Consider the following 106,725-nt stretch of genomic DNA (forward strand, 5'->3'; position numbering starts at 1 on the left):
GTACCCTATTCCCTTACAGTTCCCTATACAGTACCTCCCTATACATCCGTACCCATTCCCTATACAGTACCTATTCCCTATACGTACCCTATTCCCTATACAGTACCCTATTCCCTATACCGTACCCTATTCCCTATACAGTACCCTATTCCCCATACAGTACCCTATTCCCTATACCGTACCCTATTCCCTATACCGTACCCTATTCCCCATACAGTACCCTATTCCCTATACAGTACCCTATTCCCTATACAGTACCCTATACCGTACCCTATTCCCTATACCGTACCCTATTCCCTATACGTACCCTATTCCCTATACAGTACCCTATACCGTACCCTATTCCCTATACCGTACCCTATTCCCTATACGTACCCTATTCCCTATACAGTACCCTATTCCCTATACCGTACCCTATTCCCTATACGTACCCTATTCCCTATACAGTACCCTATTCCCTATACCGTACCCTATTCCCTAAACCGTACCCTATTCCCTATACGATACCCTATTCCCTATACCGTACCCTATTCCCTATACAGTACCCTATTCCCTATACGATACCCTATTCCCTATACCGTACCCTATTCCCTATACAGTACCCTATTCCCTATACCGTACCCTATTCCCTATACAGTACCCTATTCCCTATACGATACCCTATTCCCTATACCGTACCCTATTCCCTATACCGTACCCTATTCCCTATTCCCTATACGATACCCTATTCCCTATACAGTATCCTATTCCCTATACAGTACCCTATTCCCCATACCGTACCTTATTCCCTATACCATTCCCTATACCGTACCCTATTCCCTATACGTACCCTATTCCCTATACAGTACCCTATTCCCTATACCGTACCCTATTCCCTATACAGTACCCTATTCCCTATACAGTACCCTATTCCCTGTACGGTACATTTGGAAAGTATTCAGACCCTTTGACTTTTTCCACATTTTGTAACGTTACAGCCTTATTCTAAAATGGGTTAAATTGTTTATTTTCCCCTCATCAATCTACACACAATACACCATAATGACAAAGCAAAAACAGATCTTTTTAATTTTACATAAGTATTCAGACCCTTTAGTCAGTACTTTGTTGAAGCACCTTTGGCAGTGATTACAGTCTTGAGTGTCTTCTTGGGTATGACGCTACAAGCTTGGCACACCTGTATTTGGGGAGTTTCTCCCATTGTTCTCTGCAGATCCTCTCAAGCTCTGTCAGGTTGGATGAGGAGCGTTGCTGCACAGCTATTTTCAGGTCTCTCCAGAGATGTTCGATCAGGTTCAAGTCCGGGCTCTGCCTGGGCCACTCAAGGACATTCAGAGACTTGTCCCGAAGCCACTCCTGAGTTGTCTTGGCTGTGTGCTTAGGGTTGTTGTCCTGTTGGAAGGTGAACCTTCACCCCAGTCTGAGGTCCTGAGCGCTCTGGAGCAGGTTTTCATCAAGGATCTCTCTGTACTTTGCTCTGTTCATCTTTCCCTCGATCCTGGCCACTCTACCATAAAGGCCTGATTAGTCGAGTGCTGCAGAGATGGTTGTCCTTCTGGAAGTTTCTCCCATCTCCTCAGAGGAACTCTGGAGCTCTGTCAGAGTTACCATCGATTCTTGGTCACCTCCCTGACCAAGGCCCTTCTCCCCCGATTGCTCAGTTTGGCCGGGCGGCCAGCTCTAGGACGAGTCTTGGTGGTTCCAAACTTCTTCCATTTAAGAATGATGGAGGCCACTGTGGTCTTGGGGACCTTCAATGCTGCAGAAATGTTTTAATACCCTTCCCCAGATCTGTGGCTCCACACAATCCTGTCTCAGAGCTCTGAAGACAATTCCTTCAACCTCATGGCTTGGTTTTTGCTCTGACATGCACTGTCAACTGTGGGACCTTATATAGACAGGTGTGTGCCTTTCCAAATCATGTCCAATCTATTGAATTTACCACAGGTGGACTCTAATCAAGTTGTAGAAACATCTCAAGGATGATCAATGGAAACAGGATGCACCTGAGATCAATTTTGAGTCTCATAGTAAAGGGTCTGAATACTTATGTAAAATAAGGTATTTCTGTAGTGCACTACTTTTGACCAGAGCCCTATGGGTCTTCTTATGAGCTCTGGTCAAACGTAGTGCACTAGGTAGGGAATAAAGTGTCATTTAGTATGCTGCCTGACTGAACTGAAATGATACAGTACAGTTTGTCTTAAGGGGCTTTCCATAGGCTTCTGTAATGTGAAACATAAGCATTGTGGATATTATTGGGGGCGAGGTTTTTTTAATCTTGTATATTTATTGTTTTGTCGCAACGATGCTGTCTTGGGGAATGCCTGTGAATAAACTGATGCTGTCTTGGGGAATGCCTGTGAATAAACAATCTCAATCTTTTCCCAAGTTAAACAGTACCTTTAAAACCGCCGGTATAGTTTATCAGGTCTGGGCAATTCCAGTCCTCGGGCGGCCTGATTGGAGTCACGCTCTTCCCCACATCCCTAGCGAACACAGCTGATTTAAACTGAAGCGCATGATTAGGTGATTATTGGAGTCAGGTGTGTTAGCTGGGGCAAAAGTGTGACACCAATCATGCCCCGAGGACTGGAGTTGCCCAGGCTTGGTCTAGATGGTTGATCATTGACTGCTAAACACAAAGGAATATAATTATATTAGGCCTCAATTCTGTCCCAAAGTACAGTATTTATTAGGATATTGTGTAATTTATGTCCAGATGCTTTTATCGTGGATTATCCACTCTGCTGCTACCATCCCGTTATCAAGGGTTATCTACTCTGCTGCTACCATCCCGTTATCGAGGGTTATCCACTCTGCTGCTACCATCCCGTTATCGTGGTTTATCCAGCACCCTAAAACACACACACACACAGCACCCTAAAATACACACACACACACACACACACACACACACACACACACACCACACACACACACACACACACACTGCAGCACCCTAAAACACACACACACACACACTGCAGCACCCTAAAACACACACACACACACACACAGCAGCACCCTAAAACACACACACACACACACACACACACACACACACACACACACACACACACACACTGCAGCACCCTAAAACACACACACACACACTCACACACTGCAGCACCCTAAAACACACACTCACACACACACACACACACACACACACACACACACACACTCTGCAGCACCCTAAAACACACACACACACACACACACACACACACACACACACACACACACACACACACACACACACTGAAGCACCCTAAAACACACACACACACACTGCAGCACCCTAAAACACACACACACACACACACATTGCAGCACCCTAAAACACACACACACACACACTGCGGCACCCTAAAACACACACACACACACACACACACACACACACACTGCAGCACCCTAAAACACACACACACACTGAAGCACCCTAAAACACACACACACACACTGCAGCACCCTAAAACACACACACACACACAGACTGCAGCACCCTAAAACACACACACACACACACTGCAGCACCCTAAAACACACACACACACACTGAAGCACCCTAAAACACACACACACACACACACACACTGCAGCACCCTAAAACACACACACACACTGCAGCACCCTAAAACACACCCACACACACACACACACACACTGCAGCACCCTAAAACATACACACACACACACACACACACACACACACACACACACACACACACACACACTGCAGCACCCTAAAACACACACACACACACACACTGCAGCACCCTAAAACACACACACACACACACACTGCAGCACCCTAAAACACACACACACACACACACACACACACACACACACACACACTGCAGCACCCTAAAACACACACACACACTCACACACTGCAGCACCCTAAAACACACACACACACACACACACACACACACACACACACACACACACTGCAGCACCCTAAAACACACACACACACACACACACTGAAGCACCCTAAAACACACACACACACACACACACACTGCAGCACCCTAAAACACACACACACACGCACACACACATTGCAGCACCCTAAAACACACACACACACACACACACACACACACACACACACACACACACACACACACACACACACACACACACACACACACTGCAGCACCCTAAAACACACACACACACTGAAGCACCCTAAAACACACACACACACACTGCAGCACCCTAAAACACACACACACACACTGCAGCACCCTAAAACACACACACACACACTGCAGCACCCTAAAACACACACACACACACTGCAGCACCCTAAAACACACACACACACACACACACTGAAGCACCCTAAAACACACACACACACACACACACACACACACTGAAGCACCCTAAAACACACACACACACACACACACACACACACACACACTGAAGCACCCTAAAACACACACACACACACACACTGAAGCACCCTAAAACACACACACACACACACACTGCAGCACCCTAAAACACACACACACACACACATCGCAGCACCCTAAACACAGTGTGGTGGCTACTCGGGGGTGATTGCTGGCCTGGGGATGAGATTAGTTAGAAGGGTCTCTCTTTACTATTCGTCTTCCTGCCACAGCATCAAACTCAGAAATGGGAGAATGAACCCAAATAATCTTGCAACCAAGAATCAAATATGACTTGTGTTTAAAGTCAGAAACTCGGAAACTGGGGCAAACTAATATCCAGTAATCTGAATTTCATATAAAACCTGTCAAATACCACGATCATCAGAACTTCGACTTGCCTCAAGAAACAGCCGGGGGGGAAAAAACCAACCAAAACAAACAAAAAACGTCACAAAATGATGGAATAATATATGGGTAATCTGTTTGACTGGGAAGCGACAGGCTTAATTCCATGGATAGAGAACAGAAGGTTATAGATTCCTCACTAATGTCACTATAAAATAGAAATGTGTTTCGCATGATTAAATTAAATAAAATAAAATTTGATTTGTCACATGTGCCCCGAATACAACAGGTATTACAACCTCACAGTGAAATGCTGAATACAACAGGTGTAGACCTCACAGTGAAATGCTGAATACAACAGGTGTAGTAGACCTCACAGTGAAATGCTGAATACAACAGGTGTAGACCTTACAGTGAAATGCTGAATACAACAGGTGTAGTAGACCTCACAGTGAAATGCTGAATAGAACAGGTGTAGTAGACCTTACAGTGAAATGCTGAATACAACAGGTGTAGTAGACCTCACAGTGAAATGCTGAATACAACAGGTGTAGTAGACCTCACAGTGAAATGCTGAATACAACAGGTGTAGTAGACCTCACAGTGAAATGCTGAATACAACAGGTGTAGTAGACCTTACAGTGAAATGCTGAATACAACAGGTGTAGTAGACCTCACAGTGAAATGCTGAATACAACAGGTGTAGTAGACCTTACAGTGAAATGCTGAATACAACAGGTGTAGTAGACCTCACAGTGAAATGCTGAATACAACAGGTGTAGTAGACCTCACAGTGAAATGCTGAATACAACAGGTGTAGTAGACCTCACAGTGAAATGCTGAATACAACAGGTGTAGTAGACCTCACAGTGAAATGCTGAATACAACAGGTGTAGACCTTACAGTGAAATGCTGAATACAACAGGTGTAGTAGACCTCACAGTGAAATGCTGAATACAACAGGTGTAGTAGACCTTACAGTGAAATGCTGAATACAACAGGTGTAGTAGACCTCACAGTGAAATGCTGAATACAACAGGTGTAGTAGACCTCACAGTGAAATGCTGAATACAACAGGTGTAGTAGACCTCACAGTGAAATGCTGAATACAACAGGTGTAGACCTTACAGTGAAATGCTGAATACAACAGGTGTAGTAGACCTCACAGTGAAATGCTGAATACAACAGGTGTAGACCTCACAGTGAAATGCTGAATACAACAGGTGTAGTAGACCTCACAGGTATTACAACCTTACAGTGAAATGCTGACTTACAAGCCCAATGCAGTTAAGAAAATACCTAAAAACAAAATAAGAAATTAATTAACAAATAATTAAAGAGCAGCAGTAAAATAACAATAGCGAGGCTATATACAGGGTCTTACGGTACAGAGTCAATGTGGAGGCTATATACAGGGGGTACCGGTACAGAGTCAATGTGGAGGCTATATACAGGGGGTACCGGTACAGAGTCAATGTGGAGGCTATATACAGGGTATTACGGTACAGAGTCAATGTGGAGGCTATATACAGGGTGTTACGGTACAGAGTCAATGTGGAGGCTATATACAGGGGGTACCGGTACAGAGTCAATGTGGAGGCTATATACAGGGTCTTACGGTACAGAGTCAATGTGGAGGCTATATACAGGGGGTACCGGTACAGAGTCAATGTGGAGGCTATATACAGGGGGTACCGGTACAGAGTCAATGTGGAGGCTATATACAGGGGGTACCGGTACAGAGTCAATGTGGAGGCTATATGCAGGGGGTACCGGTACAGAGTCAATGTGGAGGCTATATACAGGGGGTACCGGTATAGAGTCAATGTGGAGGCTATATACAGGGGGTACCAGTACAGAGTCAATGTGGAGGCTATATACAGGGTGTTACGGTACAGAGTCAATGTGGAGGCTATATACAGGGGGTACCGGTACAGAGTCAATGTGGAGGCTATATACAGGGTGTTACGGTACAGAGTCAATGTGGAGGCTATATACAGGGGGTACCGGTACAGAGTCAATGTGGAGGCTATATACAGGGTATTACGGTACAGAGTCAATGTGGAGGCTATATACAAGGTGTTACTGTACAGAGTCAGTGTGGAGGCTATATACAGGGGGTACCAGTACAGAGTCAATGTGGAGGCTATATACAGGGGGTACTGGTACAGAGTCAATGTGGAGGCTATATACAGGGGGTACCGGTACAGAGTCAATGTGGAGGCTATATACAGGGTATTACGGTACAGAGTCAGTGTGGAGGCTATATACAGGGGGTACCGGTACAGAGTCAATGTGGAGGCTATATACAGGGGGTACCACTACAGAGTCAATGTGCGAGGGCACCGGTTAGTCAAGGTAGAGGTAATATGTACATGTAGGTAGAGTTATTAAAGTGACTATGCATAGATAATAACAGACAGTAGCAGCAGCGTAGAAGGGGGGGGGGGCAATGCAAGTAGTCTGGGTAGCCATTTGATTAGATGTTGAGTAGTCATATGGCTTGGGGGGTAGAAGCTGTTTAGAAGCCTCTTGAACCTAGACTTGCCGCTCCGGTACCACGAGAACAGTCTATGACTAGGGTGGCTAAAGTCTTTGACAACTTTTAGAGCCTTCCTCTGACACCGCCTGGTATAGAGGTCCTGGATGGCAGGAAGCTTGTCCCCAGTGATGTACTGGGCCGTTCACACTACCCTCTGTAGTGCCTCGGAGGCCGAGCAGTTGCCATGCCAGGCGGTGATGCAACCAGTCAGGATGCTCTCGATGGTGCAGCTGTAGAACCTTTTGAGGATCTGAGGACCCATCCCAAATCTTTTCAGTCTCCTGAGGGGGAATAGGTTTTGTCGTGCCCTCTTCACGACTGTCTTGGTGTGCTTGGACCATGATAGTTTGTTGGTGATGTGGACGTCAAGGAACTTGAAGCTCACCAAACAGTGACACAACTTCCTCAAGCTAAACAATGACAAAACCTCTCTTCATAGGCACCAAAACCACACTCACCAAAGCTGGCAACCACAGCATTGATGACACCATTGTCTCTCCCTCCCCCCATGCACTCAAACTTGCCGTCATCCTGGACTCCACCCTCCCCTTCGACCACCACATCCGACAGACGGTCAATCCTCATCCACGCAATCATCGCCGCCCGTCTCGACTACTTTAACTCACTACTCTCAGGCATCAACTCAAGCTCGATCCATAATCTCATAATGGTTCACAGCTCTGCAGCCTGACTCCTCACCCACACCAAGTCCTGGTAGCATATCAGCCCTGTCCTCTGTGAACGTCACTGGCTCCCCGTCTCCCACCACATTGAATACAAGATCCTCCTTCTGACCTACGAAGTCCTTCACCACCTTGAGCCCCCCCCCCTTACCTCTCCAACCATCTTCTCCCTTACCATCCCACATGGTCACTCCATTCCACCACAGCAGGTCACCTTGCCTTTCCCAAGTCCATAGCTTTGCCAACAGGGCCTTCTCTCCGGGGTTGCTCCCAAAGCCATGGAACTCCCTCCCCAAGGCCCTGGAACTCCCTCCCCAAGGCCCTGGAACCCCCCCCCCAGGCTCTGGAATCCCCCCCCCCCCCAACGCCCTGGAACTCCGTCCCCAAGGCCCCGGAACGCCCTCCCCAAGGCCCCGGACCTCCCTCCCCAAGGCCCTGGAACTCCCTCCCAAAGGCCCTGGAACTCCCTCCCCAAGGCCCTGGAACTCCCTCCCCAAGGCCCTGGAACTCCCTCCCCAAGGCCCTGGAACTCCCTCCCAAAGGCCCTGGAACTCCCTCCCCAAGGCCCTGGAACTCCCTCCCCAAGGCCCTGGAAGTCCCTCCCCAAGGCCCTGGAAGTCCCTCCCCAAGGCCCTGGAACTCCCTCCCCAAGGCCCTGGAACTCCCTCCCCAAGGCCCTGGAACTCCCTCCCCAAGGCCCTGGAACTCCTTACCCAAGGCCATGGAACTCCCTCCCCAAGGCCCTGGGGAGGGACCCAAGTGACAAGTCATTTTTCCAACAATTGTTTACAGACAGATTATTTCACTTATAATTCAATGTATCACAATTCCAGTAGGTCAGAAGTTTACATACACTAAGTTGACTGTGAAAGCTTGGAAAATTCCAGGAAATGATGTCAGGGCTTTAGAAGCTTCTGATAGGCTAATTTACATAATTTGAGTCAATTGGAGGTGTATCTGTGGATGTATTTCAAAGCCTACCTTCAAACTCAGTGCCTCTTTGCTTGACATCATAAGGAAATCAAAAGAAATCAGCCAAGACCTCAGAAAATAATTGTAGACTTCCACAAGTCTGGTTCATCCTTGGGAGTAATTTCCAAACACCTGAAGGTACCACGTTCATCTGTACAAACAATAGTACGCAAGTATAAGCACCATGGGATCACGCAGCCGTCATACCGCTCAGGAAGGAGATACATTCTGTCTCCTAGAGATGAATGTAGTTTGGTGCGAAAAGTGCAAATCAATCCCAGAACAACAGAAAAGGACCTTGTGAAGATGCTGGAGGAAACAGGTACAAAAGTATCTATATCCACAGTAAAACGAGTCCTATATCGACATAACCTGAAAGGCCGCTCAGCAAGGAAGAAGCCACTGCTTCAAAACCGCCATAAAAAAAGCCAGACTACGGTTTGCAACTGCACATGGGGACAAAAATAGTACTTTTTGGAGAAATGTCCTCTGGTCGGGGGTGGCAGCATCATGTTGTGGGGGTGATTTGCTGCAGGAGGGACTGGTGTACTTCACAAAATAGATGGCATCATGAGGAAGTAAAATTATGTGAATTTATTGAAGCAACATCTCAAGACATCAGTCAGGAAGTTAAAGCTTGGTCGCAAATGGGTCTTCCAAATGGACAATGACCCCAAGCATACTTCCAATGTTGTGGCAAAATGGATTAAGGATAACAAAGTCAAGGTGGAGTGGCCATCACACTTCCCTGACCTCGATCCTATAGAAAATCTCTGGGCAGAACTGAAAAAGCATGTGCGAGCAAGGAGGCCTACAAACCTGACTCAGTTACACCAGCTCTGTCAGGAGTAATGGGCCAAAATTCACCCAACTTATTGTGGGAAGCTTGTGGAAGGCTACCCGAAATGTTTGACCCAAGTTATACAATTTAAAGGCAATGCTACCAAATACTAATTGAGTGTAAGTAAACTTCTGACCCACTGAGAATGTGATGAAAGAAATAAAAGCTGAAATAAATCATTCTCTCTACTATTGACATTTCACATTCTTAAAATAAAGTGGTGATCCTAACTGACCTAAAAGAGAGAATTTTTACTAGGATTAAATGTCAGGAATTGTGAAAAACTGAGTTTAAATGTATTTGGCTAAGGTGTATGTAAACTTCCCACTTCACCTGTAGTCAGGTTATTATATAGTCAGATATCTACAGTTTATATAGTCAGGTAATTATATAGTCAGGTTATTATATAGTCAGGTTATTATATAGTCAGGTTATTATATAGTCAGGTTATTATATAGTCAGATCTACAGTTTATATAGTCAGGTTATTATATAGTCAGGTTATTATATAGTCAGGTTATTATATAATCAGATATCTACAGTTTATATAGTCAGGTTATTATATAGTCAGATATCTACAGTTTATATAGTCAGGTTATTATATAGTCAGGTTATTATATAGTCAGGTTATTATATAGTCAGATATCTACAGTTTATATAGTCAGGTTATTATATAGTCAGGTTATTATTTAGTCAGATATCTACAGTTTATATAGTCAGGTTATTATATAGTCAGGTTATTATATAGTCAGGTTATTATATAGTCAGGTTATTATATAGTCAGGTTATTATATAGTCAGATATCTTCAGTTTATATAGTCAGGCTATTATATAGTCAGATATCTTCAGTTTATATAGTCAGGTTATTATATAGTCAGGTTATTATATAGTCAGATATCTACAGTGTATAGACATAAATATATGATTCTGGATATAATAACATACCAACAATCTAGAATGGTTAGACAATACCTAGCAAACAAGCCATACCTAGCACATAATCTCCCACAAAACATTCAAACAAACACATACCTATATATAGGACCCTCAATCAGAGGCAACTAGAAAACACCTGCCTCCAATTGAGAGTCCAATCCCCAAGTAACTAAACATAGAAATACAAAGAACTAGACTAAACATAGAAATACATTAACATAGACCAGTGCCCAAAACCCAGAATACTAAATCAAACACCCTACTAAACACACAACCACCCCGAACCACATAAAACAAATACCCTCTGCCACATTCTGACCAAACTATAATAACAAATAACCCCTATTACTGGTCAGGACGTGGCAACAACATTATCTTATTCTACAATAAACATGTATCATCTCGTTTGTATCGTATAACTCAGGAACATCAGAATATTATGTTAGTAACCTGACAACATTAACCTTCACAAGAAATTCTTCATTTAGAGGGAAGTCATAGGACTTATTTTGCAGTTGTGTTACCCAGTCTGTAAGTACCGAGAAGACATAGGAGACGTAGTTAACACAGTGGGTTAAGACAACTAGCTGAGATCTGGGGACGTAGTTAACACAGTGGGTTAAGACTACAAGCTGAGATCTGGGGACATAGTTAACACAGTGGGTTAAGACAACAGGTATCCCCAACAGGTTAACACAGTTCAGTAAAGGTTACTCGGTGAGATCTGGGGACATAGTTAACACAGTTCAGTAAAGGTTACTCGGTGAGATCTGGGGACATAGTTAACACAGTTCAGTAAAGGTTACTCGGTGAGATCTGGGGACGTAGTTAACACAGTTCAGTAAAGGTTACTCGGTGAGATCTGGGGACCTAGTTAACACAGTTCAGTAAAGGTTACTCGGTGAGATCTGGGGACGTAGTTAACACAGTTCAGTAAAGGTTACTCGGTGAGATCTGGGGACGTAGTTAACACAGTTCAGTAAAGGTTACTCGGTGAGATCTGGGGACGTAGTTAACACAGTTCAGTAAAGGTTACTCGGTGAGATCTGGGGACGTAGTTAACACAGTTCAGTAAAGGTTACTCGGTGAGATCTGGGGACATAGTTAACACAGTTCAGTAAAGGTTACTCGGTGAGATCTGGGGACATAGTTAACACAGTTCAGTAAAGGTTACTCGGTGAGATCTGGGGACATAGTTAACACAGTTCAGTAAAGGTTACTCGGTGAGATCTGGGGACATAGTTAACACAGTTCAGTAAAGGTTACTCGGTGAGATCTGGGGACGTAGTTAACACAGTTCAGTAAAGGTTACTCGGTGAGATCTGGGGACGTAGTTAACACAGTTCAGTAAAGGTTACTTGGTGAGATCTGGGGACGTAGTTAACACAGTTCAGTAAAGGTTACTCGGTGAGATCTGGGGACGTAGTTAACACAGTTCAGTAAAGGTTACTCGGTGAGATCTGGGGACGTAGTTAACACAGTTCAGTAAAGGTTACTCGGTGAGATCTGGGGACGTAGTTAACACAGTTCAGTAAAGGTTACTCGGTGAGATCTGGGGACGTAGTTAACACAGTTCAGTAAAGGTTACTCGGTGAGATCTGGGGACATAGTTAACACAGTTCAGTAAAGGTTACTCGGTGAGATCTGGGGACATAGTTAACACAGTTCAGTAAAGGTTACTCGGTGAGATCTGGGGACATAGTTAACACAGTTCAGTAAAGGTTACTCGGTGAGATCTGGGGACATAGTTAACACAGTTCAGTAAAGGTTACTCGGTGAGATCTGGGGACATAGTTAACACAGTTCAGTAAAGGTTACTTGGTGAGATCTGGGGACATAGTTAACACAGTTCAGTAAAGGTTACTCGGTGAGATCTGGGGACGTAGTTAACACAGTTCAGTAAAGGTTACTCGGTGAGATCTGGGGACATAGTTAACACAGTTCAGTAAAGGTTACTCGGTGAGATCTGGGGACATAGTTAACACAGTTCAGTAAAGGTTACTCGGTGAGATCTGGGGACATAGTTAACACAGTTCAGTAAAGGTTACTCGGTGAGATCTGGGGACATAGTTAACACAGTTCAGTAAAGGTTACTCGGTGAGATCTGGGGACATAGTTAACACAGTTCAGTAAAGGTTACTCGGTGAGATCTGGGGACATAGTTAACACAGTTCAGTAAAGGTTACTCGGTGAGATCTGGGGACATAGTTAACACAGTTCAGTAAAGGTTACTCGGTGAGATCTGGGGACATAGTTAACACAGTTCAGTAAAGGTTACTCGGTGAGATCTGGGGACATAGTTAACACAGTTCAGTAAAGGTTACTCGGTGAGATCTGGGGACGTAGTTAACACAGTTCAGTAAAGGTTACTCGGTGAGATCTGGGGACGTAGTTAACACAGTTCAGTAAAGGTTACTCGGTGAGATCTGGGGACGTAGTTAACACAGTTCAGTAAAGGTTACTCGGTGAGATCTGGGGACATAGTTAACACAGTTCAGTAAAGGTTACTCGGTGAGATCTGGGGACATAGTTAACACAGTTCAGTAAAGGTTACTCGGTGAGATCTGGGGACATAGTTAACACAGTTCAGTAAAGGTTACTCGGTGAGATCTGGGGACATAGTTAACACAGTTCAGTAAAGGTTACTCGGTGAGATCTGGGGACGTAGTTAACACAGTTCAGTAAAGGTTACTCGGTGAGATCTGGGGACATAGTTAACACAGTTCAGTAAAGGTTACTCGGTGAGATCTGGGGACATAGTTAACACAGTTCAGTAAAGGTTACTCGGTGAGATCTGAGTGCGTGTTACTTTCTCACTTCTTTGTAAGACAATATCGTGTGTGTATGTATGTATGTATGTATGTATGTATGTATGTATGTATGTATGTACAGTATGTGTGTACAGTATGTATGTATGTATGTATGTATGTATGTATGTATGTATGTATGTATGTATGTATGTATGTATGTACAGTATGTGTGTACAGTATGTATGTATGTATACATACATGGGGGATTGGAAGTGCAGACAATTACATTGATGGAAGCTACTCCAAAATATTCACTAATTTGTTTAACATCACAAGTAAGCACAAAAGCAATGACATTAAGTAAATAAATTATATCTGATTGCTGGAAGTTAATTGTTTTCTTACCTCAAGACTAAAAATAGTTGGAAAGCTATTTTTTTAGGTCAAACTTGGCCTCCATTGGCAAATGGAAAGAACGGGAGAATCTAACGTTGCAATAGGCTTTAACCTAATCTGCTTCATCTACCAACCAATCATCTCCCACACATAGTTTCTCACCAACCAATCATCTCCCACACATACAGTTTCTCACCAACCAATCATCTCCCACACATACAGTTTCTCACCAACCAATCATCTCCCACACATACAGTTTCTCACCAACCAATCATCTCCCACACATACAGTTTCTCACCAACCAATCATCTCCCACATACAGTTTCTCACCAACCAATCATCTCCCACATACCGTTTCTCACCATGAAGCCTCTGGTGCACCAGCTTTAGACAGCTTGAGTGTTTTCTCCCCCTGTGAATTAACTGACGTTATTTTTAAATTAGGAAACTCAAAACTAAAATGCCATTTCCGCACTAATTAATCTCCGATGATGTACTAGGACTAGGTCGTTTGGTTGCCATCTTGGAGAAACAGAGACAAGCAAACAGTCAGTGTTTTGTATTTGATTAACGTTTTTTTATTTATTTATTTTTAAGTATGAATTACAGCAAACAAAGGCATGCAGCTACACAGAACAAACGTTACTGCTCTTCTGGACCCCAGTATCTCTACTTACACATCATCATCAGCTCATCATCATCAGCTCATCTATCACTCCAGTGTTCATCTGCTAAATTGTAATTACTTCGCTACTATGGCCTATTTATTGCCTTACCTCCTCATGCCATTTGCACACACTGTATATAGACTTTCTTTTTTTTCTATTGGGTTATTGACTGTATGTTTTGTTTTACTCCTTGTGTAACTCTGTGTTGTTGTTTGTGTCGCACTGCTTTGCTTTATCTTGGCCAGGTCGCAGTTGTAAATGAGAACTTGTTCTCAACTAGCCTACCTGGTTAAATAAAGGACTTGTTCTCAACTAGCCTACCTGGTTAAATAAAGGACTTGTTCTCAACTGGCCTACCTGGTTAAATAAAGGTGAAATAAAAAATAGGTACAAGGTAATCGTTTTAGGTACTAGTTTTGGAAAATATTGCGTTGAGAAACCTTTGTCCATAGATGTCCACAAAGTTTTGTGCCGATCGGTCATTCTGTGCCAGAGGAGAAGCAGTTTGTGTTTTTCACAAAATGTTAAAATGGCGGACCATCTGGATCCATAAATGTGTTACTTGTGAGGAAGGACCAACGTTCCGAATTTCATGACTTTAGGTCAAGCGTGGTCAGGGCTGTGACCTTTCAAAGTTTAGCATTTTCAAATTGCTTGTTATAGCTCCACCATCTGGCGAATCAGTGTAAATTCTGGATCTCTACGGCAAAGATGCATCACCCCAGTTATAACCTAAAGTCATGAAATTCGGTACATTGGTCCTTCCTCACAAGTAACACATTTGCCTCATGGATCCAGATGGTCCGCCATTTTAACATTTTGTGAAAAACACAAACTGCTACTCCTCTGACACGGCCCGCTACCAAAACCTGCGGGCTCTCCTTCACTGTAGCCAATGTGACTAAAACATTTAAACGTGTTCACCCTCGCAAGGCTGCAGGCCCAGACGGCATCGCTAGCCGTGTCCTCAGAGCATGCGCAGACCAGCTGGCTGGTGTGTTTACAGACATATTCAATCAATCCTTGTCCCCACATGCTTCATGCCCTGTGCAACTGGGTCCTGGACTTCCTGACGGGCCACCCCAGGTGGTGAGGGTAGGAAACAACATCTCCACCCCGCTGATCCTCAACACTAGGCCCCACAAGGGTGCGTTCTCAGCCCTCTCCTGTACTCTCCTGTTCACCCACGACTGCGTGGCCATGCACACCTCCAACTCAATCATCAAGTTTGCAGACAACACTACAGTGGTAGGCTTGATTACCAACAACAATGAGACGGCCTACAGGGAGGAGGTTAGGGCCCTCGGAGTGTGGTGTCAGGAAAATAACCTCACACTCAACATCAACAAAACAAAGGAGATGATCGTGGACTTCAGGAAACAGCAGAGGGAGCAGCCCCCTATCCACATCGATGGGACAGTAGTGGAGAAGGTGGAGAGTTTTAAGTTCCTCGGCGTACACATCACGGACAAACTGAAATGGTCCACCTACACAGACAGTGTGGTGAAGAAGGCGCAGCAGCGCCTCTTCAACCTCAGGAGGCTGAAGAAATTTGGCTTGTCACCAAAAACACTCAAACTTTTACAGATGCACAATCGAGAGCATCCTGTCGGGCTGTATCACCGCCTGGTATGGCAACTACTCCGCCCATAACCGGAAGGCTCTCCAGAGGGTAGTGAGGTCCACACAACGCATCACCGGGGGCAAACTACCTGCCCTCCAGGACACCTACACCCCCCGATGTCACAGGAAGGCCAAAAAGATCATCAAGGACAACAACCACCCGAGCCACTGCCTGTTCACCCCGCTAACATCCAGAAGACGAGGTCAGTACAGGTGCATCAAAGCGGGGACCGAGAGACTGAAAAACAGCTTCTAATCTCAAGGCCATCAGACTGTTAAACAGCCATCACTAACATTGAGAGGATGCTGCCAACATACTGACTCAACTCCACCCACTTTAATAATGGTAAAATTGATGAAATCAATGTATCACTAGTCACTTTATATAATGTTTTCATAACCTACATTACTCGTCTCATATGTATATACTGTACTCTATACCATCTACTGCATCTTGCCATCTTGATGTAATGTATCACTAGCCACCTTAAACAATGTCACTTCATATAATGTTTTCATACCCTGCATTGCTCATCTCATATGTATATACTGTACTCTATACCATCTACTGCATCTTGCCTATGCCGTTCGGCCATCACTCATTTATATATTTATATGTACATGTTCGTATTCATTCCTTTACACTTGTGTGTATAAGGTAGTTGTTGTGGAATTGTTAGGTTATATTACTTGTTAGATATTACTGCACTGTCGGAACTAGAAGCACAAGCATTTCGCTACACTCTCATTAACATCTGCTAACCATGTGTATGTGACAACTAAATTTGATTCTTACTGACAGTTGTGGCTGCTTTACGTGATGTATTGTTGTCTCTACCTTCGTGCAGTTGTCTGTGCTCAATAATGTTTGTACCCTGTTTTGTGCTGCTACCATGTTGTGCAGCTGCCATGTTGTGCAGCTGCCATGCTGTGTTGTTGTCTTAGGTCTCTTTATGTAGTGTTTTGTTGTCTCTCGTCGTGATGTGTGTTTTGTAGTATATTTTAATTAAATTAATTTTTATTTTTAATCCCAGCCACGGCCCCGCAGGAGGCCTTTTGGTAGGCCGTCATTGTAAATAATAATTTGTTCTTAACTGACTTGCCTAGTTAAATAAAGGTTAAATCATTTTTTTTTTTTTTTTTTAACAAAGACCAGGTAGGTTTTCCAATGCCTCGCAAAGAAGGGCACCTATTGGTAGACGGGTCAAAAATAGGAAAAAAGCGGACTTTGAATATCCCTTTGAGCATGGTGAAGTTATTAATTACACTTTGGATGGTGTATCAATACACCCAGTCACTACAAAGTTACAGGCGTCTTACCTAACTCAGTTGCTGGAGAGGAAGGAAACCGCATAGGGATTTCACCATGAGGCTAATGGTGACTTTAAAAGAGTTACAAAGTTTAATGGCTGTGACAGGAGAAAACTGAGGATGGATCAACAACATTGTAGTTACACCACAATACTAACCTAAATGACAGAGTGAAAAGAAGGAAGCCTGTACAGAATAAAAATATTCCAAAACATGCATCCTGTTTGCAGCAAGACACTAAAGTAATACTGCAAAAAATGTGGCAAAGAAATTAGCTTTTTGTCCTGAATGCAACACATTACTGAGTACCACTCTCCATATTTTTAAGCATAGTGGTGGCTGCATCATGTTATGGGTATGCTTGTCATCGTTAAGGACTGGGTGTTTTTCAGGATAAAAAAGAAACGGAATGGAGCTAAACACAGGAAAACCTGGTTCATTCTGCTTTCCTCCAGACACTGGCAGACAAATTCACCTTACAGCAGGACAATAACCTGAAACACAAGGCCACATCTACACTGGAGTTGCTTACTAATAAGACAGTGAGTGGCCAAGTTACAATCTGCTTGAAAATCTATGGCACACCCTGAAAATGGTTGTTTACCAATGACCAACAACCAATTTGACAGAGCTTGAAGAATTTTTGAAAATAATAACTGGCAAATATTGTACAATCCAGGTGTGGAAAGCTCTTAGAGACTTACCCAGAAGGACTCACAGCTATAATCGCTGCCAAAGGTGATTCTAACATGAATTGACTCAAGGGGGTTGAATACTTATTTAATCAAGATACGAGTGTAATTTGTTTTACAAATGTTAGAATTTTTTCTTCCACTTTGACATTAGTATTTTGTGTAGATCGTTGAGAAAAAAATTTGACAATTAAAATCCATTTTAATCCCACTTTAGGATATGGAAAAAGGCAAGGGGTGTGGAAGCTTTCTGAACTGTATGAATCGGATTACATTAATCAAACACAGACTACTTTATGAGGATAATGTAGTTGCTAATGGCAGCCTGCAGGACCCCGGTCGGCCTTCAACTTGAGCTACTCAATGAGAGGGCAGCACTGAGCTAGCCTGCAATGTCACGACACGCTAAAACGGCACTTCCTGATCTTCAAATGCGCCACTGGGACTTCACATAGGAAACAACGGGGGTTGATGGCTTCATCCATATTTTTCTTTTTTTTTTTACAGTCTATGATTTTAGCCCATCTTATCATTGCTCGATTTCAACAACAAGTTTGAATTGGCTGAAGGTAGACTCAGCGAATTGACGTTGCCACGAGCAGCACCGCAGATATTGCGATGAGCGTGATGCGATAATTCACTTTCACACAGTCACACAATTACTGTGCTCATGGTCACAGGTTTGCTTCACGCTGTTACAATGTGGTAGCGGCCACGGGACCAAAACAGTGGAGATGTCGAGCCTGGCGCTTCAACGCTCTTAGTTGTTGTGGAAATTGACCCACTATGCTGTTTATTTTCTGCATCTACATCATACCGCTGAGTCTGCCTTTAATAAACCAATGCCAAGTTATCCTTACTTGCTTCTTTTGGCTTAAGGGTGAACGTGAATGGTTAGATTGTTGACTTAATATTGACACCCCACCTTACATGTAGACTCCTAGGACTTACTATTGACACCCCACCTTACATATAGACTCCTAGGACTTAATATTGACACCCCACCTTACATATAGACTCCTAGGACTTAATATCGACACCCCACCTTACATAGACTCTTAAGGTAAAGTTACAAAAAAGACAGGACAAAAATATACATAAAATAAATAAAAAACACTGGCATATCTCCCATCTGTTGCAAAAACACAGTAGTTATAATGCTGTTCTCTGGTACTTGTGATATAATCTAAGTGAGTTTTAATTAGTTTAACATCATTCAGGGCTGTGGCAAAGGGGTTAAAGCAAAAGAAAATCCCATGACTGAACCTTAAATCGATTGTCAGATCGATTGTCTGTGGGGGGGCCAAGTTAACCTCCCCCTTTCATGTAAAACAAAAGAAAAGCCATGATGGAAAGATGATCGTTTTGTATGTGTATTAAACTATAGGCTGACTCGTCGTTAGATGGTTATCAGGCCTACAATCGGGTTGTCGTCAGAAAACTTGATAGTCGGTGTCGTGCAAAGCCACGCAGTCATGGGTGAACAGGGAGTACAGCAAGGGGCTGAGGACACACCCCTGGGGGGCCCCTGTGTTGAGTCAGGGATCTAGTCAGGAAGTCCAGGATCTAATAGATTTGTGGAGCTCGTAACTGCTTGCCTTGTTCGCGTCGCGTTCCACTGAGCCATCAGGGTTCATTCTGCTGCCATTGAATGCTGCAGTACGGACTCTCAGCATTGTAAGGATATCTCCGTTCATCCAGGGTTTTTGGTTGGGGTATGCCCGGATAGTTATTGCGGGTACAACATCAATACATTTCCTAATGAAACCTGTGACTGACGATGTATATTCCTCAATGTTGGTGGATGAGTTATGGGTGGATGAATCTTTAAACATAAACATATTCCAATCAGAATTCTCAAAACAGTCCTGCAGCATTGAGTCTGCCTCACGGTGGTGGAAAATGACATAATTAGTCATGCTATCCCATGTTTAACTGCTTAAAGAATAGTCTCTTGTTATATGCTAGTGTTTTTTTTCTAATCTGATACAAACTAGTCTTTGCGTGACTTAGTCATAAGACTGGGCGTATAGCTAAGATCCGTTTAGGTACAACCGCAGCATGCGAGGACATCCCGTGGGTTTACTATCTGCAGGAAGTCAGCTGTATGAACCTTGCAGGAAGGAGCACATTATAGTGTGAACTGTGACAAAACGCAGTTATACGGTTGAGCCCTCGTGCTATCAACCTGCACAGACAAACCAAATCGCCTTTTACACTACGTTCCTTCCCTGTTTCCACACTATCTGATAAACTGCCACGTAGACAAAGGAGGTTGTACTTTTTCCCAATAAAAACGATGTTCGTTGGGCCTTAAGTATGCTTCTCGGTCAGTCAGTCGGGCTGTCTGTCTGTCTGTCTGCTTAAGCCTTGTAGTTGAAGGCACCAGCCCATGACTTGGTCGATGATCATCTGATAAAGTATTTTGTTAAGATCTATAATAGACTGGATTCACATAAAAAAAGTTTTTATTTCTTACACATCCAAGCAGGACTCAAGATATTTTTCAACCTCATGTAGTGATTGTCATGAATTTTGGGTTGACAATTAAGACTATAGTTGGTGCATTTTACTGTCAAAATAGGACTCTAGAATTTCCAGATTTTTTTTGTTTTGTTTTGTTCAATAGATATTAATTCCATCTTTATATGCACTAACTAATATCATAGGTCAATTAATTTGGGGTTCAACACCTGAGGAAGTGGAAACTCAAAACACATTAACTAGCTATACTACCCACTGCTAGTAGCCATGTATTAATCCAACAGTTATGCAATGTCCTAAAAAAACACTGCAGCTGAAGACTACTACCCATGAAATCTATGGCCGGTGCGCTGCGCAACATCACAAAGCCATATCAAATATCTTCGTAGTAAAATAGTTGCTATTGAGTTGAATATTGGAGAAATAAAAAGCATACCAACTGAAAGCTGAGACCCTCCTCTCCCATCGACAGGGACAAAGCTTTCAAAGTTGCATTTCTCCCGCAATTGCATTGCGGAAATGTTACACAATCAGAACTACTTTCTCTCAGGGGCATGTGGGGAGAAGAGGGTGGCTTGCTCATTACAACGGCATGGCAGACACTTTCATTACAGGATAACGAACGTTTTAGCCGCCCCCCCCCCCAAAAATGTTGAGGTAACAATGTAAACTGAACAAAAATATAAATGAAACATGCAACAATTTCTAAGATTTTACTGAGTTACAGTTCATATAAGAAAATCTGTCAATTGAAATAAATTCATATGGCCCTAATCTATGGACTTGTGTATGGAACATTTCTGGGATCTTTTATTCCAACTCATGAAACATGGGACCAACATTTTACATGTTGCGTTTATATTTTGGTTCAGTATAGAATGTGCCCTTTCTGGGGGGGTATTGAGCTAGGAACTAGCAACACGCATTCTACTGCAGCTAGGAACACGCATTCTACTGCAGTTAGGAACTAGGAACACGCATTCTACTGCAGTTAGGAACTAGGAACACGCATTCTACTGCAGTTAGGAACTAGGAACACGCATTCTACTGCAGTTAGGAACTAGGAACACGCATTCTACTGCAGCTAGGAACACGCATTCTACTGCAGCTAGGAACACGCATTCTACTGCAGCTAGGAACACGCATTCTACTGCAGCTAGGAACACGCATTCTACTGCAGCTAGGAACACGCATTCTACTGCAGTTAGGAACTAGGAACACACAAATCTACTGCAGTTAGGAACTAGGAACACGCATTCTACTGCAGTTAAGAACTAGGAACACGCATTCTACTGCAGCTAGGAACTAGGAACACGCATTCTACTGCAGTTAGGAACTAGGAACACGCATTCTACTGCAGCTAGGAACTAGGAACACGCATTCTACTGCAGCTAGGAACTAGGAACACGCATTCTACTGCAGCTAGGAACTAGGAACACGCATTCTACTGCAGCTAGGAACTAGGAACACGCATTCTACTGCAGCTAGGAACTAGGAACACGCATTCTACTGCAGCTAGGAACACGCATTCTACTGCAGCTAGGAACACGCATTCTACTGCAGTTAGGAACACGCATTCTACTGCAGTTAGGAACTAGGAACACGCATTCTACTGCAGTTAGGAACTAGGAACACGCATTCTACTGCAGTTAGGAACTAGGAACACGCATTCTACTGCAGTTAGGAACTAGGAACACGCATTCTACTGCAGTTAGGAACTAGGAACACGCATTCTACTGCAGTTAGGAACTAGGAACACGCATTCTACTGCAGTTAGGAACTAGGAACACGCATTCTACTGCAGTTAGGAACTAGGAACACGCATTCTACTGCAGTTAGGAACTAGGAACACGCATTCTACTGCAGTTAGGAACTAGGAACACGCATTCTACTGCAGTTAGGAACTAGGAACACGCATTCTACTGCAGTTAGGAACTAGGAACACGCATTCTACTGCAGTTAGGAACTAGGAACACGCATTCTACTGCAGTTAGGAACTAGGAACACGCATTCTACTGCAGTTAGGAACTAGGAACACGCATTCTACTGCATCTAGGAACTAGGAACACTCATTCTACTGCAGCTAGGAACACGCATTCTACTGCAGCTAGGAACTAGGAACACGCATTCTACTGCAGCTAGGAACACGCATTCTACTGCAGCTAGGAACTAGGAACACGCATTCTACTGCAGCTAGGAACACGCATTCTACTGCAGCTAGGAACATGCATTCTACTGCAGTTAGGAACTAGGAACACACATTCTACTGCAGCTAGGAACTAGGAACACGCATTCTACTGCAGCTAGGAACTAGGAACACGCATTCTACTGCAGTTAGGAACTGGGAACACGCATTCTACTGCAGCTAGGAACTAGGAACACGCATTCTACTGCAGTTAGGAACACGCATTCTACTGCAGTTAGGAACTAGGAACACGCATTCTACTGCAGCTAGGAACTAGGAACACGCATTCTACTGCAGCTAGGAACTAGGAACACGCATTCTACTGCAGCTAGGAACTAGGAACACGCATTCTACTGCAGCTAGGAACTAGGAACACGCATTCTACTGCAGTTAGGAACTAGGAACACGCATTCTATTGCAGCTAGGAACTAGGAACACGCATTCTACTGCAGTTAGGAACTAGGAACACGCATTCTACTGCAGCTAGGAACACGCATTCTACTGCAGTTAGGAACTAGGAACACGCATTCTACTGCAGCTAGGAACTAGGAACACGCATTCTACTGCAGCTAGGAACTAGGAACACGCATTCTACTGCAGTTAGGAACTAGGAACACGCATTCTATTGCAGCTAGGAACTAGGAACACGCATTCTACTGCAGTTAGGAACTAGGAACACGCATTCTACTGCACAGGCTATAACTAACATCTACTAAAATGTGTATGCGACCAATCAAATTTGATTAAATGGTAAAAAAAATATATATATGGGTTGTGTTTCTGGGTCCTGGTCAAAAGTTAAGTGCGCAAAGGATTCACTGCCACTACCTCACTCTCCAACCAAGGTGCATGAATTGGGGAGCAAACTGAAGCAGAGAACTGAAGCAGAGAACTGAAGCCGAGAGCAGAGAACTGAAGCAGAGAACTGAAGCAGAGAACTGAAGCAGAGAACTGAAGCAGAGAGCTGAAGCAGAGAGCTGAAGCAGAGAACTGAAGCAGAGAACTGAAGCAGAGAACTGAAGCAGAGAGCTGAAGCAGAGAGCTGTAGCAGAGCTGAAGCAGAGAACTGAAGCAGAGAACTGAAGCAGAGAACAGAGAACTGAAGCAACTCAGGGTTATTTACATGTTGGTTGTATTTTTAACAAGCTTCTTTTATTTAATATTATTGAGCTCCAAAGAGTTGCTCGAATCTCGTCAACTTGACAAGTCAAAGGAAATGACTGCAAAACTGCTTTTAAATGTGCAGGGAGGAAGGCAATTGGGCCAAAGTATTTTATTCCAGTAATAAACAAGACTCAATAAGAAAGGGGTTACATTCGAGTAGAAACAGGAAATTCACAAAATTAAAAACTTGAGGTTAGCTGTTCTGGCTGTCAATCAAGCTGCTGGGTAAAGAGAAGTACCTCAGCAGCCAATGACGAACCAACAGACCAACAGTCAGCAGGAATAAAACACCAGGATGACATCTGAAGTGGCACCCTATTCCCTGTATAGTGCACTACTTTAGGGTGCTATTTCAGACGCACCCAGATCCTGTTCAGTAGAGGGGGGGAGGGAGAAAGAAAAAAAAGAAAATGATTTATAACTGAGTGAAAAAGGGGTAGGTACTACCTGAACTTGTACAATAAGTGTGTTTTCCTGTTTGCAAACGTTTTGTTAAGGAATACCTGAACATGACCCAGGGAGTTACTTCAAGACTGTAGAGCTCGTAATGACAGTTGGATGATCCTCGATACTCCCAGGCTTATAACGGTTAAATACGTACATAAAACCATTCATATCTAAACCGTGATTGGCCTACATGGGACTGTAGAAGATAAAGAAAAAGACGAACATGTTCCAAACAGTTTTCACATTGCAGTGGTTGAATACTTATCCAGGTGTTGTGAGATCTGGTAAGGGGATGGCAACAAATGAGATTCTTATCATTCAACCCCCAGGGTCTGCACAAAAATCAAGTAACCCTTTTTCCCCCGCAATGTGTCTGACAATGCAAACAGCGATAAAACAACAAGAACAGAGAATTTCAAAATGTTGATACTGAAAAAAAAGACATTGGACATAAGTGGGGAAGATACCGGGCTAACAATATAACAACAAGCAACAGATTAATTGAGAGAGAAAAAGGAAAGCAAGAAATTTGAGAACAGTTTACACTTTTCAATTGATATTTAACAGAATTTGTGGCTTACTAGCGCCACCTGGTGGATGGATGTTGTAAATGCAGCGTAAGGAAATTAACCCTTTCAGTAATCTGTACCACGTTTAAGGCACAGAGACATTCAGACCACTCCCCTACAGCCTTACCTGTGTGACAGCATCCTAAATAGCACACTATAACCTATATAGTGCACTGCTTTAGATCAGATCAACAGTACCGCACAACATAGCAAATAAGGTGCCATTTCAGGACCACTTGTGTCTTCTTCTACCCCATAAAAAAAGCCTTTAAAAAAGGTTTAAACACAGACTTATGAACTAAAAATCACTAGGAAGACAGCTGTCAGTGTGGCCGTCTTTTTCAACACAGCTGTAGGTAGTTCAGTTAATGATGTTTCGGCTCAATCAGGTTGGAGGGAGGGGGGGGGGTCAAGCGACAGGATGAAGAGGGGTGATGATGATGACGAACGATGACTAGGTTCTCAGTCGCTGTCGAACCTGATGGAGTTGACGGACTGGGAGATGGCTCCTCCACGGTAGCTGCCCCTCTTCTTCTTGGTCTTTTCGTGACGGAAGGACTTTCCCTTGGTGAAGCGGAGCACGTCATTGGCCCTCTGGCCCCAGTCTCCATTTGCCCCGCGCTGAGGTGAGCGGAGAGAGAGAGAGAGAGAGAGACAGTCAAAACACGTCCAGCATCATAATGACATGAACACATCCCTGGATCAACACAATACAGACACATTTATATTGTAACTCTTTTACTAAAGATGACAGTCCCTCTAAGTATCCTATGTAAAATTATATCATATAAAATGCTAATTCTCTAACAGTAAGGCTGAGTGGGAAGGCTGAGTGGGAGGGGGGGGGGGGGGAATGCTAATTCTCTAACTATCAGTAAGGCTGAGTGGGAAGGCTGAGTGGGCGGGGGAAATGCTAATTCTCTAACAGTAAGGCTGAGTGGGAAGGCTGAGTGGGCGGGGAGCCAAATATTCATAAGCATCCTTTGACTGACAGGTTTTGACTGACTGACTCCCAGAACTGAGTCTCTGATGGGTCATCCTCACATAAGATCAAGCAACACACATATACTTTCTAGAAGAGAACCCTGAAACCAGGAGATATACGTTTCAACCATTCAGTGATTCTCTGCATTAATAAACAACTTCAGAGCAGCTCCATCTAGCCCAAGGACCATTGTTCAAACAACCACGATGGCTAAATAAAACTAACCGCTAGGGTGTCCCGACTGGTGCAGTGGTCTAAGACACTGTCACTAGAGGTCCTGGGTTCTAGTCCAGGCTCTCTCACCCGGCCACAACCGGGAGACCCATGGGGCAGCGCTCTAGCGACTCCTGTGGCAGGCCGGGCGCAGTGCACGCTGACACTGTCGCCAGGTGTAACGGTGTTTCCTCTGACACATTGGTGCGGCTGGCTTCCCGGGTTAAGCAGGGCATTGTGTCAAGAATCAGTGAGGCTCGGTTGGGTCGTGTTTCGGGGGACGCACGGCTCTCGACCTTCGCCTCTCCAGAGTCTGTACGGGAGTTGCAGCGATGGGACAAGACTAACTACCAATTGGATATCACGAAATTGGGGAGAAAAAGCAAACACTTTTTGTTTATTTTTTTATTTTTATTTTTACTAACCGCTTCTCATCTTGTATTATATTGAGATTCCTCCGGTACAGGTGTGGTTCTGATCCACATACCTGACCGTACAGAACGTAAACAGAAACAGAAGGTTAACTTTCTAGGTTCCACCACTTGGGAGAGCTGTAATGGGTGTTCAGATGAGGGGCTTTAGCACACAGAGTAGCAATGTTCTATTACAACGTTTTGTAAAAAGAAAATAACCTTAAATTGCAACTGAATCAAGCGAGTGCTGGCCCTTCATTTCATGTAGACACGGCAGAGGGACAGAGCAGTGTAGATAAACTCACCTTGGCATCGAAGGAGTTGTCTGCCAGACGGTTGTCCACCTCAATTTCCTCCTCTACTATTCTACGGAAAGGTACATTGATCTTTAGAGGAGGGACACAGACGGTGAGACATAGACGGTCACAGAGAGAATGAGGGGTTTAGTTCAGTCCGCATCTGACAACGCTCCACAGCCGTTAGTACCACAATGCACCTCTGTTCTGTATACAGCCCAAAGCCTTTACACACACGTGTGTGAGATATATATACACACACACACACACATTCAGAAATGGGCCCCAACATTGATTATGGATCTGTAGCGCTGCAATGGTAGTCTGGCATGAATAGATGTTGTTGGAGAGTATATATATATATATATATATATATATATATATATATATATATATATAGATAGAGATATATATAGATAGAGATATATAGAGATAGAGATATATAGAGATAGAGATATATATAGATAGAGATATATAGAGATAGAGATATATAGAGATAGAGATATATATATAGATAGAGACATATAGAGATAGAGATATATAGAGATATAGAAATATAGAGATATAGAGATATTTATAGCGCTATATAGCACTACAGATCCAGAATCAATGTTAGGGCACATTTCTGAATACTGAGACTACGCCATCATAACAAATACATTGAACCAAAAACCCAGCAGCCAAACAACCCAAGCTCTGAACCCAGTCAGTCTGACGGGGTCTCACCTTCTTAGAGACTTTGGGGAAAGTCTGTGGTGCTGCTACTACTTTCTTGTTTTTAGGCGTCGTCACTTCCTCCTCCTCCTCACTCTCAGAAGACGAGTCTTCTCCAGCCTTCTTCCTCTTGTCGTTTACGGTGCCTGCGGAGGAAGAGAAGAAGACGACAGCAGGGGACATTGACCTTGGTTTCTAAAATAATTCATACCTCAGTGAGGACGACATGAGAAGGAATTCTGAAATATTTACTGATAACTAGAAAGCCCAAGCAGGCATCAACAACCCAGACAAGACACTAGTGAGCGTTACTGCGACACCAATTGGTAAATTTTTACCCCTCTTGGTAAATGACTACAAAATATATTTCCCTTGACCTTGTAACTGACACTCAACACAGACAACTATGCTAAAAACTCACAAGACATTGATAGTATGGCTGGGAATTGCCAGGGACTTCACAATACGATATCACCATACTTAGGTGCTGATACAATATGTATTGGGATTCTCACGATTCTACAGTTGAAGTCGGACGTTTACATACACCTCAGCCAAATACATTTAAGCTCAGTTTTTCACAATTCCTGACATTTAATCCTAGTAACAATTCCCTGTCTTAGGTCAGTTAGGATCACCACTTTATTTTAAGAATGTGAAATGTCAGAATAATAGTAGAGAGAATGATTTATTTCAGCTTTTATTTCTTTCATCACATTCCCAGTGGGTCAGAAGTTTACATACACTCAATTAGTATTTGGTAGCATTGCCTTTAAATTGTTTAACTTGGGTCAAACGTTTTGGGTAGCCTTCCACAAGTTTCCCACAATAAGTTGGGTGAATTTTGGCCCATTCCTCCTGACAGAGCTGGTGTAACTGAGTCAGGTTTGTAGGCCTCCTTTCTTGCACACATTTTTTCAGTTCTGCCCACAAAATTCAGGGTCATTGTCCATTTGGAAGACCCATTTGCGACCAAGCTTTAACTTCCTGACTGATGTCTTGAGATGTTGCTTAAATATATCCACAATTTTAATTCCTCATGATGCCATCTATTTTGTGAAGTGCACCAGTCCCTCCTGCAGCAAAGCACCCCCACAACATGATGCTGCCACCCCTGTGCTTCACGGTTGGGATGATGTTCTTCGGCTTGCAAGCCTCCCCCTTTATCCTCCAAACATAATTGTCATTATGGCCAAACAGTTCCATTTTTGTTTCATCAGACCAGAGGACATTTCTCCAAAAAGTACGATCTTTGTCCCCATGTGCAGTTGCAAACCATAGTCTGGCTTTTTTATGGCGGTTTTGGAGCAGTGGCTTCTTCCTTGCTGAGCAGCCTTTCAGGTTATGTCGATATAGGACTCGTTTTACTGTGGATATAGATACTTTTGTACCTGTTTCCTCCAGGATCTTCACAAGGTCCTTTGCTGTTTTTCTGGGATTGATTTGCACTTTTCGCACCAAAGTACATTCATCTGTGGTACCTTCAGGAGCTTGGAAATTTATTTCTGAGGTCTTGGTTGATTTCTTTTGATTTTCCCATGATGTCAAGCAATGAGGCACTGAGTTTGAAGGTAGGCCTTGAAATACATCCACAGGTACACCTCCAATTGACTCAAATGATGTCAATTAGCCTATCAGAAGCTTCTAAGGCCATGACATAATTCTGGAATTTTCCAAGCTGTTTAAAGGCACAGTCAACTTAGTGTATGAAAACTGATGACCCACTGGAATTGTGATACAGTGAGTTATAAGTGAAATAATGTGTCTGTAAACAATTGTTGGAAAAATTACTTGTGTCATGCACAAAAGTAGATGTCCTAACCGACTTGCCAAAACTTTAGTTTGTTAACAAGAAATGTGTGGAGTGGTTGAAAAACTAGTTTTAATGATTCCAACCTAAGTGTATGTAAACTTCCGACTTCAACTGTATATGTATTGGGATTCTCACAATTCTATATGTACTGGGATTTGATACTGTGATTTTATTGTGTTTCGATGTTTCAAACATATTGCTCACTATACACCTTCTGCAGAGGGACAAGAGAATTAGAAAACAAAGTTTAGTCATAGAAATAAGTGATGAATCAAATTGTCTCACCATTTAAAAAGATGAACAAGCTATGAAGGGGAAATAAACACGAGTTTTGCTGCAGGTACAGCTAACTAGGGCAACAACAATGTTGCGATGTCAAAACGATACATAAAAAATAATATCCCAATATGTAACTATCGATTCCCCCCCCCATTCACTAATTGATAAGTTATCAATGGGTAAATATCATGAATTGAAATGACCATTGACCAGATTCCCAGGTTCCAGACTGTACCTTCTAGAGGAGTTCAAAGCTCACCGTTAGTGCTGGGAGTGGTGACTGCTGCCGGTGCTTTCCCCGACTCTTCCTCAGAGCTACTGTCCTGGGACGATGAAGACTCGGCAGCCTTAGCCGGTGTTGTTGCCTTGGCAGCAGGGGTGGAGGCTTTAGGTGTAGCTGGCTTCCCATTGGTCAGAGCAGGCTTGGCAGGCGTCGTCTTGGTTTCAGTATCCGAGTCAGAACTGTCTGAGGAGTCCGAGGAGGATTCTGCTGCCTTCTTAGTCGAGGCTGGGGTTGCTGCCTTCTTAGTCGAGGCTGGGGTTGCTGCCTTCTTAGTCGAGGCTGGGGTTGCTGCCTTCTTAGTCGAGGCTGGGGTTGCTGCCTTCTTAGTCGAGGCTGGGGTTGCTGCTGCAAGGTTCAAGGTTCAATTGATGATATGTATACAAATGCAATGAAAATGCTTACTAACAATCAACATCAAAATATAAACTAGATATGATACACAATAAATAGGCCTACACAGTACATATATCAAAATACATGTAGGACTAGGTCACAGTGAAGAGGCACCGTGAGAAAGTCTGCCTTCTGAAAGCATCAGCGCGCTTCGGTTTGGCCAGCGTCTAGCTGACAATCGCTTAAAAGACCTTCGCTTGTCCATATTGATACGCCGTAGCCAGAATACACTTCCTCAAAGTAGTCAGAATTAATAAGAACTCAAGAAATCTATCATTAATTTTGACGTTTTTGAAAAAAGGAGTAGTCTTTCGATGAATGACAAACAGTTAAATGAAGAATTCTGTTGACCAATCAACGACGAAGGGGCGTAGACTAGAGATCTTCACGGAGCCAAAACCCAATCCGGGACCCGAGCAGGTCCGGATCCAGAAATCAAAATAATATCACAAGTCTAAGTCGGATCTGATATGATTATCACGGGTAATGTCAATATGTAATTTCAACTAACTTGTCCAGAAAGACTCGAATGTGACTGCTGCAGTAGAATGAGAGAAATTATATACTTTATACTGCTGCTGTTTTCACGAGTAGCACGTGTAGCTTGTTGTAGTTGGCCAATCATAAGGTAATCAAAATCAGCAATAGGCTAGTCATAGAGCCTTAAAAGCCTCTGTGTGGCAGAAGTTATGCTACACAGCACGACCCCCTGCTAGATCGTCACCTCTCTCTACCTCCTCTCCCTCATGGTTTATCAGCTCCGGTTAATAAAGTAGCATCAAAATGTAATTTTCTGCTTCCCTCACTCGGATTGGGTCCGACCACGTCTATACAGAACGGATCTATAGCTGTCCTCGGGTCTGTTCGGGAACAGGTCTCTATATAATAAAAAAAAATGTATTCATGCATATCAGGTACGGGTGGGGAAAGCCCCAGGTCCACGTTGGAACGGGTCCAACTTTTTGGACCCGTGAAGGACTCTAGCGTAGACTTTGGCTACCCACTTCAGCTTGGGAAGAAGAAAATAAAAAACTTGCCGAAGACCAAAACGTCACAAAATGTCATAATATAAGAACAAGTATGCTGACTCCTTTACCCTCTTCCTCATCACTAGAGCTGTCGTCACTGCTGCTGGACTCTGCTGCTTTGGCTGAAGCAGGAGTCTTGGCTGAAGCAGGAGTCTTGGCTGAAGCAGGAGTCTTGGCTGAAGCAGGAGTCTTGGCTGAAGCAGGAGTCTTGGCTGAAGCAGGAGTTTTGGCTGAAGCAGGAGTCTTGGCTGAAGCAGGAGTCTTGGCTGCGGCTGTAGTTTTGGTGGTCTTTTTGGCTGCAGCGACCTCGTCCTCTGAGTCCGAGCTGTCGGAATCGGAGCTGCTCTCGGCTACGGCCTTGGTTGGGGCTAGTTTGTTCACCACGGGGGTGGCTGGTTTGGAGGCTGGGGTGGCTGGTTTGGAGGCTGGGGTGGCTGGTTTAGTAACAGGGGCCGCGGTAGCCTTCTTAGCTGGAGCCTCATCTTCAGATGAAGAGTCGGAGTCCGAGCTGCTTTCTGCAGCAGCTGGTTTAACAACTGGGGTGGCTGGTTTGGAGGCTGGTTTAGTAACAGGGGCTGGGGTAGCCTTCTTAGCTGGAGCCTCATCTTCAGAAGAGTCGGAGTCCGAGCTGCTTTCTGCAGCAGCCTTGGCTGGGGCCTTGGGGGCAGTTGCAGGCTTCTTGGTAGCTGCAGCAGCCTTGAGTGGGGCCTTGGGGGCCGCTGCAGGCTTCTTGGTAGCTGCAGCAGCCTTGGGTGGGGCCTCGTCCTCAGAGCTGCTGTCAGAGTCTACAGGACCGACAGAGGGGAACATGTCAGATTCAATTAGTCGGTGGGTATGTCTGATGTTACAATCCCAGACAAGTTAGTAATATAAAGCTTCCATTCACTATGTTTCTCTAAATGTGGATGACAAAAGAACAACGAAGAACAGCCAACAAAACCGTGGTTAAAGAAATTAATATTTTACATACAAGCTAAGTGACAACTTCCAGCTTAGTTTGGATTGCATCCACTATTTGAATGAAAAATGTCACAGTACCATCTAAAAACAACAGGTGCAGGGTGAGAATAGAAGCAACATGGATGTCAGATCTGACAGTTCTCGTTTTTGTGACGTCTATCTAGCCAACTACTAGCCCTGCGCAGGACCACAGAGAAGCGCCCTGCGCAGGACCACAGAGAAGCGCCCTGCGCAGGACCACAGAGAAGCGCCCTGCGCAGGACCACAGAGAAGCGCCCTGCGCAGGACCACAGAGAAGCGCCCTGCGCAGGACCACAGAGAAAAGCCCTGCGCAGGACCACAGAGAAAAGCCCTGCGCAGGACCACAGAGAAAAGCCCTGCGCAGGACCACAGAGAAAAGCCCTGCGCAGGACCACAGAGGTCCAAAAGGTGAGAATGATTAGCAACATACTGCATAGTTTTAATGTTTTTTTGTAACATAAACCCTGTTGATATTGAAACAAGGCAAGCATGTTCTTCCGCAGGCTGAGTTCCAGATCTTTCTGTGTTGTCTTGCCAACTCATTGGCGTGACAATGACACAGGAGTTAGCAAGATGGTACAAACAAATCTGGGACTCGGTCTTTTCTAGTAATCAGTTCTAATAATGACTCTGTCCTACTTAGTCTATTTTACCTGAGCTTGACGAGTCGGCTTTCTTAGCAGGGGCAGTCTTGGCAGGAGTGGCCTTGGCAGGAGTGGCCTTGGCAACAGGCTTCTTAGCTTCTTTCTCATCTTCTGAGCTTGAGTCCGAGGAAGAATCTTCTGCCGGGGTAGCCTTAGCCGGGGTAGCCTTAGCCGGGGTAGCCTTAGCCGGGGTAGCCTTAGCCGGGGTAGCCTTAGCCGGGGTAGCCTTAGCCGGGGTAGCCTTAGCCGGGGTAGCCTTAGCCGGGGTAGCCTTAGCCGGGGTAGCCTTAGCCGGGGTAGCCTTAGCCGGGGTAGCCTTAGCCGGGGTAGCCTTAGCCGCTGCCTTTTTTGCTTCTTCTTCATCTTCAGAGCTAGAGTCTAAGAGAGGAACAAGAGATGAAATGAGACTGATGTTCACTTCAACTTTAAAATAAAACCCCAATGTTATGCAAACTCAGGGATGTAATAGTCCAAACAGAATAGTTTTGCAACTAGAACGAAAATTTATATTGGACAAATTCAACTAGGTTCCTCCCGTTTCTTTCCTTTTGCTTCCATTTAAGAAACGTTTTGCAAAAAAATTTTAAATATATATTTTTTTACGGTGTAATGAATACGCCCACAGGTATAACAAACTTGACGATTGTGTCTAGTTATTCAGAACCAGATGTGGGAAAACTGGCAGAAGATTTAGAAGTGGCTGTGTTTACCGTTGCTCTAAAACAGTTTCCCAACCCCTGTAACCCCAACAGTAAACCTGGACATGCACACCTGACTCAACTAATAATCATCAAGCCCTCAATGAGTTGCATCAGGTGCGTTTGTCCGGGACGACAACAAATGTGTGCTCTCGGGGGTTACTGGGGGGGCGGCTCTCGGGGGGGGGTACTGGGGGGGCGGCTCTCGGGGGGGGTACTGGAGGGCGGCTCTCGGGGGGGGTACTGGAGGGCGGCTCTCGGGGGGGGGTACTGGAGGGCGGCTCTCGGGGGGGGTACTGGAGGGCGGCTCTCGGGGGGGGTACTGGAGGGCGGCTCTCGGGGGGGGGACTGGAGGGCGGCTCTCGGGGGGGGGGTACTGGAGGGCGGCTCTCGGGGGGGGTACTGGAGGGCGGCTCTCGGGGGGGGGGTACTGGAGGGCGGCTCTCGGGGGGGGTACTGGAGGGCGGCTCTCGGGGGGGGTACTGGAGGGCGGCTCTCGGGGGGGGTACTGGAGGGCGGCTCTCGGGGGGGGTACTGGAGGGCGGCTCTCGGGGGGGGTACTGGAGGGCGGCTCTCGGGGGGGGTACTGGAGGGCGGCTCTCGGGGGGGTACTGGAGGGCGGCTCTCGGGGGGGTACTGGAGGGCGGCTCTCGGGGGGGTACTGGAGGGCAGCTCTCGGGGGGTACTGGAGGGCAGCTCTCGGGGGGTACTGGAGGGCAGCTCTCGGGGGGTACTGGAGGGCAGCTCTCGGGGGGTACTGGAGGGCAGCTCTCGGGGGGTACTGGAGGGCAGCTCTCGAGGGGTACTGGAGGGCAGCTCTCGGGGGGTACTGGAGGGCAGCTCTCGGGGGGTACTGGGCCAGTTGCATGAAACATCTTAAGTCTATTTTCCCCTCATCTTTTACCTCAACTTTAAGTCAGTTGAACAAAACATTTTAAGGCAAATTTCGCCCTTACAATTAAGTGAAAAAGTTAAGGGTGCCCATGAGGTACCTTAAGTGCTTCATTCAGAATGGATATCAATGTAATCAGCATTTGTGGAGGTGAATGTTGCTTTCCTCTGGCCTGGTTTCAAAAGGAAAACATCCACCAACTAGCTAGCTATGTAGCTAAACAATGGCTACAGGCCTAGCTACTCTGTCAGCTAGCTTGACGTGCTAGAAAGTAATACAGACAAGTTGGTAACTATAGTAAATATGTTTTATTATCTTCTGAATCAATTTGTTTCTCTTGGTCTTCAAATGTAGAATTAAGTTGTCTCTGATGAGAGATGTTCAGTCAGTGAATCAGGTCGTCACGAATGAATACGACTTGTTTTTAAGTCTTTGCTGTAATAAAGACTAAAAAAAAAAAAAAGCTTACAGACTTTCTGCTTATAATTTATTTCGGTGTTGTTTACATTGTTTCATGCGGTCAGAAAAATGGTATTGTAATCTATACAGCACCTGTTTGGCACATAATATGCATGCTCCTTACTTTATTATTCCACACAAACATTCCCTTTACCTCCTGAGCAACCTGTAAATATTCCCTCGTTTAAAGTTTATGGAGTCGTGGACAAATATGGAAAAATATACATTTGAAAAATTTTTGACAAAGATATATATATATTTTTTTTTCCCCCCCGGGACAGCACTACTCCATTGTAACTTGAGACTCTTTCTGCCGTACATGCCTTCAAACTACCATAAAACCCTTAAATGATCCTTAGGAAATTTCTGAGCAGCTCTATGCAACATCCTTAAACAATTCCTTGAGGTAAAGGGACATTTTTCCTTAAGGTAAACCCTTTAACCTGTTGGGGCTAGGGGGCAGTATTTTCACGGCCGGATAAAAAACGTACCCGATTTAAACTGGTTACTACTCCTGCCCAGAAATGAGAATATGCATATAATTAGTAGTTTGGATAGAAAACACTCTAAAGTTTCTAAAACTGTTTGAATGGTGTCTGAGTATAACAGAACTCATATGGCAGGCCAAAACCTGAGAAAATTCCATGCAGGAAGTGCCCTGTCTGACAATTTGTTGTCCTTCTAAAGCATCTCTATCAAAAATACAGCATCTCTGCTGTAACGTGACATTTTCTAAGGCTTTCATTGGCTCTCAGAAGGCGCCAGAAGGTGGAATGAGAGCTCTGCAGTCTCTGGGCGAAAAACAGCAGGAGTGTTTGTGAGTGGTCAGGCAGGGAACACTGCCACTGGAGCGCGCGTGCACGAGAGGACTCCATGTTTTTCTTTCTCTCTGAACGAATACAACGTCGCCCGGTTGGAATATTATCGCTATTTTACGAGAAAAATCGCATAAAAATTGATTTTAAACGGCGTTTGACATGCTTCGAAGTATGGTAATGGAATATTTTGAATTTTTTGTCCCTTCGGATAGTGACCTGAACGCACGAACAAAACGGAGCTATTTCAATATAACTATGGATTATTTCGAACCAAAACAACATTTGTTGTTGAAGTAGAAGTCCTGGGAGTACATTCTGACGAAGAACAGCAAAGGTAATCCAATTTTTCTTATAGTAAATCTGAGTTTGGTGAGGGCCAAACTTGGTGGGTGTCAAATTAGCTAGCCGTGATGGCCGGGCTATCTACTCAGAATATTGCAAAATGTGCTTTCACCGAAAAGCTATTTTAAAATCCGACACCGCGATTGCATAAAGGAGTTCTGTATCTATAATTCTTAAAATAACTTATGTATTTTGTGAACGTTAATCGTGAGTAATTAAGTAAATTCACCGGAAGTTTGCGGTGGGTATGCTAGTTCTGAACATCACATGCTAATGTAAAAAGCTGTTTTTTTATATAAATATGAACTTGATTGAACAAAACAAAACATGCATGTATTGTATAACAATGTCCTAGGAGTGTCATCTGATGAAGATCATCAAAGGTTAGTGCTGCATTTAGCTGTGGTTTTGGTTTTTGTGACATATAGGCTTGCTTTGAAAATGGCTGTGTGATTATTTTTGGCAGGGTACTCTGCTGACATAATCTAATGTTTTGCTTTCGCTGTAAAGCCTTTTTGAAATCGGACAGTGTGGTTAGATTAACGAGAGTCTTGTCTTTAAAATTGTGTAAAATAGTCATATGTTTGAGAAATTGAAGTTATAGCATTTATGAGGTATTTGTATTTCGCGCCACACAATTCCACTGGCTGTTGACTAGGTGCCCAGGGAGGTTAAGGAATACACAAGATGTTTTATGCAACCAGGCCCTGGAGGACTGAAGGTGGGAAACCCTGCTCTAGAACCTAGGTCTAGAACAATTACAACCTATAGCCTTTAGAACCTAGGTCTAGAACAATTACAATCTACAGCTTTTAGAACCTAGGTCTAGAACCTTTAGAATCTAGAGCCTTTTTAAAACGAGGTCCAGAATCTTTAGAATCTACAGCCAGAACCTACCTGAGCTCTCAGAGCTCGACTCGGCCTTCTTAGCAGCAGCAGGTTTAGGGGTCACAGTCTTTGCTGGGGTAGACTTCACAGGGACTGCTTTAGCGGAGGAGAATAACGTAGTGTCAGAGATCCCTCATTGTAAACACGGGATGCTTTAGCCATTGATGATAAAAGCGGACATTAGTCATTTAGAAGACACTAATCCAGAGAGACTAGAAATCAGTGCATTCAACTAAAAGTAAAGTAGGTAGACAGTCATATATCACATGTAAAACCGTGAAATATTAAGTTTTGCTATGCATTAGTAAAGACAAAGAGCACTCAATGTTCAGACAGGATCAACACTTGGAAAAGGAGACTAGGGAACTGTCCGAAATCTGTCTTGCCTACCGCTACTAAAACCGTCGCAACTCATTACAACTACTACCTACTGTGTACTAATAGTACGTACTGTTGAGTAAAAACGTAAGCAGTAAGCAACAAATATCAGCATACTATCCATCTACACTAAGAAGGTGTCATCTACAGAAGAGAGCTTCCCTTATTCTGATTATCAGCTGTGACTATTCTCTTCCCTCAACAGTATGCCAGGAATTCTACTCAATGAAAAGTCCCCAAAATATTTTTCAAACTATAAAAACGTTCTATTTTCGTATACCCAAAAAGCAAGTATGGGTATTCTGACATGTCCTAGGGTTTAGTAGTTGTTACCTGATACTTTCTCCTCCTCCCTGCTGTCTGAGGAGCGGTCCTTTTTGGCCTTGCTGGCCACTGTAGGAACCAAGGCCTTCTTTACTGCAGCTCCAGGGGGTGGGACTGCACTGTATGCACCTACACACACACACACACACACACACACACACACACACACACACACACGAGGCATTAGCATGAACAGAGAGCTAAAAACAAATAGCTACAAGCTTGGCACACCTGTATTTGGGGAGTTTCTCCCATTCTTCTCTGCAGATCCTCTCAAGTTCTGTCAGGTTGGATGGGGAGCGTCAGTGCACAGCTATTTTCAGGTCTCTCCAGAGATGTTCGATCGGGTTCAAGTCCAGGCTCTGCCTGGGCCACTCAAGGACATTCAGAGACTTGTCCCGAAGCCACTCCTGCGTTGTCTTGGCTGTGTGCTTAGGGTCGTTGTCCTGTTGGAAGGTGAACCTTTGCCTCAGTCTGAGGTCCTGAGCGCTCTGGAGCAGGTTTTCATCAAGGTTCTCTCTGTACTTTGCTTCGTTCATCTTTCCCCTCGATCCTGACTAGTCTCCCAGTCCTTGACACTGAAAAACATACCCACAGCATGATGCTGCCACCACCACCATGCTTCACCGTAGGGATGGTGCCAGGTTTCCTCCAGAAGTGACGCTTGGCATTCAGGCCAAAGAGTTCAATCTTGGTTTAATCAGACCAGAGAATCTTGTTTCTCATGGTCTGAGAGTCCTTTAGGTGCCTTTTGGCAAACTCCAAGCGGACTGTCATGTGTCGTGTACCTTTTACTGAGGAGTGGCTTCCGTCTGGCCACTCTACCACAAAGGCCTGATAGGTGGAGTGCTGCAGAGATGGTTGTCCATCTGGAAGTTTCTCCCATCTCCACAGAGGAATTATAGAGCTCTGTCAGAGTGACCATGGGGTTCTTGGTCACCTCCCTGAACAAGGCTCTTCTCCCCCGATTGCTCAGTTTGGCCGGGCGGCCAGCTCTATGAAGAGTCTTGGTGGTTCCAAACTTCTTCCATTTTAGAATGATGGAGGCCACTGTGTTCTTGGGGACCTTCAATGCTGCAGAAATGTTTTGGTACCTTTCCCCAGATCTGTGCCTCGACACAATCCTGTCTCGGAGCTCTATGGACAATTCCTTCGACCTCATGGTTTGGTTTTTGCTCTGACATGCACTGTTAACTGTGGGACCTTATATAGACAGGTGTGTGCCTTTCCAAATCATGTTCAATCAATTGAATTTACCACAGGTGGACTCCAATCAAGTTGTAGAAACATCTCAAGGATGATCAATGGAAACAGGATGCACCGGAGCTCAATTTCAAGTCTCAAAGCAAAGTGTCTGAATACTTATGTAAAAAAGGTATTTCTATTTATTAATACATTTGCAAAAATTTCAAAAAAACTGTTTTTGCTTTGCCGTTATGGGGTATTTGTGTTTAAATAAATAACATTTCTCATCAATCTAATCTATTTTACAATAAGGCTGTAACGTAAAATGTGAGAAAAGTCAATGGGTCTGAATACTTTCCGAATGCTCTGTATGTGGTTCAACTGTAATGCAAAAAAACACTTATGTAGTGTTATAGGTGGGTAAACGCCTTCCCAGTAGAACAAGGTGGGTAAATTGAGTTGGAATTGACCTTCCACTACATCACTGGTCATTAGGGCGGTATACAGATCTCCATACCTTGCCGGAGTATACCGGAATTGCACACATGGGGGCGCTATTTCATTTCTTTCTAAACTATGCTAACAAACGCTTTAAAAAAGCACTAGTAAAAGGTCCATAGCGGACCCAGGCTAAATGCTAACAGGTGCAAGTAAGCAAACAAACTAAATGCAAGAAAAAACAACCCCAGCTCATAACTATATATGGAGCCCTATAAAATCTGTGATGAAGATAACGCAGAAGGAAAACAGACATTAAGAAATGTAACTTTGTAGAAAATCAACTAAATGTATTAAACTTATTAAAAATTAAAAATAAACATTTGCTTTTTTCAAATCATAAAGACATGTTTGTCTGCGGTGGGCGGCGCGTACATCGATCTTCACTTACCCGTTAGCGATGTTAACTGTCCTCTGGTAGAGATCGAAAGGCTTTCCCAAAAACCTTCTCAACTAAAATGTTAACTACGAAGTAGCATATGCCGATCTGGCAGAATTATTTTTATGATTGTAGTTTGCGTTTGTTTCGCAAACTCTGCAAAATCTCATGAGTGCTATAGAATCGTCGCTAACCAAACGGTCTCTTGTTTGTGCACACTTGCACTACACCCAAAAAAACAAAAAAAACGTTTTCAATTTTTCCCAGACCTCAAAAGTGGTCTCCTGATGCGGTTTAAGTATTGTTGTGGACTTAGAATATCCAATTTGGATGTTTTTCTATATTTAAAAAAGTGAGACAACCTGAAAAAACAGAAAGTAAACCTGGAAAAACAAAAGGAGAAAACTGAATTTGTGGAAAAAAACAAGGAATCTCGCAAGAAAATACGATTTTATTGCCCTATATCTCAAGAGGCTACTCACACTCGATCCCGGACAGGATTGATCGTCTCCGCTGTAACCAAAATAAACATGATCTTGCAAGCCACCTATAGCTATAAAGTAAGCAAACCAAAAGCATAACTGGATCCCTGAGCTCGAGAAAACTTATTTGGCACCAAGTTAAGATTTGTTTGCGAATTTCAAGTGTAACTTAAATCACCTTGCTTGTGCTGTTCAACAGTGGACGTCTGTTCTGCTTGCACCATGTTCTCTTTGTAAACAAATATAACATGTGAATGTCTCAATTTCATTTTTGTGAAAAAGAAAATTAAAAAAACGTGGGAAAAAACCATACTGTCGGTATGTCAAAATACCCCGGTATACCACCCAAGCCTACTTATTGGTCATAAGCCTCAGTCTAATCGCTCTCCTAATAACCTGTGATCAGGCATGTAGACATACTGATAGATAAATATAATAAACAGTTTGATACTACTATACATGAATACACACCTGGTTTGGCCTTCTTGCTGGGAGGAGTCTCCTCTTCATCTGAAGAAGAGTCATCGCTGCTCGACTCGACTGTCTTAGCTGGAGGGGTCTTAGCTGGACCAGGGGTCTTGACAGGACCAGGGGTCTTAGCTGGAGGGGTCTGTTAGGAGAGACTGGGTCAGTACTGGAAGCAAAGTTTACCCTTATCTGGCGACTTTGTAGACACTGAAGAAAGCATTGCAGCCTAAAGGCATAAATGTGTGGTTTTAAATTGCCCTTGTGGACATGCCAAAATAATAAAGGCATTTTAACTCAAACCAAATATGAAGAGTGCTGTGGTAGTTTTTGTAATTACACATCTTCCCTGTGGCTCAGTTGGTAGAGCATGGTGTTTGCAACGCCAGGGTTGTGGGTTCGATTCCCACGGGGGGCCAGTACGGGGGGAAAAAAATAAATGTATGAAATTAATTGAAATGTATGCATTCACTACTGTAAGTCGCTCTGGATAAGAGCGTCTGCTAAATGACTAAAATGTAAAATGTAAAATCTTCATGAAAAATATACAACGTACATATTTTAATGAACGAGTTTCACTGTTGAAGCCGGCTAACAAAATGTTTTTCCTTCTTTCATTTCCCCCCAAAATATAGACATTTACTCCACAATATAGTGTGTGTCCCTTCTTCCATTCCTGCATCGTATGACCGTCGCACACAAGGCTGGTTTGACAGATCAAGGAGGTATCGTGCCACACCTAGGGATGGAAACTGGCAACACAGCTCCCATGGTAACTTGAACACCTGTCCTGGGGTGTATTCAACCAAACAGATAGCTGTCCTGGGGTGTATTCACTAGGATGCATACCCAACCAAACAGACAGCTGTCCTGGGGTGTATTCACTAGGATGCATACACAACCAAACAGACAGCTGTCCTGGGGTGTATTCACTAGGATGCATACACAACCAAACAGACAGCTGTCCTGGGGTGTATTCACTAGGATGTATTCACTACACAACCAAACAGACAGCTGTCCTGGGGTGTATTCACTAGGATGCATACAGAAGAAAAATGAAACAGGGAGCTACCTCAATTTCTCCAATAGAGACTCCTGTTTCCGGTGCAAAATGTTTAGCAACGGTGTGCAACTAATGAATACACCTCAAGGTGAGAGGTGGTAGTGTGTTGTGGATCAGTTTCTGTACCTTTGTGGTCGTTTCGTCTTCACTGGAGCTGTCCTCACTGCTGCTGGTCTCAGCCTTCTTCTGAGCTGCTGCTGCTTTGGCAGTCGTCCCTGCCTTAGGGGTCGCGGCTGCCTTAGGGGTCGCGGCTGCCTTAGGGGTCGCGGCTGCCTTAGGGGTCGCGGCTGCAGCCTTTCCTTCTACAGAGCAAGAAGAACAGTCAGTACACAAAACAAGTAAACATCATAGAAGCACACTGATTGAAAAGATGCTTCGAAAAATATGTGATCATGTGTGCACTGTCGTCAGGCAGCATTTCTTAAAGTATGGATCACGGACCCAAGTAAGGTTGTGACAATACAAGTATAGAATTGTTTTGCCATTGCAAAAATGAAAACAAAGCAGACCAAATTCTTCAGTCCTTTATTAAAAACCTGCTGTTAGTAAAATATTGTGTGCTACAGCTTAGACAATAAATGTTACTCTGGATGACAACAGAATGATGTTTGTTTCCAACATTAGAGCCAAAGGAAGTCAAATCCACTTCCTGTTTTATTTCCTTGCCATGATACTAACGATACTGGTATCGTGCCGGCCCGAGACCTAAAGTGGGCCACGACATGGCCGAGTAAACAAAGAATGTAAAATATACACATACATACAGTTGAAGTCAGAAGTTAACATATACCTTAGCCAAATACATTTAAGCTCAGTTTTTCACAATTCCTGACATTTAATCCTAGTGTCGTGTCATTAACTGAAGACATGTTTATCAATTAACTCCCTGTAATTATTATCACGCGATTAAACTGATTAATCGTTTAACTGTAATTAATTAGGAGATCGGGGCACCAAGGAAAATATTCAGATTACAAAGTTATAATTATCCTAATATAACGCTATATATTATATTATAGGCCGATTATCTTCTGGTTTAAATGGTGTATTTTACCTCGCGTCCAGTCTCATTCTAAACGTCGTAAATTGTTGGTCCTTTGCTGTTGTTCTGGGATTGATTTGCATTTTTCACACCAAAGTACGTTCATCTCTAGGAGACAGAACGCGTCTCCTTCCTGAGCGGTACGACGGCTGCGTGGTCCCATGGTGTTTATACTTGCGTACTATTGTTTGTACAGATGAACATGGTACCTTCAGGCGTTTGGAAATTGCTCCCAAGGATGAACCAGACTTGTGGAGGTCTACAATTTTTTTTCTGAAGTCTTGGATGATTTCTTTAGATTTTCCCATGGTGTCAAGCAAAGAGGCACTGAGTTTGAAGGTAGGCCTTGAAATACATCCACAGGTACTCCTCCAATTGACTCAAATGATGTCAATTAGCCTATCAGAAGCTTCTAAAGCCATGACATTTTCCGGAATTTTCCAAGCTGTTTAAAGGCACAGTCAACTTAGTCTATGTAAACTGATGACCCACTGGAATTGTGATACAGTGAATTATAAGTGAAATAAATCTGTCAGTAAACAATTGTTGGAAAAATTACTTGTGTCATGCACAAAAGTAGATGTCCTAACCGACTTGCCAAAATTATAGTTTGTTAACTTGTTAGGGTATAGGGGGCAGTATTTTCACGGCTGGATAAAAAAATGTACCCGATTTAATCTGGTTACTAATCCTACCCAGTAACTACAATATGCATATACTTATTATATATGGATAGAAAACACCCTAAAGTTTCAAAAACTGTTTGAATGGTGTCTGTGAGTATAACAGAACTCATTTGGCAGGCAAAACCCTGAGACAGATTCTGACAGGAAGTGGATACCTGATGTGTTGAATTGACTTTAAGCCTATACCATTGAAAAACAAAGGGGCTGAGGAATATTTTGGCACTTCCTATTGCTTCCACAAGATGTCCCCAGCCTTTACAAAGTGTTTTGAGTCTTCTACAGTGAGATCTGACTGAAGAAGAGCCATGGAACGTGATGGCCCATTAGACACCTGGCGCGCGAGTTGATGGTGGGTACTCTCATTCCGAAACGTTTTAAAAGAAAACCCAATGGTCCGCCTTGAATTTTATTCATGTTCTGGTTAAAAAAGGCCCTAATGATTTATGCGATACAACGTTTGACATGTTTGAACGAACGGAAATATATTTTTTCTGTTCTTGAAGTGAAGTGAAGTCCGGCTGGCTTAGATCATGTGCTACAACACGGAGGTTTTTGGACATAAATGATGAGCTTTTTTGAACAAAACTACATTCGTTATGGACCTGGGATTCTTTGGAAGTGACATCTGATGAAGAGAATCAAAGGTAATGGATTATTTACATAGTATTTTCGATTTTAGATCTCTCCAACATGGCGGTTAGTCTGTATCGCAATGCGTATTTTTCTGGCGCAGTGCTCAGATTATTGCAAAGTGTGATTTCCCAGTAAGGTTAATTTTAAATCTGGCAAGTCCATTGCGTTCAAGAGATGTAAATCTATAATTCTTTGAATGACAATATAATATAATATTTTACCAATGTTTTCTAATATTAATTAATTATTTTGTTGTCATGACTTGACTGCCGGTATTGGAGGGAAACGATTTCCTGAACATCAACGCCATAGTAAAACGCTGTTTTTAGATATAAATATGAACTTGACAGAACTAAAAATGCATGCATTGTCTAACATAATGTCCTAGGAGTGTCATCTGATGGAGATTGTAAAAGGTTAGTGCATAATTTTAGCTGATTTTATGGTTTTGGTGACGCCTGTCTTTGAATCGACAATACACTACACACAGCTATTGTCAATGTACTCTCCTAACATAACCTAACTTTATGCTTTCCCCGTAAAACCTTTTTGAAATCGGAAAACGTGGTTAGATTAAGGAGATGTTTATCTTTCAAAGGCTGTAAGTTAGTTGTATGTTTGAGAAATTTGAATTTTGACATTTATTTGGTTTCAAATTTGCCGCTCTTGAAATGCACCTGCTGTTGATAGGGTGCGCCACGGGTGGCACGCTAACGTTCCACATAGCCCCAAGAAGTTAACAAGAAATTTGTGGAGTGGTTGAAGAATGCGTTTCAATGACTCCAACCTAAGTGTATGTAAACTTCCGACTTCAACTGTACATCGCGACACAAGGCCATGTCATTAGTAAAGATTGTAAATAGTAAGGGACCTAGACAGCTGCCCTGGGGAATTCCTGATTCTACCTGGATTATGCTGGAGAGGCTTCCATTAAAGAACACCCTCTGTGTTCTGTTAGACAGGTAACTCTTTATCCACAATATCGCAGCAGGTGTAAAACCATCGCACATACGTTTTTCCAGCATCAGACTATGATTGATAATGTCAAAAGTCTAACAAAACAGCTCCCGCACAATTTCTCTCAGCCAATAAGCAGCCGTTTGTTTAAGTGCTGTGCTTGTTGAGCGTCCTTCCCTATAAGCATGCTGAAAGTCTGTTGTCATTTTGTTAACAGTAAAATAGCATTGTATCTGGTCAACAAAAAAGATTCCCCAAAAGTTTACTCAGGGTTGGTAACAGGCTGATTGGTCGGCTATTGGAGCCAGTAAAGGGGGCTTTACTATTCTTGGGTAGTGGAATGACCTTTGCTTCCCTCCAAGCCTGATGCCAAACACTTTCTAGTAGGCTTAAATTGGAAACATGGCAAATAGGAGTAGCAATATTATCCACTATTATCCTCAGTAATTTTCCATCCAAGTTGTAATGTCAATTGAAAAGTAGAAATCCACGCCGCTCCTCAGACTCCATCTCTCGTAGGGCCTCAATTTACTGTTGCGTTACAATAGTAGAATACACAAGCTGCAATTTTGAAATTTGGTTTTGCTTCCGCAGATTCTCTTGTTACATCAGTCACTGATAGTTACTCCAATTAGCCATGTTAATTAACAATTTTTAGGTTGGTAAATTAGTCTAGCCAGCCATCTAAACTTGTAGTTAACAGGGCTGAATACTGACAGGGCACGCAGGGCATGTGCCCAGGGGCCCTGATCTCCTTGGGGCCCCCCATTGACTTTGTTAGTCACTCTCACTTATATCATATTAACATGGCACAAGTCATGGCAAAATATCTAAAATTAGCTGTAAAAAATTGCAGCATTTTCTCTCCGCTCTGGGTAAAAAAATGGGTAGAATTGTAGGAAATGTAACTGTTGGGATCTCTTGATTGGGAAAATACTGACTGGGAATCATGAAGCCCACCTGTGTGGTATTGTTGTTGACTGCCATAGCCTAGCTGAAGAAGGGCTCATACCCAAAACATTCGTGACACAATAAAAAAAAAAAATGTCAATTTCAGTTTATTTACCAGAGTACCGTCCTATTTCTGTTCTTTGGATTATAGACACGAGGATCCAATTTCAGTTTGTTAAGTGGAGTCGAGCACGTTGTTTATCTTTTCAGGAAATTAACTTTAAAAACTAAAAAATGTCTCTCCTCCGTCAAGAGGGGGGGGCACCAAAAAAATCTCACTAATGTCCCACTAAAGGAGGTTATGTTTTCATGAGTTTGGGTCCCAGGAAAACACTGAATTTCTCATCTGGGTCCGAGGCCGAAGTTGTTTAAGAAACCCTGTCGTAAAGCTATGGTCTTGGTCAGGCTCCCGTGTGGCGCAGTGGTGTAAGGCACTGCATCTCAGTGCTAGAGGAGTCACTACAGACCCTGGTTCGAATCCAGGCTGTATCACAACCGGCCGTGATTCAAAGTCCCATAGGTTGGCACACAATTGGCCCAGGGTCATCCGGGTTAGGGTTTGGCCCGGGGTCGTTAGGGTTAGGCCCGGGGTCATCCGGGTTAGTGTTTGGCCCGGGGTAGGCCGTCATTGTAAATAAGAATTTGTTCTTAACCGACATGCCTAGTTAAATAAAGGTAAAAAATAAGGGACTTCATGGTGAAATGTACTCGCCGGCTAGGTTGAAATGTACCCGCCGGCTAGGTTTAATGTACTCGCCAGCTAGGTGAAATGTACCCGCCAGCTAGGTGAAATGTACTCACCAGCTAGGTGAAATGTACTCACTAGTTACAGGGGCTTTAGCTGGAGCCTCATCTTCAGATGACTCACTGCTAGAGCTGGAGTCCTTTTTCCTGGCTGCTGCCACTACAGGGCTCTTCACTGGGGCTTTGGCTGCTGCCACTACAGGGCTCTTCACTAGGGCTTTGGCTGCTGCCACTACAGGGGTCTTCACTGGGGCTTTGGCTGCCGCCGGCTTCTGTTAGCAGAGAAGAGGAGCAGATTTCAAACTAAATGTTTTCAACAACAAGCTGACTTCATCATCAGGGCACACAAATATATTCTTAATTCGCCCTCCTATAGCTCTGTAAACAGCATAGGGCTACAGTTAGCAATTTTAACGTGACAATAAAAACGTAAAAAGTGACATTGTTGTAAGACGACATAGCGTTCCTGTACCTTTGCTGCAGCCTCCTCGTCACTGGAATCATCACTGCTGCTGGACTCCGCCGCTTTAGCTGGTAACGATACAAAAACCTCATTATGGAACAGAACAAAAAAAAAAAAAGGGCAACTCAGCCCATCACTGCCACGCTGCATTCATGACAACATAGAAAATCAAGAAATGTAGGATATTGGTTTAAAGGTCAATGTAAAACGGTTACTTCAGGAATTGGGAATTGGGACCCTTTACCTACTTCCAGATAGCCATAGCAGATACCTATCGACTTCCAGTCATCGCGCTAACGCTAATACCGCTAACTTCCTATTATACCGGCCACCGAGACATAAAAATGGTATCCACGAGTTCATCTGACTCTGGGGAAGTTAGATAAAGGGCCTCATTGCCAAAATACTGAAGTATCCCTTTAATGAAAGACAGAATTTAGGCTATTGGTTTAGGAATCAATATTACTGATGCATGAATAGAGGGTGATGTAAGAAAAGCAGGAATTGCAAACCTATTGATAGGAAGCCTGATTGACGATATAAGGCCAACTCAAACCAAAATATGCTGACTAAAGTATTTTCTCTCTGCAGCATTTTTCCAGCAATCGAGACGTCTGGTTTCAGAGCACGTCAGAACGCGAGTCTTTAAAAACAGAGGCTGTTTTCGCCGCTCCTGCCAATTGGCTGAACTCTTAGTACATCACCATCTAGCGCAGGGAAGGGTAAACATTTGGCTCGAGGGCCACGGCGGGATTTCAAAATACCGATTCGGGGGGGGCACACATAAAAATCGGTCCCAAATAGATCTGTGTGGCCCTCTGTTGATTTTTGAAATCCCGATGTGGCCCTCCAGCCAAAAGGTTTACCCTTCCCTGTGCTAGATGGTGATGTACTAAGTGACAATCAATTTGTGGGCGAATAAATTATTTTTTAAAAAAGGGGCCGTTATTTGAAAAGATGCCTTCAGAAAATATTCACTTATTCCACATTGTGTTACAGCCTGAACTCAAAATGTAGTAAATTGATTTCCTCCTCACCCATTTATACACAATAACCCTGAATGACAAAGTGAAAACATGTTTTTTTAAATGTTTGCATATGCATATATATATATATAAATATAAAATAACTTGAATACACTTGAGCTCAATGTGGAATGTTATAGCAAAGTGGTTTGGATATGGAAATGTATTATATATATATATATAAATACATTTCCATATCCAAACCACTTTGCTATAACATTCCACATTGAGCTCAAGTGTATTCAAGTTATTTTTAACATCCTTGAGATGTAACTACAACTTGGGAGTCCACCTGTGGCTAATTCAATTGTTTGGACATGATTTAGAGAGAAACACCTGTGTATTCACACCCCTTGACTTTCCCGAAAACATTTTCTTGTTACAGTCGGAGTTTAAAATCAATTTAGATTGTGTGTCACTGGCCTACCCACAACACCCCATAACGTCAAAATAGAATTATGTTTCTAGAAATGTTTACAAATTAATAAAGAAAATTAAACTCTGAAATGTCTTGAGTCAATAAGTATTCAACCCATTTGTTATGACAAGCCTAAATAAGTTGAGTACAAATGTGCTTATTTAACAAGTCCCATAAGTTGCATGGACTGTGTGTGTGTGTGCAATAGTGTTACGATTATCACGTCAAACTGTGCGATGTTAACTAATTTGAAACTTGATGACCTGGCCAGATTGTACGATTTGCTTAAGTTCTGTCGTCACATTCTGTAATTGATGTAGCCTCTCGAGCCAGTCGATGTAGGCAACACCAGCTGCCTCCATGCTTATGCGCGAGTTTGGGAAAAACTGAAAGTATACATAGTTTACACACATACAAACGTTATATAATCAAATAGGCCCCAAAATAACATGGTCGCTGTGGTACAACATTTTGATTGGCGATTGTGTGCATTTATCAAAATCCCATCAGGAAAGCCTGATTTCAGACGTGTCCATGGAAACAAGATGAGAGAAAAATCGGTCTTCTTGAACATCATGTAAACGTTTAAATCAAAACTATTTTATTAACCTGACTATTCACAATAAATCGTATTATTGTATCCATTCTCAGTGCCAGCCGTGTCCCCACTGGTCAGTCACCGGGATCGGCTCGTGAGACCAGCCACACTATATGATAAATGCAAAACAAATGTCAAAAAACTGACAGAACTTTGTCGGAGCTTAAAAAATATACAAAAACGAAATAAAATTTAAAAAAACTGGCAGACCTAGACCTTGTCACACTGAACGAGCCAAGATGTCCAACAATAGTTTACGACTAACGAATCTGCCCACGACATTGACATTTTGTCTGGGACGGCAAAATGGTGGCATTACATGGCTAAAATAGTGGGGAGAATCACTACCTCATCTCTGTACTCCACACACAGAGAATCGTAAGGTTCCTCAGTCGATGAACAGATTGAACCACAAAGACTGAACAAAGCTGTCATCAAGGCAAAGGGTGGCTACTTTGAAGAATCTCAAATATAAAATATATTTTGATTTGTTTAACACTTTTTTTTGGTAACATCATGATTCCATATGTGTTATTTCATATTTTGTGTTTTTCACTTTTAATCTACAATTTAGAAAATAGTGTCCAAACTTTTGACTGGTACTGTATATATAATGTATTTTTACACAAACCACCCGAGGGACGGATTGAACGGGTGGGCCGTAGTTTGCTTGCAATTGAGAATCGATTCACGTTAAGATGGGAGTATTTGGCTGTCTACCTTTACATTGTTGGGTTTTGAGTTTGCGAAAAGCATTTCAATGTGCATGAAAACGTACACTTTTAACATACGGTCCTTGGGACCTTAACAGAAACAAACAAAACCCCTTATTCCTTTAAATCTAGTGTTAAATAACACTAATATCAAGAGAACAATATTTATTTTGTGAACAAATGTTTCGTTTTGCTGTTATAATAAGGTTGGTTAGTAACATGGAAAATCGTTGTGGAAATCTGTTGCAGCTCAAGACTACAAAACCCACAATGCAATGTTCTCTCTATGGGCTGGCTTGCTAACTAGCAAACGTAGCTACACACAATAATACCAAAGACAGTATGTACTTTATACTCGCACTCCCCCAAGTTGCTTTGGATAAAAGTATCTGTTAAATGGGATACACTGAAAGGGTGAGAGAGTACCTGTGGGTGTGGCCTTGGCAGGTGCTGCAGCTTCCTCCTCATCACTGCTCGACTCCTCACTGGAGCTCTCTGCAGTCTTTGCCTTCTTCGCAGACGGTCTGTCACTTGTTCCAGGACCGTTGGGCAGCGCCTTCCGTTTCTTAGCTTCAGGAGACCTGAAAACGGGAACGGCACAAACAGAGCAGTGAGTGGAATTCAAAACTAGCCACAAAGAATCGCAAAGTAACATTCTGATCCATTGACACTAAATTACACAAAGACAACGGTATGTGAGGTTCATGGTTTAGCCCCCAGGAACTCTGGGAAAATGGAGGATTGTAATATACAGGTTGTTATTCCCACCAGCCAAGTGGGGGGACAATACATTGAAGGGATGAAATCAGATTGAGTGTACTAACTACTTACTTCACCCAGAAGTTGAATATGTCAAGCAGACCGGCATCTTGTTTTTCATTCTGGGGTGGCTGTTGTAAAAAAGGAAAAAATCATTAACAAAAATCAGCCAGTTTATTATCTTTGCAGGTTTAGCCATCATGTGTTCATGATACGGGAAGAAATGCTGAACAATGTTTTTTAGCTACAAAACAAGTTTCTCATGCATGGAAGACATATTGAACGGCATAATGCAACTAGTCAAGTTCTCGATTATTTAACGTTATCAATGTTCCAACTGCAATCCAAATCTATCCATAAAACAAGCGATGCCAGGGCTGACACGTTAATCTGGTTAGCTACAAACAAGCTGTGCTGTTTATTCACCCACAGTTACTAATAACCTCACTACATGTAATGGTGAAAACCTCAAGCCCACATTCGATCCCAACAACGCCACTTTAATCATGTTTACATATCTTACATTACTCGTATGTATATACTGTATTTTATACCATCTATTGTACCTTGCCTATTACGCTCGGCCATCGCTCATCCATATACTTATATGTCCATATTCTCATCCACCCCTTTAGATTTGTGTGTATGAGGTAGTTGTTGTGGAATTGTTAGATTACTTGTTAGATATTACTGCACTGTTGGAACTAGAAGCACAAGCATTTCGCTACACTCGCATTAACATCTGCTAACCATGTGACCAATAACATCTGCTAACCATGTGTATGTGACCATTAACATCTGCTAACCATGTGTTATGTGACCAATAAAATTTGATTCGATATAGAAAATCCACTGTAGGCTACAGTCAGAGGGTGGAACGATATTTTGACGTGGTGCAGGATTTTTGAGGGAGCTAATTTAGATATTTTTCTACATATAATTTCAGACATTTTGGTCAGTCAACTTGTCTATAACTAGATACATATGTTACCCTAGAAGACTAAATCAACCTCTTTTTTTTCTCTCACAATAATGTAAAAAAAAAAATCTATAGAACGAAATGAATGCTTCAATCTAGTTGACATCGGTAAAGTTTTCTGTCATCTCTGCTTCTTTCAAGGAACAAAGACATTCAGGGACTGGGGAGAAAATGCTTTTCTGTGCAAAATGTTCCAAACGACATCAGTTTGAACGGTTGTAAGGAAATAGAAAGCTGTGAAAACGACCCGACATGTTTCTGATAAGATTTCAGTTTGGCTTGAATGCAATATTTTATGACGTTTAAATACTATCAGCTTTTATGACGCTGATAAAGATAGCACCTTTACAGACGGTCCCTAACTGTTGTAGAAATACGATCAGCTTTTATGACTCCACTCCTGTTCCTGAGTCAAAATGTTGCATTTAACATTTACATTACATTTACATTTAAGTCATTTAGCAGACGCTCTTATCCAGAGCGACTTACAAATTGGTGCATTCACCTTAAGATATCCAGTGGAACAACCACTTTACAATAGTGCATCTAAATCTTTTAGGGGGGGTTAGAAGGATTACTTTATCCTATCCCAGGTATTCCTTAAAGAGGTGGGGTTTCAGGTGTCTACGGAAGGTGGTGATTGACTCCGCTGTCCTGGCGTCGTGAGGGAGCTTGTTCCACCATTGGGGTGCCAGAGCAGCGAACAGTTTTGACTGGGCTGAGCGGGAACTGTTGCCAACATTCGGTGAATCATTTTACTGCAAGAAATGTTTAATTCTGCAGGAGTTCATATTAAAAAGCGAGAGGTTAACTGCAGTCAGTGTCCAGATTTCCATTCAACACATCTGAACAGTAGGCAACAGTTCCCTTAACTTGCCATAGGCCTTTTTAAAGTCCCTGTCTTTGTGACTGTCGAACCACATAACATTCAAGGCTATCATCTTAATTTAGCACTTACCTAAATTTTTCCTAAACATTAATTTTCTGTCCCTCTTCAACTCTCCATGTCTCAGCGTTTCTGTTATAGAATTAAGCTCCGACATTGTCCTTACTTGTTCTACAAATTCCTAAAAGGATTTAGTGATTGGCGTGTAGGAAATTTAAGTTTACAGCACTAATGCCATACAGCCTAAAAAAATAAGGCAAGACAAATTCAAAATGTAGTATATAGATATAAATTCCAAAGAAAGATACATTTGTGGATTTGTGTGTGTATCGTTAATCTTTAATCAGGGCGCCCACTTTTAATCCACACAATATTTGAAGACCCTAAACCCAGCCACTGCGCAGGTTAACCTGTACATCCCTACACACCCCATTTCTCTGCTTCGTCCTGCAACGAGCCACTGTTAACAGACGGCTAGTTTACATTTGGTTGATCCAAGGATGAAAGGCTGTAGAGGCTTCCGCAACGACCCGTCTGTAAACAAAGGCTCGTTGGGGGGCAGGAATCAACGCATTTCTTAGCCTTGCGGGCTCGCCAGAGACATTTTATTTCAATATGTTAACGTACGTTAGCTAACTATGTAGTTGGTCCAATAAATTCGGTGATGGAAATTGATAAAAAGCAAACAAAAATAAAATGCACCCGTCACTTGTCTAACATACAAAAAAAAGTGTATTGTCATTCAAAGTTGGTGGGTTGGAATCACACGTGTTAACCCCGCGACGTGCACCTCCTGCGTAGCTCGTTAGCTCACCGAGCTAGCTTTAATAAGAGGTAAACAAAACAACTGTTAAATAGAGACGTAATACAGAATATGGCGCCTACCACTTTCGCTTGTTTGATGAACTGTTGAGCAGCCTTGGTAAACTTGTTCTCTAGTAGAAATGAATATACATGCTTGTAAAGATCACTCGGCACGGAATTTTGCTCCGCCATTTTTTTTACCACGCTTGTGTGTGGAAGAGAAACGCGGAAGTTGTCGTCTTCTTCTATGGTATGTTGGCGAGAGCACAATTTAATGTGCGTTCTGCTACCTACTGTTCGGGATGGAAACAGGATTCCCCCCCAAAAATGGAACAAAAAACCAAAACATCTACAAAACTACCAAAAATAAACTAAACTAAATCAAACAATTTTTCTGTTTAAAAAAAAATAATCAATAAAACAAATCTGATCTGTAAACAAGCTCAAGGGGAACCTGGGAGGGCGGGTCTTCCGGCACCAGTACCCCTTGCAAGTCATCAGATGTAAAATGCTTAAGTCCCAAAAACTTTTCTGCCGCAGCCACAATAATGTCCAGTTTCTTCGATTTCCTTGAGACTTGTGTCGTACAGTTTATAACTGTGGAAATAAACGCGACAAAATCCACATTTTTAACACCACAGGGTATTTTTTGCCCGGCAGCAAACATTAACTACAGCCTGTGGTGCGTCCACTACCATGTCTTCACTAGCATCACTTGTTTTCTCAATTCTTTTAATCGCCTCCATATAGGAGATTTGATCGATCGCTCTAACTTTTGCCACCTCAATCTCCTTCACCCTTACAGGGCACTCCAGGAACTCGGATCATGATCCACACCAAAATTGCAACACAGTCGTCCTTCTACACACCGTTCTTCAATATACTCCATCTGTCTGCACACACTTGAAACACGGCCAAATCCTTTACAATTCTTACACTGCAATAGTTTGGGAACGAAAGCTCTTACAGCGTATCTTACAGAACCAAGCTTCACATGCGTAGCTATTTGCTATTTATCTTTTTCTCCATTCACCCACGGGGTCAGACGCCGGGCACTAATCACACCAGGAATTCAACCTGAACATCCGTCGTCACCCCTGAGATGACTCCTTTGAACTGGTGTTCTACTCCAAAGTTCAAAACAGAACATTTCTGTTGTCCGGGATTCTTTTGAGGCTCACTGCAATCTTCCTCTGTTCTAAAGAAATACAATGAATCAAAAACAAGACCATTCCTGGTCACTCGGACAGACTCCACTTTTCCAAGTGCATACTTCACCAGTTTGACACCTCAAACAGGTCTCCTACATATGTATCCTTACTCACACAAACACATCCCAACAAGAAGTAATTCATTACCATTCATACACGTATCCTCCACTCCAATTTTACACTACTTTCCTTTTTTTGTTCCAGTCTTCGATACTACTGTAGTCCATTCAGAACATTCGTCTTCACCAACTTTGCTCGACACGCTGCTCGATTCAAAATGTTCATCCACTTCCTGCCGTCTTTCCTGAAGCTTTCTAACGCGTCTAGTACACGTCTTCACAGCTCCAAAAGGCCCAAAAGGCCCAAGTCACATCACATGCTCTTCATTGTAATCAGAGGGCTGATATAAATACTATGCATGCCAGTCTCTCTTGGCTAAGAGTTGAGGAGAGACTGACTGCATCACTTCTTCTTTTTATAAGAAACATTTAATGTGTTGAAAATCCCAAATTGTTTGCATAGTCAATTTACACACAGCTCTGACACACACACTTATCCCTCCAGCCATGCCACCAGGGGTCTTTTCATAGTCACAGTCCCCAAATCTAGAATGAATTCAAGAAAACGTACAGTATTATATAGAGCCATTACAGCATGGAACTTCCTTCCATCTCATATTGCTCCAATAAACAGCAAACCTGGTTTCATAAAACAGATAAAGCAACACCTCACAGAACAACGCCTCTCCCCTATTTGACCTAGATAGTTTGTGTGTCTGCATTAATATATTTGTTTCTATGTATTGATATGCAGGCTACGTGTGCCTTTTTTATTCATGTTTTAATTGATGTAGTTCTGTCCTTGAGCTGTTCTTGTCTATTAATGTTCTGTATTATGTTTCGTGTTTTATTTGGACCCCAGGAAGAGTAGCTGCTGCTTTTGCAACAGCTAATGGGGATCCTAATAAAATACCTAAAAATACCAAAATACATGCGCACTGAAAAAGCTGTCACGTGATAAATACGGCACCAAAATGAAAACATGGGAAATCTCATCTGAGAAAGTCATCATCAATCTTTAGTTTGAAGACGCTTATCATTTAGTACTCAAAACAAGTCATATTATTTGACATAGCTCTAAAAATGGTCCTACGTGAGTTTATTTAAAAGAAAGGTTAAATTCATTTACTTTTATTTGTGTCACGATTAGGGCTGACCCCATTTGGTCTAATGGTGGAATGTTTGGTCGATAGGCTGTTGGTTGACCAAACATTTTTTTGTCAAGCAGTTGCAAAAAAATATATAATGTTATGGCACATCTTGATTGATGCCCCTGTCTCAGCTGACTAATCCATTGGATGGCACACCAGTATCACCAGAAACATTCCCTCTAAGCTGCGCTGGCGTGCAGTTCCCAAGAAGAAGAAGAAGAAAAAGAAACATCAGCCGGTGCAGAGAAGCACAAGATTGACCTTCGCTCAACTGTCTAGTTTTCCCCTTGAGTTAACACTATCAATGTTTCCCCTCTACTGTGCGAATTGTGATCAAATAAACACAATCCCTACATGTATTTTTTTTCTCCAAAAGTCTCATGGAATATAGGCCTACATTGAACATCACCCATTGGCTGCTACTGTAGGCTGAATGATAGAAACAGCTATTTCCATGTTAAAAATATTATGGGATGCATTTTCTCCTTTGTTTTTGATGGTAGGCCACTCTGATAGGCCTACGTTATGATCAAAATAGCCTACAGTAGCCTACTTGGCCACTGTTATAACTGTGACTTAAAGCAGGTACAGCCTCAGTGTTCACAGTAAACACGCTCAAGAAGTTGCATAGAATTTTCACAACATTCAAGTTTGCGTTCAGTAGACCTGAAATTTGCTGAGTGCCCCCCCAAAAATTAGAGGGAACATTGATCGCCAGTAGTACTGTCACACCCTGACCTTAGAGAGCCGTCTTTATTTGGTTAGGTGGAGTGGGCAATCTAGATGTGGAGTGGGCAATCTAGTTTTCGTATTTCTTTGTTTTGGCCGGGTATGGTTCCCAATCAGAGGCAGCTCTCTATCGTTGTCGCTGATTGGGAATCATACTTAGGCAGCCTTTTCCCCCACCTGTGTTTGTGGGTAATTATAATTTTCTGTGAGTGTTTCGTGTGCGCCACAGTTGCGTCACGGTCATTTCTGTTTACCTGTTTATTGTTTTGTTCACTTTCACTTCAATAAAGGATGTGGAATTACAGGCACGCTGCGCCTTAGTTGATTTACGACAGGGAGTTTGAGGACAGTGAGCGTGACAAGTACATTTACCATCATTTCTAATCTACAATGTTTGTTTGCTTACGGTAATTTTTGTTAATACAATCAATATATAATTATTACAGTCATTTACCGTTTTCATTGTCGGAGTGGACACGTTGTTTGCAGAGAACACACACAACCTATGCTACGCTTGTGAGAAACAAGTTTTTGGTTTATTTCATTTCCATTTACTAGTTTTGTTTGGAACGCTCCTGTCAATGTTGAGTAAGGATGTGCACCTGATTACGCATAGAAGTAGGCTTACACTACCTGGCCTGTATGCAAATGTAGGCTTATAAATGTGCCCATTTGGGGATCTGATTGTGTTTCTGATTGTCTTAACTCATCACCAGTAATGAGCTGTGGAGCTTCTCAAAGTAACATTTTTCTTCACTTCAAACAGCAAGTAAACAAAGTCTGTTTTTACATCCGTTGAGAATGACAATAGTTCCTCCAACGTAGCCTATTAGAAAAATCTTTCCAGCTCTCTCCCTTTCCATAACCATTCAGGTGTGAAAGGGGGGGGGGGGGTGTCATGCTCTGAACCGGTCGAAACGTCAACAAATAGGCCTACCTGGTTACTTCTTATCACTTATCCATAAATAGCCTACAGCCCGAAGCTCACTGGCCCCGGAAACTCTGAGGGTCCAGGATATTAGTTATCCAGAGCAACCACATATCACAGTCATAGTATTAAAAGTACAACTTTTCCTAAATAAAGCAGCTATGAGCAAAGTCAGTGCTAGTAAGAAAACAAAAAGTGCACGAAAGGGCAAAGGTCAGAGTGTTCGTTAGTGTTTTTGTCCCCCATACTGGCAATGAACAAAGACATCATGCTTGAATTGGTTATGATGGTGAGGGCATTTTGTGAGTTATCAAGCTATACAAAAATGGAACAGGTAGTGTAGTCTTATTTTTACTATACACAGTAACATACTGTTATGATATAGGGGGGGGGGGTTAGTGTTAGGACATAGACAAACACTATCCAGGAAACACTTCCACACTTTACCCCCAGGAGGAAGCAGTAAGCGGGTCTAGTTGCTGAGCTAAACCTTGATAATTACTCATCTAATTAAGGTGCTAGTCAGCCAGCTTGGAGAGCTGTAAGGCTGTGAGGTTTAGTTTGGTGGCCAGGAGGACTTTCCTTTGAGTTTTTAATAGTTAGGCCTTTTGTCGTTTTCTTTGTTGTTGTTGTATAAATGTATTTTGGGACACCACTTTGAACAAAGAATAATCTGCTGGGACTGCAAATCAGGTTACTGTCACGGGCGTCGTATGAATTGGACCAAAATGCAGCGGGTACGTGAATGCTCATTATCTTCTTTATTAAAATAAAGGAACACTGAACAAAAAGAACGATGGAAAAACAGTCCTGTCAGGCACACAGCTAAACAAGGAACAACTACCCACAAAAACCCATAGAAAAACACCCCTACTAAATAGGACCTTCAATTAGAGGCAACGAGGAACAGCTAGACATAGAAATAGAAACAATAAACTAGACATAGAAATAGAAAAACTAGAAAATAGAACATTGAAATACAAAACATAGAACACTACCCAAAAACCCCGACAGCACAAAACAAACGCACCCCTGCCACGTCCTGACCAAACTACAATAACAAATAACCCCTTTACTGGTCAGGACGTGACAGTTACAGACCAGTTAACTAAGACCCCGAGACTTAGCAAGTGCAACAATATTAGCAGGCTAGTAGTTAGTTTCATAACAATACCTAGCTAGGTATATCATTTTTTACTCATCTCCTCCTACTGTAAAGTAGGATCATCTCCTGCTACTGTAAAGTAGACTCATCTCCTGCTACTGTAAAGTAGACTCATCTCCTGCTACTGTAAAGTAGACTCATCTCCTGCTACTGTAAAGTAGACTCATCCTCTACTGTAAAGTAGTCTCATCTCCTGCTACTGTAAAGTAGGATCATCTCCTTCTACTGTAAAGTAGACTCATCTCCTGCTACTGTAAAGTAGACTCATCTCCTGCTACTGTAAAGTAGGATCATCTCCTGCTACTGTAAAGTAGGATCATCTCCTGCTAGTGTAAAGTAGGATCATCTCCTGCTACTGTAAAGTAGACTCATCCTCTACTGTAAAGTAGACTAATCTCCTGCTACTGTAAAGTAGACTCATCTCCTGCTACTGTAAAGTAGGCTTATCTCCTGCTACTGTAAAGTAGACTCATCCTCTACTGTAAAGTAGGGTCATCTCCTGCTACTGTAAAGTAGACTCATCCTCTACTGTAAAGTAGACTCATCTCCTGCTACTGTAAAGTAGACTCATCTCCTGCTACTGTAAAGTTGACTCATCTCCTGCTACTGTAAAGTAGACTTTTTGAAATCTGCTTAGTGCTTATCATACCGTCATAATTAAAAAATGAAACTACAGTATCAATGTTCTTGAGTGGCCTAGTTACAGGTTTGACTTAAATCAGCTTAAATCTATGGCTGTCTAGCAATGATCAACAACCAACTTGACAGAGCTTGAAGAATTAAAAAAAAGAAAAATGTCCAAATATTGTACAATCCAGGTGTGCAAAGCTCTTAGAGACTTACCCAGAAAGACTCACAGCTGTAATCGCTGTTAGAGACTTACCCAGAAAGACTCACAGCTGTAATCACTGCCAAAGGTCATTCTAACATGTATTGACTCAGGGGTATGAATACAGTCACACTCCCCATCCAACCTCACAAAGCTTGAGAGGATCTTCAAAGAAGAATGGGAGAAACTCCCCAAATACCGATGTGCCAAGCTTGTAGCATCATACCTAAAAAGGATCAAGACTGTAATGGCTGCCAAAGGTGCTTCAACAAAATACTGAGTGAAGTGTCTGAATACTTACGTAAATGTGATATTTCAGTTGTTTTAAAAAAATAAAAAAAAAACTGTTTTTGCTTTGTCATTATGTAGTATTGTGTGTAGATTGATGAGGGGGGGGAATCTATTTAATCAATTATAGAATATGGTTGTAACATAACAAAATGTGGAAAAAGTCAAGAGGTCTGAATACTTTCCGAATGCGCTGCATCTAATTTTAATTGTGATGGTGTGTAGCCTATGATGCTTGGTAATACATAAAGTCCTAGTTAATAAAAAAGTAAAAAAGGTTAAATAAAATAGTCAATGTAATACAGGGGGGATGCACACACATGCAAAGTTATAGCACTTCTCATGCTCCTGTAAATATGCCTTCTAAACGTGTCATAGAAATACAGCAGTAAATTAAGTTGACATTTATATGGTCTATGGTATTCATACACTGATACAATATATTGGTCACGAAGCCAGGGCTGGCTGATAACCCAGGACACACTGGAAGGGAGTCAACCCGGTGGAGAAGTGGCGTAATGAATTCTGGGGCGTACTCCGCCCAGGGAAGGAATCGGGCCAACTCCCCCTGCCGGTCCTGGCAGTGACTTCTGAGGAACTTCCCAAGCTCCTGGTTCATCCTCTCCACTTGCTCGTCGGACTAAGGCCAGGAATCAGAGAAGTGAGGCTGACCGTGACCCCCTAGTTTCTCCATGAATGCCTTCCATACCCGTGATGTAAATTGGGAGCCACGGTCAGAGACGATGTCCTCTGGAAGGCCGTAGTATCGCAAGACCTGCTGAAACAGTGCCTCAGCGACCTGGAGAGCAGTAGGGAGACCAGAGAGAGGAATAAACCGGTATGATTTAGAGAATATGTCCACAACCAGGGGGGGAGTAAGGACAGATGTGACCACGGACGCTGAGGCACGGGAAGGGGAAGTAGTTTCCCTGCTGGAGCGTGCTGGGGTAGATTTTGTTTGGGCACATACTGAGCATGAGTTGATATAGTGAGCCACGTCCTGTGCCAAGGTGGTCCCACCAGTATTTCTCAGAGTTGGAGTGAATAGTGCGAGTGATACCTGGGTATCCAGCGGTGAGGGATGTGTGTGCTTAGGTCAACAGGGAACGTACAGTAGATGCGTTCAGGAGGGCAGGTAGCGGGCGCGGGTTCCTTCTCCAGGCAGGGATTCTCATCTTCGCCCAGGAGAGGGTTATGATGTTGAAGCCACGGGAGGCCGTGGCTTTGTACGTGGGTGGCTTTGTACGTGGGTGGCTTTGTACGTGGGTGGCTTTGTACGTGGGTGGCTTTGTACGTGGGTGGCTTTGTACGTGGGTGGCTTTGTATGTGGGTGGCTTTGTACGTGGGTGGCTTTGTACGTGGGTACAGTGATGATGAGGAAAGGAAGGCTATCCTGGTGCACAGTGAGGGTGAGTGGTGCTGTGATGTGTTTGACATTCCTGGATCCCAGGGGTCGACCATACAACGCTTGAACTGGAAATGGAGAGGAGAGCGTGTATGAGGGGATGTTCAATGATATTCCCCGTGGCACCAGAGTCCACTAGAGCTGTTGATACAACTGTCGTGTCTTTGGGTACCATTAAACTGAAGATAGGTTTATCAATTAACTCCCTGTAATTATTATCACGCGATTAAACTGATTAATCGTTTAATTGTAATTAACTAGGAGATCGGGGCACCAAGAAAAATATTCAGATTACAAAGTTATAATTTTCCTAATATAACTTTCCTATATTATAATATAGGCCGATTATCTTCTGGTTTGAATGGTGTGTTTTACCTCGCGTCCAGTCTCATTCCAAACGTCGTAAATTGTTGTATCTGCACGAACCCAGTCTTTACTAAAATCATCCATACATCAATTGTCTTAAAATCATTTATTTACTACACTAAGTAATTAACAGAAAACATACAAACAGTAATTATCGTCACAAAGGATTGGTATAGTAATGTGCCCTAATTGGCTAACAAGCATGGCTGGTCTGTTAGACAATGGGTCATAAACGGTCAGCTGAGAAGTTACACAGAGTTCATTAATATTAACAACTGACAATTGAAGGCTCACTCATTCGGGAACAATTGCAATCAATATATATTTACGCTCATGTGTCATCGGGATTCTTGTTGGAGAGTTCTGTTGAGGAGTTTTGTCCGCGTTCTCTCTCTCTCTCGGTTAGATGGATCTTTCAGAGCGACATTCATTAATGTCGTCATAGAATGGATGTTTCGTTGGTCTTCGCGTTCGATGATATAATTTACTTAGCTGCAGACTAATAATTAATATCAAAGACTTGTTCTTATTCTGTCGATATCGATAGTCTAAAAGTTAACCAAGTGGTATGGTTCACTTTCAGTAGAGTACTTGGATGATAAAACCTAATGGCCATGGAGTGCAGGCCTGGTCTGTAGAAATGTAAATCAGGGGGTGTTTTATAGTGCCCATAGAACAGGCTTGTCAAATGACGCCTGGTCCTGTATGTGTCCCTGGGGGCATGCCTGTGACTGAGTTAGACTTGGTTACAGAAATACAATTCTATCACATTAACATCAGTACATAGCATCTCAATGTATTACAAATAGCTTTATCCTTATTAATACATTTTATACAACCATTATGATGCCAGTCTCATCGCTGAGGCTATTATATAAACAGTTTTATGGTAATATGGCTATATTGTCTCTCTATGAAACATGTGGTAGTAGATTCTCCTCTTGGAATTTTTACAACCCTGGGTTGGGGGGAAGGTAGGTTGGGTGATGGTACAAAGGGGAGGGGGTCAACTGTCCTTCCTGTACCCAAAGAGGCCAACGTCATGACACAACATATGGGGGACAGCCACTGCTGAAGCTGGTGCCCCTCATGTCCGCGGTCTGGCCTTCCTGCCCTCCATCTCTGCCCTCTGGTGGATGGTCGAAGACCCCACTGAACCCCTCATACGAATCCAGCTCCTCCTCTCTCCTAGATGGCCATAGCCCACGCCAATGCCCCTCCAGATAGCAGGGAAATAACCATGGCAACCTTGGACCTCTCGGTGGTGGGGGCTCCCATCGGATGAGCAAAATAGATGGAGCACTGGAGTAGGAAGCCACGGCATTTTGATGGAGTCCTGTCGTATTTGTCCGGGAGGGACAAAAGAACCTCGCTGACCTGGACAGATTGCTGGATAGACACGTAGGAGAGAATCCATCGCCCGAGGGAGGTGACACCCCTCGGGCAACGTCGAAGAATGCGGAGGACCTCATCCATAGCCGTTCCCAGTTGAGCCAGCTGGTCGTGGTGTTGACGAAGTAGGTCTCCCTATTCGCTGACCAGCTAGGAGATGCCTTGATCAACTGCTGCTTCCATGTGGTGAGGCATTATTCTGTAACGGAGACGCAGGGAGACAGGAAACAGGTGCAGTTGCTAGAGTTTGTTATAAACAAACACGTAACGATACAAACACAAGGAATACGTCTGAACATGGAAAACTGTCACGTCCTGACCAGTAAAGAGGTTATTTTGTTATTATAGTATGGTCAGGGCGTGGCAGGGGGGTGTTTGTTTTGTGTGTTTTGGGATTTTGGGTTTGATCTATGTTATCTATTTCTATGTTTTCCTTTCTAGTTCTTCTATTTCTATGTTGTGTATGTTTGGGTTGATCTCTAATTGGAGGCAGCTGATCCTCGTTGCCTCTGATTAGAGATCATATTTAAGTAGGGGTTTTTCTTCATGGGTTTTGTGGGTAGTTGTTTCCTTGTATAGTCTGAGCACCTTATGGGACTGTTTTTCGTTGTTTGTTTTGTGTAAGTGTTTTTTCCTTCTAATAAAAAGAAGATGAGCTATATACCCGCTGCATATTGGTCCGATGATTTCTCCTCTTCAGACGACGAACTTTATGACCGAAACAAAGTCAATTATGCCTGATGGGAAGTAACAACGGAGTGCCGTGTAATGAGGGAAGTGATAATGGTCCAGGTGTGCCTGATGATGAGGCGCAGGTGTGATGGGTTGCCAGGTGTGGTTAATGATGGGTTGCCAGGTGTGAGTAATGATGGGTTGCCAGGTGTGAGTAATGATGGGTTGCCAGGTGTGAGTATTGATGGGTTGCCAGGTATGAGTAATGATGGGTTGCCAGGTGTAGTTAATGATGGGTTGCCAGGTGTGAGTAATGATGGGTTGCCAGGTGTGAGTAATGATGGGTTGCCAGGTGTGAGTAATGAGGGTTGCCAGGTGTGAGTAATGAGGGTTGCCAGGTGTGAGTAATGAGGGTTGCCAGGTGTGAGTAATGAAGGGTTGCCAGGTGTGAGTAATGATGGGTTGCCAGGACCAGTGGTTAGTATCCCTGCGATGTCAAACGCCAGAGGGGAGGAGTGGGAGTACAAGTGACACTAACTTATCTTTTTCCAGGGAGAATTTAACTTTTACAAGGAGAACTTTACATAAGAGCATTCACACCATTTGACGTTTTCTCCTCATTTTGTTGTTACAGCTTGAATATAACAATGATTCAATTTAGATTTATGTGTAGATGGGTGAGACAAAAATGTCAATTTAATCAATTTTAAATTCAGGCTGTAACTCAACAACATTTGGAATAAGTCAAGGGGTATGAATACTTTCTGAAGGCACTGTAACAGCAACATTTACATTCACAAAAGTCAGATACAAATTGTATGCTATACAAGATAAACTTAAGTTATAATCATTTAATTTCATTTCCAATAAAATACGTACTGATGTTGGTACATAATAACATTGTGAATCCCTGACTGAAACATGTCACAACAGTAAAATACACAAGGGAAAAATATTACTTCCGTTTCGAGGATCATCAGCTTGTGGTTTGTACTGTTGCAACTCATCAAATCAAATGTTATTTGTCACATACACGTATTTAGCAGATGTTATTACGGGTGTAGCGAAACGCTTGTGTTTCTAGCTCCGACAGAGCAGTAGTATCTAACAAGTAATATTTAACAATACACACAATCTAAAGTAAAGGAATTAGAATATATAAATATTTGGACAAGCAATGTCAGAGCAGCATACACTAAAATACAGTAGAAAAGTATAGATTACAGTATATATATAGGATATGAGTAATGCAAGATATGTAAACATTATTAAAGTGACTAGTGTTCCATTCCTTAAAGTGGCCAGTGATTTCAAGTCTATGTATATAGGGCAGCAGCCTCTAATATGCTAGTGATGGCTATTTAACAGTCTGTCATAAGGCAATGTAGGACTAGCCTATATTTGAGGAAATGTGTCTGTTCTCTCTCACAATCCATCCTGTAAAACATAATCACATAAAAAATAAATGTGATCTAGAACCTGGAGTAATGCGTTACATTACAGTAGTAGGCCTACATATTCCCTGGGGAGAGGACAGGGAAGGCTATGCAAAGATAACACTATACTAAACTCCTCGGGAAGGTTTAAATTAGATAAAAAATGTTTGCATGTAAATTCACTAAATTGAGTACCAACACTCAGTAGAAATCAAATCAAGTTTCATTAGATCAGTTAAATATTTGAATACAGTGATCAGCCAGCCACAGGACTCAGTGATCTTACCATGTGCTTTAATTGCACTCTTAATTTTCATAGGCTACTAATGTGTATCAATCCAGATAATGTGATGAGAAATAAAGACCTTATAGCCTTTTTATTTATTTATTTCAACTTAATTTAACCCGGTAGGCCAGTTGAGAGAACAAGTTCTCATTTTACAACTGCGACCTTTTTAGTCATATGTGTGTGTGTGTGTGTGTGTGTGTGTGGGTGGGGGGGGGGGGGGGGGGTGAATAATGAATAGGCTATTATTTATCTACATATAACTACAATAATGAATACCTTACATAATGATCTACTAACTATTTTATTAAAGGCAAAAAAAAAAAAAAGACAGTACATTTTTATTTGTTGTGCCCAGACAAGACCATGACATGTCCGGACTCAGAAGTCACCTGACTATGAGGCACCATATAAACCCAGTGCAGGCATCCTCTCTGCATTGCAGTGCTCAGAAACAAACAGCCGCCATTCAACTGAATACAGTGGCGACAAGAAGAAGAAGAGCTTCAACAGGACAATAAACAGCACAGTCATGCTGTACCTCGCTTTGTTTTTCGTCTCCGCAGGTAATATGATACACGTTACATTGGAACGATTTGATTCGTGTAATGTTGTCTTTTGTATCAAAGATAAATATGTAGTATTGAGAATTATACGTATCGAGGTTAGCTTAGTTAGCTACATTCGTTCACAGCGACGCTGTTTTTCTAAAACAAAAGTCAACACGGCAGCCATTGCTAGCTAGCTAACATTAGCGGCTAGCAGTAACGTTACTGTAGCAACCAACGGTTAAATACATTATCGACATTATTCAAGATGTGTAGCTAGGATGACTGACTTTGTGCTAGCTAACGTTGTCTAATTTATTTTCTACCTTTATGAACGGAATTAACTTCATTGTATTTACTGTACTGTTAGGTAACGTCCTGCTAGCTACTATAGCTAGCTAGCTAGCTAACGATAGGTATTTGGCCAGGTAACGTTAGTTAGCCAACAAGGTACTCTGGCAATGTTAGCTGTGGTCCGGTTGATGAACTTTTAGCCAACGAACACATTGTTACAGTAAATGAATGTAAAAAAAAAAAAAAAAAAAATCACGATATATAATATCAAAGCAACTCATGATAGCTAATTTTAGCTTAGACATTGGTGTGACGCATTAGCTATCTTAACAGAGTAGCTAGCTCTGCCAATGTTTTTCTTACGCCTGACCTGTTAAAAATAATTAACACCCTTTTGCGCTCATAACAGTTGTGCCATGTATATCACCATTTTATGTAAACAAACTAAAAACATAAGTGTACAGTAAGTCTGTACTTTTCTTATGCAGATGTTCTTTATGCAAAAACATAAGTGTGGTTCTGTTGTCTTACACATTCACACTCACCTCTAACTTTCTCTCCTATTCACTGTCTTTTATTTATTTATTATATCTTATTCTAACAGTAAAATGCTTACTTAAGCGTCGTTCCCAACAATGCAGAGAAAATAGAATAATTTACAGGACTGGGTCTACTCTTGATGTAGTCCATCCACAACGGAGACAGTTTTGGACAGGTGCCTGATAAACCCACCTTTTTCCATCTAAACAAATGCAGTCCTATCAAATTTGATTTGTCACATGCGCTGAATACATCCTGCTTACTTACAAGCCCTTAACCAACAATGCAGTTCAAGAAATGGGAGTTAAGAAAATATTTACTTAATCAATTAAAGTAACTAACAAGGCTATATAAAGGGGATACTAGTACTGAGTCAAAGTACGGGGGTACAGGTTAGTTGAGGTAATTTGTAAAGTGACAATGCATAGACAATAGACAGCGAGTAGCAGCAGTGTAGAAACGGGGTTACGGTCAAATGCTGAGCAGTTGCCATACCAGGCGTTGATGCAACCGGCCAGGATGCTCTCTTTTTAATTTACTGTTCTATGGATGTCTACCCAATGTGGACTGGATAGACAATGGAATATTTTTCTATGTTTCGGCAATTGAATGTTCACTGTCTTTGGTTTTGGAATTTCAATGAGAAATCTCCCCAAAAAATGTTAATCAAACCAATCTGGCCTAGAAACCCAGCGCCTTGATTGTCTTTTTGCTGATTACTACTACCTAACACATTCAAAAAAATCAATCATGTAGTATGTCATGTCCCCTATAGAACCCCTATACAAACTGGATTCTAAAGAAGCGAAACTCACTTCCTTATTGGCAAGTATTGTTAAGGGCTTTGTTGTAATAAACATGCACTAGTTACACTAGTGTCCTTGTTTGGTCAGGAGACCGAGTTGCTTATTGCTGCGTGTGACAATGGCTAGTTTTTTTTTTATAGCTAGCTTCTTCCTCCTTGACTTGTGTTGTGTTTTGGAATTGGAACACACTGACATGAAGACTGTCTAGTAGACTATCCACTTATCTTATGACACTGCCAGTTTTATGATTACTCAGAGGATATCTGTGTTGACCCTTTTTTTGCAGGAACTCTTATGACTTATCACATGCACTGCTGCTACTGTTTATTATCTATCCTGTTGCCTAGTAACTTTATCCCTACCTATATGTACGTATCTACCTCAATTACCATGTACCCCTGCACGTTGACTTGGTCCTGGTACACCGTGTGTGTATATATTTTTTTAACCTTAATTTACTGGGTAAGAACATTCTTTAGTACAATGACTGCCTACACCGTCCTAACCCGGCTGACCCTGGGCCGGTTGTGATATAGCCTGGATTCGAACCAGGGGCTGTAGTGATGCCTCAAGCACTGAGATGCAGTGCCTTAGACCACTGCGCTACTCGGGAGCCCATATAGCCAAGTTATTATTACTCGTTGTGTATTTATTTGTAGTTTTATGTTTTCTCTCTGCATTGCTGGGATGGGCCCATAAGTAAACATTTCAGTGTTGGTCTACACCCGTTTACTAAGCATGTGACAAAACGTCACTTTTTTTGTCACATGCTTACTCATGTTTGCCATTTCTGCAATACGTTTGCTCTTGGGGAAATTTTTTAGAGCACCCGGTTTGCAAAGCTAACAGCACAACATTTCCATTCACTATGAGAATAGTGGTTTGACACTCCTATGTCAATAGGAGTCATGCTTGCTCTGTAAACAATGTTCATCATAGGCTATTCATTAGGCCTGCTGTGGGGGGGAAGAAGAGTAGGGGTTTATATATACACACCACACCCCTTGGGCCTTATTGTTTAATTATACTTTAAAATCTATGCTGACTCACTGAAACTGTAGCTTAAAGACTTTGCTCGTTGGAGAGTCCGACAATGCTGAAGCATGTCCTTGTGATGCCTAGGCCCATTACGTCATATTGAGCAATGGCTTGTTTTTTTTTATCTCCCTAGTCATGTGACCTGGCCGCTGAGGAGAAAATGGAGGGGGGGGAATTATCAGCATGTGAACATGACTGAGCGTTTCAGTTGGGTTTCATAATGCCTTTGATTCCTAGGGCGTGTTCAGTTGGAGGTACTGTAGATAAGATTTTGCAATGGAAAATTAGCATTTCTCATTGGACAAGTACAGATAGTGCCTCCCCCCCTTTTCTAACTGTATTGTGCTTACTAAACACATGCTGTGTCCCATCTACCATCTATCTTCAGGCTGTTATCACAATGACCCACTCAATACGGGTCCAACCTCAGTATGTAGACTATTGCTCCAGCAGCACTAAGTGATCTATGCCATGTCTACTGAAACTTTTGTCACATGATTAACAATCTACCACACTGCTGGTTTATTTGACAAGGAAATGCCGACCAAACCCTCCCCTAACCTGTATGACGCTGGGCCAATTGTGCGCTGCCTCATGGGTCTCCCGGTCACGGCCGGCTGTGACACAGCCTGGAATTGAACCTGGGGCTGTTGTGACTATGATGCAGTGCATTAGACCGCTGCACCGCTCGGGAGGCCCTTATGCAAACTAATATGACCACTTTATGCAAAGATGAGACTTTTTGTTGTTCTACAACCCCCCCCCCCAGGACTTGTGGCACAGGACTTGTCTGAAGGTCACCTGGTACTGGTTTAAACCATTTATGGATGTTTTCTTAAGGTGACCCCCCCCCCCCCCCAAAAGGTGTAAATATATTTGAGCTTTGTCTCCTAGCTATAGGACACTTCAAAACCTTATTTCTTAGTCTAAATAAATCCTGTCTTGATGTTTGTTTCTATAGCAGTGAAGGCCAAATTCATTGAGGTTAATTGCCGTTTTACTGTAGGCTTACTTCTAAACAAATGACTGACTCAGTTTGTAGAGCATGGTGCTTGCAACACCAGGGTTGTGAATTTGATTTCCACAAGGGACCAGTAAGGAAATCTATGCACTCATTGCCTAATGTAAGTCGCTCTGGATAAGTGCGTCTGCTAAATGACAATGTGTAAAATGTAACACTGCTTATTCAAGAATGGGGTCGTTGACTTTTGTAATACTACTATTGTGTAACACTTTCTGTTAAACTGACCAACAGTTTGGATAAATGGGTATGCGTTGAAATAAACGTTTGAGATGTTTTTTTCTCTCTCATAGCCGTCGCCACCCCTCTGTTGGGTACTGAACAGTGTGCCCGTGGTCCTCCTTACTGGTGCCACAATGTGAAGACTGCCTCTATCTGTGGTGCTGTGGTCCACTGCCAACAGAATGTATGGAACCAACCCCAGATGGTGAGATTCTAGCCTGCTGTATCTAGCAAGTCAATGTCTATTTGAAGGAGCAGAGAAGGTCTTAACCAACGTTACCCCCCCCCCCGGTGTACATCTTGGTTTTTACCCTAGTACAACACAGCTGACTCAAATAATCAAAGCTTGATGATGATTTGGTTATTTGAATCGGCTGTGTAGTGCTGGGGCATAAACCAAAACGTGCACCCCGTGGGGGGTCCAGGACAGAGTTTGGGGGGGAAATGCTGCTCTCAGCCCTTGTCTTTACGCTGTGTAAATGGATCAACAGTGGGGATTGTTTATCCTGGCAATGGGTTTGTTATTCTAATCATCTCCCTCCTTCTGTTTCAGAAATCTGTGCCATGTGACCTGTGTAAAGAGGTGTTGGTTGTGGTGGACCAGCTGCTGAAAGACAATGCTACTGAGGTGAGTCATGGAGGATGAATGTGTGGGGATTGTTACACAATTTTTGTTGCTGAAAACAAAGCAAACTTTCGGTTACTGCCAGTAACCGAAAGGTTGCTTGATCGAAATCCCTGAGCTGGCAAGTTTAAAATCTGTCTTTCTGCCCCTGAACAAGTTAGTTAACCCACTGTTCCTAGGCTGTCATTGTAAATAAGAATTTGTTCTAAACTGATTTGCCTGTTTTATTTTACCCGTCTTCCAACCAGCGTACACAATTGGTAGACATATGGCGACAGTTTTCCAGTCCCTAATTGAATTCGTAAGATACCCCGACCATAACTAGCATTGTTCACAACCATCCTCTGAGTAGGCTATCGTAGTCGTTCTCCCAGAGGAGACGTCGGACAGACGACCACAGGTGTATACAACAAGGTGTCGTGAGGCTGTGAGATCTGTTTCCAGGGTGAGATCCTGGGTTACCTGGAGAAGGCCTGTACCTTAATCCCTGACAAGAATCTGTCTGCAGAGTGTAAGGAGCTGGTAGACAGCTACTACCCTATCCTTATGGGTATCATCACTGGAGAACTGGTATGTACCAAACACTGTATAATAACATTAGAACTACTATGAGAAATTAAGTGGTTTTTTTTTATGCTTAGTGTTAGATGGTAGACAGCTGAGCTGATGTGTAAAAGTGGACTGAATGTCTGTCTTATCAAATGACTTTAATACAGTCGGCCGTGGACAGAAATCTGTTACTGAATGATATTAATCAAATGTATTTATATAGCACTTCTTACATCGGCTGATATCTCAAAGTGCTGTATAGAAACCCAGCCTAAAGCCCCAAACGGCAAGCAATGCAGGTGTAGAAGCACGGTGGCTAGGGGAAAACTCCCTAGAAAGGCCAAAACCTAGGAAGAAACCTAGAGAGGAACCAGGCTATGAGGGGTGGCCAGTCCTTTTCTGGCTGTGGGATGAAGTTTCACATTTGACAGTGACGTAGAGCAAACCGTGTGGACCACTTGAGCATTGACCCAACTATGCAATCCTATGCACTTAATGGCTTTGAGACTTTCATAGTGTCATCTTAGGCATTAGATTTGAATTCAGAGTTGTTCTCGCTGTAGAAAAAGTAAATGTATTACTCTCTCTTTATCAGACTCTTGTTTGTAACTGAAGGGGCACACAGTAGAGTGTCTGTGTGGGCTAGGGACTAGTGAATGAGGCATTTAGGATGCTAGCTGGATCTCTGGTCACACAGACGATTCTTTGTGGGCCTTTACTGCTTCCTGTGACTGACAGGCTAAAAGGCCTCATCCTCTCAGTTTAAACTGCCATGGCTACAGCACCAGATGGACAACTTATATAGCTCTATAGCTCTATAGCTCTATAGCTCTATAGCTCTATAGCTCTATAGCTCTATAGCTCTATAGCTCTATAGCTCTATAGCTCTATAGCTCTATAGCTCTATAGCTCTATAGCTCTATAGCTCTATAGCTCTATAGCTCTATAGCTCTATAGCTCTATAGCTCTATAGCTCTATAGCTCTATAGCTCTACAGCTCTGTTCCTGGACAAACACACTTTCAGTGGAGATTGTTTTTAGTCTACGAGTTGGCCTAATCTGGGTATGAAGTTGAAAACTGACCCCGAGTTAAATTGTTGGTTACACCTTAATTGGAGAGGATGTGCTCATGGTAATGGCTGGAAATGAATCAATTCAATGGTATCAAAGGCATGGTTTCTACGTTTTGATATCATTTATTATAAGCTGTCATCCCGTCTGTAGCAGTGTTGAGGATCCAGGATTTATTTTTATGCTGTGTAGTGAGATGCAGGTTGTCGTGACCTAAAGCGGATGGTGATTGTGGTTTCCCAGGAGGATCCCCAGGTGGTGTGTGGTGCCATGGGGTTGTGTGGTACCCAGCAGGCAGCTCTGGCCAGGCTGGCTAAGCTCAAGTCCAACCAGAGCCCCCAGCTCACATCCAACGAGATCCCCCAGGTAGACCTAGCCCAGAGGGTCGCCCCCTTCCTCCTCAACGTCCCTGGGCTCCTTTACCCTCAGGCGCAGGATAACACCAAGCAGGGACCTGCTGCAGCACAGGTACATGGTCATATGTTTTTTGTGACGACTAAAAGGGGCTTCATGGGAGGTATATCATTTTTTTTACCCATCTAGATGCATCTGGGTTGTGTTCAGTAGGGCATAAAGTACCAAATCGTTCCGCAACGGGAAACTGAAATCTGTTTGTCATTGGACAAATTCTGTCTGTACAGCTTTGTTTGCAAAACATTATTCCCCTACTGAACATGACCCAGTACCAACTTTAAACTACTACTGATTCATATTGGGATATGTGTTGATGTAACCGTTACTCCTTATTCACTAGTGACTGTCTTCTGTCTCCTTGTAGGAGACTGGAGACGTTTGTGAGGACTGTGTGAAGTTCATCACAGACACTCAGGAGGAAGCGAAGAGCAACTCTACCTTCGTCAACTCTCTGATCGAGCAGATCCAGAACCAGTGTGACATGCTGGGGCCTGGCATCTCTGACCTGGTGAGAAGACTGGTTATCTAGTTACAGATCCAGAACCAGTGTGGTCTCTGACCTGGTTAGAGGACTAGGTTTTATAACAAGGGGCACAGCAAAATAGAACTCTTCACTGGCGTGAAATAAGTTGGGGTTTTCTTGCCCAAGATCAGGGCTCTCCAACCCTGTTCCTCGACGGTCCTGTCGGTTTTCACTCCAAATCGAGTCTCGCTACTAATTAGCTGCTTGATAAACTGAACCAGGTCCGTTACAACTGGGGTTGGAGCGAAAACCCTAAAGGGCAATTCTCCAGAAGGAACAGGATTGGAGAGCCTTATGGCCTAAAGACTAGCTGGTTTTATGTACCCACCATTGCTTTTAATCTATGATGCTAGCAGAGCACGTTTGTTGTAACACTTCCTGTCCTCTCCCGTTTCAGTGCAAGCAGTACGTCAGCCAGTACGCTCCTCTCATCGTCCAGCAGCTGATGTCCATGGTGAGTAACTTGTCTACGGAGATCTTCCAAGTTCCAGAGTAAACTTTTTTTAATTAGGGCTCTGCTCATTTAGCCAGGAGATATGTATACTATTACTAGTGGTGTAAAGTACTTACGTAAAAAAAAAAATACTTTTTGGGGGGGGGGGGGGGGGTGGGGTGTTTTTATCTGTATTTACGTTACTATTTACATATTTGACAACTTTATTTTCTTTAGGAATGTAGAGAAGTAAATGTAATTTTTACTCCTTACAGTTTCCCTGACACCCAAAAGTACTCGTTATATTTTGAATGCTTAGCAGGACAGTAAAATTGTCTGATTCGCACACTTATCAAGGGAACATCCCTACCGCCTCTGATCTGGCGGACTCGCTAAACTCAAATGCTTAGTTTGTAAACGGTGTTGGAGTGTCTACCCCCTGGCTATCTGTAAATTAACAAACTAATTTGTGCCGTCGATTGTTTTAATATAAGGAATTTGAAATTATAAATACTTAAGTATATTTTAGCAATTAAATTGACTTTTGATACATCAGTAAATCTAAAACCAAATACTTTTACTCAAGTAGTATTTTTACTGGGTGACTTTTAACACGAGTTAAATTAAAGATACCTTTTTAATAATAGAAAATGACTCCAGTATGACAATTGGGTGTTTTCTCCACCACTGAATATCACATGACTCATAATAAACAGACTGCAGATCACGTGGGTGAAATGGAGCAAGAGCAAACTTTTCCCCGCTACCGGGCTGAGATGTAGTTACAGGAAATGGGGGGGGGGGGGGGGGGGGGGGGGAAATCATGTGGCTTGGTTCAGCACAATAGATACTTTTAGCCCATACAACTCCTAGCCTGCTGATTTTATTATTTATGCACATTCTTCCCTCTCCTCATCCCCCTCCATTCATTTGCCTTTCTGCTCTCTTTTCTTTGTGGTTGCTGCTGATCTCTAGGAACAGGTAGGTGTCTTCCTGTGTTCAGCTTTGAGTCTCTCACCCTTTTCGGCTGTGGCCACACAGTGACTCGGATGACAATTTGTATTGTGGATTCATTGTCCGGCAAAAGTTGAAGTTACATATTCATAAAGGCTGACATTTGTATGTCCCCCCCACATTTCAACGGTTAACTCCCATTGGTTAAACAATCTGTCTGGCCACAGCTTTAGCATCTGCTTCCTGTACTGGCTGTCTATTAGTGCTGCTTACGTCAAAGACGCACCACCTACTGCTCTAGATCTGAATCTGTGTTCTGTTTAGTTGTGCCGGATGCAAATCATATTTTAGGTCGCAAGTTATCAATCTTTGGAAATGTATTTGATGTGCATGTTTTCATGCTGGACTGCATATGGAGCTGTTTGCTTATTTTTTTACATTTTTTTTTCTTCATGCCATAAACATGTTTGTTAGTGTCTTAATGCCTCATTAGTGTCTGGAAGCATCTGATCTGGGTGCATGTTGCCCTACGCATGCCTCTGTCTCTAGAACGTAGCATGGCCTATGGAACAGGGGGACTGGTAGGAGGGGGTGTAGCCTGGCCTATGGAACAGGGGGACTGGTAGGAGGGGGTGTAGCCTGCCTATGGAACAGGGGGACTGGTAGGAGGGGGTGTAGCCTGGCCTATGGAACGGGGGGACTGGTAGGAGGGGGTGTAGCCTGGCCTATGGAACAGGGGGACTGGTAGGAGGGGGTGTAGCCTGGCCTATGGAACAGGGGGACTGGTAGGAGGGGGTGTAGCCTGGCCTATGGAACAGGGGGACTGGTAGGAGGGGGTGTAGCCTGGCCTATGGAACAGGGGGACTGGTAGGAGGGGGTGTAGCCTGGCCTATGGGACAGGGGGACTGGTAGGAGGGGGTGTAGCCTGGCCTATGGAACAGGGGGACTGGTAGGAGGGGGTGTAGCCTGGCCTATGGAACAGGGGGACTGGTAGGAGGGGGTGTAGCCTGGCCTATGGAACAGGGGGACGGGTAGGAGGGGGTGTAGCCTGGCCTATGGAACAGGGGGACTGGTAGGAGGGGGTGTAGCCTGGCCTATGGAACAGGGGGACTGGTAGGAGGGGGTGTAGCCTGGCCTATGGAACAGGGGGACTGGTAGGAGGGGGTGTAGCCTGGCCTATGGAACAGGGGGACTGGTAGGAGGGGGTGTAGCCTGGCCTATGGAACAGGGGGACTGGTAGGAGGGGGTGTAGCCTGGCCTATGGAACAGGGGGACTGGTAGGAGGGGGGTGTAGCCTGGCCTATGGAACAGGGGGACTGGTAGGAGGGGGTGTAGCCTGGCCTATGGAACAGGGGGACTGGTAGGAGGGGGTGTAGCCTGGCCTATGGAACAGGGGGACTGGTAGGAGGGGGTGTAGCCTGGCCTATGGAACAGGGGGACTGGTAGGGGGGGGTGTAGCCTGGCCTATGGAACAGGGGGACTGGTAGGAGGGGGTGTAGCCTGGCCTATGGAACAGGGGGACTGGTAGGAGGGGGGTGTAGCCTGGCCTATGGAACAGGGGGACTGGTAGGAGGGGGTGTAGCCTGGCCTATGGAACAGGGGGACTGGTAGGAGGGGGTGTAGCCTGGCCTATGGAACAGGGGGACTGGTAGGAGGGGGTGTAGCCTGGCCTATGGAACAGGGGGACTGGTAGGAGGGGGTGTAGCCTGGCCTATGGAACAGGGGGACTGGTAGGAGGGGGTGTAGCCTGGCCTATGGAGCAGGGGGACTGGTAGGAGGGGGTGTAGCCTGGCCTATGGAGCAGGGGGACTGGTAGGAGGGGGTGTAGCCTGGCCTATGGAGCAGGGGGACTGGTAGGAGGGGGTGTAGCCTGGCCTATGGAAGCAGGGGGACTGGTAGGAGGGGGTGTAGCCTGGCCTATGGAGCAGGGGGACTGGTAGGAGGGGGTGTAGCCTGGCCTATGGAGCAGGGGACTGGTAGGAGGGGGTGTAGCCTGGCCTATGAGCAGGGGGACTGGTAGGAGGGGGTGTAGCCTGGCCTATGGAACAGGGGGACTGGTAGGAGGGGGTGTAGCCTGGCCTATGGAACAGGGGGACTGGGTAGGAGGGGGTGTAGCCTGGCCTATGGAACAGGGGGACTGGTAGGGGGGGGTGTAGCCCTAGGGGACTTGGAACAGGTGGACTGTGGGTAGGATGGGGTGTAGCCTGGCCTATGAAACAGGGGGACTGGTAGGAGGGGTGTGTAGCCTGGCCTAGGGAAGCAGGGGGGACGTGGTATGGAGGGGGGTGTAAGCCTGGCCTAATGGAACAGGGGGACTGGTAAGGAGGGGGTGTTAGCCTGGCCTATGGAAGCAGGGGTACTGGAGGAGGGGGGTGTACCTGGCCTATGGGAACAGGGACTGGTAGGAGGGGGTGTAGCCTGGCCTTAGGACAAGGGGGATCTGGTAGGAGGGGGTTGTATGCCTGGCCTATGGAAACAGGGGGGGACTGGTAGAGAGGGGGTGTACCGCCTGGCCCTATGGCACAGGGGGGACTGGTAGGAGGGGTGTAGCCTGGGACCTATGGAACAGGGGGGACTGGTAGGAGGGGGGTGTAGACCGGGCCGTATGGACCAGGGGGGACTGGTAGGAGGGGGTGTAGCCTGGCCTATGGAACAGGGGGGAATGTAGGGAGGGGGTGTAGCCTGGGCCTATGGAACAGGGGGACTGGTTAGGAGGGGTGTAGCCCTGGCTATGGAACAGGGGGACTGGTAGGAGGGGGTGTAGCCTGGCCTATTCGGAACAGGGGGACTGGTAGGCAGGGGGGTGTGAGCCTGGCATATGGAACAGGGGGACTGGTAGGAGGGGGGTGTAGCCTGGCCTATGGAAACAAGGGGGACTGGTAGGAGGGGGTGTAGCCTGGCCTATGGAAACAGGGTTGGGTACAAGCTGGTAGGAGGGGTGTAGCCTGGCCTATGGAACAGGGGGACTGGTAGGTAGGGGGTGTAGCCTGGCCTATGGAACAGGGGGACTGGTAGGAGGGGGTGTAGCCTGGCCTATGGAACAGGGGGACTGGTAGGAGGGGTGTAGCCTGGCTATGGAACAGGGGGACTGGTAGGAGGGGGTGTAGCCTGGCCTATGGAAACAGGGGGACTGTAGGAGGGGGTGTAGCCTGGCCTATGGAACAGGGGGACTGGTAGGAGGGGGGTGTAGCCTGGCCTATGGAACAGGGGGACTGGTAGGAGGGGTGTAGCCTGGCCTATGGAACAGGGGGACTGGTAGGAGGGGGGTGTAGCCTTGGCCTATGGAACAGGGGGACTGGTAGGAGGGGGTGTAGCCTGGCCTATGGAACAGGGGGACTGGTAGGAGGGGTGTAGCCTGGCCTATGGAACAGGGGGACTGGTAGGAGGGGGTGTAGGCCTGGCCTATGGAACAGGGGACTGGTAGGGAGGGGTGTAGCTGGCCTATGGAACAGGGGGACTGGTAGGAGGGGGTGTAGCCTGGCCTATGGAACAGGGGGACTGGTAGGAGGGGGTGTAGCCTGGCCTATGGAACAGGGGGACTGGTAGGAGGGGGTGTAGCACTGGCCTATGGAACAGGGGGGACTGGTAGGGTAGGGGGTGTAGCCTGGCCTATGGAACAGGGGACTGGTAGGGAGGGGGTGTAGCCGGGCCTATGGACCAGGGGACTGGTAGGAGGGGGTGTAAGCCTGGCCTATGGAACAGGGGGACTGGTAGGAGGGGGTGTAGCCTGGCCTATGGAACAGGAGGGGAACTGGTAGGAGGGGGTGTAGCCTGGCCTATGAACAGGGGGACTGGTAGGATGGGGTGTAGCCTGGCCTATGGAACAGGGGGACTGGTAGGAGGGGGGGTAGCCTGGCCTATGGAACAGGGGGACTGGTAGGAGGGGTGTGCAGCCCTGGCCTATGGAACAGGGGGACTGGTAGGAGGGGGTGTAGCCTGGCCTATGGAACAGGGGGACTGTAGGAGGGGGGGTGTAGCCTGGCCTATGGAACATGGGGTGAACTGGTACGGAGGAGGGGGTGTAGCCTGGCCTATGGAACAGGGGGACTGGTAGGAGGGGGTGTAGCCTGGCCTATGGGACTGGTAGGAGGGGGTGTAGCCTGGCCTATGGGACTGGTAGGAGGGGGTGTAGCCTGGCCTATGGGACTGGTAGGAGGGGGTGTAGCCTGGCCTATGGGACTGGTAGGAGGGGGTGTAGCCTGGCCTATGGGACTGGTAGGAGGGGGTGTAGCCTGGCCTATGGGACTGGTAGGAGGGGGTGTAGCCTGGCCTATGGGACTGGTAGGAGGGGGTGTAGCCTGGCCTATGGGACTGGTAGGATGGGGTGTAGCCTGGCCTATGGGACTGGTAGGAGGGGGTGTAGCCTGGCCTATGGGACTGGTAGGAGGGGGTGTAGCCTGGCCTATGGGACTGGTAGGAGGGGTAGCTGGTAGCCTGGCCTATGGGACTGGTAGGAGGGGGTGTAGCCTGGCCTATGGGACTGGTAGGAGGGGGTGTAGCCTGGCCTATGGGACTGGTAGGAGGGGGTGTAGCCTGCCTATGGGACTGGTAGGAGGGGGTGTAGCCTGGCCTATGGGACTGGTAGGAGGGGGTGTAGCCTGGCCTATGGGACTGGTAGGAGGGGGTGTAGCCTGGCCTATGGGACTGGTAGGAGGGGGGTGTAGCCTGGCCTATGGGACTGGTAGGAGGGGGTGTAGCCTGGCCTATGGGACTGGTAGGAGGGGGTGTAGCCTGGCCTATGGGACTGGTAGGAGGGGGTGTAGCCTGGCCTATGGAACGCATATTTTCTGCGGTATGAACGTGTCCATTCTGACATTCTTTCCCCCCCCTCAGCAACCCAAGGATATCTGTACCTTTGCTGGCTTCTGCTCTGCTGATGTGAAGACCTCTGTCCCCATGATGAAGCTGGTGGCTGCCAAAACCATCCCCGCTGTCAAACTGGTTCCTGCCACTAAGATGGAGGCTGCCAAGCCTGCCAAGGTAGGTTAACTTCCTGATACTGTGAAGTTTGCATGCTCATAGATTATTAGAAAAATTGTGCAGTTCATACAATTTATGACAGACACTGTTAGATTGCAGGTTCATCAGTGACATTTTCTGTAAATGATGTTCCTCTTTCCAGAAGCTTTGATCGTCTGGCTCATGTGGTTCTGGGTATTGTTTTACTAACTCGTCTCTTCTCTAGAACATGGTGCGTGCCCGTGACTCCGCCCAGTGTGCCGTATGTGAGTTCGTGATGAAGGAGATGGAGAGCATGCTGGAGGATGAGAAGACAGAGGTAGGTCTCCTGACATGTTGCGCACGAGTCATTTACCTGCTATAAAACACTGACTGGTAAAGGGGATTCAGGGTCAAACTGAAGTAGACTGGAACTGTTTAAAATAAATTGTAGTTATGAGATCTGTATTATAAATGTGATTGTGCTTCACCTCTGTTCTGGATGATGAAGACCTGTAACCCTGCTGATCATGACATGGCTCTGATCTGTTTGCTTCTTTTCAGGGGTCAGTTTGTCTGAACTTTATTAAAAAAAAAAAATCTGGAAATTCTGTAGTCCTTACATTCCAGGATCGGTTCGGGGGCTTGTTAAGAGGTTTGCCGGTTTTAACCCCTGAGCTTGCCTGCTGGATATTCTGCAGGGATTAGGCTGCAGCTAGAGGGTTACCAGATTCAATATCCTGTATACTACCTACTGCTGTTGTGTCCTTGAGCAAGGCACTTATGTGCTTGAAGTAAGCAAATCTATTTTTCTGTGAGCACGGGCACTTGTTGATCTGCTCTTCAGCTAGTCTCTGCCTTCTTCCTTCATTTGAGTTTGGAACAAAGCAAAAAAAAAAAGTCATCCTTATTTAAAGGGGAGATTTGATGACCAGATCACAATCTGGAGGATCAGTCTCATCTTTCAGTTTTGAAAAACCTTTTGAATTCTATCCAATTGGAGAAATCCTAGCAGGTGACTTAAAGTCCCCATGGTGCTAAAACAGGACTGAGACTATTGTCTGCAATGTGCAGCCAGAATGTATTGATTTATTTTAAGTGAGTCACTCACAACCCTACCTTTTTTTTGTCTTCATGAACTTCCCTTAGACCAAGTGTTTGTTATTCTTGTGTGTCAAGGGCTAACAATGTTGTTGTTATTATTGTGTCTTGTCTTTGTCCCTACATTACTCTGACCCTGTGTGACGTCTGGCAGGATGTTTGTTCAAGCAGCAGTGGGTAGTGTTTACTGTGATAAACCTTGTTGTGTCTAGCTAGCTATTTTGGTAGCCAAGCTGTTGTCTTATGAGAATTCTGTCAACTGTATAAATAGTGTGTAGTAAAAGACTTAAACTAGGAGATGAGAAGGAATTATCAAATGTATTTTTCTTTATAGAAGCTCTTATTCCATCAGCAGTTGTCACAAAGTGCTTTTATTAAAAACCCAGCCTATAACTCTTAAAAGGCAAGCAATGCAGATGTGTTGTCTGGGGGGGAAGAGAACTCTCTAGAAAGACGGGAACCTGGGCCAACTAGTCCCAGTGGTGTCCAGTCCTCTTCTGGTTGAGCCAGGAGAGGACTGTTTGATTTTTAAGTCAAATGAAATGGTAGGGTTCATGCCTCACCCCTGTGCTCTCTTCTTCCCTCTCTCTTCTCAGCAAGATGTGGTGCGTGCTGTGGAGAAGGTGTGCTCTGTGCTGCCTTCCTCCCTGTCGGTCCAGTGTAAGGACCTGATTGAGGCCTACGGCCAGGCCATCATTGAGCTGCTGGTACAGGAGGCTGACCCTAAGACTATCTGCACTGTGTTGGGGCTCTGCAAGGACGCTAGCCGCGCCTTCATCCGTGAGTAGTGTTCATTGTGCTTAAAATGAAGTGAATGTGGGGGTACAATGGGACGCAAGTGTCATTTCACCACCCCCCCTGGTTCATACCAACTGAACATGGCCCAGATTAAGTTATATCTGTCCCCATCTCTCAGCGGTGCTGGACCAGGCCCAGGTTGAGGCGGGTGGGTTCTGTGAGGTGTGTAAGGTGGCTGTGCAGTACATCGACGGTATCCTGGAACAGAACGCCACAGAGGCACAGATCGAAGACGCAGTCAGGAAAGTCTGCAGCTTTGTACCGGAGGCCGTGAGGAGCGAGGTGAGTTAGGCACTCTGGGAAGCACTGGCAAATATAACAAAGTGGACCATCCTGGCTATCTTCTGTATACCCCCCTACCTTGGCTCCAAACGCATTAAGAAGGAAACCAATTCCACATGAATTTAACAAGGCTCAAATGTTAATTAACATGCATTCCAAGTGACTACCTCATGAAGCTGGTTGAGAGAAGGCCAAGACTGTGCAAAGCTGTCAAGGCAAAGGGTGGCTACTTTGAAGATTCTCAAATATATTTAGGTTTTTTTAACACTTTTTTAATTTTTTTTAATTTTTGGTTACTACATGATTCCATATGTGTTATTTCATAGTTTTGATGTCTTCACTATTATTCTACAATGTTGAAAATAATAAAAATAAACCCTGTAATGAGTAGGTGTCTGAACTTGACTGTATAGATCTCTATCATTAGTGTTAACCACTGTCTCTCTCCTCCAGTGTGACCAGCTGGTTGAGCAGTATGAGCCCATGCTGGTTCAGCTCCTCCTGCAGATGTTGGACCCTGACTTTGTCTGCATGGTGAGCACTGGAATTAAAAATCTTTCAATATAGGTGTGGGAAGAGTAAAGATATGAGGGGGACAATCTATAGAATAACATCTCTTGTCAAGGCTCGGAGTTGGTTAAAAAAAGGGACTGGCCTGGTTGAATTAATTAAATGTTAGTCTAACAGTGTGTGTGTGGTTGTCCCTGGTTACAGAAGTTGGGGGTCTGTCCTGAGGCAGTGCAAAGGCTTCTGGGTATGGAGCAGTGTAGCTGGGGACCTGCCTTCTGGTGCAAGGACATGGACTCTGCAAAACGCTGCAATGTGAGTACTGAGTCAAAACACACATGCAACATGACCTATTCCTGTGCTCACTGGCCATCTCAGCAAAAAGAAATGTCCTCTCAGTCAACTGTTTTTTTTCAGCAAACTTAACATGTGTAAATATTTATATGAACATAACAAGATTCAACAACTGACACAAACTGAACAAGTTCCACAGACATGTGACTAACAGAAATGGAATAATGTGTCCCTGAACAAAGGGGGGGGGGTCAATATCAAAAGTAAGTCAGTATCTGGTGTGGCCACCAGCTGCATTAAGTACTGCAGTGCATCTCCTCATGGACTGCATCAGTTGACATTTCTTGCTGTGAGATGTTACCCCACTCTTCCACCAAGGCACCTTGTTCCCGGACATTTCTGGGGGAATGGCCCTAGCCCTCACCCTCTGATCCAACAGGTCCCAGACGTGCTCAATGGGATTGAGATCCGGGCTCTTCGCTGGACATGGCAGAACACTGACATTCCTGTCTTGCAGGAAATCACACACAGAACGAGCAGTATGTCTGGTGGCATTGTCATGCTGGAGGGTCATGTCAGGATGAGCCTGCAGGAAGGGTACCACATGAGGGAGGAGGATGTCTTCCCTGTAACACACATCGTTGAGATTGCCTGCAATGACAACAAGCTCAGTCCAATGATGCTGTGACACACCGCCCCAGACCATGACGGACCCTCCACCTCCAAATCAATCCCGCTCCAGAGTACAGGCCTCGGTGTAACGCTCATTCCTTCAATGATAAACACGAATCCGACCATCACCCCTGGTGAGACAAAACCGCGACTCGTCAGTGAAGAGCACTTTGTGCCAGTCCTGTCTGGTCCAGCGCCGGTGGGTTTGTGCCCATAGGCGACGTTGTTGCCGGTTATGTCTGGTGAGGACCTGCCTTACAACAGGCCTACAAGCCCTCAGGCTGAGAGAGGCTGGACTATTGCGGACAGTCTGAGCACTGATGGCGGGATTGTGCGTTCCTGGTGTAACTCGGGCAGTTGTTGCCATCATGTACCTGTCCCACAGGTGTGATGTTCGGATGTACTTATCCTGTGCAGGTGTTACACGTGGTCTGCCACTGCGAGGACGATAAGCTGTCCGTCTTGTCTCCCTGTAGCGCTGTCTTAGGTGTCTCTGTATGGACATTGCAATTTATTGCCCTGACCACATCTGCAGTCCTCATGCCTCCTTGCAGCATGCCTAAGGCACGTTCACGCAGATGAGCAGGGACCCTGGGCATCTTCTTTTTGTCTTTTTCAGAGTCAGTAGAAAGGCCTCTTTAGTGTCCTAAGTTTTCATAACTGTGACCTTAATTGCCTACCGTCTGTAAGCTGTTAGTGTCTTAACGACCGTTCCTCGGGTGCATGTTCATTAATTGTTTGGTTCATTGAACAAGCATGGGAAACAGTGTTTAAACCTTTTACAATGAAGATCTGAAGTTGTTTGGGTTTTTACGAATTCTTTGAAACACAGGGTCCTGAAAAAGGAACTTTTTTTTAATTTTTTTTTTAAAATTTTTTGCTTTGTTTAGTAACCGCAGTGATCAATGTTTCATTCCAGGGTTGCCTTGAAAAAGATCTAAATTTTTTAAAAATGCAATAAATGTCTGATCTGAAACTTTAATGTATTATTAGCTGGGAAGCACTGCTCATATATCACAGAAGATGTCTAAACTAAAGGAGGAAGCATCTCTAACCTGTTGGTCTTGTCTCTCCTCTCCCAGGCGGTGGCACACTGCAGGCGTCACGTGTGGGAATAGAGTGGCGAAGACCTACCTAAACATTCTGACCCTTTAGGAAATTAAGGACAAACACTAGTGCTGCTTAAGTTTTAAATCAATAAATGTCACGGTTTTTTTCTCCTCTCTCTATAAACATGTGGAATTTTAAGTTTTTGATATTGTCTAAATGAATTTACCTGGCAGGTTTCAAGGGAGGGAGTGGATGCCTTTTCAGTTAATGTGGGTGAAGAGGTGGTATTGTGGCTGTGCGAGGGACTCTACCTACCTGACTGTTTAGTTACTGGGACAAACTTCCAGAATGATACTGTACTGATTTTACTTTAATATGCCTGGTTTGTGTAAAGCTGTCATTTAGATTTCACATGTTAAGCCTTGTCCTGGACTGAAAAGGCACGGAATGCTTCTTAGTCCAAGAATCAGGCCCATTTTTAATGCGACGCAGACCGGTGAGAAGAGATACTGGGCTGTCTGTGAAAGAGTGCTTGCATACCTCCCAGTTGAGTCTTAGTAGGTCCTTTGACCTCTTGCCTACTCTTTACCCTACCGACCAGCATCCCTTGCGGTGACTGCAAATGGAGGAACCTGCTCGGACAGTATAAATCGTACCTTCCTGGGATGTTTTCTGTTTAACGAAGTCTGTCATCTCCTTAAAGCAAATTTTTAAATATCTAGTTTGTAGAAACTGTTGGAATTGTGTAGAATACTTAGTTTTTATTAAATTAGTTTATTTGAGAGTGAAGATTGGGGTGCTTCTGAAATGGCATCCTAGTCCCTGAAGTAGTACATTTTATATAGGGATTAAGGTGCCAGTTTTTAGACGTGGCCTGTGTACATTTTGTTAGCTTGTCCGTTGCCCTGGGTGGTGACTCCACTGTAGCACCAAGTGGGCTACTCAAATGGGACTCCCTCCCCAATGGCACCTTGGTCCCTATGGGCCCTGGTCAAAAGGAGTGTGCTTTAAAGGGAATGAGGTGCCATGTGGGACGTCTCTAGCAACATGCTCGTGTGCCCCTCCCCTTCTAGCCTACTCAGCCAACCAATGTGCTGACCTCACCCTGTTTATGCTAATCAATGTTTCTAACGTAAAGATGGAGCTTGATGTGACCAATAATCACTGGCCGACAGCCTTGCTGTTCAACCTGAAACTGATCGATCGGTCAATTTTTAACTGAAATAAAATGATCCCAAATCTACTTTTTTTTTTTTTTTTTTAATGTGTGGTCTTCATTAGTGTAAAATGTTTCAACAACCTTTTCTTATTGGCTAAGTTCAGGTAGTCCCTCCGTGATTTGGTTTGCTGTTTCGTATGAACTGAGAAACTGTTTTTAGCCAATAAAATGCAATTGTATATTTAACCCTACCGGAACTGTGTGGGGGGGCATGAATAAACAGAAGTGGATCCTATAACCTCTAGAGGAATTAGGGCTGGACTCCACTAGATGGCAGTGTGAACAGATTACCAATGATGGTTGGAAGCAAGGAAAGACACGTTTTTTTTATTTTTTACAATAAGGGAATGTAGATGCCAGGGGGAGAACAGGGTGTGTCGACTGCTTATTTTAGCCTGATACTAATAATCACAAGCAGGATGACAATCCTCATGTGGTGAAAAGCATAGATTCATAACATCTTGTCCAATGTTAAGATGTCTGTTCAGATAGGATCTCTGCTTAGCTGGGACACTATAGATAGGATCTCTGCTTAGCTGGGACACTATAGATAGGATCTCTGCTTAGCTGGGACACTATAGATAGGATCTCTGCTTAGCTGGGGCACTATAGATAGGATCTCTGCTTAGCTGGGGCACTACAGATAGGATCTCTGCTTAGCTGGGGCACTATAGATAGGATCTCTGCTTAGCTGGGAAACTATGTCGTATTGAGCCAATGCTTAGTAGGGAGAGAATCAAGTTCCCGTCCATCACCTGCTGCAGTGTCATGAAACATATTGGTGTTTGCTGCTCAAAAGGCCCCACGTCTAACATTACTGTCTTAAGTCTATAGGAGTATAGTATCAAGTATAGGTCTAGTATCTATATAGTAGTATAGGTCTAGTATCTATATAGTAGTATAGGTCTCAGCCTTTTATAGTTGAAGTTTGATCTAGACTTTTAAAAAATTTTTTTTTATTGAATATCTGAAACATACAATTATACTTGCAGTGAAGCTGCTCAACAACTACATCCTACCAGTCATCCAACAGATTCCCATTCAGAGAGACACACAGAAGCATCTAGGGTCAATAACTACATCATCCTACCAGTCATCCAACAGATTCCCATTCAGAGAGACACACAGAAGCATCTAGGGTCAATAACTACATCATCCTACCAGTCATCCAACAGATTCCCATTCAGAGAGACACACAGAAGCATCTAGGGTCAATAACTGCATCATCCTACCAGTCATCCAACAGATTCCCATTCAGAGAGACACACAGAAGCATCTAGGGTCAATAACTACATCATCCTACCAGTCATCCAACAGATTCCCATTCAGAGAGACACACAGAAGCATCTAGGGTCAATAACTACATCATCCTACCAGTCATCCAACAGATTCCCATTCAGAGAGACACACAGAAGCATCTAGGGTCAATAACTACATCATCCTACCAGTCATCCAACAGATTCCCATTCAGAGAGACACACAGAAGCATCTAGGGTCAATAACTACATCATCCTACCAGTCATCCAACAGATTTCCATTCAGAGAGACACACAGAAGCATCCAGGGTCAATGCCCTGTTCAAGGGCACGTTGACGGATCTCTCACTAGACCCCAAAAAACGTGAACCCGAACGCTCCAAGATCCCCCCCCCACAGTTCCCCAATAGCTGTCCCTCAACCATTCAACCCCCCCCCAAGAAGAATAATAAAAAATACAATTCTGTTCCCCCACCCCAAGAACCCCACCCACAATGCACCAACAACCAAGAGAATGAACTAAAGAGAAAAAAGGAAAAGGCTGAAGAAAACGGCAAACAATGCGTAACAAAATATACAATAAAACAGGACATCAAGGGCTAACTACTAAAATCATAACAGCAATGCCAACTGTATATGTTTGTGTGCATGTCTGGCACTATTACATGTACGGTTGAAGTCAGAATTTTACATACACCTTAGCCAAATACATTTAAACTCAGTTTTTCACAATTCCTGACATTTAATCCTAGTAACAATTCTCTGTCTTAGGTAAGTTAGGATCACCACTTTATTTTAAGAATGTGAAATGTCAGAATAATAGTAGAGAGAATGATTTATTTCAGCTTTTATTTCTTTCATCACATTCCCAGTGGGTCAGAAGTTTACATACACTTAATTAGTATTTGGTAGCATTGCCTTTAAATTGTTTAACTTGGGTCAAACGTTTCGGGTAGCCTTCCACAAGCATCCCACAATCAGTTGGGTGAATTTTGGCCCATTCCTCCTGACAGAGCTGGTGTAACTGAGTCAGGTTTGTAGGCCTCCTTGCTCGCACACACTTTTTCAGTTCTGACCACACATTTTCTATGGGATCGAGGTCGGGGCTTTGTGATGGCCACTCCAATACCTTGACTTTGTTGTCCTTAAGCCATTTTGCCACAACTTTGGAAGTATACTTGGGGTCATTGTCCTTTTGGAAGACCCATTTGCTACCAAGGTTTAACTTCCTGACTGTCTTGATGTTGCTTCAATATATCCACATAATTTTCCATCCTCATGATGCCATCTATTTTGTGAAGCGCACCAGTCCCTCCTGCAGCAAAGCACCCCCAAAACATGATGCTGCCACCCCCGTGCTTCACGGTTGGGATGGTGTTCTTCGGCTTGCAAGCCTCCCCTTTTTTCCTCCAACATAACAATGGTCATTATGCCAAACAATTCTATTTTTGTTTCATCAGACCAGAGGACATTTCTCCAAAAAGTACAATCTTTGTCCCCATGTGCAGTTGCAAACCGTAGTCTGGCTTTTTTATGGCGGTTTTGGAGCAGTGGCTTCTTCCTTGCTGAGCGGCCTTTTAGGTTATGTCGATATAGGACTCGTTTTACTGTGGATATAGATACTTTTGTACCTGTTTCCTCCAGCATCTTCACAAGGTCCTTTGCTGTTGTTCTGGGATTGATTTGCACTTTTCGCACCAAAGTATGTTCATCTCTAGGAGACAGAACACGTCTCCTTCATGAGTGGTATGACGGCTGCGTGGTCCCATGGTGTTTATACTTGCGTACTATTGTTTGTACAGATGAACGTGGTACCTTCAGGCATTTGGAAATTGCTCCCAAGGATGAACCAGACTTGTGGAGGTCTACAATTGTTTTCTGAGGTCTTGGCTGATTTCTTTTGATTTTCCCATGATGTCAAGCAAAGAGGCACTGAGTTTGAAGGTAGGCCTGGAAATATATCCACAGGTACACCTCCAATAGGCTAATTGACATCATTTGAGTCAATCAGAAGCTTCTAAAGCCATGACATAATTTTCTGGACTTTTCCAAGCTGTTTAAAGGCACAGTCAACTTAGTGTATGTAAACCTCTGACCCACTGGAATTGTGATACATTGAGTTATAAGTGAAATAATCTGTCTGTAAACAATTGTTGAAAAATTTATTGTGTCATGCACAAAGTAGATGTCCTAACCGACTTGCCAAAACTATAGTTTGTTAACAAGAAATTTGTGGAGTGGTTGAAAAACGAGTTTTAATGACTCCAACCTAAGTGCATGTAAACTTCCGACTTTAACTGTATGTGTGTGTTCTTGTATGTGTTTATTTGAAACAGAGTGTGTGTATATGCATGTGTACGAACACCTGCACGGCATCGGCATTAGTTGTAAAAACACCTCAGTGTCATTCAAATGTACTTTTTATTATGTTTTATTTAGACTTTAAAAACAAAAAAACGTGTATCTTTTGACCACCATTCTATCTCCCACACAGCAACTCCACTCCCACTTGTCTCCAATTCCTCAGCCTCCCTCAGCCCATCCCATCTATCTCTGCTGGCCACCCACTTCGGGTTTCTACACAGCACATATCTTTCAACTATGCTGTTAATGTACAATTTCAATCTATCTAATCGAATAGAATCCACATATTGCGAGTTGAAGATAAATACTTTTACTAAGAGTATTAGTATATTAGTAATTGACTGACCCGGTCTCTCTAGACCACCTAACAGTACTATTTCTGGGGTCAATTTTAGATCGATTGCTATGTATTTTCAACCATTCCTGAACCTGAGACCAGAAACAGACTACCTGAGGGTAATACCAAAATAAATGGTCTATTGATTCTGTATCCTCACAACAAAATCTGCAGAGCTTCGATGATTTTATGCCCCAAATATTCAACATTTTGTTGGTGGTAAGAATTCTATATAATAATTTTAGCTGAAAAGCACAAAGTCTTGAATCTTGCGTTGTTTTATATATCAACTCATACACCTTGTATCATGGAATCGGTACATCAAAAATCTCTTCCCAACTATTTTGCAATCTGTATGGCACAGTTATCAACATCCTGGTCCTCAAATGAAACTGGTATACATTCCTATTTATGCTATTTTTATTCCTCTGCCAGTTTTGATCCTTTATATTGGGCATACAGACCAGTTCTCTACCTCCTCCCGCTGCCACCTGCCTCCTACATTTTTGGGGTAATGCTGTAATCAATTGGTTGTACTCTTGGATTGAACAGACCTTCCCATACAATTCTGATAACTCCATGAAAGACATAACTCTACCATTCCAATTTACAATATCATTTAAGAACAAAATACCCTTTTCAAACATCTTTCCCATAAATACAGCTATTTTATCAACCAGCATATTTGAGTTCAGCCATAGAACAAATATATTTTCAGGGGGATGGAAATGAACTGGACTTGTTCTCTTCCTCATTGTCTCAAATCCTGCCTTCAGTCAAGTCAGGTTTATACACGCGGTAGTGGCCTAGCCCACAGCCAGTCTCCAAGTTCCACCCTTCTCTTTAGATAAACTGTCAGCACATAGAAAGCCGATCCCACAGCCAGTCCAAAGGTCTGGAAGAAGCTCATCACCACGCCAGCGGGCTCAGCCAGGTCTTGTGGCACCACGTTGGGCACGTAGATCCTACCCAGTAGACATGAGGTCGTGGCTGAAGAGGACTACATGGAGGTGATCTCTGGGGCTGGAGGTCACACAAAGAAAATATTAAGACCAGTTGCTATAAAAAAAAAGAAATTAAAGGTCGCAAACTCTAAAATGTGATCCTATTCTGTACATTGAGCCCTGTTCAAAATTGGTGCACTTTATATATAAGGAATAGAGTGCAATTTGGGACAAAACCAAAGCTTCACCTTATTTTCAAGTGAGCGCTGGCCTTTTTGGTAGTTACAGAGAAAAAAATAGATGCTCAGTCAACGTAACACAATTGCATTACGGCATTATAAAGGATGTCATAAAGCAACATAGATATGGTCTTCATATAAACTGTTACCAAAAATACTTAAGACGTGTTGCTATAAGAGAGAGAAAATTAAAACAAAGCTTCAATTGAAATTTCAAGTGTGTGCTGGCTTTTAAAAATAATTGACTGTTGGCTCCAAGGAGCGCTTTAACTTATTTATACTACATCAGGTCTCTCAAACCCTGTTCCTGGAGAGATACCCTCCTGTAGGTTTACATCAGGTCTCTCCAACCCTGTTCCTGGAGAGATACCCTCCTGTAGGTTTTAACTCCAACCCTGTTCCTGGAGAGATACCCTCCTGTAGGTTTACATCAGGTCTCTCCAACCCTGTTCCTGGAGAGATACCCTCCTGTAGGTTTTAACTCCAACCCTGTTCCTGGAGAGGGACCCTCCTGTAGGTTTACATCAGGGCTCTCCAACCCTGTTCCTGGAGAGATACCCCCCTGTAGGTTTACATCAGGGCTCTCCAACCCTGTTCCTGGACAGATACCCTCCTGTAGGTTCACATCAGGGTTCTCCAACCCTGTTCCTGGAGAGATACCCCCCTGTAGGTTTACATCAGGGCTCTCCAACCCTGTTCCTGGAGAGATACCCTCCTGTAGGTTTACATCAGGGTTCTCCAACCCTGTTCCTGGAGAGATACCCTCCTGTAGGATTACATCAGGGCTCTCCAACCCTGTTCCTGGAGAGATACCCCCCTGTAGGTTTACATCAGGGCTCTCCAACCCTGTTCCTGGAGAGATACCCTCCTGTAGGTTTACATCAGGGCTCTCCAACCCTGTTCCTGGAGAGATACCGTCCTGTAGGTTTACATCAGGGCTCCCCCACCCTGTTCCTGTATAGATTCCCTCCTGTAGGGTTTTCGTTCCAACCCCAGTTGTAACTAACCTGGTTCAGCTTATCAAGCAGATAATTATTAGAGATACCCAGCCATCGTCATGCCTTGAGACATAAACGAAGACGTCTGTAGACACGTCTTGGAAAAACCAATGTTAATTATAATGTATTGTTCTTTTCATGTTTTATTAGTTATAAATACTAAACATGTCATTAGGTATCATATAATCATGCTATTAGATATAACATAAACAACATGTCATTAAGTATCATATCATAAACAATATGTCATTAATAACATGTCATTAGGTATCATAACATAAACAACATGACATTAGGTATCATAACATAAACAACATGTCATTAGGTATCATAACATAAACAACATGTCATTAGGTATCATATCATGTCATTAGCTATCATATCATGTCATTAGGTATCATATATAATGTGTCATTAGGTATCATAACATGTCATTAGGTATCATAACATGTCATTAGGTATCATAACATGTCATTAGGTATCATAACATGTCATTAGGTATCATATATAATGTGTCATTAGGTATCATAACGTGTCATTAGGTATCATATATAATGTGTCATTAGGTATCATAACATGTCATTAGGTATCATAACATGTCATTAGGTATTATATATAACGTGTCATTAGGTATCATAACATGTCATTAGGTATCATATATAATGTGTCATTAGGTATCATAACATGTCATTAGGTATCATAACATGTCATTAGGTATCATAACATGTCGTTAGGTATCATAACATGTCATTAGGTATCATAACATGTCATTAGGTATCATAACATGTCATTAGGTATCATATATAATGTGTCATTAGGTATCATAACATGTCATTAGGTATCATAACATGTCATTAGGTATCATATAAACACAGCAACATTATTAACAGTGCCACCTGTACCATTTTCTTGTACCTTAATTCTGAATAGCTCAGCTGAAGCAGAACGCCTGCCGTCCATGAGGGCGTACTGTTTGACACCAGATAGGACCCAGCTTTATTCTATGGCAAGTCTGAAAACACAATTAAGGCAATAAATACGCCATGGTGGTGAAGTAATTATAATATAGCAATTAAACACTGGAGTGATAGATGTGCAGAAGATGAATGTGCAAGTAGAGATACTGGGGTGCAAAGGAGCAAGATAAATAAATAAATAGAGTATGGGGATGAGGTAGGTAGATAGATGGGCTGATTACAGATGGGCTATGTACAGGTACCTAATGTGTGTTCTGTTTTCACATATGCTTTGATAGTTGTTGTATAAAGAACATGGCCCATTTCTCTTTTGTCAGGATACGAGGATGGAAATCATGTCAGCAACTCAACTCAATCAAGGTAAACTGTCACTCAGCAAATACAAGTGAGAACACTACATTGCAAAAAAAGGAACATGAGACATACATTTGTGGCCATGAGAACAGAGTGCTTAACTGAACCTCTTACATCTAGACCAGTGGTTCTTAACCTTGTTGGAGGTACTGACCCCCACCAGTTTCATATGCGCATTCACCGAACCCTTCTTAATTGGAAAAATGGCTCTCTTCACCTTGAATTCAGCGAGCGTTGTGTTCTTGTATTGTCCATCTCCATGCAGCTTAAGGAAGTGTTCTCTTAGTTTTGCCGGTGCTAGACTAGAATTGCTCAACTTGGCATTGCAAATCATGCAGTTAGGACGCTGACTCTCATCACATTCCGTTATACATGTGAATCCATATTGTACATATTCGTCCGACCACTTTCTTTTTTTGCTCGACATAGTTAGTATGAAGGGATTAAAATATTAAGAAATCACACGACGTACCATCACGACAGTCACAATTCGACTACTGAGCGCGCCAAATTCCCTGCAGCACAGATAGGCCAAGCGATGTTGCGTGATCACCTGCAGCCAATGATGGCCAAGCGGGGCGTGTCATTACGAATCATATGAGTCGGGTGTGTGTCTTGACCTCCGCCGAACCCCTGAGACTGACTCACCGAACCCCTGGGGTTCGATCGAACCCAGGTTAAGAACCACTGATCTAGACGTTCCGCTAGCGGAACACCGCTCCAATATCCAATGATGGGCGTGGCGCGAAATACAAACTCCTTGAAAATCCGAAAACTTCCATTTTTCAAACATATGACTATTTTACACCATTTTAAAGACAAGACTCTCCTTTATCTAACCACACTGTCCGATTTCAAAAAGGCTTTACAACGAAAGCAAAACATTAGATTATGTCAGGAGAGTACCCAGCCAGAAATAATCAGACACCCATTTTTCAAGCTAGCATATAATGTCACAAAAACCAAAACCACAGCTAAATGCAGCACTAACCTTTGATGATCTTCATCAGATGACACTCCTAGGACATGCTTTCCTGGTTAACAGACTGAGAATACAACATGCTGTCCTGGTTAACAGAATGAAGAGGAGACAACATGATGTCGTTGTAAACAGACAGAGAAGACAACATGCTGTCCTGGTTAAAATACTGAGAAGACGACATGCTGTCCTGGTAAACAGACAGAAGAGAAGACAACATGCTTTCCTGGTTAACAGACTGAGAAGACGACATGCTGTCCTGGTTAACAGACTGAGAAGACAACATGCTGTCCTGGTTAACAGACAGAAGACAACATGCTGTCCTGGTTAACATACTGAGAAGACAACATGCTGTCCTGGTTAACAGACAGAAGACAACATGCTGTCCTGGTTAACAGACTGAAGAGAAGACAACATGCTCTCCTGGTGAACAGACAGAAGAGGAGACAACATGCTGTCCTGGTTAAGAGACTGAGAAGATAAATGACGTAAATGACGTAAATGTAAGATAATACAACATGCTGTCCTGGTTAATAGACTGAGAAGACAACATGCTATCCTGGCTAACAGACAGAAGACAACATGCTATCCTGGCTAACAGACAGAAGACAACATGCTGTCCTCAGTATTTGCACGGCCGGATAAAAAACGTACCCGATTTCAACTGGTTACTACTCTTGCCCAGAAATGAGAATATGCATATAATTAGTAGTTTGGATAGAAAACACTCTAAAGTTTCTAAAACTGTTTGAATGGTGTCTGTGAGTATAACAGAACTCATATGGCAGGCCAAAACCTGAGAAGATTCCATACAGGAAATGCCCTGTCTGACAATTTATTGTCCTTCTGTAGCCTCTCTATCGAAAATACAGCATCTGTGCTGTAACGTGACATTTTCTAAGGCTTCCATTGGCTCTCAGAAGGTGCCAGAAAGTGGAACGAGAGGTCTGCAGTCTCTGGGCTAAGAACAGCAGCTCTGTTTGTTACTGGCCTGCCTGGGGACAGTGAGACTGGAGATGCGCGGTCACGAGAAGTCGCCATGTTTTTCTTTCAGCCTTTGAATGAATACAATGTCGCCCGGTTGGAATGTTATCGCTATTTTACGAGAAAATTGCATAAAAATTGATTTTAAACAGCGTTTGACATGCTTCGAAGTACGATAATGGAATATTTAGAAATGTTTTGTCACGAAATGCGCTCGCGCGTCACCCTTCGGATTGTGACCTGAACGCACGAACAACACGGAGCTATTTCAATATAACTATGGATTATTTGGAACCAAAACAACATTTGTTGTTGAAGTAGAAGACCTGGGAGTGCATTCTGACGAAGAACAGCAAAGGTAATCCAATTTTTCTTATAGTAAATCTGAGTTTGGTGAGGGCCAAACTTGGTGGGTGTCAAATTAGCTAGCCGCGATGGCCGGGCTATGTACTCAGAATATTGCAAAATGTGCTTTCGCCGAAAAGCTATAGTAAAATCTGACACCGCGATTGCATAAAGGAGTTCTGTATCTATAATTCTTAAAATAATTGTTATGTTTTTTGTGAACGTTATTCATGAGTAATTTAGTAAATTCACAGGAAGTTTGCGGTGGGTATGCTAGTTCTGAACGTCACATGCTAATGTAAAAAGCTGGTTTTTGATATAAATATGAACTTGATTGAACAAAACATGCATGCATGTATAACATAATGTCCTAGGAGTGTCATCTGATGAAGATCATCAAAGGTTAGTGCTGCATTTAGCTGTGGTTTTGGTTTTTGTGACATATATGCTTGCTTTGAAAATTTGATTATTTTTGGCAGGGTACTCTCCTGACATAATCTAATGTTTTGCTTTCGCTGTAAAGCCTTTTTGAAATCGGACAATGTGGTTAGATTAACGAGAGTCTTATCTTTCAAATGGTGTAAAATAGTCCTATGTTTGAGAACTTTGAATTATGACATTTTGTGGCTTTAAATTTGGCGCTCTGATTTGTCACTGGCTGTTGAATAGTGTGGGACGATTTCGTCCCACGTACCCTAGAGAGGTTTTAACAGACCAAAGAGAAGACAGCATACTCTCCTGGTTAACAGACTGTGAAGGGAAGACAACATGCTGTCCTGGTTAACAGACTGAAGAGAAGACAACATGCACATCCAAGTAAACTATGGGATTACCAACCCCAAACTAGAGCTCTCATTCAACTGACTAGTTCCACATGTAGTCAGACTGCCATGGTCCGCCCTACGCAGACATGGCAGCAATAATTACAACAGCATGTAATCTAGCTGTGTTCTGTCATATCAACCAACAAACAAATACCCTTAAAAAAAAATCACATTCACCTCTTAATGGCATCCATCCACCGCCATAGTTACTGATCTGTTTCCCGGTCCCGCTTCAAGTAGGCGAATCTCCTGCGATCGTTTAGGGAGTTTTGGTCTGTTGGTCGAGGGAGTAAAAGAAAACTGCAGGCGTGCATATCTGGTAGCAACGGCAGCGACAACCTTTGATGCAGGGGGGAGTCTCTTCCCACGAACAGAAAGAAACCTGGGAAATTATCTGAGTTAACATAAAACAGGAGAAAATGTATTCGTAAAGATTACGGTTTTGTTTTCCATTCCCCCTCCCTCCAATCAGACATTTTGAAAAATACACCAAATCAATAATAACCTTTACATCTCATCTGATTGGCTGCTGGATGAATAACGGCCACCTCCTGGAAGCACTCTCGAACCAGGAGGTGGGAGCACTCTCGAACCAGGAGGTGGGAGCACTCTCGAACCAGGAGGTGGGAGCACTCTCGAACCAGGAGGTGGGAGCACTCTCAAACCAGGAGGTGGGAGCACTCTCAAACCAGGAGGTGGGAGCACTCTCGAACCAGGAGGTGGGAGCACTCTCAAACCAGGAGGTAGGAGCACTCTCGAACCAGGAGGTAGGAGCACTCTCAAACCAGGAGGTGGGAGCACTCTCAAACCAGGAGGTGGGAGCACTCTCAAACCAGGAGGTGGGAGCACTCTCTAACCAGGTGCATGGCCAGCACCTGGTGTTAGTGATTGATATAAATGTAATGGTATCTGATTGATTGATATAAATGTAATGGCATCTGATTGATATAAATGTAATGGTATCTGATTGATATAAATGTAATGATATCTGATTGATATAAATGTAATGATATCTGATTGATATAAATGTAATGGTATCTGATTGATGTAAATGTAATGGTATCTGATTGATGTAAATGTAATGGTATCTGATTGATTGATATAAATGTAATGATATCTGATTGATATAAATGTAATGGTATCTGATTGATGTAAATGTAATGGTATCTGATTGATATAAATGTAATGGTATCTGATTGATGTAAATGTAATGGTATCTGATTGAGTGATATAAATGTAATGGTATCTGATTGAGTGATATAAATGTAATGGTATCTGATTGATATAAATGTAATGGTATCTGATTGATATAAATGTAATGGTATCTGATTGATATAAATGTAATGGAATCTGATTGATTGATATAAATGTAATGGTATCTGACTGATATAAATATAATGGTATCTGATTGATATAAATGTAATGGTATCTGATTGATTGATATAAATGTAATGGTATCTGATTGATATAAATGTAATGGTATCTGATTGATTGATATAAATGTAATGGTATCTGATTGATTGATATAAATGTAATGGTATCTGATTGATATAAATGTAATGGTATCTGATTGATATAAATGTAATGGTATCTGATTGATATAAATGTAATGGTATCTGATTGATATAAATGTAATGGTATCTGATTGATATAAATGTAATGGTATCTGATTGATATAAATGTAATGGTATCTGATTGATTGATATAAATGTAATGGTATCTGATTGATATAAATATAATGGTATCTGATTGATGTAAATGTAATGGTATCTGATTGAGTGATATAAATGTAATGGTATCTGATTGATATAAATGTAATGGTATCTGATTGATATAAATGTAATGGTATCTGATTGATATAAATGTAATGGTATCTGATTGATGTAAATGTAATGGTATCTGATTGAGTGATATAAATGTAATGGTATCTGATTGATATAAATGTAATGGTATCTGATTGATTGATATAAATGTAATGGTATCTGATTGATATAAATGTAATGGTATCTGATTGATATAAATGTAATGGTATCTGATTGATGTAAATGTAATGGTATCTGATTGATGTAAATGTAATGGTATCTGATTGATATAAATGTAATGGTATCTGATTGATATAAATGTAATGGTATCTGATTGATTGATGTAAATGTAATGGTATCTGATTGATATAAATGTAATGGTATCTGATTGATATAAATGTAATGGTATCTGATTGAGTGACATAAATGTAATGGTATCTGATTGATGTAAATGTAATGGTATCTGATTGATATAAATGTAATGGTATTTGATTGATATAAATGTAAAGGTATCTGATTGATATAAATGTAATGGTATCTGATTGAGTGATATAAATGTAATGGTATCTGATTGATATAAATGTAATGGTATCTGATTGATTGATATAAATGTAATGGTATCTGATTGATATAAATGTAATGGTATCTGATTGATGTAAATGTAATGGTATCTGATTGATATAAATGTAATGGTATCTGATTGATATAAATGAAAGTGTATCTGATTGATATAAATGTAATGGTATCTGATTGATATAAATGTAATGGTATCTGATTGAAATAAATGTAATGGTATTTGATTGATATAAATGTAATGGTATCTGATTGATATAAATGTAATGGTATCTGATTGAGTGACGTAAATGTAATGGTATCTGATTGATATAAATGTAATGGTATCTGATTGATATAAATGTAATGGTATCCGATTGATATAAATGTAATGGTATCTGATTGATTGATATAAATGTAATGGTATCTGATTGATTGATATAAATGTAATGGTATCTGATTGATATAAATGTAATGGTATCTGATTGATATAAATGTAATGGTATCTGATTGATTGATATAAATGTAACGGTATCTGATTGATGTAAATGTAATGGTATCTGATTGAGTGATATAAATGTAATGGCATCTGATTGATATAAATGTAATGGTATCTGATTGATATAAATGTAATGGTATCTGATTGATATAAATGTAATGGAATCTGATTGATATAAATGTAATGGTATCTGATTGATTGATATAAATGTAATGGTATCTGATTGATATAAATGTAATGGTATCTGATTGATGTAAATGTAATGGTATCTGATTGAGTGATATAAATGTAATGGTATCTGATTGATATAAATGTAATGGTATCTGATTGAGTGATATAAATGTAATGGTATCTGTTTGATATAAATGTAATGGTATCTGATTGATTGATATAAATGTAATGGTATCTGATTGATATAAATGTAATGGTATCTGATTGATGTAAATGTAATGGTATCTGATTGATATAAATGTAATGGTATCTGATTGATATAAATGAAAGTGTATCTGATTGATATAAATGTAATGGTATCTGATTGATATAAATGTAATGGTATCTGATTGAAATAAATGTAATGGTATTTGATTGATATAAATGTAATGGTATCTGATTGATATAAATGTAATGGTATCTGATTGAGTGATGTAAATGTAATGGTATCTGATTGATATAAATGTAATGGTATCTGATTGATATAAATGTAATGGTATCCGATTGATATAAATGTAATGGTATCTGATTGATTGATATAAATGTAATGGTATCTGATTGATTGATATAAATGTAATGGTATCTGATTGATATAAATGTAATGGTATCTGATTGATATAAATGTAATGGTATCTGATTGATTGATATAAATGTAACGGTATCTGATTGATGTAAATGTAATGGTATCTGATTGAGTGATATAAATGTAATGGCATCTGATTGATATAAATGTAATGGTATCTGATTGATATAAATGTAATGGTATCTGATTGATATAAATGTAATGGAATCTGATTGATATAAATGTAATGGTATCTGATTGATTGATATAAATGTAATGGTATCTGATTGATATAAATGTAATGGTATCTGATTGATGTAAATGTAATGGTATCTGATTGAGTGATATAAATGTAATGGTATCTGATTGATATAAATGTAATGGTATCTGATTGATTGATATAAATGTAATGGTATCTGATTGATATAAATGTAATGGTATCTGATTGATTGATATAAATGTAATGGTATCTGATTGATATAAATGTAATGGTATCTGATTGATGTAAATGTAATGGTATCTGATTGATGTAAATGTAATGGTATCTGATTGATATAAATGTAATGGTATCTGATTGATATAAATGTAATGGTATCTGATTGAGTGATATAAATGTAATGGTATCTGATTGATATAAATGTAATGGTATCTGATTGATTGATATAAATGTAATGGTATCTGATTGATATAAATGTAATGGTATCTAATTGATGTAAATGTAATGGTATCTGATTGATGTAAATGTAATGGTATCTGATTGATATAAATGTAATGGTATCTGATTGATATAAATGTAATGGTATCTGATTGAGTGATATAAATGTAATGGTATCTGATTGATATAAATGTAATGGTATCTGATTGATATAAATGTAATGGTATCTGATTGAGTGATATAAATGTAATGGTATCTGATTGATATAAATGTAATGGTATCTGATTGATATAAATGTAATGGTATCTGATTGATTGATGTAAATGTAATGGTATCTGATTGATATAAATGTAATGGTATCTGATTGATATAAATGAAAGTGTATCTGATTGATATAAATGTAATGGTATCTGATTGATATAAATGTAATGGTATCTGATTGAAATAAATGTAATGGTATTTGATTGATATAAATGTAATGGTATCTGATTGATATAAATGTAATGGTATCTGATTGATGTAAATGTAATGGTATCTGATTGATATAAATGTAATGGTATCTGATTGATATAAATGTAATGTTATCCGATTGATATAAATGTAATGGTATCTGATTGATTGATATAAATGTAATGGTATCTGATTGATTGATATAAATGTAATGGTATCTGATTGATATAAATGTAATGGTATCTGATTGATATAAATGTAATGGTATCTGATTGATTGATATAAATGTAACGGTATCTGATTGATGTAAATGTAATGGTATCTGATTGAGTGATATAAATGTAATGGCATCTGATTGATATAAATGTAATGGTATCTGATTGATATAAATGTAATGGTATCTGATTGATATAAATGTAATGGAATCTGATTGATATAAATGTAATGGTATCTGATTGATTGATATAAATGTAATGGTATCTGATTGATATAAATGTAATGGTATCTGATTGATGTAAATGTAATGGTATCTGATTGAGTGATATAAATGTAATGGTATCTGATTGATATAAATGTAATGGTATCTGATTGATATAAATGTAATGGTATCTGATTGATTGATATAAATGTAATGGTATCTGATTGATATAAATGTAATGGTATCTGATTGATTGATATAAATGTAATGGTATCTGATTGATATAAATGTAATGGTATCTGATTGATGTAAATGTAATGGTATCTGATTGATGTAAATGTAATGGTATCTGATTGATATAAATGTAATGGTATCTGATTGATATAAATGTAATGGTATCTGATTGAGTGATATAAATGTAATGGTATCTGATTGATATAAATGTAATGGTATCTGATTGATATAAATGTAATGGTATTTGATTGATATAAATGTAATGGTATCTGATTGATATAAATGTAATGGTATCTGATTGATTGATATAAATGTAATGGTATCTGATTGATATAAATGTAATGGTATCTGATTGATTGATATAAATGTAATGGTATCTGATTGATATAAATGTAATGGTATCTGATTGATGTAAATGTAATGGTATCTGATTGATGTAAATGTAATGGTATCTGATTGATATAAATGTAATGGTATCTGATTGATATAAATGTAATGGTATCTGATTGAGTGATATAAATGTAATGGTATCTGATTGATATAAATGTAATGGTATCTGATTGATTGATATAAATGTAATGGTATTTGATTGATATAAATGTAATGGTATCTGATTGATATAAATGTAATGGTATCTGATTGAGTGATATAAATGTAATGGTATCTGATTGATATAAATGTAATGGTATCTGATTGATTGATATAAATGTAATGGTATCTGATTGATATAAATGTAATGGTATCTAATTGATGTAAATGTAATGGTATCTGATTGATGTAAATGTAATGGTATCTGATTGATATAAATGTAATGGTATCTGATTGATATAAATGTAATGGTATCTGATTGAGTGATATAAATGTAATGGTATCTGATTGATATAAATGTAATGGTATCTGATTGATATAAATGTAATGGTATCTGATTGATTGATATAAATGTAATGGTATCTGATTGATTGATGTAAATGTAATGGTATCTGATTGATATAAATGTAATGGTATCTGCTTGATATAAATGTAATGGTATCTGATTGATTGATATAAATGTAACGGTATCTGATTGATGTAAATGTAATGGTATCTGATTGATGTAAATGTAATGGTATCTGATTGATTGATGTAAATGTAATGGTATCTGATTGATATAAATGTAATGGTACCTGATTGATATAAATGTAATTGCATCTGATTGATATAAATGTAATGGTATCTGATTGATATAAATGTAATGGTATCTGATTGATTGATGTAAATGTAATGGTATCTGATTGATATAAATGTAATGGTACCTGATTGATATAAATGTAATTGCATCTGATTGATATAAATGTAATTGCATCTGATTGATATAAATGTAATGGTATCTGATTGATGTAAATGTAATGGTATCTGATTGATATAAATGTAATGGTATCTGATTGATGTAAATGTAATGGTATCTGATTGATGTAAATGTAATGGTATCTGATTGATATAAATGTAATGGTATCTGATTGAGTGATATAAATGTAATGGTATCTGATTGATATAAATGTAATGGTATCTGATTGATATAAATGTAATGGTATCTGATTGATTGATATAAATGTAATGGTATCTGATTGATTGATATAAATGTAATGGTATCTGATTGATATAAATGTGATGGTATCTGATTGATGTAAATGTAATGGTATCTGATTGATTGATATAAATGTAATGGTATCTGCTTGATATAAATGTAATGGTATCTGATTGATTGATATAAATGTAACGGTATCTGATTGATGTAAATGTAATGGTATCTGATTGATGTAAATGTAATGGTATCTGATTGATTGATGTAAATGTAATGGTATCTGATTGATATAAATGTAATGGTACCTGATTGATATAAATGTAATTGCATCTGATTGATATAAATGTAATGGTATCTGATTGATATAAATGTAATGGTATCTGATTGATATAAATGTAATGGTATCTGATTGATTGATGTAAATGTAATGGTATCTGATTGATATAAATGTAATGGTATCTGATTGATTGATATAAATGTAATTGCATCTGATTGTTATAAATGTAATGGTATCTGATTGATATAAATGTAATGGTATCTGATTGATTGATATAAATGTAATGGTATCTGATTGATATAAATGTAATGGTATCTGATTGATATAAATGTAATGGTATCTGATTGATATAAATGTAATGGTATCTGATTGATATAAATGTAATGGAATCTGATTGATTGATATAAATGTAATGGTATCTGATTGATTGATGTAAATGTAATGGTATCTGATTGATATAAATGTAATGGTATCTGATTGATTGATATAAATGTAATGGTATCTGATTGATATAAATGTAATGGTATCTGATTGAGTGATATAAATGTAATGGTATCTGATTGATCGATGTAAATGTAATGGTATCTGATTGATTGATATAAATGTAATGGTATCTGATTGATGTAAATGTAATGGTATCTGATTGATTGATGTAAATGTGATGGTATCTGATTGAGTGATATAAATGTAATGGTATCTGATTGATTGATATAAATGTAATGGTATCTGATTGATATAAATGTGATGGTATCTGATTGATATAAATGTGATGGTATCTGATTGATATAAATGTAATGGTATCTGATTGATATAAATGTAATGGTATCTGATTGATATAAATGTAATGGTATCTGATTGATTGATATAAATGTAATGGTATCTGATTGATATAAATGTAATGGTATCTGATTGATATAAATGTAATGGTATCTGATTGATATAAATGTGATGGTATCTGATTGATGTAAATGTAATGGTATCTGATTGATTGATTTAAATGTAATGGTATCTGATTGATTGATATAAATGTAATGGTATCTGATTGATATAAATGTGATGGTATCTGATTCAGTTGACATGTTTACTTTCAATCTCCACTACAGACAACAATAATTAAGTTCTTGATAAACTAGTAAATATCATTTATTACATAAAAAGTATATTTAGTTACAGGTTAAGAAGGCTAGATGCTTTATTTACAATGGGCAGTTTACAGAGTTAAATGAAAAACGAAGGTACGTCTGTTGTCTGTTTTTCTAGTAACAAATGACACGGGTTCGGTTCATAACCAAAGGCTTATTATTCCTTGTTTCTCTTTGACCTGGACAGCAATGTGGAGGAGACAGACGCAGTTCCAGGTATCGTCCTTAGGGGGAGCTCCATCAAACATCAGCTGTCTCCACCCCCCCCAGGGGAAAGAATGGACCAGTGGATACACAACATAGCATCTTAACAGAGCAGCCCTACTTCTAGCCAACCTCACCTCTGCATCACACAGTTCAACGTTTAGGAGAGACAGAGAGAGAGAGAGAGAGAACAGTACTCCGTAGTACTCAATAGTACTTCAGTAGTACTTCAGGGTTCCACGGTCTGTGTTTCAGATGTCTTTTTCCGTTGGATAGGATCCTAAAAGGAGAGGCAAAATGTTCGCCATCATCATTGTCCTCTTCATCATCATCGTCATTGTCCTCCTCCTCCTCTTCCTCATCCTCCTTGTTTTCTATTCTTCTTAGTTGTCCTGCACTTCTGATCCAGTCAGCTATAGTTACTGCTACACAGCGAAACCACCATTTATTTATTATACCACCTTAGTGAGGACTTAACTCATCACCCCGTGTGTCTATATGTCTTGATCTGAACTCTCACCCCCCAAAAAAATATACAAACTATTTCAGGGATTGGAACCAAACATTCACTGTTTTTTTGTTGTTGTTTTTTTTGTACTTGCATAGTACTGTAGCTTAGGTACAGCGATATGACACAAACCTGTCGAGATATGAGACACACACACAGACAGACGGAGTGCAACCAATTATTTTCTGTCCATTCATTCGCACAACAACAGTGTTATGGTTCATCATTTCGTTGGAGTAGAGAAAGTGAATATACTGCCTGTGTTTTGGTTTCTGCGGTCTCAGAAAGTTGGGGTGCATCCAAAATGGCACCCTATTCCCTATATAGTGCACTACTTTTGACCAGGGACCATAGGACCCAAAGTAGTGCACTACTTTTGACCAGGGACCATAGGACCCAAAGTAGTGCACTACTTTTGACCAGGGCCCATAGGACCCAAAGTAGTGCACTACTTTTGACCAGGGCCCATAGGACCCAAAGTAGTGCACTACTTTTGACCAGGACCCATAGGACCCAAAGTAGTGCACTACTTTTGACCAGGGCTCATAGGACCCAAAGTAGTGCACTATAAAGGGAATAGGGCACCATTTTGGATGCAACCCTCAGAGTTTTTGAATACTTTTTGGCTTTTAGGGATAATAATCCTAACGTACTGTAGATAGAAATATAAAGTATTTTAACAATATTGTTAATAAGAACAGCATTCAGACATCCTGCTGTGTTTGACAGTAATGATTGGAACAACAATATTCTGACAATGCAAGAAGTAGCATGAAGACCCTGACCAGAAAGCAGCCGGTTAAAACATGTGTATAATGAGAGAAGAAGAAGAAAGAGAAGACGAAGAAAGAGAAGAAGAAAGAGAAGAAGAAAGAGAAGAAGAAAGAGAAGAAGAAAGAGGAGAAGAAAGAGAAGAAGAAAGAGAAGACGAAGAAAGAGAAGAAGAAGGTTGACAGAGAGAAAGATAGAAATGAAAGAGTGAAGCAGAATGACTAAAAGAGGTCAACGAACAGACAAGTAAAGATGGAAAGACAGAAACAAGTAAAGGGAAAAAGCATAAAAAGCTTGAGGTCAAGTTTCTGCTCCACTGCTGCCAGTAGTTCAATACAAGGCTACATTAACCTGCAAATATGCAAAATCATTCTCTCATCAATACCAGTACAGACAGGTCTCCCTCCCTTCTGCTCAATCACAGCAAAGTAGAATGTCAACACAGCAAATCAAAAAATTAGTTTGTTGTTTTACAGATTAGTTTTAACCACTTTGAGAAGAGTACAGACACAGTATTGAAAATGACAAATCATATAAGAAAACATTTGTTTTGTTGTCCACAATTGATTGTTCCTCCTTTGTGCCCCTGGTGTTTTGTACCTCTCCCTCTGTGTACCATAGTACAGTAGAGCAACAGAAACAGCTCAGAAATCATCAAAAAACACAACTGAGAAAACTGTCTATGATCACAACGGTGACGACATAACAGCGATGACATCCTAACGGTGACATCATAACAGTGATGACATCGTATAATGGTAATGACATCAACGGTTGACAAAAAAGTGAAGAAGAAAAAACGAACGATCCACAATTATGGATAATAACTTAATAAGACAGATAAAGGGTTCACTACTGGAA

General features: G+C 42.3%; 2 protein-coding genes across 13 annotated transcripts; one reads left to right on the top strand and one right to left on the bottom strand.

Moving 5' to 3' along the window:
- Positions 1–24,083: 24,083 nt before the first annotated feature.
- LOC115201748 (nucleolar and coiled-body phosphoprotein 1) lies at positions 24,084–53,842 on the bottom strand. 11 transcript variants are annotated; one of them, XM_029765620.1, is made up of 16 exons: positions 53,684–53,842; positions 51,006–51,064; positions 50,601–50,755; positions 47,430–47,488; positions 47,037–47,229; positions 42,236–42,246; positions 42,071–42,199; positions 40,888–41,026; positions 37,882–38,001; positions 37,180–37,266; positions 33,083–33,451; positions 31,517–32,233; positions 30,004–30,372; positions 27,665–27,798; positions 26,948–27,028; positions 24,084–25,652 (listed from the first exon to the last, which is right to left on the bottom strand). In XM_029765620.1, exons 1-16 carry the CDS (start codon positions 53,792–53,794, stop codon positions 25,494–25,496), a joined length of 2,892 nt encoding a protein of 963 aa, XP_029621480.1. In that variant the 5' UTR covers positions 53,795–53,842; the 3' UTR covers positions 24,084–25,493. The 11 variants fall into 11 exon arrangements, 10 of the variants coding, with proteins under 10 accessions (XP_029621480.1, XP_029621484.1, XP_029621483.1 ...); XM_029765624.1 differs by having other exon boundaries at positions 33,083–33,254; positions 33,405–33,451; positions 42,071–42,246; XM_029765623.1 differs by having other exon boundaries at positions 31,517–31,872; positions 31,984–32,233; positions 42,071–42,246.
- A 12,091-nt stretch (positions 53,843–65,933) lies between these two features.
- Positions 65,934–85,442, top strand: LOC115201750 (prosaposin). 2 transcript variants are annotated; one of them, XM_029765629.1, is made up of 15 exons: positions 65,934–66,085; positions 70,060–70,193; positions 70,542–70,616; positions 71,058–71,183; positions 72,477–72,701; positions 73,012–73,155; positions 73,568–73,624; positions 74,579–74,584; positions 79,391–79,537; positions 79,743–79,835; positions 81,193–81,376; positions 81,513–81,676; positions 82,130–82,210; positions 82,391–82,498; positions 84,232–85,442. In XM_029765629.1, exons 1-15 carry the CDS (start codon positions 66,052–66,054, stop codon positions 84,265–84,267), a joined length of 1,614 nt encoding a protein of 537 aa, XP_029621489.1. In that variant the 5' UTR covers positions 65,934–66,051; the 3' UTR covers positions 84,268–85,442. The 2 variants fall into 2 exon arrangements, with proteins under 2 accessions (XP_029621489.1, XP_029621490.1); XM_029765630.1 differs by lacking the exon at positions 74,579–74,584.
- The last annotated feature ends 21,283 nt before the right edge of the window (positions 85,443–106,725 follow it).

The sequence above is a fragment of the Salmo trutta genome, chromosome 10 (genome assembly GCF_901001165.1).
Source record: "Salmo trutta chromosome 10, fSalTru1.1, whole genome shotgun sequence".
Lineage (NCBI taxonomy): Eukaryota > Metazoa > Chordata > Actinopteri > Salmoniformes > Salmonidae > Salmo > Salmo trutta.

Bases quoted from the DNA above. Each gene is read 5' to 3' on its own strand.
- LOC115201748 (XM_029765618.1), bottom strand. From the start codon at position 53,794: ATGGCGGAGCAAAATTCCGTGCCGAGTGATCTTTACAAGCATGTATAT. The intron at 47,230-47,429 runs GTACAGGAACGC...CTCTGCTAACAG, and splicing joins ACGAGGAGGCTGCAGCAAAG to AAGCCGGCGGCAGCCAAAGC. The intron at 25,653-26,947 runs GTGAGTTTATCT...CGCTCACCTCAG, and splicing joins ACAACTCCTTCGATGCCAAG to CGCGGGGCAAATGGAGACTG.
- LOC115201750 (XM_029765629.1), top strand. From the start codon at position 66,052: ATGCTGTACCTCGCTTTGTTTTTCGTCTCCGCAG. The intron at 70,617-71,057 runs GTGAGTCATGGA...ATCTGTTTCCAG, and splicing joins TGAAAGACAATGCTACTGAG to GGTGAGATCCTGGGTTACCT. The intron at 81,377-81,512 runs GTGAGTAGTGTT...CCCATCTCTCAG, and splicing joins CGCTAGCCGCGCCTTCATCC to CGGTGCTGGACCAGGCCCAG.